At 39.7% G+C, this 112,778-nt stretch overlaps 6 protein-coding genes and 1 long non-coding RNA gene across 11 annotated transcripts; all 7 read left to right on the plus strand.

Annotated features, from left to right (window-relative positions):
* Nucleotides 1-4,325: 4,325 nt before the first annotated feature.
* Nucleotides 4,326-20,451, plus strand: LOC119910702. The gene is made up of 3 exons (XR_005445687.1): nt 4,326-4,455; nt 4,543-5,043; nt 20,357-20,451. It is a non-coding gene; the product is annotated as an uncharacterized LOC119910702 (long non-coding RNA).
* A 13,964-nt stretch (nt 20,452-34,415) lies between these two features.
* Nucleotides 34,416-57,867, plus strand: LOC119910701 (unconventional myosin-X-like). The gene is made up of 40 exons (XM_038729431.1): nt 34,416-34,553; nt 35,649-35,783; nt 36,538-36,662; nt 36,835-36,848; nt 36,977-37,061; nt 37,337-37,443; nt 37,927-38,056; nt 38,140-38,258; nt 38,359-38,505; nt 38,590-38,690; nt 39,226-39,292; nt 39,747-39,839; nt 39,947-40,015; nt 40,115-40,197; nt 40,685-40,787; nt 41,281-41,359; nt 41,483-41,609; nt 41,687-41,804; nt 41,996-42,102; nt 42,223-42,514; nt 42,656-43,504; nt 43,696-43,819; nt 43,899-44,040; nt 45,115-45,219; nt 45,355-45,450; nt 45,543-45,636; nt 45,848-45,903; nt 46,557-46,699; nt 47,178-47,372; nt 47,649-47,806; nt 47,901-48,021; nt 53,114-53,262; nt 53,579-53,727; nt 53,821-54,028; nt 54,153-54,289; nt 54,483-54,606; nt 55,001-55,354; nt 55,995-56,171; nt 56,273-56,464; nt 57,385-57,867. The coding sequence occupies exons 2-40, from the start codon at nt 35,707-35,709 to the stop codon at nt 57,487-57,489; spliced, it is 5,721 nt and encodes a 1,906-aa protein (XP_038585359.1). The 5' UTR covers nt 34,416-34,553; nt 35,649-35,706; the 3' UTR covers nt 57,490-57,867.
* A 7,218-nt stretch (nt 57,868-65,085) lies between these two features.
* On the plus strand, nt 65,086-70,882 carry LOC119910166 (pituitary tumor-transforming gene 1 protein-interacting protein-like). Its single transcript, XM_038728603.1, has 7 exons — nt 65,086-65,327; nt 66,045-66,097; nt 66,345-66,453; nt 67,710-67,812; nt 69,149-69,214; nt 69,614-69,660; nt 70,317-70,882. Exons 1-7 carry the CDS (start codon nt 65,240-65,242, stop codon nt 70,352-70,354), a joined length of 504 nt encoding a protein of 167 aa, XP_038584531.1. The 5' UTR covers nt 65,086-65,239; the 3' UTR covers nt 70,355-70,882.
* Nucleotides 70,883-72,194: 1,312 nt separating this feature from the next.
* LOC119910167 (small ubiquitin-related modifier 3) lies at nt 72,195-76,261 on the plus strand. Its single transcript, XM_038728604.1, has 4 exons — nt 72,195-72,351; nt 73,263-73,391; nt 73,522-73,593; nt 73,740-76,261. The coding sequence occupies exons 1-4, from the start codon at nt 72,331-72,333 to the stop codon at nt 73,800-73,802; spliced, it is 285 nt and encodes a 94-aa protein (XP_038584532.1). The 5' UTR covers nt 72,195-72,330; the 3' UTR covers nt 73,803-76,261.
* A 2,021-nt stretch (nt 76,262-78,282) lies between these two features.
* On the plus strand, nt 78,283-87,621 carry LOC119910902 (thrombospondin-type laminin G domain and EAR repeat-containing protein-like). Of its 4 annotated transcripts, none has more exons than XM_038729746.1 (15): nt 78,285-78,435; nt 79,680-79,736; nt 79,869-79,929; nt 81,226-81,449; nt 81,895-82,268; nt 82,674-82,764; nt 82,880-83,036; nt 83,179-83,310; nt 83,400-83,470; nt 83,920-84,081; nt 84,192-84,399; nt 84,514-84,746; nt 85,936-86,114; nt 86,255-86,356; nt 86,579-87,621. In XM_038729746.1, exons 4-15 carry the CDS (start codon nt 81,291-81,293, stop codon nt 86,730-86,732), a joined length of 2,022 nt encoding a protein of 673 aa, XP_038585674.1. In that variant the 5' UTR covers nt 78,285-78,435; nt 79,680-79,736; nt 79,869-79,929; nt 81,226-81,290; the 3' UTR covers nt 86,733-87,621. The 4 variants fall into 4 exon arrangements, with proteins under 4 accessions (XP_038585673.1, XP_038585674.1, XP_038585675.1 ...); XM_038729747.1 differs by having other exon boundaries at nt 78,312-78,435; nt 79,889-79,929; XM_038729744.1 differs by lacking the exon at nt 78,285-78,435 and adding an exon at nt 78,477-78,725 and having other exon boundaries at nt 79,889-79,929.
* A 964-nt stretch (nt 87,622-88,585) lies between these two features.
* usp40 (ubiquitin specific peptidase 40) lies at nt 88,586-101,112 on the plus strand. 2 transcript variants are annotated; one of them, XM_038728512.1, is made up of 31 exons: nt 88,586-88,778; nt 88,869-88,936; nt 89,012-89,125; nt 90,435-90,599; nt 90,750-90,896; nt 91,334-91,477; nt 91,639-91,767; nt 92,023-92,139; nt 92,268-92,375; nt 92,506-92,688; nt 92,832-92,970; nt 93,212-93,293; nt 93,484-93,655; nt 93,738-93,822; nt 93,913-93,983; nt 94,771-95,180; nt 95,255-95,402; nt 95,526-95,586; nt 96,183-96,236; nt 96,465-96,553; nt 96,706-96,792; nt 96,918-96,954; nt 97,146-97,210; nt 97,388-97,462; nt 97,553-97,795; nt 98,029-98,147; nt 98,317-98,382; nt 98,530-98,740; nt 99,001-99,096; nt 99,183-99,277; nt 99,397-101,112. In XM_038728512.1, the coding sequence occupies exons 1-31, from the start codon at nt 88,586-88,588 to the stop codon at nt 99,503-99,505; spliced, it is 3,882 nt and encodes a 1,293-aa protein (XP_038584440.1). In that variant the 3' UTR covers nt 99,506-101,112. The 2 variants fall into 2 exon arrangements, with proteins under 2 accessions (XP_038584440.1, XP_038584441.1); XM_038728513.1 differs by having other exon boundaries at nt 92,835-92,970.
* An 855-nt stretch (nt 101,113-101,967) lies between these two features.
* fabp7a (fatty acid binding protein 7, brain, a) lies at nt 101,968-103,447 on the plus strand. Its single transcript, XM_038728514.1, has 4 exons — nt 101,968-102,128; nt 102,433-102,605; nt 102,705-102,806; nt 103,174-103,447. The coding sequence occupies exons 1-4, from the start codon at nt 102,056-102,058 to the stop codon at nt 103,222-103,224; spliced, it is 399 nt and encodes a 132-aa protein (XP_038584442.1). The 5' UTR covers nt 101,968-102,055; the 3' UTR covers nt 103,225-103,447.
* Nucleotides 103,448-112,778: the final 9,331 nt, after the last annotated feature.

Here is a 112,778-nt window from a genome sequence, read left to right on the forward strand (position 1 = left end):
TTACTACAAAAACTTGAGAGTGGTATCAATCTTCTCATCTAACTCTGGGCAGGAAAGCAAATAAGCGTATTTCCCAAAATGTCAAACTTCTACATCTTCAGTCCTCCTTGTGATTTTGAGAGCTTACAAGCATAATTTAAGTTTATCGAACATATCTCCTGTTCTCTGACATCCAGTTGAGGTATTCCATCAGTGGGATATCAATGATTGGACTACTGGAGAACCTCTCAAAAAAGTGATATGGGCAACACAAGGTGTTTTGGTTTAATTTTGTGTGTCTTGATGTGTTGATGAGTGTTGGACTAATGTTGAAACATTACTGGTTTGGACAAGAGTGTTTCCCCTCTGCCGGCAGAAGTTTAATGTTGAGTAATTCAAAGTAAATTACATCGCATTGACTGCTCTATGTTGCATCCAGAGTGTTTGTGTTTGTTTATACATGTTTGTGTGTCATTGCAAACCATATAAACCATAATTTAGAGGAATGAAAACGAGGTTTTAATAAAGCTGCTGCAGTTATTGTAATAACATCCACGTCTTGTGCTGCCAGAAGAGTGACAGGCATGCAGAAATATTTTACTATAAGAATGAAGAATATATAGGCATTAAATGTTTGATTATTTAAAATATATAATAAAGGGGCATCTTTTGATGCCGTTTGATGGGGTTTATTTATATACTGTTAATACATTTTCAAAGGTTTTTATACATTTTACTCCAGAAATTGCATTACATTAGACTGTCTCTCCAAGACCGTTAAAAAAAGCCAAAACAGAGCTTGTTAAGGACCAAATTAAGCCTCCAGGCCTTGTTTTAGTTTGTCTCATTTTACCACTTCACCATTACAAAGCAAGGTTGATGATCAATCAGGACATTTCACACTGCACTTCTTTGACTCCGTGTGTACTCTCAGACAGCCATAAACAGATGTGTCTGCAGTCTGGTCACAGAAGAGGGGCAACTGAAAGAGAAAGAGGTTAATAAATGAAAAGACAGATTTATGGAGGCTCCGGTCATAAAACTGATTGGCTGTGACATTGTGAGTGATGCCTACTAGCACATGCAACATATGACATGCACAAATATGCATACACACACCAGTTATTAGATACATGTGTTAAATTATATATGTTTGTAGTTAACTATATGTTATTGTTTTTATATGTACATAGAGATGAAGACTCTGAGCTCTTCGGTAATCTGTCTGTGTTTTTACTCAGAGAACAGGAGGACCTATTGATGATCTGTCCACAACACAGACTTCTGATTTACACACACACACACACACACACACACACAGAAACACACACATTCAGTGTGACAGTAAGAGGAAAGGAGGCATCAAGGAGAAAGAGCGAGACAGTGGTAGATGAGAAAGCAGAGTTCTGCTCTTGACTTGCAGGGAACAAAATCTATCCCACAATTCACCACTGAGGGTCACTCAGTCCTGGTGTTGTCATGGTAATGAGACTTTAACAGCCCAGGCTTTCTAATGTCAATTTCAGTGTGTGTTTCAGTGCATGTGTGTGTTCTTGTACACAAGTGCGTGTTAGATGAGTCGTCTGTTGGGTCGATGGCTTTTTAGTAATTATGGACAGCAGCAACCCCCTATGTCTTTCCACTCTAGGGATTTTTCCTTGCAAATTTGTGTCTGTTGTATTTTGTATATTGACTTCTTTGCAGATCAAAAATATGTTCAGAACATTTGTTTCATACATCCCGAAGGTACCAGCCAGCTGGGAGGGGTTAAGTGCAGAAAATATGAAATGTAATGTAATGTAAAATCAATAAAGTGTACATTTACAGCATTACTTCACACTAAGGCTACAACTAACCATTATTTTCATTTTTGATTTCATTGATAAGGATGACTTCTGATGAATGCTATTTTCTGATGACGTCAGAAAATAGTTAAAATGTCCGTCACAAGTTCCTAGACTTCTAGGAAACCTCTTCATATGTCTTGATTTGTTCAAATAACAGTAAAAACAAACAAAAGATATTCACTTTACTAGGAAATAAAACTGGGGAAAGCAGCAAATCCTCATGCTACATTTGAGAAGCCTTTCACCTTTACTTGACACTACCTGGAACTCTGCATTATGGGAACATAGCAACTATCATGAATGGTATATACAGTAAATGCACTGTCTATTCAAAATGTTTCAGTGCAGGCAGAATATGAATCTCCACTTTTCTCACAAAGTGGCAAATGATGTCAGTGTCTTTCAGAGCGAGGCTTCATTAAATTTTAAAAGAAACACTGCTGAAAAAACAATAGAGATAATTTGAGAGTCCACTGTGATTTGGTAGCATTGCTGCAGGCACCTAATCACTCTGACAATGCTGTAACCTCTCTTAGTCTCTATGTCAACAAACAGCTTCTGGTAACTGAATGCATCATTAAAATAACATATGCAATTGTTTTTAGTGTAGGTAACTGACTTGGATCATTGTTGAAGTGGTGATACTTTCAAGTTTTCACCCTCTGCCAATAAAACACTAATCTTATGAGGATTGGTCTTTATATATTTTAATAAAATAGTTTCATGCCATTTCTAATGTGTATGTTAAGTGCTGTATGACCCTAAATTAGTTCGTTGATTGTGTCACTGACAATGTTGACTTCATTATTTGGAGATCTTGTGGTGGGTTTGGAGATGATGGATAGTATTGATCCGCTCCTTATATAAGCAATAATAACAAAAATGATCACAAAATCCCCACCAAATCATCATCATGACCATCACCATTATTGTTATTGTCTTCATAATTATTATCATACAGTAATCAGCAGCAGTCACCAAATGAAATATATGCTATTCTGGAGTTTGGAGCATTGGCTACTATTTATACACCTCTTATACAAGTCAAGATAATATTCCTCACTGCAAGCGCAAGTGATGAAATAAAGTGGTCTGAGCTGCTGAAGTCTCAGGTTCACCATTCAAGATGTCTCTCAAGGCCAATCCATATTCAAGATTATAAAGATCAGGTCTCATTTCCAGAGTGTTTGTGCATTTGTGTCTGTACCCCTACAGACACACACACACACACACACACACACACACACACACACACACACACACACACACACACACACACACTTCTAACATAAAGGACGGCGCCGGTTTTGGGGCTAGCTTTTGATCTGTCTTCCTGATGAAGATGGAGGGCACAGCTAAATAATACTTCCACACATGCATACAGGAGGCCCCCTCTATACCTCCAGGGCTCCAGAGGGAACAGAGCTTGACAATACTTTACCCCAGAGAGGCCTCAGCCTGCTGGGCTTGATAGCTGCACCTGGCCTCCGCAGCTTGGTCTTCTGAGGAGGAGAATAAAAATACACACGGTCAACATCGCATAAACCATCTGTCTATCCATTTCCACCTCATTCATACAAACTGGTGTCTTTGGGTACGTTATGTGTTATTCTGCTTGATTTTGGGGTCCCCCCCGACTTGCCTGTTCTGGTCCTGTATGCATATATGTTTTGTGAGATATAATTTTTCACCCTACAGGGGCTCTGACTAACCCTGTAACCAAGCCTTCTCCACCTCAACAATGGGTAGCATTTTTAGGAAAGATCATACAGAAATATTAACTCTCCCCCCCTCACTCTCTCTGTCTTTGAGTGAGTTTTGATACACGTTAGATTGAACACTGCTGACAGCTCTTGCCTCTTGGCTAGACATCCTTTCATTCAGATAGGGGGATTTCTTTCTGTGTTGACATATTCATATCCAGTCGGCAGTGATAACCGTAAGTCATTAACAGGGTTCTTACAGTAATGCAAGTCTGCAGTTGTTACAGTTTTTTTCAATTGCTAACCTGCATTGGTCAAAACTGAAGTCACATTGTCAAAACTCTTCACACAGTCAGTGCAACAGAAGTGTATATGGACCAAACTGTGAATCATTTTTCATTGCTTTCACACAAAATGCATTCAATGACCCCTTTCTCCAAAATTCATGAACTCTTTTCTCATTACTACTTCACCACCTGCAAAACACTGTATATCTGCAGCACATTTTTCAAATGCTAACACATTCAAAACAGATTGATGGTAAATGTACTGCATTTCTGCAGTGACCAGATTGAAATAAGTGGAAAATCTTAGAACACAACACAAACACAGCTGATAACAATTTCAGTTGAAAGCCTACCCAGGTGTCCTGTGTTTAGTCTTGTTACCACAGACAAAACGGGACAGCTTTAGTTGGCAGTAGGGGAAGGATTCGTGGAAGACAAAGGAGAGGAAAACCAAGAGCGGTGGTCTCTGATGAGATAAGGGCCACAATTATTGACCATGTTGTAAACCATGGTCTCTCTTTGAAAGAGGCTGGTTTAAGGGTGCAACCAAATCTGCAGCGTTCAAAAGTTGCATCAATAGTACGGATTTTCCGGCAACACAACATGCATCTTTCCATGAAAACTGAACTACATATTACGGTACAAATCAGTATGTTTACATTTTTACATATACATTTTACAGTAAAATGTATTGATTTTTTTTGTCTTTTACTGTTGGATACAAAGGTTGCCTCCCACAGGAGGGATGGTTTGCTGTTACACAAACCACTCATTGTCCCCTACAATAGAGAGAGGCTCATGTCTTTCCTGGATGACCTGCATAATCGCCTTGCGCCAGCGGAGGAGAGAGGAGCAAGAAACTCCCCTATCTTTGTTGTTGTGTGGGATAATGTGGCATTTCACCACTCTGCTGCAGTTACAGACTGGTTTGCTGCACATTCCAGGATGTCAGTACTGTTCCTGCCTCCATACACCCCCTTCCTAAACCCCATAGAGGAGTTTTTCTCTACATGGAGGTGGAAGATGTATGACCACCATCCACATGACCAGATGACCTTACTGGATGCCATGAATGCGGGACGTGGAGACACTTCTCCTGAAGACTGCCAGAGTTGGATTAGACATTCCAGAAGATACTTTCCAAGATTCATCGCCAGGACATAAGATGTGATGTTTATGAGAACTTGTGGCACAAATGCAGCAGAGAGGGAGGACTAGCACCCTCAGGTACTGTACATTATGAGTTTTTGAGGTGTTTCTTATTTGTATTACTGTTTGCAGCCCTGGAATTCCAGAAATTTGTGGGGGGGGGGTTTGTTTGAACTTACAGTAAATTTTTTCAGTTTACAATACTATCTACAGATATAGAACAAATAAAGGATATTGAAGCAAATTGCTGCATTTCTGATGCATTCTTGTTACATATACTTTAGTACCGTCAATTCACTCATGCTTCAATGATAAAAGTTCTTTTATGTAATGCTCCCTGTTTTTAGTGTTTTGCAGGCCAGTGTGTTGAGTGAGACTGAATGCTTTCTAAATGAGAATTGTTGCCAGTGTTTTGGTTGAACGAGTCTATTTTGAGACTTTTGAGAGTTTTGAAAAAGTGGCTTCAGTTGTGACCATTGCATCTTAGCAATAAAAAAAAAACTGTAATAATTTGTTAAAGTTTGGTCCAGATGTTCTGTGCTTTTTGCAGACGATCAGGTAAACAATCCTTTAGAGGAGTCTGCCTGATGAATTAAAGAGCTAAAATGACACTTCATGCGCCAATAAATGGCACAAAAGGCAATAGCAAATTATTATTAATCCATTAGTAACAACTTTTAAGAAGACAGCATATGACACAGAGGACTGGCTGAAGAGCCCTTGAGCAAGGCATTGAAGCCCTCCTGGCAAAAGCAGCTCTGTTTTTCTGGAATTTGTCAAGTGGAGAGAGATCTTGCTTTCCTTATCATTCTTTTACATGAATCATCCTTCCCTCCTTTTTGTCTGGGACCACTGCTGTGTGAAATCCAACATGCTGCATGGTGCTGCTGTAACACCTGCAATTGGGTGAAGTGGGATAGAGGCTCATCTGTTCTAGTAGCTAGTTGCCAACCAAAGCAACTTCTTTCCCCTCCCACTGTTGGTCTAGACAACACTAAACCGGGTCCTTTTTCTGATGGAGTAGAGAAAATCCAGATGTTGGCCCAGTGTTGACCACAGCAACAAAACTGCAAACCTATAACACCCTCTGTGTGTGTGTGTGTGTGTGTGTGTGCGCGCGCGAGAGAGAAATGTGTGTTTTGTATTGGAGCTGGCCGTGTCTGCACCGCCCCGTCGGTGTGTGCAGTGGGCAGCGTCAAGCTCATTCTGCCCCCGGACTGGTCCTCTCCCTGAACCCCATTCATAGCCTCATACACATATAGCCTTCACGCACACACACGTATGCCTACATGTAGGCTACACACGGGAACGAGGCAACCGGGGCACTTAAATTAGCGCTACTCCGACGGATCCCTGGCGTGGACATTTTTAATATTTCATCACAACCTCCTTGGATTTTTCTCCATGTGCCTTTTTGCGCATAGAGCGCGGACGCTGCTGAGGTGTGTTTGAGCATTTGAGCCATTTTGGAGATGAATATAAACGCTCCGTGAATGGGAAACACCGACACACGGGCAACGCTACCTTTCCCCGAACCTGACATACACCGTCGCCCTTCCATTGGAAAGATTTGCGCACCCGAGACCGAAGCCGGTGTCTGCGCTCTGCGGGGCCGGGCGCGCGTCGTCTGGGAGGAGTAGGGACGATGGAGGCGTTTTTCACAGAGGTAAGCTATGGAGAATATGTGTCAATATTGCCGAGCTAAACAATAATGACATATTAAGCATTCAAGGTATGACAGAGCCTACATTTGCACCGTTGCATGACCAATAGTGCAAGATGCTTTTACGGTTTTTGTTTTTTTTATTCACATCGGGCTTGGTTGCGGCAGGTGTTGCTTTGCTTTCGTCGACAGTAAACGTTCCTCACCGTTCCCTACAAAACCCACAAGCAATAGGCCTGTACCTTTAACTGCATGTCTAGGCTATATCGATTCAACATAATCTAAACACTCCGTTTATTTTTTTTATCCCTGCAGAACATCAGGGCCAGGATGCCGGCTTGGTGAATTAATTCAGAGCAGAGCCGCAGACAAATTGGCCAAACGAGAGCTGACACGGGCTTTTGCATCCATAAGGCTGGCTCTCGGATTAAAGCCAATCTGTTAACGGAGGGTAGACCGTGTTGGACTATAGCAACAGCCCTCCCACACCATGCTGCTGTTAAGAGATCCTTTCTGTGCTTTTTAGTGCGCTGTGAATGGGATTGAACAGGGACCCATGGGTGGGTATGGGTCGGTACGCGGCTGCAGGAATTGAGGAGGGGGTGGTAGAGGAGGAGGGGTGGCTATCTGGAAAGTGGAAGAGAGGTGGAGAATGATGAGGGATATTTGTGTGTGTGTGTGTGTGTGTGTGTGTGTGGAATATAGCTGAAACAGGAGGAAGACAAATTAGGTGAATCTGTGGTTATTAATTCTGCCTAATGCTCATTCCGCCACTGCCTGCTGGGTAAAATCTCATCTTTCACCTCCAGCATCCTGGGATTTATTTGACAATCCATTCTAATGCTCCTGAAACCAAGCCTGATGGTTAGCTCATTTAGATAGGCCTACGCATTGATGTCAGAGCTTTACCATTAATTGACCACTCTTATTTCCATTCCTTATTCCCTCCAATTATTAATATTTTCATTGTGGACTTTCACCCCCCACAACCTCTTCTTCACCCCTACGTTTCATTTGTGTTTTGGTCTACCTGCTCCATTCACAGGCATGCACACACACCCTCATGAAACATGGTCTTGTCCGCTGACTTTGATGCCAATATCCGTCCTCTCCAAGCTACTTATCCTCCCCCCTCTTAAGTTAATCTGATATGGGTTTAAATGCCTCTCACATTGGCAGTGATGTCATGCCATTTATTAGTGTGTGAGTGGTTGTGTGGGTATATGTGTGGGTACCAGGGCCATGGTGAGCACTGGTGTCCAACAGAATACAGAGGTGTGATCCATCGGATGCTAATAATAATAATAATGATGTATCAAAGTAACAATAAATGACTGCATGACATGATCATGACAACTGTTCCGATGATCATACAGCAACCATCTCCTCCGCTCCATTTCCCATCAGTCTGTTGGTAATATATTGATCATAGCATCGATTAACAGACCACCACATCACCAACCCTGCAGCCTCACACAGCACAGACTCTAAAAAGCCTACATGAACCCTGAAAATAGAGTGACTTATTGAGTTATGATTTTCTGGCCTGCAGTTCTGCACAAGCTTCATATCTGATACCCAGAAGCATGACTTCATGGAGGTAGGGCGCTGAGTAATCAATCCTCTCAGGAGGTGTCTGCCCAAGATCAAATTAGTTTCATTCCTTTATCTTCATTGCTCCATCCCACAGTGTTCTGCATTCTTCCTCTTTCTATCCTCTCTATCCCTTAAACCAGAAATAGTGAACAGCTGACCTCTCCCTCTGTCAACCCAGGCAGAAAACATTCTGGCTGGCTGACCAGCCAAAAATGAAATGTCAGGTGGCAGTAGACTACAGTGTAATCCCCTCATATTTCAAACTACACTGGTTAGTAATGGTAGTTGTAGTGACATTATGTGCCCTAAATAAAAGAAAAATCAATACTTTTTTCTGGTTGGGGCAGCTAAAAAACAACATGCATGTAGTAGTGATAACAAGAAACCTTAAGGGACATTAAACTATTGCAAAGAAATTGTGATTAAATGTGATTCTGGCATAAATTTTGATTATGCTAATCTAGCTGATGTTATTGCTCATATATATCAAAACATAATACTTAGCACAAACGTGTTTTTAATTTGAAGTATGTTGTACTATTTTTGTAAAATGTTATTTAAAATCTCTCACCATATTAACAAGATAACATTAGCTTTGTCAGTTGGTCCAGTTAGCTACTTAGCAGTCACACCTGGCAGTTACTGGGTTTCAATATTTAGTAACAGCTAATATCTATAAAAACCTGTTTGTGTGACATGTTTTAATTTAGAAATTCATAAATCTCCACTCAAACATTTACGTTGCAACTAAGCTAACAGCTAGTGTCTTGGTGCCAAAACATCAGCTCTTTTGATTTAGAATCAAATAGGCCATTACTCAAACTCAGTATTGCATTGTAATGACTTAAAGTAGGCTACTTTAGAATAGAATAGACAATAGAGCAAGTGTGAAGTCCTTAAAGTGCTCAGAGAAAGTATACATTTATTTCCACTTCCTTTTCTTTTGTCCTCATACCATAAGGTGGACCTCTTTTGAATCTGGAGTGCATTTATCACACAAGAAGCTACTTTTATACTGCAAATCTCTGTCCTCCCAGCAGTACAATGTAATGTATGTCTCATTAATGAGTACCTTGTCCTCTTGACACCTACATGTCTGTATGCGTCTGAGCAAGCTGGATTACATTTGATCTCAGGGGTGACATTTTGTGTGTATGTGATAGGTCTGGACTGGATTACAGGTGCAAAGGCACGATAACCAGGAGACAGACAGGTGTGAATGGGGGGAAAAACATCTCTGACACATTATCTCAAGCTGGCTGTACTTGTTGTTGCTGTATCATATCTGTCTGTTTATAGACTCACTTTCTGACCTGTCTTTGTCCAGTCAACAGTTCTCGCCTCTTGTTCTGTCTTTCTCTTCTTAGTCATTTTTTCCTCAGTGTGTATAACTGAACAGTCTGTAAATAATGTGAAACGTTCAAGGAAACCAACTAAGCTTCCAATTTTTGAACTTGAACTTTGGAAAGTGTCTTCTAATTACACCACATCTTTTGTGCAATGCATTTTGACATAAAAAGCTTAGGCGTAATTTTAGCAGAGCCTGTGTCCATAGATTGCGGTCTAATTATGCAGGATTTTGTATAAAGTGCATACTGCAGGAAGTTGGCTCAGTGGAGGGAAGGGAACAGTCACTGGAGATGTGTGACCTATATTCAGCAGCTCCAAACACATTTGTTCTGCTCAGGAGCTGCATCAGCTTTGCTTCTCTCTCCCTCTCTCTCCTCTCTTCCCTTCCCTCTGATGCTGTCTCTCCCCCTGCGGCCACTCGCTTGGTGCTTCTCCATCTCAGTCAACCAACCACTTTTGGTGCTCCTCTGCCAGTCTCCCTCCTCCTCCGGCACTTTTCCAGCTCTGTCTGTTCTCTCCTCCCCCCTCCTCTTTTTCCCCCGTCTCATTCTCCTGCTTGTTCTGCATGTGTAGGTGTAAGACTTCAGCTTCAGTCAAACTGCATTAAAGCTATTTTACAGTGTGCAAATAAAACGACAACTCCCAGAATTCTACTCTTCTATTAAAAGTGCTGTGATGGAACTGGGCAATATGACTGAAAATTCATATAATGATAAATTGTAACAATTACTTTGATAACAATAAATGTGAGAATAACTAACTAACTACATTGTACGGTATTTAATTTATTGTATTGAAAAGAGTTCTTTTCATTATCTGTTAATCTGTTGATTATATTCTTGATTTGACATTTTTTCTGTAAAATGTTAGAAAACAAAAAAAAACATGCCATTGATTGAGTATTACAATAGTTGCCAATTATCATTTTTTGATTAATAGATTGATTGTTCAGCTCTAGTCCTATTATTATTGATATTGTCAGATTAATTATATGTGATTCAGTTATTTATTGAAAATTTATTGCAATATGAGTAAACTTAGATTAAGAGATTCAAAACATTTCACCATTCTGAAAAAAAAAAGTTTTTGTGATAAGGTACAATATATCATATCCCACAATCGTCTCCACCTGAACACCATCTCCCAGCATCCACCAGTGCCTAGAGGCGAGAGGCTGTTTCCATGGTTCCGTTTCCACACTGTTGCGGTGGAGTCTTGTTGCCAGGGTGTTGGTGGGGGTGTGTGACTGTAGTTTAATCCAAGATAAGAGAGAATGTGATAATTAGCAGACTGCTCAAAACAGGCCTCTCAAAGAGGATTTGCACTGTGCAAACACACACACACACACACACACACACACACACACACACATCAGCTGCCGTTATCCCTGTTAGTAGTTTAGCAGTATACTCTGATCTGGTTTACTTTGGATAAATCATTCGTGTGTTTGTTTTGGAATTGGTTAAAAGGTCTATCTGAATATGATGCCTGATTCTCTGTGTGTTTGCCTCACAAGAATAGGAAGAAGAGAACATTGCAATGAAAGGCTTTGCAACTGAGCCATTTTAGAGTGAGTGGGAATCATAAAGGTTAAAATAAACACATTTAATTCTGTTGAAATATGGCACGTACACAGCTAGGGCTGCAACTAATGCTACAATTACTTTCATTAACGATGTTTTAAAGACAAATTGTGAGAGAACAAGTTTAAATAAAATATGTCTTGTCCAAAACCCCAAAATATTGAGCTATTACAGTAGGTGTATATATTTACCTTGTATCTCTCTGTGTCTGTTTCCAAAAAGATTTTGATCATCTCATGACAAGCTTTGGTTTCATTCCAACAAAAATACAAACAAGACTACAATGATGTTAACTCCGTTTGTGACCTCAGCACTCTTTACATTACTCTGTGTTTTGGTCACATAGGGGTTCCCTATGCAACCTTAGCCAGCACCTGGTTGTATTTTGTAGAAATGTTGGATTTAAACATTGCTTCCACTGCAGGCAAACATTTCATCAATCAGGCAAAAAGTAGACAGTTCCATCACGTGCTCACTTTGTCAAATACTGCCACTTTGTCAGCGCCCCCCGATTCAAAATATCATGCAGTAGGTACCCTTTTCGCATCATTTCTGAATGGTAGAGTCAAGTTTGCAACAATAAATATTTTAATATCTTTGAAGATGCAATCAGCTGCTGGATAGTAGCTAAAGATAGAAAAATGACTTTCTTTCCTAAGGTTTGCATAGGGAATGCTACATGACGAAATCATGGAGTAATGTGGAGAGCTGAGGTTTCAAATGGGACTACAATGAAGTTTGACAGTCTTACAGTGAGATGGTTCAGGAAGTAATCCACTGTAGAAGAAGTTGAGGCACTCATTTCTTGGTGGATTGTTAAGACTTTAAGGCAATGATGCCACAAGACACACTTTGAATGATGGTGCGTTGTGTGTTTTTTGGAAACGCTTGCTATTGCAATTTCTGTTGCCATTATTATCTTCACCTATATGTGCACCCACAGCTGAAGACTGCAATTCAGGGAAAATCCCTGAATTGGTTTTTAAAAGGCAGCGTTGAACATCAGACGTAATCTCTTTCACTGCCAGATGTGACTCATACAGGACAGGTGACACCCTCCCACACGCACCCACACACACAGCCACCCGCACACATAAACACATGTTGTTGTCCTTCCAGCCACCATAATCTGCTGAAAGCCTCGCTGTTCTGATTGTATTATCACCTTTAATGGAATATTACTGACACAGTTTAGGACCCTGACACCGGCTGGGCTCCACTAGTGGAGAAGGATCAGAGAGCTTTATCGCAGTAATGTTAAAATAAATGACAAAAGCAACGAGTCCCTTTAATAAACACAAATTCACCTATGTACTTCACTTTGCCTCCATGGCAGCCAATGCTTGTAGCATGGCTTTTACACCAAAAGTTCAAGTTTGAGATTAGGGACAGAAAGGCCATTTTATCTGATATAAGGATGGGCTGCACTCTCCTGTGGGATTCTGCCTTTGAAGGGAGGTGGAAGTTGTGACGACAACAATATTACTGTAGAGAAGAATGATGAATTCCTGGAGTTATGCAATTACTCTCCAGTCCTACTTGCACTTGAGGAAAAACTTTAAAGGATGGCAGAAAATAGGGATGCTATAGAATATTATGATGTTGTGATAATTTGCTTTTCGATATAGACAATCTTAGTATTAGCTGCTTTGTATGTGCTCCTCTTCACTTTACGCATTATCTTGCACAAACAGTTCGCTCTTTGGTGTAAAACCACCATAATGCTACATTTAAAGAGGTCATATTATGCTTTTTGGCTTTTCCCTCTCCTTTATTGAATTATATACCTTTTTTGTGCATGTAATACGTTTGCAAAGTGAAAAAGCCCAAAGTCCACCCAAAAGGTTCCCATCTCCCACAGAACTTTCTGCTCTGAACTGCCTGAAAACAGCTCGTTTGTAGTCTAGCCTTTTCCCTTTGATCCCTGTAACGACACATCAAAATACACTTTTAATGCTCCCCGAGCGGCTAGTCCGACACTCCCTCAAAAATACCGGTGGAAAAACACACTGAGCTGCAGGAGACATAAAGTTGTTACCATGATGTAGAGACAGAGCTCAGTTAAAACTTTATGGATGAAAGATACATTTGTGACAAATTAATAACTCACCACTGAACCTCTTGCTCCAGTCCATGTTGCTAAGCTGGTAAGGGGAACACATACAGCTGAACCGAAGCTGTGTTTACCGGCTTCTCACTGACCTGCCTACTCTGCTTCAAATTGGCTAGTAGTCCTTAACTAGGAACTGCACATGTGCAACTCCCAACAAAGATCTTGTAGAGGTGAGATCAATCCATAGCTAAAACGAAGCGTTCAACACACAGGATGAAAAGAGGAGCTGCAGCAATGTGCAGTAATATGGTATTTTTTGAAGATGTAACTTGAGAGGTTGTATATTGATCATGAGATATACAGTCAGACCTGGAATTCAACTGGTTATGTTCTGAAACCATAAACCAGCTGTGTTTTGCCATGTTTATCAGAAGAAGAAGACTTAACAGCATTAAACTGATTGAAATTAAACGTCAGTAAACGTTACAGTATAACTCACTTTAAGCTACCACATCAGCTCCATTTGAAGGCACAATATAACATAAATTGCAGAAACTAGCACTCCATCCAGGATTGATAAGAACCACAATGGCCAGAGGAACACTTCCTCCTTGCCCGATTAACTCATATAAGCACTTATAACCACACACCCATCCATTCTCCTAAGACATCCATCATTGTAGAGACTACAGAGTCTGTGCGGGTAGAGAACTGAAGTTGTGACAAACAAACTTGGTGGAGTGTGATGCTTGATTAAAATGTTAAAACAACAAGTGATTGTTTGCCAGATTTGTGTCCCGGACCTGAGACGTCAAGAAGTGCCAAAACACAATGAAAAGAGAGAATCAGTGTGAGACACAGCTGGACTGAGCTGAAGTAAATCATGTTTAATAACTGATGGCTGGTTGTGTTTAGTGAGTCTTGGATGTGTACTGGGTGCTGCGACATTGTGGTAGAAGTAACTGTAATTAATGAGTTTGCTAAAGCAGCTAGACAGAGACAGACAGACAGACAGACACATTCATCTCAAAATGCACCCCTGACCTTTAGTCTCCAGAGATCCTACTGCGTCCTCCCACCTCATTATACTGTTCTTCCATTAGCCGCTGACTGGTCAGCTGTTCTGTCATTATTTATTCATCTGTGCCTCACATCTGTCATTTCTTGTCTCCCTCAGCCTCTTCTACTTTTAAACTTTGGTCCCATTTTCTAGAATTTGTGTTGTCCCTGCTATCATCACCACTGTCCCTCATTCCCCTTGTTTCTCTGTTGTGTCTGTCTCCTCTCCTCTGTCCTCCTGTCAGTCGATGACAGGCAGGTTGTCAAATATGCTTCTACTCTTGTGAGTTACTTCTTGTCTCTTTTTCTGCCTCCTTTTATATTTAATTATTTTCTTTTTTTGTTCTTCTTTTCTCCAATCAGCTAGCTATGTAGCTCTAGGAATGGCAATGTCGACCACCTTGGTCCAGACAGAAATATCTCAACAAACTATAAGTTGGATTGACATGAAATTTTCTGCAGACATTCAAAGTCCCCAGAGAATGTATCCAACTCACTCTAACAATGCCCTAAGGTTCAAATTTGTGGTTTTGAAAAACATTTCTCGGCAGTTATTGAAGACAGATATTTGGTACAGACATTCATGTTCCCCCACCAGGGGGTTAAAATTTTTATTTGTCCAACACCTGCAAAACTAATAACATTCCCTTAAGCAAATGACCAAATCTTAACATGGCCACACACTAAGTTAAAATGGGGAACATAGTAAACATTATACCTGCTTATCAACAGAAGGTTAGCAATGTCATTTGAGCATTTTATCATAAAGGACAGCCTCACAGAGCCGCTGGCGTGTCTGTAGACTCTTAATGTGCCTTACGATGCAAAGATCGTGTCATTTTATTGCATGTTAGACTGCACAAGATATGTCGGATAAAATTTTGGTCATAATCTATGTGAGACTGTATAATATTAAAATGACATAGATTGTGGTGAATTGTAATTGCTGGTTTTCTACAGAAGTATACAAGAGCAGAGACACTTTTTGTGTGTGTGTGTGTGTGTTTCCCCCCTAAACTTTATACCAAAATGGCAAAATGTCACACCAACCAGTGTATTCTGTGTCATTTAATGTTATATTGTGATTGGTTGGTCACATTGTGACAACACTACTGTCTCTGGTCACCAAAGCTCCAAATCAGCCATCAGTGGATGTGTCTCAACATTGCTTAAGACCACTCTTTTGGACTGATGACCAAAGATTTTAACCCCCCCCATCGTATTTATGTATGTTTTTATGTAACAAGGTGTATTGCAGCTCAGTTGAGTGTCATTGGTGAATTGAAAAAATGTGTGGATGCCTGCACACATTAACAATATGTTTGGGTCGGTGGCTGGTGTTTGTCGGGGCGTAAGCAAAGAGGGGTCCTTCATCAGAGACTGTCTCCAAGGCGATGCCTCAGTCAAATGGCAAGCCTGTCGGTGTGATCGCTGGAGCATAAGCAAGCCCTTTATCAGACACAGACACACGCATACACAAAAAGATATTCAGGAGTCTGGGCCAAATGCTCTGGGGATGCACTCTTTTGTATGTTAAGTAATTAAAAGTAATGAGAAATTATAGTCAGATTTTCTTAATAGTTCTCGAATTTGTCTTCTTAAAATCAACCATGCCAACCTTTCTCGGCATAGAGGCCATGATACATAGAGGAAATAGAAATATAGTACTGAACCACATGATTTGATCTTATGGATAATTAAGCCATCAATTACAAATCCTATATTCTTTACATGACTTTTTACTATAATGATAGATTTCCTACCTTCCTGGAAGTTCTCTTAGTGCTTTTACAGCATAAAAATTCATTAAAAAGTCTTTGAGTAGACACTGAATATGCCCTTGCCCTTATTGCTTTGCTAAAGGTCCTGCTTTGGTTGGGTGGTTATGCTGCTTCAAGCAGGGTCTGTCTTTGACTATCAAGGATGTTCTACCAACCAAGATTCGAGAGCCAACAGGCTTTGCATTCAGAATCTATGGTGTCAGAAAATCAAACAAAGTAAACAAACAATAGGCAAACACAATGTGAATTTGGTTATTTATTCCATTTAAAATATTGCTTTCAGGCAATCCAATCTCAGCTGTCAGCATGAGATCTTACTTTGAAAATCATCCATTAAGAATCCGTGGATTCTTTCTTTTTTTAGGTTCTATTATTTCAAATATAGGTTAGGGCTATATCAGGCATGTTTCTGGCCTAATTCTTGCCTCAAATAGATCTAGAAATGAATGCATTTAATGTTTTCAGAATCACTGCCACGTTGCACAAGTGGTGTGTTCATCCAATCAGGTACACAATATAATCACGTCTTAGTGAAGATAAAACAATAATCTTCTCATGAATAATTTACTAGCTTATTTGAAATGGCATACTGTTACAGAAGCACCACAAATTTTTCTTAACTTGCACAATGAAATGAATCAAACAGCATTTCTTTGGCAGGGTGTTTGGTACTCTTTCAACTCCTGTTGGTTAGAGAGCATGGTGTGAGATATGAGGTCAGGGGTCATGTTTGAGTCTAAAGTGACAATTGAAGTTGGCTGAGGTTTAATGGAGCTTGACGAAAAGGTGATGGACGATGCTTGAGGCCTGAGTATAACTGTGTTTTGGTTTGAATTTCATAGAGCAGGATAGTGTGAAACAGAGACGGAGAGATGTGTGGATGCGAGAAGCACCTTTACTGAACCATGGTTTTCACCATGTGCAGTTTTCAGCACACAGAGAGCACTGGAGTTTGTTGTCATGCATTGCCATTCCTGTCTGTCTGGGGGGAGGGGAGGAAGACACAAAGAAGGTGAGGAGGAGGAGTATGAGGGTGTTTATGGGTGTAGGTTGTAATGCTGGCAGGTCTTCTCTTTGCTGCATTTGGCTCAGGCAAAATATATCGATCTGGGACTGGAGACCAATTTATTGAAGAGAAGACAGAAAGAGAGGGAGACAGAAAGCAAAAACATACATTATAATCTGTTTTTTGGAAAGCAAGGAAATTTTATGTACCATAAGTGTGCTTCAGGACTAGTGCTAAAGGTTTAAGTGAGGTCAGAGGTCATTTTATCAATTAAAGATGAATGCAGTGAAGCACTGGTGAACTGTGAGCATAGAGCCTTAGGCTGGAGTGGTCATCAGGTCAAGTCACGGCACCACCATCATTACAATGGCTCTGTGTGCTGGAATCTGACAGCCAGACGAGCTGGAGTTAGGGACGAGACAGGCTGACTGACTGCAAGGAGAGAGAGGATCTAGAAGGGGCTATATATAGAGAGTTGCTGAGGAGAGAACAACAGAGAGAGAGAGAGCAGCTGAGGCTCTTGAATTTTTCAGTTGTCAGCGTGATTCTAGATGTGTGAAAATGAATACATTTTAGATCTTAGACTTTTATGTCCTCATTGAGGCAAGTTCAGATGAAGCTTATAATGAAATAAATCAAAATGGACTCTGTGAGGCTGTATGTTTACCATGTTCACCATATTAGTTTAGCGTGTTTGCATGACAACATTTGCTAATTAGCACTAAACACAACATACAGCTGAAGCTGATGGGAATGTCAGTAGTTTTGCAGGTATTTTGTCATATACCAAAGTACTGGACACAATTTTGATCTGATGAAGCTGATTCAAGCTAAGCTAATCATCCTGAGGGGAGCATGCATATGTGTACTGAATTTCATGGAAATCCATCCAATAGTTGACATTTCACTCTGATCAACAAAGTCTTTAGGGTTCATCCTCTATGAGGATATGAGGGCTGTTCACAAATTCACAGCAATCCTTGCACAATGATGTGTATTGCAAATGTTCGACTAAGAGGTTACAGGGAAACACCAGCAGTGTTAAACTCTGTATCTAAAAGCATTCAGACATTCTTCCCCCTAAGCCTTACCTTGAGCTACCAAACAGTGTGTGTATATATAGTATACTGTATGTGTGTGGGAATGATTTCTGCCTGGTTAACTAACTGGCCTAGGGCTTGCTGGTTTTCTATTGTCACACAGTGTGTATGTGCGCCAGATTGAAATAGAGTGCAAGAAAAAGACTAAAAACAGACTAAAAAAGTGCAAGAAGAAAGGAAAATCAAAGAAATAAAAGTTGGGGGTGAGGGACCATCTGTTGCTAAAAAAATCCATTTCCACCCCTCCTCTGCTGCTCAGTTCATTCAGATGCACACATCTGGTGTCCCACAGAGTCTTTTCAGGGCTTTAAACACCTTCTCACCACTGCTCAAATTTTAAAAGTCAAGAAACACATGGACACACGTTATTGTGAAGCTTGTGCACACAAAATCTGAAAGGAGGTGCAACTGACTGCGCAAGACCTTACTGTAGTATAGAATATAAAATATAGAATAACATGGAGTATGACAGACAATATAAATGGTATAACGTTTTACGGCTGCAATTGTTTTCATTATCATTTAATCAATTAACGGTTTGGACTAAAATGTCAGAAAATGGTGAAAGATGCCCATCACACTTTAAAAATGTGTAGTTTTGTCAGACCAACACACCACAACCCCGAAAATATCATGATTACTACATGATGCACTATACAAGCTGAAACCATTGGCATTTTGCTTTAATTGTTTCTACAATGATAAAATCTGCCATCCCTTCTCGCTACCAACCATTTTCTATTTTTTGTTTTGACATAAAATTTGGACTCAATAGCATCTGACATATAAAGGACAATATCTGAACAAGCATTAATAGCCTTAACATTTAGTCTATCCAAGATTACTGTTTATCTCTGATTTGAAAAATTACACCTCTGAATTATTGTTTGATTTTGTTCATCGTGATGTAATTACATTGTCACATCTTTGAGAGCTTACGCTTTTGTACATTCAAAAACGACTCAGTGTTGGTGCAATACACTAAATTGTACAAGTTTAGGGGAGGGCATGTGGCCCATTTCCTGTCTTTACAGTACTTCAGTAGCACTGTTGACGGCGTCCTATTCTTCTTCCTTCTCTCTTGTCTCCTTTTCTGTCCATTCCTCTCTCCCTCATCTGTGATGCTGTGCCCCCTTTTAAGGGCTTAAGATCAGAGGTCAGCGACTTTGTGAAAGAGGGCTTTGTCTGTGTGGAAAGGTCCAGCAAGGGCACACTTCCTCTGACCCTGAGTCAACCACACACACACACACCACACACGCATTGTTGCTTCACCTTGGTAGAAAGTCCAGATGTTACCATCTTTGGCTCTCATTAAACACATCTGTGACATCTGTCTGTGCACCCATGCACACCCATCATACATACAAACTGTGTTGCATGTTGTAGGTAAAAAGTCAAAGGTCAGGATTTGCTCGAACAGAACTAGTTCGTACGACGTGTTGTGTTTAAAATTTCTTCCAAATGACCACACTGGAAGGCTATGAGGATAACAGTACCAACAGTACACATCTTCAGATGGTCTCTCCTGAAAGTCATTCATAGTGTTACCTTCAGTTATTCTCATGAAAATAGAGAGTCAGAGAGACAGAAATTCAAACACAGCTCACTTTCTCATAAGCACACAGCTTTCTCACAATGGTGTGAAGTGGGTGTGAATGTTGGATTGCCGGTTTCGAAAAAAGTTATAGCAATGGTCAGACACAATCCCTCCAAATGCCATGTCAAAAAAATTGTGTGTTAACCTTGACATTGTGCTTTTCTTTGCGTTGATCTTAAGTGTTATTTCATTTTACATCAATTGGAAAAGTCATTGTGCATTGCCACTTACCAGATGATATATCAGCGGGAAACTATCAGTTTAGATCTAAAAGCACAAGGAGATAATCTGTATTTTAAACTATGTTAAGATATCCTTGGCTGCTGTCCACAGAGACTGCTGTCTGTTGTATTGTACATTAGCAATTCACTGTGACACACATGTAGAGCACCACTATAAATCATCAGTCACCTGGAAAAGAAAAGTAGCTCTGAAGACCTCTACTCTGGTCACTAGGGGTTCATTACTTTATACGTAACCAAATCCCCCCCCCCTCACATACACACACACACACACACACACACACACACACACAACCACACACACACCAATCTTACTGGTTGCACTGCTTAACCTCAGTCTTTGTGTGTGTTTATGATCCAGGGGGCCCGTGTTTGGGTCAGAGAGAAGGAGCAGCTGGTTCCCGCCACAGTCAACTCATGTGGAGATGGAACCCTTGTCGTCACAACCGACTATGGAGAGGTAAGAAATGTGCGCACACAGACACACACACACACACACATACACGTACACACATACATACATACATACTGCTCATTAGGGCTGAGTTATTAATAGTTTTCAAATAAAAATTGCGATTTGAAAGAATGCAATTAGCTAACCGGAAAGACGCTGGTTAAAATTTATTCATTCTGTTGTCATCCTTATGTGACAAACTTGCTAACCATCGGGAGTGTGCAGGGTGTTTTATTTTGAAAATCGACTGGATTCTCTATGCTGTTCTGTGTCTGACTTCCTGCCCGGTTTATCTGCTCTGTGCTGTTTGACGCGGGTTCCGTCAAAAATAGACTTGCAGTGAATATTCAACTTTAGCTAAACTTAAAAAACAAAAAAAAAATCGCATCGAATTGTAATCGCAATATCTGGCAGAAAAATTGCAATTAGATTATTTCCCCAAATCGTTCAGCCCTTCTGCTCATGTTTGTCTGTTCTGGTCACGTTTACCTGAAGTACATGTACATAGTACATAGTATAAGTATTCATTTACGACAAAGTAATTCACAGCTTACACAATCTTGTGTAGGTTATTGACCCTTCGCTAAGCCATGGCCCGAATACACAGCTGGCCAATCACAGCGCAGTATAGGACTCGCTCTAACTGAGGTCCGACACTTTCATGGTCCATTGAGTCGTTTTCTAGCTTTTTTTGGCTGTACTTTTCCAAGAAATGGTCAAACACTGTTCCTGGGGCACTTGTAATAGTTACAGCAGCTAGCCAGGCTGATAGGAGAAGTGCGATTTATTCATGTTTCAAACAACATATCCAGAAAAATGTCGGCTGTGGATTTTTCATTATGTAATGTTAGTTAGCTTACGCTAGCTAACTTCCTACTGTATGTAACGTAATAAAGCCCTACTGTTCTGCTTTTTAATGATTGTAATATTGAATAAAGGCCTACCAAGCTTTCCAGGAACAGTGTTGATCGTTCATATCGTTGTCTTTTGTCTCAATCGTCTGGGAATGCGGTGGTAAACTTGTACTGTGTGATCGGTAGGTTTTAGCTTCTATCTTTAATTTTTTTCACGTCCGTTTAAGTCAGTTTGACAGCCTGAAGACAACCTTCAAATGTATAATGCAACGGCAAAACTGTCTGCTTCTTTCTGAGATCGCTTTTTCCAACAATTTCAACAATATTTCTCCGGGGATTGCAGTAATAGACAGCGCCGACAGTTTGTCGGGGGCGGGGCTTAGCAAAGGGTCAATTGTACTGTAAACCTAACCGTACAGGTAGAACTAGATTGAACTGAGACCCAAGAGACCTGGAAATATGAGATATAAGATATGATTGTTGTATGTGGACTATAATGAATATATAATTTGTAATTCCTTGGTAGATAGAATAATCTATTAATAATCTAAATTATTTATTAGATAAAGACACAGGTTGATTGGTGTAGTAGCTATAGGAGGACAACACCCTGTTTTTACTTTGTTAAATAAAGACTGTTTTCTTGAAAGTATGGACATTATACTGGTCTATGTAATATTTTTGGTGAATATTTATAATACTGCTAAAGTTTGCATGAGCATACAGGGAAGATGATTTACATATTACTTTATTTACACAGTTTTTACCATTGTTATAGAGTTGACAGTAGAGAGATGCCAGCGAATGAGGGGGGAGAGAGAGAGAGAGAGAGAGAGAGAGGGGAACGACATGCAACAAAGGTCCTAAGGCTGTAATGTACTCACCACCTATAACCGCCTTCATGTGTCACGTTTTACCTGTAAGACATTTGACACCTGTAAGGCCTTTGTTTGTCATCTGTGATGTGAAAACATCAGATTTTCACACAGTCAAAGAAATTAAAAGTGTGCTTTCTAGTCATACTTGAGGCATACAATCCTAGTGCACCATAGAGCTCCTCTGCTGCTTGGCTGCTGACAGCGCTGTCAGCTGAAGAGTCAATCACACTGAACAGTAGAAGAGGTTGTACCAGCGTCTGGTTCAAAAGTAGTTCAGCTGACTTTGCTAACATTCAACAGTGAACAGAAAGAATTTGCCCTGCCTTTCTGTTTCCTATATAGTTAGTTTTATAGTTTTAGAGAAAATATTCAGTTTGTAAAAGTTTACAGCCTGCCATGCTGGTGCTTCTGCGTTGCTCTGTGTACACACATGAAGTTGAAAAAAAGTGATCCAACTGACAAAAAGAGAGTCGGCTCAGGGCCTTCTCGACTGATTCAGATCTTCCACGTTTAGCGGGTAGCCTTCAACGTCCCCAGGAAGGATGGGTGAATTTTGTTACAATTTTAACGACACTAATACCGATACCTGTCATTTTTGGAACAAAAAGATGATTACACATACAGGCAAATCACCTGATAAAATCTACCAATTAATAATACATTTATTACAAATACTAGTAAATAACAATAAAAGAAGAAAAGAACATTATAACACAAATATGAATAAAATATATTACAATACCACCTATATACAACTATATATATTATATGTGGCACTTTAATGTCACAAATAGCGCCTCTTGTTATATTTTTATCTACATGTCACCACACCACACGTTTCTGTTTCTGCCATTCTCTCACAGGTTTTAATGCAGAAGTGTGCGACTGTGCAGGTTCTCATGTCACATAGGTTTCCACAGCTATGTGACACAGGCCAGCTAAAACATGTCAGGGCTGATCATTGACGCAAACATTACACAAAAGTAATGAAAACATATCAAAGTGATGCAGCCACCCAGGTTTTGTATTTATATATGTATTTTATTATTTATATATTTTTAATGGAATTGATACCAAATGAGTAGCTTGAAGTATCAATCCCGCAGTATTGATCCGCCTATCCCTAGTCCCCCAGCTGATTTCAAACTGGGGACATTAGTGTCATGTCAATTACACAGGTTTTTCATTAAAACTGGATCTGGAATTTTTTTGTTTGTACAGTATAAATAGAAGGAAACACTGTATGGACTAAAAACACATTACATTAGACAGAGGAGTAAACAGTGTCAACATTTAAGAAATGCTGAGCGAAAGCTGCAAAAAATGCTTGTAATGTGTCAACTGGACAGTGCATTCATTTTCGGATAAAGGTCAGAGTGAAGCTTTGCAGGTTCATCCTCTCCTGTGTGAATCAATAGAAACTCCAGGTCATGTTGCTCCACTTTCCTGCCCCAGTTCTTTCCTTCCTCCTCCTCTTCTTCCTCATACATATGCAAAATTCATCTCTGACACACATTCAGCCTTCCAGAGGAGAAGTAGAATAGATAGAGAGCATTATGGGAGCACAAATGCACATGTTCGTTTCAGGATGTCAGATGTCAGTGTTGCCTGCCCCAGTCCTTTAACACCACACCCCCTGCCAAAATAATGGAATTGAATGTTTAAATCTCATTATGAGTGTGTGTGTGTGTGTGTGTGCGTGCGTGCGTGCGTGTTCTCATCTAATCTGTATCAGAGCGAGGACATGCACACGTCGCTCTTTGGATTCCATGTTTTTTTATGGCTTGATGTGTTTGGCACACACACAAACACATCCATGCGCTCCAGTTGGCAGCGTTTAGATGGCGCTAATAATACACTTGGTTCTTTAGCCTAACTTAAAGAGCCTCCATCCACACTTTATACCCCCAAAGAACAGCCACATCTACTCTCTCTTTTTTCATGTACAATGAATTCATGTTTTGTGGCCTTTAAGACATAAAATTGCCAAATGCGGCTCTAAAAGCAATGTCTTTTGATGTAGCTGTCTTGCTGCTCTTGTTCAGGGACACAGCAGGGGCAGACAGGCATTTCCCAAAATAGAGGATGGGTTATAGAAGCAGGCTTTCTCTTTGCTCTGGATTATGAATGCCCTTAACCTCCCCAACCCCCATCCAGTGCTCCCTTCCTCCCTCTGCCCTCCCTCTCTACTAGCTGTTGGTGTTTAACTGTTAGCTCTGCAGGAGGTCGTGAATATTTGATAGAGAATCAGCAGGATGGGGGACTTTACCCTGTTACAACATGATCTAACCCATGCAAACAGTCCCAGGTCTTCCCATCACTCCCTGTTGCTCTGCCCCTGGTTCTGCTGATCTTGTAAAAAAAATACATTTTTAATTGTCAGTGTCCAAAGAGCCAAGTGAATCCCAGAAACATTTTCATATTCTCTTTGCAGCTGCCATGTCACTCTTGTTCTGTAATCTACACACCCTGACCCAGCTCACTACATTACTAATTCTGGGTTACAAATGCTGTGGCTGCAAAACTACAAACCTTGCAAAACTACCAGGGGTATATGTGCAAGCCTTTACATCATTCACTGTCGTTTTTACTCAGCTTGTGAATCTTTATGAAAGAGTCAATTTAAGCTTATGGTAGATATTTGGAGTGGTAGGCTAATGTTACTTGTTTTACGTCTTCTATTCTGTCATCTCATTTCAGTCATTTGTGACTACACACTGACTGATCTTTTGATTTTGTTTTGTTACCACAGCAATGTTATAGAAGTAACAGTGCAAAGTGCCAATCAAAAAATAAGCTGCAAAATGTCAACCTCAGCCGTTGTCATTTCACAAAGGTTAGATGTGTGTTGCTTATTTGATGGTATAAAAAGCCTGTCAAATCTCAAGTCTCAAGTCTTTAAGGTTGAGTCCAAGTCAAGTCTCTAGTCTTTGATACTTGACTTGCAAATCAAAAGCAAGTCTTTACCTTAGTCTGCTAATTACAATAGCACAATGGCCAAATTCCCAACAATACTTGCATGCATCAAAGCATCTCTATGTGAGTTAAATGCACAGCAGCGTGGTGATTTTCAATTTTTATTGATCTGATGTCAAGCTTTTTGCAGTCAACTTGAGTCCAAGTTGAGTCACATTTTTACAATAATCTCAAGAACCAAGCCCAAGCCACAAGTCTCCAGCTTTTGTGTAGACTTCTGTCTGTGATCCATCCATCCATTGGTTCATCCATTTTCCATAACCTGGGGTGCAGTGGCAGCAAGTAGCACAGACATCCTCATCAAGCCACATCTTCTAGCTTTTCTTTGAGTTCCTTGGTAATGTGACTAAGATATGTACTGAGCCAGACATTTTATTGTTGAAAAATATAGTTGAAAACTTGTATGTGCTTTCCACTGGACAAACTTTGCCAATATGTTGGCTGATGATAGATTTATTTGTCAGGCAACACAGGAAGGTTAAGTAATCCTTCCTCTGGGTGTGCTCTGGGGTCTCCAAAGGGGGGCCTCCAGGAGCTCTTCTCAACAGATGTCTGAACCATTTCAACTTTCTCCTTTCAAAGTGAAGGAACTGCATTTCTACTTTTAAACTGTGCACATCATTCTGTGAGTACAGACATCCTAAAATAATGACAATACAAACTAGAGGTAGGACAGAGCTCTTACTGGCTTATAAAATGTTTTTTGCGATATTGATTGACATTGACAACTTTTCGATCGATTAACTGTTTCAGCCATTTTTAAAACAAATATGCCAAACATTCTTAGGTTCAAGCTTCTCAAATGTGAAGAATTGCTTTAACTTACCTGAATAGTTACCTGAATATCTTTTGAGTTTAGACATTTGGTCGTTATATGAAAGTTTATATTTCCAACCTCGCATTTATAATGAGACATGTGTAGGCAGTTCTGTGCCTGACAGAGGTCTTACTGGACTGGTTGCCATGGATACAGTCTCAGAGGTCACATCAGGCTCCTCCTTACATATACTGTAATTGTGATGTCCCAGTGTATACCTCCATTGGATACACATATATCGCCACAGAGGAATGTATTGCACATGGGAAAATATGTATAAAAAAAGAATATAACACGCACGCACGCATGAACACACCTGTATCCCTAAACAGTACACACACACACAAACATGCACACACGCAGGTTACGTTAGTATTGAGTTATGGACAGTGTGTGTTATGTGACCTGGATTTCAATAGCTAGCGTGAAAGCTGCAGCGAGAGCTCACGCGAGCACAGAACATGCTGCAGGGATGCCTTACTCCTTGTGCACACACACAAATGCACACACAGAAACTACACTGTGAAATGCGCCTGATGAAAAGTGCTGGAATGACTAGTTTGGTCTGATTTGGCACAGAAACAAGCTGATGTTGCTGTGTGATCTCCTTACCCATATTCCTCTTCAGAGTTTCATATTTCTAACCCTCTGAGGAACCTGTAGTTACCCACTCGCTTAGTATCACATAATGAGATTAACTTCACTTCGTCAAACTAGTGCACCAAAACAATGATATGCAAACACGCACACACATCTCCCTATCTGTCTCTTGCTTTCTCTCTGTCTCACCTTCCCTGTCTCTCTGCAGTGTCCCTTATCTGTGGAAAATGAAGCAGAGATCCCTTTTGGGGTGGGATGTGCGTTGCCAAATCCTAAAGGATGATGATATATGGAAGGTGTTAGACACCCCAGTGCTGAGTTGGTGCTGTTGGGCAGAGAAGGAATAAACAGAGTTAAAGGTTGTTGTTAACCTCCTTTTATCAATCCAAGATTGGTGGTAAAAGAAAGAACAATTTAAGGGGAAGGATGCTCTTGTAGAGGTTTGGAATTAATTTTACACTGCACACACGCAGCACTGAGGGAAGTGAGAGGCAACAATATTATGTTGAATGACAATTTAGCTTGATTTGAGCATTTTCCCCTTCTTATTTGAACAAATTTAATGTGAATGATTTCACGTAACTTTATGATGAGGAAATTTGCTTTGATTGAAGGCTCCAATACCGAAATCTGTTTCAGATTTCTGAGGTTTATTTTGAAATATACATACTGATTATACATCACTTTTGCCTTTGATAATTCCTGTAGACACCTGCACATGAGCAAATTAGTAACCTGGCTCCTGTAGCAAAAGAGCTCACTATAACACTTTGGATGAAGATAAAGTGACTTGCCCAGCACCACTGTCTGCAGCTGCTCCATTTGCCTCTTATATACTCTTCTCTGAAGGGTCCGATTACACAAAATACTTCCTCAATTTTTCCCAATCCTAATCTGACCCATGGAGGTCTGACATATCTGATCCAAGGTCAGTGAGGAGAGCTGCAGGTGCTTACAGTACAGCGTGATGCTGTATCTTGCAAAGAGATCTGCAGAATATATAGGTCACTGTGCCCATAGCGCTCTCTCTCTCATCTCTCTCATCTCTCTCGCCCCCTCTCCTCACTCTGGCTGCTGCTAATATGTGAAGTCAGATGAATAGGTCTTGTCTCCCCTGGCTCTGCTCCTGAATCATGGAATCATGGAAAGTAAAGCTTTAGACATCAGAGGGCCCTTACAGGAAGACTACTCCATGCACTGTATGTCTGTGAACGTGTGTTACAATTAGCAAAAACAGGTTAAGAATGAAGCAATTTTCCTGGAAAAGAGAAGCAACAGAAAGTTATGAAAGGAAGAAGCAGAATGTGTGTCTGAGAGAGTAATTAGTGTCAACAAATCCTACCAACAAGTATTGTTAAGTATTCCTCTGTGCTCTATCGTTATTCAACACAACTAAGTCTACGGCCATGCTCTGTGAGATTATTTGGCACAGTGGTTCATAGAGCTTAATGCTAACAACAGGATACTAAGTTTCAAAGTTCACCAGAGATTCATCCTCTTTGCTGGTTTTGGTCTTTTGATGGAATTTTTTGGCAATAAGAAAAATACAGAATAACCCCAGATTACACTGAAGTCACATCAGAGTTGGTTAACCATGTTCTACTTCTACATTACTCTTATTCTATCTCTCTCTCTCTCTCTGTCAGTCTACTGTATGTCACTCCCCCCACCTCACTAATTCTATGTCTTTCTTCTGTTCCTCTCTCTAATTATGAATTATTGAATATGAGGTATCCCATTTTAGACTATCTGCGTTGTCAAACTTATTGTGTGTGTATATGTGTCCTTTGTGTGTGTGTTAAAGTGCACCATGAAGCCATGCACAGAATGTGTGTTACAGTAAATCCCACCAGAGGGCAATGGAAGGAAATATAGAGACATTTGCAAAAACCTTTTTTTTCCTTCCACTTCAGCTGCATTTTATTTCAGTCACTGACATACTTTCTCACTTTGTGGCATCTCAATTTTATGAATCATATGCATCTTCGTTGTCCCAAGTGGTTTTCCCTAAACACCTCTGTTTTATCTGCTGTTCAAGGCCTTTATATTTGAAAGCAGCTTTGGCATGAGAAGAAATTGTAAAACCCAGAATTTGTAGCCCAGGCACTGATGTGCTTTCCCCTCCAGAAAGACCACCTTTGGAGATAGATCTTCCTTTAATTTTTTCCACAGATTTTACATGTAAAATTCAGTTTGCCCATCATGAGGAGCACTACTCAGCCTGTAAAAACCTTTTGTTTAATGTCTTCTGTGTTTCTGTAGGGAATTTTAAAGACTGAGAAAATAACCATAGGCATGTATCATGAAGGAAAGGTCTATGGGAGATGTCAGATACAATGTTTTTCATTCAAGGCACTAAAAGTCAGGGAAACTTGGTCTGTGCTGGATTGATTTTGAGCATTCTTTTTAAAATTGGTCTCTTACAAGTCCCCCAACATTATGAAAGATCAATACTAAATCCCTTTAATCTGTGTATTAGGATACATAGTTTTGTATGTTCACATGTTTTCAAATCTGTCTTATAAAATTTTGTACATTAAAACCATTACTGGTTGCTGTAAGTGTTCCTCTTGGCCATACTGGACATGAAGAGATCCCCTCCTGATGCGATTCTACACACATGATCAATTCAACAAGTACTTTACAATTAGAGTAATGTTAAAAGGAAGGAAATATATAAATTGATTTGTGATTTCCAACAACTGGTTATTCCCTGGCACCAAGCATCATAACAGTATTAGAAGGAAAGGAGACGAGTGGAGGTGAATTTTGAAAACTAAGACCCAGGCCTCCATTTCAGTCATCCCAGTGTCCTTCATCCCTTCAGCATGTGTCCTGATGTGGTGTGTGTGTGTGAATCCTTATCTTCTGCTCCACTATAATTTACCCTGGATTGCAAAGACATGCTTGACTTTGTGATTGAAATGGCTCTCAGCAAGCCTTCAATTACAGGCAGGGGTCCCAGATTGAGCCATTTAGGAATTAAGTGAGTCTGTGTGAGTGAGCACTCAGGGATCCATGTACATTAGATAGACAGAGGGAGAGACAGACCAGAAAGAAAACTGAACTGAAGGGACCCATCTAAGTATGGAGGTTTCAGGAACGAAGAGCAGAAGAGGAAAAATGGAGGGAGAAAGATGAGGTTGTTGGAGGTTGAAATGTAGGAAATATAGTGCGAGGCAGGCAGAAGAGAAACTGGGTAAATTAATAAAGATGTGAGGGAGGAAGAGCTTGAAAGAACAGAGAGCAAAAACAGAGGCTAATAACAGAGGGGGAAGCGATAAAAGAGAAGTGACATACAAAGGGAAAGGGAAATTAGAGAGACAGAGAAGGGATGTTAGAGGATATGTATGAAGCCATGGAGGCAGTGGGAGATTTAATAGGGTGAGAAAGTAAAGAAATAGGGATGAGAGAAAAGCCTTATCTAAAACTAATGGACTTGGATATAATTTGAAGGACTTTTCGTCTTTCTGTTCTTACAGACACAGAAATACACCCCGGTCTAGTTGTAAAACAGTCAATATGACTGTATGTGTACAGCAGTCCGAGCCATGACTAACAGGCATGTAAATACATCTCATCACTCGGACAAGCGCGTCTCTCGTGCACACCACTAAAAAGAACATAGCCATACACACAAACACACAGACACAGAAGTAAAAGTTGCCGGTGACATCAACTCAACATTAAGGTTGAGGGTAGCAGGAAAGATAAATTAATTACACATGCATCATGCAACATGCATGCATTGGCTACATGGGGATAATGGAAACAAGCTGTGAGCACAACATTGACATCAACTTTAAAGCTAGTTTCAACAAAGTTTAGAGCTGAGGGGAACTAGCAAGTGATTGTCTGTTGGTATGTAACTGTTCTTGACGCATGGTTGCTTACGATGAAGACAAAGAGTCAAGTGGAAAGGGTGATACTGAAGATGGTTAGCTTTTAGCCCTGACCCTTACATCAGTTATGCTCTGTCTAATGGAGGACGAGGGATAATTGGGTCATTTCATCACAGCTAAGTGAGTGGGGAAAGGTTAGTGACTTGATTGGTTAGACCTTCATCATCAGTTACCAGCAGAGTATCAAAAGACGTCTATACTTTTACAAAACATGAGAAAGAAGACGACAAATGCATAAAACGCAGCATGTAACACACCGGCTTCTAGTTGTAGGCCATAAACAACATTTTAGTTGCAGAAACGTTGGCAAACGATGATACCGCTGTGAGTTTGTTCATTGTTTGCCTGAACGCAACAGCTGTGTGCAGTGGAAGACAGTGTTAGTGGAGTGAAATAGATTTATTTAAGAACAAGATGTCTGAACGCCTACAGCGTGCCCCTCTGCCACTCTATAAAGACTTCCAACACATCTGTTACAGCAACACACACACTCATGCACACACATACACAGGGTGGAGGCTGGCTGGGAGACTAATCTGACATATTAACAACCTAGTATTGTAAAGGCCGTGGTTTCTATTCTTAGACAAGTTGATTTTGCTGGAGTGAATGAATGACCTTTATGCTGAAATAGAAAGACAATTATCTCCCATCCCGATGTGTGTGGACTGAATGCAAGAAAGAAAGAGAGGGATCATTGTAGCAGCATGTGTGTGCCTGACATGAATACACACCGAGCTGCTTTTACCTGTCAGATCCTGCCACATCAGATCTGTTACTCTCTCTCTTCTTCTCTGCTTCTGTCCTTTTTCCTTTTCTTCTTCCCTTCCCACAGCCTGGGTTCCCCACCCGTCTTGTCCCATGCTCTCCAGTTTCCATGGTAATGGATGACATAAATGAGATGGGGGTCTGGCTCAGATCATATGGTTTTTCGTCATGTTGCATCACAATTAGCCTGCTGATGCTAATAATGGACCTTGCACATCTTTTTTCGTTACAAAGAAAAGAAAAAGAATAAAGATACCTTTATTATCCAATAGTCATCATTACCAGCTTGACAACTATTATATTTACCTCAGAATAAAGAGGTTTGACTGAAAGTATTGTTTTTTCATTTGCCCTTGAGCATACACAAGGCAAATTAACACCAGCATAATACACAATACAATGCAGTCCATCTTTAGTGTAATACAAAACAGCGCATTGCTTAGTTTCATTGTGTGTGTACTAGGAAACACCTTTTTAAAACACTAAAATTTTGGGAAATATGTTTATTTGCTTGTATGAGAACATTGATGCCACTCTCATGTCTGTACGATGAATGTAAAGCTACAGCCAGCAGGCGGATAGCTTAGCTTAGCATAAAGACTGGAAACAGCTAGCCTGGCTCTTTCCTAAGGTATGGTTATACACTATTTTGTGCAGGACTATTTCTTGGCCTAGCAACTTCAAGTGACAACAAGACTCCATTGTAACATTTAGTTTCTTGTACAGATATAATGATATAATAATAATATATAATGATCCATGCCAGCTAGGAAACAAGGAGAAACAGCTACCCTGGTTATGTCCAAAGAAAATCCACCTACCACCAACTCTAAAGCTCACTAATTAACATGGCATATCACTATGAAAAATCTCATTTAGTGAGGGTTTGTTCTGGCTGATGCTAAGCTAAGCTAACTGGCTGTTAGCTGTAGCTTCATATTTAAATGGTCTGATGTGACTGATGTTATCCGTCTTCTCATCTAATTCTCTGTAAGAAAGCGAATAAACTGATTTCCCAAAACAATTGTCATCTTCCTGAACACCAAATTGTCAAATTGCTGTTTCCAAGGTTAAGGTTGAAGACAGGTTACAGTCTGAACAGATTTGTGGTTGATTTGCATTAGCGTTGTTTTAATTTGACAGAGGGATATTGCTTTGCTTTGCTATTTACAGTCAAATTATGACAAAAGTTCTGGGGTTTTCTCAAGATTATTGAAATTCATGATGGGAAATAGATGTTGCAGGCTGTGGTAATATTGGGTACGCACAAAAACAACCAAAGCACAACATTTCACTACAGTAAAACTCATGTAAAAAACGAGGGACGATAAGTGACTGTATATGTCTCATTGTCTTTCAGGTGTTGTACTTGCAGCAGGCAGAGGTCACCAGGGAGCGGGTGTATGCTATGCACCAGTCCAGCATCGATGGCGTGGAGGACATGTCAGCACTAGCTGAGCTGCATGAGGCCGCCATCATGCACAACCTGTACCAGCGCTACCAGAAGGATAACATCTATGTAAGTGCATTCAGATAGACACATGTGCCCGTGTGTTTGTAAGTATGTGTGAGAGTGCATTATGTATGTGGCCAAATGTGTGTGTACATTACGTTTATAGTTTTAATAATAATCTCTGTCAATAATAATTGCAACCAATCTAATTTCACGCTACACACATTACAAACAACGGAGAAAAAACGTGAAAAAACAGAGAAAATGGCCATTGTATTTTGGAGATGCATTTTGAACAGTTGAGGTCAGCACTACCCAAATACAAATACACTGTGTTTCCTATAACTACCAAGCCACCCAGTTTTGCCAGTTGAACACTTTTAATGTGAAGCAGAGGCCGTAGAAAATGTTCACTTTGTATTAGAGTATCACAGTGTAAAGAAAGCAAACATTACAAAGCAAACACATAACAGTGAGGCTGTTATCAATGAGATAAAATAATAAACTGTAACGCTGTATTTCAAACATACATTCTTGAAAGGCAACACACTAAAATGACAAAACAAAGAGTAAAAAATACGCAGATGCATGATTCTAGTTTTGTGTACAGGCATGAATGCACAGTAAATCATTGCAGACATTGCAGTATCAGATTCAATAATTGATTCAATAATTCCAAGCAAAATGAATTCTTGTAGTAATTTGTTGATGTGTAACTGCATATATTGTACAGATGTGTTGAGCTAATGTCCATAAAATTACCCACCCATGACCATGACCATTGAAAAGACAATAATCTCTCAAAAATCTCTGTTTGTGGTTGTAAAATGGATATTGAGATTAATTAATTATGATAAAGGCCAAAAACTAGTACATCTTGATCACAGTTATCCATCCATCCATCCATCCATCCATCGTCAACCGCTTATCCTGCGTGCAGGGTCGCGGGGATCACGGTTATGATGAGTTAAAAGTCTGAAAAACCTGACAGATTACCGGACAATGGACCAATAACAGCTTCGTCGGGTGTGACCAATCTAGATGATGAAATATTGTCCATACATGGATTTCCCTTAAGCTGATCATAAGAATTTACCCTGTGTGGGCCAGCTTTCTGTGTCACTGTATGCTCATGCATTTATGTCTGTATGTGTCCTTCAGCACAGTTTTATAGGGGTGTAGTACACAAAATGCACAGACAGGGTAATATGACACGATAGAAGGCATGCTGACGTGAGCTTTTTAGTGCAGATGAATGGAAAGCAAGGTCACAGTTTCAGCACAAACAGCTCAAAATTTAAATCCAGCCTCCCCCCTTCATCATCTCACTCATTTGACCTCAGCTTTCTAATAAAACTATGTTGATTTGTCACTTGTCACTCCTGCTGTCAGATCCCCACCCTGCTGTGTTCCCTTATCCTCCAGTCCAGATTATATTATTATAACACAAGGCTGCTTTAAATGTACTGTATGTGTTCCTGAGAGTTTGTTGTCTGGATATGTTTTTCAGTGCTTTTAAGTATATGGGTGCATGTTTATTTATCTGTATATTTGAAACAGAGAGAAGTGGAAACAAATGGCAGCAAAAGATAAGTAAAGAAGCAAATAAACAAAAAGAAAAGATACCTAACAACACAACCTGAAATGTCGCTTCTTGACTGTTTCAGACTAATATCGGCAGCATCCTGGCAGCAGTCAACCCCTACAAGCAGATCCCAGGTATGTATGACCCCGATAGGGTGGACCTGTACTCCAAGCACCACCTAGGGGAGCTCCCTCCGCACATCTTTGCTTGTGGCCAATGAGTGTTACCGCTGCATCTGGAAACGCCACGACAGTCAGTGTGTCCTCATCAGGTGAGTTTCAAACATGGAGGAGGCTATGTTAGTAATGAAATTACTGAAATTGGGGGTGGCTGTGGCTCAGGAGGTAGAGCAGGTTGGCCGTTAGAAGTGTCCTTGGGCAAGATACTGAACCCCGAATTGCCCCTGGAGGCTATTCCGCCAGTGTATGAGTGAGTGTGAATGTTAGTTTCCGTTTGAGCACTTAGGCTCAGTGTATGAATGTGTGTGACTGGTGAAAAGACTAGAAAGGCGCTATACAAATACAGAGCATTTACATTTGCATGAAATATATCGGTTTCCCTCTAAAATACACCAGCGAATAAGTAATAATTCCCAAAATGTCCTCGCTCAGGTCTTGGATGTCTCTAAATTTCTGCTTCTCTCAAAAATAGGGAGATGCAATTAACATTTATCCCAAGATTTATTACTGGTCTAATCTAACCAACAGCCAAGGCAAATTATTATAATGTTACAGAAACCTTGTCTCCCTTACATCATGAATACAGAGCACTGCTGAATACAGAGCACTTATATTGCACAAATATATTTATATTAATAGTCCTGTTTGTACTTAGAGCCCTTTCAGAGATAGGGTAGAAAATGACAGCAATTATACCCAATGAAAAAGGCTAAAGGACGTAGGCTAGTGTCACCACGTTTCAGACATATTGATTTCATTGGCTGTTTGTGGAGAGAGACTGAGCAAAGATTGAGTTCAACGAGTCAATCCTAAACAATAGGTTTTGTCAGATGATTAAGGGCTAGAGGATGGAACAGAGGTTGCATCTGCCTTGGTGGTGAAAATGAATGGCATCCCTCCACCAATAAGAAAAACCCACTAGATGAAGATGGTTAACTGGCTCCTGGCCGGCTTGGCAAGCTGCCTTGATCTGGTTGTAGGATCAGGGATCTCATCGTGCATTCAATTATACTCAGGCTTTATCTCACTTGATATCCTGCTTGAGATAAATTAGGGGCTAATGCAATATCTGTGAAGCTATCAAACCCCAATATCAATGAGACATCAAGACCAGTTTGAGACATGGGAATGTCAGAGAAGGTCACAATGTATTTAATTAAATGTGTATGTATGTGTGTGTACTCCAGTGGTGAATCAGGGGCAGGGAAAACTGAGAGCACTAAACTGTTGCTTCAGTTCCTTTCGATGATGAGCCAAAATTCAGCCGGGACTCCACCATCTGAGAAAAGTACACGAGTGGAGCAGGCCATCGTACAAAGCAGGTACAAAGTAGCAAAATGAAGAAGAAACACCTTCCTGCTCCTTTACTATTTATGCCAGAGCTGTTTGGGACAAGTCCAGGTCTGGTTTGAAGATTTCAAGGACTTTCCTGAAATTAGACGCTAGGAAGGCTCAGATCTTTAAGGAAGAAGTAAGTCTAGTCATGGGTCTTCAAAGTCAAGTCCTCTGAACGCTGGCTGCAACTAACTAACCTGCTTATTATTTTCTCGATTAATGGTTTGCTCTGTGAAATAGTATTAAAAAATTTTATTTCCAAGGAGCTTGTTCTGACCATTTAACGGTAAAAACACAAAGATAGTAAGTTTATGGTAATATAAAACAGAGAAAAGCACGTTTTAAGTGCCGGTACCATCAAATGTTTGGAATTTTTGCTTGTTGTCTAATTTTTGCAGCGTTTTTGTTGAGATCATGTCCATTCATTTTTTCATTTTTTTTATAGTTCCAGGATTTTAGCAGCTTCAAAATTGAAGACTTGAAAGATTTTGTTTTCCAAGTCAAGTCAAGCCTTAGAGAGTCATTTAAACCCATATCTCAAGACTCAAGTCTACAGCTCTGATTACTACCAAAGTGCCAATTAGCCAGTAAGCAAGCAACCAGAGTTTGTATTGAGCACTTGTAGCTGTGTGTAACTATCTTAATATGAAGCAGGGCATTGCTGCTTCCTTTTCCACATATGTATATATATATATATATATACACACACACACGGATAACTGCAGTTTTCTCTCTGTGCAGCCCGATCATGGAAGCATTTGGTAATGCTAAGACTGTTTATAACAACAACTCCAGTCGCTTTGGGAAATTCATCCAACTTCACTTCTCTGAAGTCGGCAACATCCAAGGAGGCTGCGTCATTGATTGTATCCTGTATTTATATACAAAATAAGTGTATTTATATCAAATATACCAGAGCTTGTATGTGCTTTTATTATTGTATTATTATTGTATGTGCTTTTGCTGAATAAGAAGGTTTGCAAAAGGAGTATATTTGTGAATTACTCAGGTTTGTTTCCTTGACTCTCTACCTCTCAGATTTACTGGAAAAGGTAACCAAGTCCATGTCTGCAGCCCGATTATATCAAGCTAAAATTAATTACGACTTGCTTGTCAGTTTTACATTGTGAGTCAGAATGAAATATTAATAGTGGCTTTGCTGCATTGATTTTTGCTATAGAACCGAGTGGTACGACAAAACCCTGGAGAACGAAATTACCACATCTTCTATGCTCTACTGGCGGGAGCTAACAAGGAGCATAAAAGTGAGAAAAAAGAATATAAAGAATATTCAAATATCAATAATGTCTTTTTAAAAAACCTTTGTTTTTTTGGTTTGATGTTACTGTTTGAAAGTATTCATAATACAGTTGCAACAGATGGGCGCAGATGGTGATACAAAAAGATCTACAGTAAATACATGTTGTGTAATTTTACTGCAGCTTTTCCAGACATACATCTACATAGTGCAAGTGCAGTAAAGTATCTTAATGTGTGCTTCTCCCAATATCATACTTACATTATACATTTCCTCTATCAGGCCTCTACTTCCTGGAGGACCCTCCTGAATCGTTCCACTACCTCAGCCAATCAGGGTGTCTGAAGGACAAGAGCCTGAATGACAAAGAACTTTTCAACAGTGTTATGGTTAGTGTGAATACATTTACTGTGTTTGTTGTGTGTGTTGCCCTATATGTCTTAACCTCTGCCAGGGAGGTTGCTTTTATCAGCAGGGTATGAACAGATTCACACAAAGCTATGAACGCAAAGGCATACTAAACTAAATTCTAATCTGAAACACAAAACTAATAGATATAAAGACCTAATTTGAACCCTTAAGGGGATATTTACAGGCTGATAAATTATTTTGATCCTGCAAATTTCATAACATAAAATATTGATTGAAGTGAAGTCCCTACGTTTAATAGTTTCTGGTGAAAAAGGGGGGCTTCTTCCATTGAATCTTGAGGTTAAAATGATTTCTGCCTGCAGAGCAGCTCTACCTCAGAGAAATGTTTGTACAGTTGAAATTCACAACACCATTTATCAAACCTCTGGATGCACTGAGCATAGAAGCACCTCTTCTCTTGGTAGCACCTGATCTCTCTCACTGTGCTTTTATCTGCGTAGGAGGCGCTGAAAGTGTTAGAGTTCACTGAGGAGGAGATCAGAGACATGTTTAAGCTACTGTCAGGAGTCTTACAGCTGGGAAACATCGAGTTCATGACTGCAGGAGGAGCCCAGATCACCACCAAGCAAGGTCAGTTCACATGTGAGTGAGGAAAAAGTAAAACTTGGATAGATATGTTGCAGAAGTGTAGCACATCTTTGTCCATCTTTCAGTGGCCAGTAATGCCAGTGAGCTGCTGGGCCTGGATGCCTTCCAGCTGTCTGAAGTCCTGACTCAGCGCTCCATAATCCTCAGAGGAGAGGAAATATGCTCCCCACTCACTATAGAGCAGGTCGCATACACACACATTTATTTCCCCCTTCTTGATCTATCGCTGTCTCTTTCTGACATACACAATCTAACACCAACGGTCTTCTTTCTCATTGTAACAGGCCGTGGATTCCCGGGACTCTGTGGCGATGGCGTTATATTCCCAGTGTTTCTCCTGGATCATCCTGAAGATCAATCAGAAGGTCAAAGGGAAGGAAAACTTTAAATCCATCGGCATCCTTGACATCTTTGGTTTTGAGAACTTTGAGGTCAGAACTTGGAGCTGTTTTGTAGTTTAAGTACCAGCAGACCAGATGCAGATGTGACTATAAGATATGTGCCTTTGCTTGCAGGTGAATCGGTTTGAGCAGTTCAACATCAACTACGCCAACGAGAAACTTCAGGAGTACTTCAACAAGCATATCTTCTCCCTGGAGCAGCTAGAGTACAACAGGTGCACTTCCAGATCCAGTATATTTATACAAACCTGTATAAACAAAGACTTACATATTACTAGTTATTTAGTAAGTAGTAATTTCACAAGTAGAAAATAGAGCTAAAATAGTATTTTAATGGATCAAATAAAAGCATTAAGTCCAAACAATAATGCGTATACAGTATAATACAACACCACATGAACAAAACGATTAACCTAAAAAAGGTTCTTACGTTTTTAGACAAGTATGCAACTATTGTCTGTTCCTATAAGTTTTCAATTAAGGTCAGTTTCCTACTACAATCTCAGGGCGGTTAATACACTTGCAGAGAAAAATCATAAAAACATACATTATTGTATTTCCCTATGCTAATTTAATTAATTTTTACAGATTAATGTAACCATGCTCTCTTTCTAAGAGATATTCAGGTTGTGTGGTTCTAAGGATCTTTTTTTTTATCTTGAGTTTGTTCAGTGTGTGCAGTGATTTGAAGTTATATAAATACTGAACACCAGTTTTCCATTTATAATGGTTTGAGTATGCTCTCCACAGGGAAGGTGTCCAGTGGGATGCCATAGACTGGATGGACAATGCAGAGTGTCTTGACCTTATAGAAAAGGTAGGAAATACTAATAAACCTTATTTATACAGTGCTTTTCAAAGACCAAGTTACAAAATACTTTACATGGTTGAACCAGGATTTTGAAAAGATACATTTTGATTGATTGATTCAACAGGGTAAACGGTGTTCAGAGAAGTAATACTGTCAGTTAGTGCAGCAAATGTTTCGAAATCTTAAAATCTTCTGAGCATCCGGCCAGGAAGTTGAATTGGTGGCTAAAAACAGTCATGTTCACTTTAACAAAACGACTGACTTCAGCACCTGTATGAACATACTTTTCTCAATCAGAGTGAGATAAAATACTTCTCTTGTCTGTTAAGAGCTGTGTTGGATGTGTGCCTCAGATGCTCTTTGGAAACTGATCTAATCATTTTGGACTGATGTCTTAGAAAGTGGTGCTGATTTCATCAAGCTGAATCCATAACATGATGTTTTTTCCCATCGCTCTTAGAAACTGGGCTTGTTGGCATTGGTGAATGAAGAGAGTCGATTCCCCAAAGGAACAGATTTCACTCTGCTTGAGAAGTTGCACAGCAGACACTCTGTGGGTTATTTTCACACACAAACTGCATGCATTATTAAAAAATAGTGCTGTGCTGGTATTAAATGTCACATTATATTTAATCTTTTGTGCTTTTGTGTTTTCCACAGACAAACCCTTACTATGTCAAGCCCAGACTTGCTGACCATCAGTTCGGTATCAAACATTATGCTGGGGAGGTGAGTTATACATAACCGCATCACTTTATGTTAGCTGTACTGTATAAGTTAATGTGGAAAGTCTGGGAAATTTAAAATGAACCTGTCTGTCTTGGTCAGGTCCTATATGATGTTCGAGGGATCCTGGAGAAGAACAGAGACACCTTCAGAGACGACATCCTAAACATGCTCAAGGACAGCAGGCAGGACATTCAGTTACATTAAATGAAGAGTTGTTTGGATCTGTAATAAGTCCTGAGATTGTATTAAGTTATAGGGTCAATTCAGTCATTCAACAAATAAATGCTTTGCATGCTTTGCATGTCCTTCTGTTTACCCAGTTTTTTGAGCTGGTATGAATCTTGATGCAAATTTATTCTACTTATTTTAAAGACTAATATACACTGTTTTTAGGTGAAAACCATAATCCAAAAAACTAAATATACAGAAATGTGCTTCTGACAATGTCTGATAGGCTTGGAGGACAACTGAATCGCCCCAAAACTGTAATATCACATCTCATTAAGAAATGTCAAGTTCTCTCTTGCTAGCAATATATTGATACATTTCCTGAAAATGTCTTTATTTTTCAAGAAAAAAAAATCAGCTACAGTTTCATCGATATTATCAGTATTTCCACTAAAATCACTTATCATGTGTGTGATACATTATATTTCTGCTGCTTTGCAGGCTGGACTTTATCTATGACTTATTTGAGAAGGTCGGCAGCAGGAACAATGAGGAGAAGATGGGAACAGCCAGACGCAAACCTACTGTGAGCTCCCAGTTCAGGGTGAGTGATGCAAGCAGTTTGAAATTATTAGAGACCCAACGTAACATGCAACTCGCAACAAAGGGTTTAAACCACAGGCGGCTGAGAGAATAGTTATGTATACATTTCCGTGCTTAGTCTAAAAAAATATAATTAAAAAGAAATTAATGACAATGTCCATCGTATTTTCCCAGAACTCACATCTTCAAATTTCCTGTTTTGTTTGACACAGTGTAAAAGATAAAGATATTCACTTTATAGTGATATAAAACAGAGAAAAGCAACAAATCCTTACATTTTAAGAAACAAGGAATAGTAAATATTTGCAAAATAAGTAAATGACTAATTGTTTCAACCCTACTGAGACATAAGAGCTGAGGATGAACTATTTCAAGAAACTATTTTTTCAAGGTTCTTTTTGTACATGTAATGATCATTGAAGGAGTAACTATGGTCATTTTGTTCAACAGCATGCAAAAGAAAAAAATTTTTTTTCCTTTCTCTGTCTCCTCAGGACTCCCTCCATGCTCTCATGGCCACTCTGAGTGTATCCAACCCTTTCTTCATTCGCTGCATTAAACCCAACATGAAAAAAAGTCTGTTTTTGTCTCACACCTCTATCGGTTCTCAAATTCACATTGATACTGTCTCAGAGCCTGACTGACAATCACCCTCATTATATATTAATGTTATATAATCTTTCTTATTTTACTTGTAGAATCCAAATGTGTTTGACCCAGAGGTCGTCCTGAACCAGCTGAGGTATTCTGGGATGTTGGAAACTGTGAAGATCCGTCGGGCTGGGTTCCCCGTCCGCAGAACTTTCAAAGATTTCTTCTCTCGGTGAGTATCTCTGTGTCTCTGAATTTTCACCCATCTCTCTCTTTTGTTGTCCCTCACACTTCTTTTCTGCCTACCAGGTATAAGATCATTCTGAAAGACAAGGTACCAGCAGCAGTAGATGATAAGAAGAGAAGCACAGACCTTCTAACCAAATATGACAAAACCAAGAAAGAGTGGCAGTTTGGCAAGACTAAGGTAAGATTTAGTAGTTTTTGGCAACAACCTTTCAGACTCTAGAAAGCTATCGTGACAGACATGATGATGATATGATGATTTGAACCACCAACACTAGTAACAATGATGATAAACATTATCCGTCATTTAATATGTTTTCTATACATGACATTAGATGTCTTCAAGATAACACTCCACCTTTTGTTCTGCAGGTGTTTATGAAAGAGTCTCTGGAGCAGCGTTTAGAGAAAGACAGAGATGAAATCCGACGCCAAGCTGCCATGATAATTCGAGCCCACCTACTTACTTTCTCTGCCAAGTAAGACCCTCCTAATATGACATTTTGGGCATTCATGTACAAGACGGTGCCTCTCTAATAGCTACAAAAGATACTGTGTGCTAGTCCTTCTGTTTTATGTTTTTCCATTTTTGTCTAAAGGAAGCACTTCAAGCGTGTACGTGCCAGCGTCGTCACCCTCCAGAAACACTTCAGAAAGCACATCCAACGCAGACGGTTCTTGAGGCAGCGCAAGGCGGCGCTGGTGCTGCAGAGACACAGGCGAGGTCAGGTTGCGCGTTCTCTAGTTCGAAAACTCAGAGAGGAGAAGAAGAAGAAGGAGGAGGAACAGAAGAAGACAGAGGAGGGAGAGAAGAAGACGGCAGGCGACGGGGAGCAGGAGGAAGTGAACGAAGGAGATGAGAAAAAAGATAAATCCTCTGAGGAAAATTCAGTGCGTCAAGTTTAGATTTTTTTATATTATAACCGTGGATTGTGCAGCTCATTCTCCTCCCTTTGATTTACAGAATTAAGACTGAAAATAAAATTTTTGGTTTGTTTAAATTGTTAAATATTTCCATTCCCTCCACTCTAGGACGAGGCCCGGCAGATGGAGGAGATCCTGCAGCTGGAGCGAGAGATCGAGCGCTTGCAGAAGAAGAGAGAGGACGAGGTGTCCCAGCTGTGTGAGTCCTCCAAACAGGAGCTTCAGCTGCGCCGGGATGCTGAGCTCAAACGGATGAAGAAGGAGGCGTCGCGTAAGGCCACGGAGCTCATTGACCTCCTGAACTTTGGAGGTGTGGATCCTTCTCTGGGAGCATCCGCATCCAAACCTGCTGCAGAGGCGAAAGCTCCCAAAGCCGCAAGTGCTGCCAGAGATCCGTCCAAAGAGGAAGAGGTGGACGAGGGGTTTCACGCTGAAGAGGAGTGCATCCCTCTCCCTGACTTCCCTCCTCCTGCTGAGACAGACACTCCTTTGGATCAGGAGATATTTGCTCACCTTCCTCCTCCCCCGCCTGCTTTTGCAGAGGGGACAGTGCCTCCTGCGCCACCTCCTCCCTCTCCTCTGCCTGCAGACGGCGTGCCTGTAGCTGGAATTCCTCCCCCTCCTCCTCTCCCTCCACCTGAAGATGGCTCGGCTGCCCCTCCTCCACCACCACCACCACCGCCCCCTCCCCCAGGAGAGGGAGGCAAAGCAGAGCCGGAAAGGAAGGTGAGTATGGTGGAGAGCCTCGGCGACGGCGAGGAGCCTATCTACAGCATGCCGGCTGACACAGAGTCAGATTATGACCAGGAGGAGGAGGAAGGGTCCGTCACTGCCGGGGACGACAGCTCCGTATCAGGGAGCAACCGCGGGAGTGCCGCTGTGGCGGACGAGGAGCACCCGAGGAAGTCGACCTGCACCAACGCCAGCATCGAGTCCTACAGAGGCAGCTCTGACTCTGTGAGGACACACACTCACACGCATCCTCACACGCGTGCACGCAGATATGTATGAACAGCTGAACAGTGAAAATCTTTTGAATTTTTACTCAGTATTGTTAAAACATCTGACAACGTACTGTACTTATAACCACTGTTGTGTTAATTTGTTGTTATACAAAAACTAATTCATGTTGTTGTGTGATGTTGCAGTATGCAGACAGTGATGATGAACATGACGGCATGATGGACACTGATGAGGAAGTGACTAATGGCAGAGTAACCCTGTTTAATGGAAATGGACCACCATATTTTCACGGTTACCTCTACATGAAGGGTGGGTAAATATCCTCTGTGTTTTTAAACTTGTTTTCTGAAGATGTCTTTAACTGTCATTTTATTCTCTGCTCCTTCAGCTGGTCTGATGATCCCATGGAGGAGGCGTTGGTGTGTGCTGAAGGATGAAACCTTCATGTGGTTCCGGTCCAAACAAGAGTCTCTTAAGTCTGGCTGGCTCTACAAGAAGGGAGGAGGCCTCTCCACTCTCTCACGGAGGTTGTTGTAGTTGTTACTGAGTGTAGCCTGCATGCTACTTGAATGAAACCAAAGTAACAAGTGTTGGAAGTGCTGTCCGGAACAATTTTGATTTGAAAACCTCATAAAGTAGTTTTGTATTTGTCCATGGGTTAATAAGATCCTACAAAACTCAAAATCCTTTAAAAAGTAAAAAGTACAGGAGTTCAAAATGCACCTTCATCTAACTTAAAGCACTGCTTTTCTTCTCATCTCTTTAAAAACAGATGTTTGGCTGCTTGATGCATGGTGGCTTGCTTGTTAGAAAGACTGTCTTGCAGTTTGAAGACAGTGTGTGAATGACCATCTGTCATTGATGAATAAGCCCCTGTGTCCTGTTGAGGTGTTCATATGTATATCTAACCCGATGCTTTGAACCCTCTGCAGTGTTGGAAGACTTCAGTTTCCTACTCAAGCTGATGTCCTGAGATTTTACTTTTCAAGTCTTAGTTAATAATCTAATTTAAAGAAGTAAAAAGCTGATTGTTTAAAATATATTTAGGGTAAAAGTCTCTGTGTTACATTTCGGAAAAGATTGTTTGATGCTTGTTTTGGTTTGGTACACATTACACATTGCTCCAAATATTAACAACAACAAAAAAAGAAACAAAAAGAAAAACAAAAGACACAAGTTCAATCCAACATGGGACCTGGACATGCTGAAACAAAAAATGGTATGCATGAAATTAAAACATAACACAGAATAAAAGGTCATGTTGTATGTTATGTTATAAGCCATAGTGGTCCTGCAAGTTGTCTTTATGAATATGTGATCTCTATGAATTGACTAGATTAAAACGTAACCAGATTACTATATAATCAAAAATATTCAGAGACCTAAAGTACATTAAAAAAGCTATTGCTACATAGATTTTGTGTATAATTACTTTCACCCTTGTCTACATATATGTAGTATGTCAGAGGTATTCTTTATCAAGAAGCTAACTTTGTATTCCAGACAGAAATGTATTATTTGTAGAGTCACATAAATTTGTTTTCTTTAAATTGTTTAGAGTGGGTTGCCTTGGCCTTTATTTTCATTGTCTAATTCTACCTCAGAAACTGGAAGATGCGCTGGTTTGTGCTGAGGGACAGCAAGCTGATGTACTACGACAATGACAGTGAGGAGAAACTGAAGGGAACCATAGACATCCGAGCCGCCAAGTAAGATTTATAGGAAGTTCCAGTGTCAAATAAAACCAACCATATATCACATGTGATCCCTTATTCACTGTTCTCTGTTGTCTAGACAACAGCTGCAACATCTTTCAGACATGTACACTGTTTGTGTTGTTACAGGGAGATCGTGGATAATCATGAAAAGGAAAACGCTCTGAACATTGTGACGGATGAAAGGACCTATCAGGTGTTTGCTGAGTCACCAGAGGATGCAAGGTGTGTTGGAGACGAGTGATTTTGTAGAAAACAGCAACATGTTTCTATTTGTATCTGAGTAGATTCTAACTTCTGATTGTCTGTCTGTGCAGTGGGTGGTTTAATGTGCTCAGTAAGGTGCGTGTGTGCACTCCTGAGCAGCTGCTGGAGATGTCCCATGAACAGGCTAACCCAAAGAATGCTGTGGTCAGTCTCTCAAAACAAGATGACAACAACTTATTGTTTTAAGTTATTCCTCTGTCACACTCAATGTCATGGCTTTTATGGAACAATGCATGATTTTAGATCACTTTGTGTTGAGTTCGATTACTTTTGGGAAAACATTTTAATAATAAAAAAATAATAATAACATTTTAAATGGTTCTCCCTTCGTCTTCCTTCTTCTTTTGTCCTTCAGGGAACTCTTGATGTGGGGCTGATTGACTCTGTTTGTGCTTCAGACAACCCTGATAGGTAAGTTGGATCAGTCATCCTGAAAGGATATCCTGATTCAATTTTCATGTCGAGGACCATTTTTGATTTTGTTCACGTTTTCAAATTAATACATAATTTATAGATAATAAGATTTTTTGATGTCAGTTCTTCCAATAAAAGACAGCTGATTTCTTCAAGCATGCATGGAAAAAGCATATCCACTGTAGTGTAGTGTTTGAGGACAAAATTAATTAATAATAAAAATAATAGATTTGAACAAATGACACACAACAGACCTGCTTCTGTCTCTTTGTTTTTCTTACCTGGAAAACTTGAAAACTCAATATGCCATCACTATCTATCTTATTTATACAACCCTTAAAGGTGCAGTAAGTGATTCTTTTTGCAAAATCCAACACCATGAAAAAAATCATGATATAGACCAAACAACAGCTCCAGAAAGTAAGCTGAATGTCTGTGGGCAAGTCATTTAACGTTAGCTGTATTAGTGTTGTGTGCTTGGTCCGAGCCTCTTTGTTTGTTTACTGAGCCAGGGCTATGTACAAACACTGGGTTTATTTTCAGTGCACAGCTAGCGAACCGTGAGGAGATATTCACTGAATCTGACAAAAAGACGTACTTTGGATTAGAATCGCTTTCTCCACCTTTAAGTATCCATTTGACCTTTGCAGGCCCAACTCCTTTGTCATCATTACGGCCAACCGTGTGATCCACTGCAACAGTGACACGCCAGAGGAGATGCACCACTGGATCAGTCTGCTGCAGAAACCCAAAGGAGACGCCAGGATAGATGGGCAGGAGTTCCTTGTCAGAGGTGAGTATGAATTTTTTTTGGCAATATGTGTAAACCTTCACGTGTACTTCTCTATCGGAGGATTTCATTACTCTTTAGGAATTGTTTGAATATTATGAGACATAAAATAGGATCAGTTATTGATGTTGATAAATGTAAAGTTGGGAGCTTCAAAGAGTAGTCAGTTTACTTCTTATAGCCTACTTTACCATTTAAAATATCAGTGAAAAAGTGGACAAAGTGTAAAATATGTGTAATAAAATGCTTTTTAGAGAGTGATGTAATTTCCAAAACAATAAATGTTCTTAAATATTTAAAATATCATGTTGTGAGAGATTTTTGGTAAATGTATCCATTTTAAATATGAAACAGGGAAATTCTTACTTATACTTTTTGAATTATTTTTCAAATCATTGAATAATTTTCCAAACCTTGTGTTACTGTAATAAACATTACCTTCTCACTGTCTTTTCTCTCTTCCTGCCTCGTCATCTTTCAGGCTGGCTCCAAAAGGAGATGAAGACAAATGCTAAGAGCACCTCCCTGAAGCTGAAGAAGCGCTGGTTTGTTTTGACCCACAACTCCTTGGATTACTACAAGAGCTCAGAGCGAAACTCCTCCAAGATGGGAACTCTGGTCCTTAACTCCCTCTGCTCCATCATTCAGCCAGATGAACGAGTGCACAGGGAGACGGGTGAGGAAAGAGGAATGAAGGGAAAAGACAGAAAGGGCAAATTTAATTAGGGATTAGATATAGGAGGTTTGAGACTACATGTAAAGAGATGATTCTGGTTTTATATTATTTATAAAAAATATACTGGATTTCATTAAACTAAAGAAAGGAGAATGATTATATCTGTGTTATAAAACTGAAACATCCCCTTAGTGGAAATATTTTTTATTTCATTTTGGGGTAATAGATACTACAGATGTACTACAGATGTGATGACTGTAATGAATGTTTTCACAGGTTACTGGAACATCATCGTTTACGGGAGGAAGCATTCCTACCGCCTTTATACCAAGATGCTGAACGAGGCCATGAGGTGGACCGCTGCGATACAAGGGGTCATAGACAGCAAGACCCCCATAGAAACTCCAACTCTGCAGCTCATTAGAGACATCAAGGTAAAACACACAGAGATATTCCTAGTTAAATGTTGATTTTCAAATTCATAATCATAAACTCGAAATTGAATTTGATCTCTTTGTGCCCTCTCAGGAGAACAGCGTTAACCCAGACATCGTGGAACAAATGTACAGGAGGAACCCCATACTCAGATACACTCAGCATCCTCTGCATTCCCCTCTTCTGCCGCTCCCTTATGGAGAGGTCACCAGCCGTGAGTAAAGCTTAAATTCAATGATCCACACATTAAAAACTGAGTGTCTGAGTGTGCCCCATCACCCTTGTGGTCACTTGTGGTTCACTGCCAGGTAGTAGACAAGAGTATCCAACTTTGGAAACATGCCAACAGAGGTAACCCACACTTGATGCACACTTTTCTTAAGGTGGCTTTGAAGTAATTTTCAGAGCTAAGAATATCCCACAATTCACCACGGTCACCACAACATCAGTCCGGTTGTTGGCAGTGCACCTATAGTCTGGTTTTAGGACTGACGACAATCAGCAGACGTGAAGATGTTTATGACATGTTGGATTCAGCATTATTATTATTAATCTCCAAACACACAGATGTTTTCACATAATATTAAGAATCTGTTCTTCTTAATGGGACTGATGAGAAAAATATTGCATATCTGACACTATCAAGATTAGACTAGACAGTGCAATTTCTGGAGAAATTGCAGAGTGAATGCTGGCTGTTGAAGACTTATGCTAAACTGGATTGCTAACCTTAAACTTTGTATCATTTTGAATGATTCTCAGTTTTCAAAAATAAATTTCTGGGTTACAACCCCAGAATGCAAGCTCTCAAGCTGCAAGCTGTAGATGCTCCTGTCTCTTTAAGACCCCCCACCCCTCCAAAAGCCCACTGTGTTCTGATTGGCCAAGATCCTGAAGCAGGATGATTATGCTGAGACAGAGAGAGAGGTGGACTATAAGACTGTGAGACTGTGAGACGGACTGTGAGACAGAGAGACAGGTGGACTATAAGACTGTGAGACGGACTGTGAGACAGAGAGACAGGTGCACTATAAGACTGTGAGACAGAGAGACGGGTGGACTATAAGACTGTGAGATGGACTGTGAGACAGAGACATGTGGACTAAAAGAATGTGAGACGGACTGTGAGACAGAGACAGGTGGACTATAAGACTGTGAGACTGTGAGACGGACTGTGAGACAGAGACATGTGGACTAAAAGAACGTGAGACGGACTGTGAGACAGAGACAGGTGGACTATAAGACTGTGAGACTGTGAGACGGACTGTGAGACAGAGAGACAGGTGGACTATAAGACTGTGAGACGGACTGTGAGACAGAGAGACAGATGGACTATGAGACTGTGAGACAGACTGTGAGAAAGAGAGACAGGTGGACTATGAGACTGTGAGACGGACTGTGAGACAGAGAGACAGGTGGACTATGAGACTGTGAGACGGACTGTGAGACAGAGAGACAGGTGGACTATAAGACTGTGAGACGGACTGTGAGACAGAGAGACAGGTGGACTATGAGACTGTGAGACAGACTGTGAGACAGAGAGACAGGTGGACTATAAGACTGTGAGACGGACTGTGAGACAGAGAGACAGGTGGACTATGAGACTGTGAGACAGACTGTGAGACAGAGAGACAGGTGGACTATAAGACTGTGAGACAGACTGTGAGACAGAGAGACAGGTGGACTGTGAGACTGTGAGACAGACTGTGAGACAGAGAGACAGGTGGACTATAAGACTGTGAGACAGACTGTGAGACAGAGAGACAGGTGGACTATAAGACTGTGAGACAGACTGTGAGACAGAGAGACAGGTGGACTGTGAGACTGTGAGACAGACTGTGAGACAGAGAGACAGGTGCACTATAAGACTGTGAGACAGACTGTGAGACAGAGAGACAGGTGCACTATAAGACTGTGAGACGGACTGTGAGACAGAGAGACAGGTGCACTATAAGACTGTGAGACGGACTGTGAGACAGAGAGACAGGTGGACTGTGAGACTGTGAGACAGACTGTGAGACAGAGAGACAGGTGGACTATAAGACTGTGAGACAGACTGTGAGACAGAGAGACAGGTGGACTATAAGACTGTGAGACAGACTGTGAGACAGAGAGACAGGTGGACTATAAGACTGTGAGACAGACTGTGAGACAGAGAGACAGGTGGACTGTGAGACTGTGAGACGGACTGTGAGACAGAGAGACAGATGGACTATGAGACTGTGAGACAGACTGTGAGAAAGAGAGACAGGTGGACTATGAGACTGTGAGACGGACTGTGAGACAGAGAGACAGGTGGACTATGAGACTGTGAGACGGACTGTGAGACAGAGAGACAGGTGGACTATAAGACTGTGAGACGGACTGTGAGACAGAGAGACAGATGGACTATGAGACTGTGAGACAGACTGTGAGACAGAGAGACAGGTGGACTATAAGACTGTGAGACGGACTGTGAGACAGAGAGACAGGTGGACTATGAGACTGTGAGACAGACTGTGAGACAGAGAGACAGGTGGACTGTGAGACTGTGAGACGGACTGTGAGACAGAGAGACAGATGGACTATGAGACTGTGAGACAGACTGTGAGACAGAGAGACAGGTGGACTATAAGACTGTGAGACAGACTGTGAGACAGAGAGACAGGTGGACTGTGAGACTGTGAGACAGACTGTGAGACAGAGAGACAGGTGGACTATAAGACTGTGAGACAGACTGTGAGACAGAGAGACAGGTGGACTGTGAGACTGTGAGACAGACTGTGAGACAGAGAGACAGGTGGACTATAAGACAGTGAGACAGACTGTGAGACAGAGAGACAGGTGGACTATAAGACTGTGAGACGAACTGTGAGACAGAGAGACAGGTGGACTATAAGACTGTGAGACGGACTGTGAGACAGAGAGACAGGTGGACTGTGAGACTGTGAGACAGACTGTGAGACAGAGAGACAGGTGGACTATAAGACTGTGAGACGGACTGTGAGACAGAGAGACAGGTGGACTATGAGACTGTGAGACAGACTGTGAGACAGAGAGACAGGTGGACTGTGAGACTGTGAGACGGACTGTGAGACAGAGAGACAGATGGACTATGAGACTGTGAGACAGACTGTGAGACAGAGAGACAGGTGGACTATAAGACTGTGAGACAGACTGTGAGACAGAGAGACAGGTGGACTGTGAGACTGTGAGACAGACTGTGAGACAGAGAGACAGGTGGACTATAAGACTGTGAGACAGACTGTGAGACAGAGAGACAGGTGGACTGTGAGACTGTGAGACAGACTGTGAGACAGAGAGACAGGTGGACTATAAGACAGTGAGACAGACTGTGAGACAGAGAGACAGGTGGACTATAAGACTGTGAGACGAACTGTGAGACAGAGAGACAGGTGGACTATAAGACTGTGAGACGGACTGTGAGACAGAGAGACAGGTGGACTGTGAGACTGTGAGACAGACTGTGAGACAGAGAGACAGGTGGACTATAAGACTGTGAGACAGACTGTGAGACAGAGAGACAGGTGGACTATAAGACTGTGAGACAGACTGTGAGACAGAGAGACAGGTGGACTATAAGACTGTGAGACAGACTGTGAGACAGAGAGACAGGTGGACTGTGAGACTGTGAGATACAACTGTTCAGAAAGAAGAGAACAGTGTGTGTGGGTGTGTCTGTTTGTCTCTCTCTGTGTCTGTTATTAGTTGTAGTAGTAATTAGTGCAGTAGTAGTGGTTGTAGTAGCAGATGCAGTTCTCTGGATGTAGTACACTTAACTTCATTCAAGAAATAGCTTACCGTCTGTCCGGAACACAGGACCAAGTGTGTGTGTGTGTGTGTGTGTGTGTGTGTGAGAGAGAGAGAGAGAGAGAGAGAGAATGTGTGTGCGTGTGTGTCTCCCTTTGATCTTTCTCTGCTTATTATCATCACCTGGGCAACCAGCTATCCTATATAGACAGATAGGAATCTCTTTCTGAGACTTTGCCTCAAACAAACCTCCCCAGAGACTAAACTATAGGTCATATCGACGAAATGACTAGACCGAGAGCGGCAGAAGGCATTGGTGAACAATATGATGTATTTTTGTTTGGATAAACTTGAAAAAATTGACCACTTTGGCGAGTTGAAAAACTGGTACCTTCTGCTCTGGTCAAGAAAATTTGAGGAGAACTTACAATGGCAGCCAATGGATAAATTTTCTGTCACTCTTGTCCTTTGGAAGGACACAGAGACAAATCTATAAGTCCGAGGGATTTAAAAAGCCCATTTGAGGAACCACAACAAAATTTACTATGTTTCTGGTGTAAAATTATGCATGAAGAGTTAAAATTGTGGTCAAGTCAGCGAGTTAAAGAGAAAATTCTAAGAAGATTTTCTGAGCCTGCTACACTGTAGTGATGATTTCACCCACTCTAATTCACACAATACACACCCATTATAAACTCAGAAAAGAGCTCAAAAAAGCATAAAACTTTGACAGTTACCGTGAACAAACCATAAAATATATCAAAAAGCTGAATACATCATTAATATATTAACTTCTTGTGACCAATTTACAGTTAAGTCAAGTCAAGTCTGTTGCTCAAAGTATGCTGAACTGGTGAGCTTTCAAAGTGGAGCAGGTATGAGGAGGATTTCGACGTCTCTCCATTCACTTACAATGGGAGAATTTTCCTGGAAAACCTTGAATATTTTGAAAAGTATTCAAGGTATCAATGACAAAAGTAATAGCACCCCATTCCTCATTGAGCCGGACAACTTGGAGTTTGAACGGAGTTTCTACGTCAAAAGCTGTGGGACTAGTTAGCGGACAGAAAAACGTGACGGAAGAATAATAAAGGTTAGCAATAACATAGGATGCGAATGCTTGCAGCATTCACACCCAATAATATTAAATATCATATCCTTTTATCAAAGATTTCGAGAACTATATTCCATCCTTGAAAATTGTAGTATAACCTTTCAAAAAATAAATAATTTTGTGCTTCTTTATGTACATGTGCTCTCAGCTCCTGAGTGTGCATTTTTTTACTTGTTCAAACAACTAATCTGAACTGGACTGTGTAATGTACTACTGTAGTATTTGTATTTGCGTGAGTGACGGGATGTCCTTATAAATCAAGTGTGTCCCAGTGAGCTTTGATAAACTTCCACACACAATACCGGAAGTGAGGGTCCTTGGACGGACCCTTTTCTTCTTCTTCCTCTTCATCATGCATGGCCGCACCTCTTCTTTTTTCTTCCCTAATGAACATTGTGTCTTTGTTCATTTTTTGCTTTGCTTTTGCTTTGTCTGTGTTCAGTACAAAGGCAGCAGGGATATGCCAGTCTGCAGGATGAGGCGGTACGAGTTTTCAACTCACTGCAGGAGATGGAGACGCTGGCAGACACGGTGCCTATCATTCAGGGCATCCTGCAGACCTGCCAGGACCTGCGCCCTCTCAGGGATGAGGTACTTTATTATTCAAGAAAAGTCTACTTTACTTTCTTCTCAAATCTTAGTGGGAAATTATTTTATGTGTTAAAATACAGATAAAATTTAATAAAGAAATGCAGGAGTAAAGGTGACACAGTAGTAATATAAGTATTACAAGTTTTCCCGGAATGTTGTCTATCCTAGCATTGCCTATGAACTTGTGTCTTAGTGCTTTTTCTACCATAAGATATACGAACATAATGTTTCTGCAGTGGTCTGACATGTTTGTTTGCTGTTAAATGCTGATTTAAACTTTGAATTTCTCAAACCCCTCCATACTTCTGTTTTTCAGGTATATTGTCAGGTGATCAAGCAGACCAATCATGTGCCTCAACCTAACAGCCCAGCCAATCGGGCACACTGGCATCTGCTCACCTGCATGAGCTGCACCTTCCTACCCAGTCGTGCCATTCTCAGATACCTCCGCTTCCACCTCAAGAGGTGTGTGTCTGTCTGCATTATAGATTGTGCTTTTTTTGAGATATAACTCAGGGACATAAATATGTTATAAATCTGTATTGTGATCTGATTCAGGATCCGTGAGCGTTTTCCCGGCACAGATATTGAGCGTTACGCCAGTTTCATCGGGGAATCCCTTAAGAAGACCAAGACTCGTGAGTTTGTTCCCTCTCAGGAGGAGATCGCCGCCCTGCTGGTGAGACAGGAGATGAGCACCACCGTCTACTGCCACGGGGGAGGCTCCTGCAAGATCTCCATCAATTCACACACCACAGCTGGAGAGGTGCACATCAAAACGCACACACAAACATACTGATGCATCCTCCTCTCAGTCAAATATTATCCCTAATGGTTGAATTGCAGTGTGCTGTTACAAACTGGTCAGTGTTGTTATGTTGCTGCTGCAGGTTGTGGAGAAGCTGATCAGAGGTTTGGCCATGGAGGAGAGCAAGAACCTGTTTTCTCTGTTTGAACACAACGCCTTCACAGACCGAGCTTTGGAGAGCAGAGTGATTGTGGCAGACGTTCTGGCCAAGTTTGAAAGGTTCTATGAACAGTATATAAATGTTTTCTTTCTTTCTTTCTTTCTCTAATCTGTAATAATTATATCTGCACAAATTTCGATTGTTTGATGGTCTTCGGTGTCATATGGTCTGAAAACTAAAGATTCCATCTTACTAGTTTAGCTGTTAACAATATGTTGTGGTTGTTTTGAGCTGCTTTACCTATTTTTCCAGACTGGCAGGCAGCGAAGAAGAGGAGGAGGAAGGAGAATGGAAGCTCTACTTCAAACTCTACTGCTTCTTGGATGTGGAAAGCATGCCAAAAGAAGGAGTGGAGTTTGCTTTCATGTTTGAGCAGGTGAGCTTCACTGTACAGTATGAGAAGTAACTTTGTTTAGGCTTTATTTAACTCTTTAAATATTATTACAATAAACACTGCTGCATGATTGTTGTGGGACAGTTGTTCTTCTCTTGCATAAAAGTAAGTACATTGCAATTCAATTTACTTTTTTTCGGACCAGGTGTGGTTGGTTCTATAGTCAATAAATTGGTTATTTGCACCAGGGAAACACACCAGGGAATATCATATTGCATTAATATATTATATACCATAAATAAAATGTTTACTACTTAGTAACTAGTTGAGAATATTACATAATGATTGATGTGATGCTTTATTAAGTAAAAAACTGTGATGTAATTCCATTAAACTGCTTCTTCAATTTTATTCTTCTTCTCTTTCTTTCTCTCAGGCCCATGAATCTCTTATAAGTGGTCACTTCCCTGCCTCAGAGGAGACTTTGCAGCACCTTGCCGCGTTACGTCTCCAGTATCTCCACGGTGATGGGGCAGGTCGCGCCGGGTGGAGCCTGGGAAGCGTTTATCCGATTGGTCGTCTGCGCAATCGCATCCTCCACTCCACCAAGCCCGGCGTGGGGGCGGCAGGCGGAGCTGGAGGAGCTGGAGGAGGAGGACCAGGAGATGGGAAGGGCACTGCAGGAGGTCAGGGAGTTGTTCCACCTGGGGCAGAGAAACGAAAGACCCCGAGCTTCCTGGATGGCACCCTGAGGAGAAGCTTTAAGACTGGTTCACTGAAGAAGCAGAAGGTCAGTGGCGGAAATAAGATTTTAGCCCATTTACTGCAAATCATGTGTACTTTATATTAAACCTGACCACTTTGCAACCACAAAAGGCAGATTTTTAAAAAATTTGGTAGATTTGAACAAAGATTACAAAACTAAAGCTAGCTTCATGAGTCTACTAATCTTTTTTCATGTATATGGAAATGAATGGGAACAAATACTGTAGTTGCTTGTAACTTAAAAAAATAGCACTATATGATTGTGTGATCTCATTACTTTAAAATACCACTTTCATTATCATTTCTATCATCACACCAATGTTTCTCTGTTGATGTCAATGTAAATATAAATTCTGACTTTGTGGAAGCTCAGGAGGCCTTAGTGAATTGGACAGTCTTGTAATCCATAATTTTACCCATGTCCACATGGAAATATTTATTCAGATTGTGTCATAGCTGTCCTGTGAAATCCAGTCCAAGAGCTGTGTTTCTCCTGCTGTAGTTTTGGAGTGTGACAAGTCTCATGTGGTGGATCTTTGCATTCCCATAAGCTCAGTCAAATCATTCTGGTTCACTAAATGACAGATGGACCTCCCAACAAACTGGATTGCTGTCTGATTGACCGATTGTTTGATAGTTTGACGGAGTATTGGCTTGGGTTGTAGGTGGAGGAGGAGCAGATGCTGGAGATGTGGGTGAAGGAGGAGACGTCTGCCACACGGACCAGTGTTCTGGAGAAGTGGACCCGGCTGCAGGGCATGCCTCAGCATCAGGCCATGCTTAAATATATGAGCGTTATCAAAGAGTGGCCTGGGTATGGATCTACTCTGTTTGATGTGGAGGTGAGAAGATAATAGAAGAAATGTTGGGTATCAGAGATTTGTGCAAATACCTGATGAGTAACCTCTTGTTGTCCCTGCTCTCTTCTCTTTTGTCTCTATAGTGTAAAGAGGGCGGTTTCCCTCATGATCTGTGGCTGAGTGTGAGTGCGGACAACGTGTCAGTGTATAAACGAGGTGAACCTAAACCGCTGGAGACTTTCCAGTATGAACACATCACCTTCTTTGGGGCTTCACAGCCCTGCACCTACAAGATCATCGTGGATGAGAGGGAGATGTTCTTTGAGACGCCACTGGTGAGACCTCATTATTAGGGCCCGAGCACGACCGTGCGAGGTCCCTATTGAATTTGTAAAGATTATATTTTATTTTTTAGGGCCCGAGCACGACCGTGCGAGGTCCCTATTGAATTTGCTAAGATTTATTTTTTTTTTTTTTCTGCAAAGTAAGCTCCATTTTGGGGACCTGAGCATACTCGAAAACTCACCAAACTTTGCACACATGTCAGAACTGGTGAAAAATTTCGTATTTTATGGGTTTCGTGCATGGGCGTGGCAAAATGACTCGCTAGCGCCACCTAGAAAATTGGAAAAAATTAGCCCCTCGTTCACGTTCAACCTACATGCACGAAATTTTCTGGGGACATGTATCATATCAAGACGCACAAAAAAGCCTCAAGAACCCATACCCTAAAGTCAACAGGAAGTCGGGCATTTTGAATTTTACGGCCATTTTTGGATGATTTACACACTCCGTACTTTAACAAACTCCTCCTAGGGATTTAGTCGGATCGACGTCAAATTTCTGCTGTGCCTTCTAAAGGCATTGACGATGAAAAGTTGTGCTATTTGCGAGTTTTTGTCAATGGGCGTGTCTGTGGCGTCCATGATTCGCCATGAAACAGGAAGTTGTTGTAACTTCAGTGTACATGCTCACATCTGGACCAAAGTGTACATGTAGGATGAGAGTCCCACCCTGAACACATGTACATGCCGACATTCACCCACAGTCATAGCGCCACCTGCTGGCAACAGGAAGTGACCTTTAACGAAGCAGCCCCCGCCGCACGTTTCACCTACGTGCACGAATTTGAATTTTCTTTAATTTACCTTTTATTTCTTTTTCACTTCATTCTTTTTTTCATCCCTTTTTAGTGCTGCACTAATCAAGATCACGACTCATATATTAACCGACCACTTTTTCTCTCTCTCTTTAGGTTGGCGAGATCACCAAAATCATGAGGGCCTACATCAACATGATGGTGAAGAAACGCTGCAGCATCATGTCAGTAACCAGCGTCACCAGTTCCTGGGCCAGGTGATTCCCACCAACCAGTCAGAGCCCTCGGGTTCATACAGTGGCAACAGATGCCTCAGCCCCCCTTGCATTGGTTGGTTGGTTGGTTTTGATGGAGGCAGTCGCACCAACCAGCTAATCCTCTAGGTTGAATCAAGGGTGTTGGATGATCATCTATGATCAAACGGGGAAAGCAAGATAGAAGTGGACACAGAAGCCAAACGCACACTCTACTGGCCTGGGTTTCACATGGGATAGGGGATAAGGGATCTATTTAGAAATGAGCATGACAAAGAAAAACAACCTGTATTTTGGGACGGTCTTTTCAAATACATAACCCCCCAGTTGTAGTCCTGCATGTAGATGTTCAAGCACACTCCAAACTTCTCTCCGTTTTTTTTTTCGGACAAAACTCAGTAATAACAAGCACAACTCTGCCGCCCAGTCCCTGCCTGTCCCAGGTGGCTCCCTTCCCTCCCCTCAGTGCACTGCCAGACAGAAGAAAGCCACACTTTCTCAGTTAACTCTCTTTCTTTCTCACTCCTCCAATTTTAGTCTCTCTCTTTCTCTTCACTTGGCCCCACTCCTGTTGCATCTTTGTTTGGTATTAAGTTGTAATGCTGAATTCTTGTTCTTGCTTGCTTTCTCTCTGTTGTTCTCTTTCTGTCGTTTATCTGTGACATCCGCTGTTCTTAGATCTGTCTGTGACTGAGAAAAAGGACTCAATGATGATTCTTCTTTAGGGCTACTAAAGGGAAAATGAGCTCCCTGCCCCCACATAGTGTTCACTTGCTCACTCATCAGTGCCACCGTGTGGCCACAAGAAGAAAACACAGCTAAAGGAAAGTGGCTTTAAGTATTTCTGAACATGATCAAATAATTATTCTTGAGAAGAAAGAGTAGAGGTTTTGTTTTGGAGGCTCTCTTGTCATGTTTAGCTTGACATGGAGAGTGTGCATGGTTAACAGTCTCACTTGGCCTTTACTTGAAGAACAGTATCAACCAGAATATAAGACAAAACATTTCCCTGTCTATGTCTACATATAACACACGCTGCATATATCTACTGTATATTCGTATACATGTACACTTAAACTGAACCAACATTTATCGTTTTGTACTGTATATCAAACGTTATAAGAGTTATTGTTGAATTTGCAGTGGCCACTGCACTGTACAGTATATAGATGCTATACTAAATGCAATGTGACACCTCCAGTGTAAATTACATGCAAGTGAATGGTGTTAATAATGACCACTGTATGTCTGAATATGATGCCAATACTGTACATTATTCACTGGCTGTGCCATTAATGTGACTCACAGAGAAATAACAATTAATAGTAAAAACACAGACCATAATGAGACTGGCTGCTATGGTATGTTTTCACAGTGTTTTGATGAATTGGTCATTGTTGTTATCTGTGGGACTCACTCTGCAGCATTAATTGGAGCCATAAAATACTGTATATCCTTGTCTGCTCATGCTATTCTCAGTTTTTCTTTACGAAGATCAGTGACTTGAACAATAATGCATAAGCGCTCCCCTTTGTCTGTGTTTCCAGCCTGTTTATGAACGTGTGAGTTTTATTACTGATACTATATTATTACTGTATGCCCCCTGCTATCTTAACCACACTGAAGTGCTGTGTCTGGAATGCTGTTGTGTGTGTGTGTGTGTGTGTGTGTGTGTGTGTGTGTGTGTATTTATGGTGTAATCCAAAACGTTGGAAAAGAAAAGAGAAATGAAAAAAGAGAATTGGTTTTACTGTGTGTATTTCTTGGAAATAAGACGTATTTACATGACTAACCTTTCCCAAGAATGATGTTGTGATTGTGAGTTAAGGGGAAAAGCATGGGATTTCAAGGGAGGGTTTTGGGGTAATTTATTTCGTATTGAACTGTATGTAATTGCAAGGTATGTTTGGGAGGATAATGTATTAAAAATATAATGGATTTTTTAAGGCTCAGTGTAAGAGGAGATGAGACACTGTGAGGATGTGGGATCAGAAATGGTTTAATTGTGCACTGGGAATGCTGATTATGCTTTGTGTGCGTGTGTGTGTGTGTGTATGTTTTGAACTGAAGGGGAAGTCACTGTAATGTTAACATCACATTACTCTGTGGCACTTCAGTTAGATGGCAGCATCCCTCATGTGTAACACCTAGAGGACAAAAATGTTTCCCCACATCAAATATCCAGGGGGAACACTTAAATATGTCTAACAGCTACACATGGTCCAAATATAATTGAGTTAACTAGTTTCTGTGTCAATAATAATTTCAATATTTGCCCTGCAAGCAGTTATGGTTTGCTGCTTTTCAGGACAGATATTTAAGTGAAGTTGAACTTGTTGAACTTGTAAGGTGAAATTGTCTACTGTCTATCTGGAGTGCCACGTACAGGGCCTGAAGCCAGGATATTAGAAACACTGAGGTCATAAGTCCAAATGAGTCAGTGAAAACAAACTGTATAATTTGGATCTTATGTTGTCAAAAGATTTTATTTCCCAACATGGTCTAAATACTGTGTCAAGACCTCCCACATTACCTGGAATAAAACTTGGCTTGCAAATATTCAAATTTAAATATATATTTAGTCTAAAATTACAGGAATCAGCCTATTAAAGTATCCGTGTATATGTTTTTCCTTTACTACCATTTCGAAAGTTCCCAAATTATTAGAAAAAACACCAAGGACATGCCCTCAGTGTCTTCAATGGTAGCTGGCCTGGCTGCATACACACAGCCCACTGGGATCCTCCTGCCTATAGAGTTAAAATAAGCAGAACTCCCTCACAGGTTCCACTTTGTACTTTTGGTTATTTTAGTTTTGGCTAAAATGAGAGGCGAACCAGAGAAAGCAACCCATAAGCCATAATTAACGAGGAACCTGGAGCTGTCTGTTCTAGTTATTCTATATCTATGGTTCTGTCTGTCACTGATATTACACTGAGTTGGAAGAAGTTGCCCCATAGTTGCTGAAATGTGATTGATGTGGATACTAAACAGAACAATGAAATGAAAATCAGATTTTGACGTATCTGATCGCAAATCTGTTTCCAAGGGCAACTTCATCACAGAGGGTCCTGTTATCAGCCGCAGGCGGCCAGAGTGGGGCCCATTCTTATCTCATGTTATGCTTATTATCATCATTACATAGTAAAACATACTGTGTTTTGTTTAAAAAAAAAAGAGAAAGAGAGAGATATGTGTGTTGTACCTTTTTATTTGTAACTGGCTTTACAAAATTATGCTTTAATAAATTATTGGAATTATTGTCCTCAATTTTATGTTGTCTTTGTGAATTTATTTTGTCACACATTGTCTATTGTAATTACTTAAGTGCAATTTTGATGTAACCTACTCCATTCCCTATATGATAGTTATAGTCTACTTCTACTGTGCAACATTTCAGATGGCAATATAATATTGTACAGCCATAGTAGTTACTTTACAGATTAAAGCAATAGTTTAAGATTTTCAGAAATATGCTTAGCTTATTCACTTTCTGGCAGAGAGAGGATTGATACCACTCTAGTATTTGTTAAATATAGTTAGCTTAGCAAATTGTTTTTTACAATTTGGTTTTTGTACAGATTAAACAAACGAGATATAACGTTCTATTTAGTGACCTTTAGAGGTGCTTTAGTAGGCTAGGTGGATTTTGTCCCCTTTTGACAGAGCAAATATGGACATATGGACACTCCAGGAGGTTACTGCACCTGGCCGAGAAATAGTCTGGCACGTAATACCTCAGCGTGTCATTTTCACACTTGTATGATTAAACTAAGATATGGGCCTTAATTCATGAGCTTTAGAGGTGGTGGACTTGTTACCTTCGGACAGAGCCAGGCTAGCTGTTTCCATCTGTCCAGTCTTTGTGGTAAGCTAAGCTAACAGGCAGCTGGGTGTAACATGTAACTTATGGCCAGGTTTTAAAATTTTCAATTTTCAAGTTTCATAACTAAATTCAAATTGGCTTAACTGAACTCCCCCCCCAAAGAAAAATCGTCAAAAGCCATGAACATGCAATCCTTGGTGCTATGTTCCTCTGGATGGTAATTCCAGGGGAGGAGGAGCAACAACAATGTTTATAATAAAACCGGGGCAAAAGAGGACAGAAAGTCAGGGTCATGTGCAAACCAAAAGATAATATTTATTACAATATTGACAAGAAGGGTGAATAAACACAAAACTACTCTCTCAAAAGAAGAAAGCGACGAAGCAGGTATGGCGATAATCAACACAGGTTAAATAACTAAAGGAGCCATGTTCAACACTGGCTGAGTATACAAGTGAAGTCCTCCCACCACTAATGGGGTAACCCAGACACCTGGTTCTGGACTCACGGAACCCAGCCGTTGTTCATACCACTGGTTCAATGGTCTGCCACTGTCCGTTGGCCTGGCTGAATAGCAACGATCTGCTTACCGGATTTTGGCTCCTGGTCTGCTCAGCAGTGTGGTCTCAACAGGTAGAAGAAGAGAGTGCTGTGAAAAACCCAAGCCTTCTTAACCTCCAGGCACTGTGGTAATCAGGCTCACCTGCTGCCACTCTCTCATGCAACAGAGGCATGGGGGAAAGGCCACTACCTGAGAGAGCAGAGAGCGAGAGAGAAGGAAAACACCCCAAACCAAACATATGACCCTAGGGTCACTTGGTTTATGAGTCCTGTGCTCTACTAATTAAGCTAACCAGTGACACTGAAAAGTCCTCTGAAATGATCCTAAAAAAACGTACCTGCCGACCCCTGTTTTCAGCTATGGTTTGTTATCTCAAGATGATGAGAAAATTATTCCGTTACCACAGGAAAACAACATTCATTATCACGAGATCTTGAGAAAATGATCTCTTTATCGTGGGACAACAACAGTCGTTATATCGAGATCTCAAGATAATTATCCCGTTATCATGAGTAATGAGTAAAAAAAAATTTGAATGGATGGCCGCTTAGGACTTCCGTAGAATGGTTTAAACTAATACCAACAGTTGTTTAGATTGAAGGCGGTTAGCCAGGAATCTATAGCTTATTTGCATTGTAGGCCTATAACATAAATTAATCATTATCATAAATTAATCAACATAATAGCTACAATGTCAAATGAGATCTATCAACAGTTTCAGAAAGCCACAGAGAGGACGCAAGTCAAGGTGAGCTCCTGGCAATACAAGCAATCATTCAACATTTAGCCAACATTACATGTTTGGTATCAAAATTCATATGATACCTCTGGCTGAGTGAGCTCGAAACTACCTTCAAAAGACAGTAGCCTAATTTCAGAGGGTAAGCCATGTAAACCAAGAACTGAGCAGGAGAATAATTCCAGTTTTAAGATCATGGTGATCAGTGATGCACAGTCTGATGAAAATATAACATATGGTTCTATTTTTCACCTTTATATGGTTAAATTACGTTAGCAATAAGCTGCAGTAAAAAGTGTGGCTTATTTAAACAACAGGAAACTATCTCATTAAGAAGATATACATCAGTTTTCCTTGTTTTTTGTGTGTCACTGTTAGACCTACTTCTGGTCGGATTTATTTTTCTTCCATTATATTTTATTTTCAAAATAACAAGTTGTTTTTCTAGGAATGATAGGCCTAAAGCAAACCTCATTTAACCGTACTAAAAGTAGACTAGTTATCACACACTTATTGTAGGCTACAGCAGGGGTGATTTTAGACGAGTTTTAGGGGTGCCTAAGTAAGTAAGTACCCCGAAATTTAATCTAAAAAATAATACAATAATTCATTATTATTTTCCGAAAATGACTTTATTTGTCCTCTGTTAGATTTTGGAAAGTTAGAGAAGGGGCAATCAATTAACCTACAGTTTCATATGGCTTTTCTTATATTAAACGGGTTTAATGTCCTTTTCAGTTTCTAATGTTTTATTATGATCCGTGACCGCACTGGCCATCCTGTCAGCTACAGTGGAACAGTTTGTGTGTCTGTCAGTCTGGGCCTGGGTCTCTTCAGCAAGTGTTCCTCTTCTGCCACTACACACATACAAGCTACGCTTACACATGCGAACTGACCACCCAGTGTTGCGGTGACAATTTTGGATTTATTTACGAATTAAAAACATTTATTGGAAGTTTTATTCTTTTTACATGTTTTACATAAGTTTACAGCATTAAACTTTGAAATGTATATTGTAATAGGCTATATATTAACTTATTGGGAGAAAACTGGTAATTCTATGTAAAATCTGACGTTGAGCACCCCCATATCGCCAAAATGGCAGGATTCTTGTTTCGCTGCGAAGCTTCGACTGTGAGATTGACAGTCGAATCAGGCTCTGCATCGAAGCATCGAATCTTCGACTATTTGGGGTCAGTCCTAATAACAATTAAATAATACTGATAAATTCAACTGAATCAGCAACAAAAAACTTCTTCCTTAAAAGAGAAAGCAAGCATGTAACAAGATTTAACTGAAATGCAAGAATGAACACTTAATTTAGGGAAACACTTTCAACACCCTCCCTCCTCTGAGGGAGTAAACACGAGCCTACAGCTCCACATTTCCCGAGCACACAGCTCCACACTGCTGTCTGACCTTAACTGGTCCACTGACTCCATAAGTGTTATTTACACTGGGAATGCTGGGGACATGTCCTCACCACATTTTGAAATGGCTGATTTTGTCCACATCACTTTTTTAAAGTATTTGTTAAAAACATTGTGAAAAACAGCTTGCACCAAGAAATGTTAACTAACAAATGAAAATGCTTTGAGAAACGTTTTTTTGCACAATAAAAAAAACTTGCAATGCAATATAGTTTTCACTCATATAAAAAGACATTTCCACTGTAAATTGGACCAGAAAATGTCTCCAGAATGCAGGAAATTACCAGTTATATGCTCAAATCTTCTGGGTGAGGACCCCTAGACCCCCCTCACATATATTTCAGCATTCAACAAGTATTGAATCTAGATAGTGCTAAAAATCTTCTTGTCTTGTTCTCGTGCATTGTCATGTCTCATGACCAAAATGTATCATCACGCTCCTAATCTGAGCCCTTATGTCCCCACCACTTTTCAACACAAAGTGACACCCTTGACTGACCTGCTCCGCTCTTCACCCGCTCCGCTCTAGCAGGCCTACTTATTCTCTCCAATACCTTTTGCAAGGTATTGTATGTATGCTACATTCTCATTAGGGGCTAAGCACCCCTAAAGGTCTGATCCTAGAATCGCCCCTGGGCTACAGCATTTTGAGAAGAGGAGTGAAATGATGACATTTCAAACATGCAGACTTAAGCACATATCTTTATTGTTATTAGGCTACTTTTTTAAATGTGGTATAAACAGTTAATTACTAAAACCGTACAAATTCATGTGTAGAACTACATGTTCGCTCAAATATTTGTCAAAAATATTTTTCTTGGCTAAAAAACAGACACAGACGGTGCTTATGTATTGTGGTACATGACCGTCTGATTATATGTCATTGAAAGGAGCCTTTCAGTAACATTTTGAATGAAGGACTTCTGTGGTACTTTTAGCCACTTAGGCCTCAGAAAAGGATCTACTAGTCTACTTCTTGCGCCATGCCTACAAGAAAACATACACGCCTTCCCCACCTTTGTCTCTGGTGCGTAATGAGCTTGCGAAAGGAATTCAGCCTTTGGTTCCTTCTCGGCAACTTCTCTGATCGAGTTTGAGCTGCGACCGGAGCAGCGTCAGTTCCCCTTTCTGCGCTCACTGGTTTCTCGAATCTAATAACAACACAATAATATCTGGAATAATCTGTGTCTAAGTGGTTGGATGATGGATTTACGGATTTTTCTCCCTGCTCTTCTACTTGTCTTCGGATTGGCGACAGTTTGGGCCCAGTCTTCCGCACCTGGCGATGGTAGGAAATGATTTAATGCGTCACTATTTCATTATTAGGTCCCAGGTTAAATGTAAAGGATACAGAATCAAAAAATGATTGAGAGACTTTTCTTCGGACCTTAATTTTCTCTATTAAGGAAAGTACTGTTTAGCTCTTCTGTATCTTACATTTACAAAGATTAATGGGAACAAATCAAGGCGTAAGCAACCAAAAACTTTTTTTGAGCTGTGTTGTTCCTGTGTCACACTTCCAGTATTTGTAGTTTCTGTTTGAAGATTATTTTCTTAAAATAATTCAGAAAATCTTAGGCTACATAAAAGCAAGATAAATATTGATTGCATTGATATCGTTGTGTCTTTCAGGGTAAATAAACTAGCAGAAATAGCTACAAACAAACCAGCCACACAAGAATGAGAATGTTTATTAACACCTCAATTTTACAGACCTGTGGCTACACAAGCCCCACTGTTGTCCTGTGTAGTCTGCTGATAATAACATGACTGGTCCAAAATCTGTGTGTTTACTGTGCTGTGTCTCCATGGAGAATGTCCCAGGAGGATTAGCTGTAGTTACAAAAACCACAGTGAGCACAAACCTTCAGGTCTCAATTAATCTGATTCTATGTTTTCTGCTAATCTCTGCAAGATTAGAGTCACTTACTTTCTCTTGTGAGGCAAAAAGGACATCATGTTGTCCCATATTTGTTTTGGTTAAACTTACTTTTTTGCCCCACAGTGTGTGAGACAAAGAATGGGACAAGCTGTGAAGATTGTCTGAAAAACGTGTCGGTAAGTCCTGGGACTGATTACATGGATTTACATTATGTGTGTGCTTATATGAAAAAGAAAAGCAAATGGCTCCTCCTCCACTTCCACATGTTAGACTGGTTTAGGGTGTAACTGATGTGTCTTTCATTCCTCCTCCCCTATTTTCTACTTTTTATATGTGTGTGTCCTGTGTTTCCCTTGAATACCTCTGGATTCAATATTTGCTCAAATAATAACAAGGTAATTATGTGTTTGGTTATTTTTACAGTGCTTGTGGTGTATCCAAACCAAGTCCTGTATTACATATCCAGTGAGAACCATCCTTCCACCGCATGCATTATGCCCACTGAATGATGCACGCTGGGGGCTCTGCTGGAGTAAGAGAGTGCACGTGCACACACATAAACACACACACACACACACACACACACACACACACAGTAAACATAAGCTTGTTCAGGAGAGGTAAGCTAAATGCTTATGCCATGATAAACTGAATTACATTAAATGAAAATGGGTTTATCCAATGATACCCTGACCAAAATGACTCCACCAAAAGATAATCATTTTCAAATGACATAAAACAGAAAAGCAGCAAATCACTTTTGAGAAGTTTGAATCAATGGGTTTTTGGTGTTTTTACTTGATGAATAAATTACATGAGTCACTTTAAAAACAATACTTGCAGGTTAATCTTCTGTTGATCGACTAATAAATGTATTAACTTGTAAGTACTTCTAAGCTCTTATATACCATGGCTACAGAAAATAAATTTTTTCTGTATGTAGTTTCCTGAATTCGGTTTTACAGTTCTATTGCAGCAGCTCACTATAGCAATAGCACTTCTCCTTTGTGCTACATAACCAGTTTGCCAATAGTAAGTGGATATAGCCAAGTACAACACCTCATCCTCAATTTTCGTAAATCAGGAAAAACTTAGCATGTATTTTAGCAAACATAGTGCTTCACAATACATGTTATTTTATATTACAATTAGAAAACCATGACATAAAACCATTAGATATAATACATTTTCTGGAAAAAATATATCTATCTAATATCTATTTAGAGATTGATAATAGATACAATAACCAGGGATGTTTTGCTTAATACATCCCCTCCGTGCTTTGCTGTAGGTTGAAACAGAAGATGGTTTATTTGCCAAGTAGGTTTTTAACATACAGTACAAGGAATTTGCCATGGTATTTTAGTGAACAACAGAAAAAAAGTACTGCAAAAGTCGAAAAGCATAATTATACAAAATTAAATAATCCAAAATAAAAGAGATAATTGAAAGAACAAAAATATTGACCAAAGAATGTGCAAATGTTGACAGTATAAAGAGTATGTGCAAACTATCCAAGATCATAAACATATTAGACTTAGCAAGCACGTCATGGTCCGACAACAGCAAAATGCTGCTTACACAATAACGGTGATATTTAAACAACAAATGAAGAAAAGGAGAACTACGGAGAGAAGTAGAACATTTTTTTTCTTGGTCTTGAAGGTCAATCATGATCAGAAATAAGAATCAGAAATACTTTATTGATCCCCGAGGGGAAATTCCTTAATGTGTGACTGTGGATTCCTGCTTAACTTTGACATTGTGCCTCTCTGTCTCGGTCTGTAGTGAACTTCCAGATATTGATAATCACTGTGTCAGTGATTAGTGCAATCATCATCATCGCCCTCCTGATCTGCCTTCTCCGCTGCTGCAAGTGTGAGAACATTGGGTAAGTGTGCAGTGAGCTAAAGCTGACCTCTTCCTCAACATTCCTTGCTCATATAGGCTCTGTGAAACAACCATTAGTTGCTGCCAAATTGCTTTCTCTGTGTGCTTTATTGGCATGAATGTTTAAGTTAAACAATGTTGCCTAAGCAGTTTGCAGCAAAATCAAAGTTCACATTTGAATGTAACATAACAAGAATTAATGCAATCATGACAATTCAATTTAGCAGTTATAAGTTACAACCACAAAAAAATAACAAATATAGAAAGAACATAAACTACAAATAAGAATGAATCAGATTTAACATGCCATGCAGTGAACACTATGTGCAACCGTTTGCTGAGTCATTCACTGTCCCTCAGGTTGTGACACAGGGACACATACTTGGGGGCAAGGTTTGCCATATGTCTGTCTCTCTCTCTCTCTCTCTCTCTCTCAGGCAGTGATATTTATGGAATAGGCTACATATAAGCTAATGACCTTTATATGACCTTTAAGTATAGGAAAAATCGGTTATCGGTTATAGTCGGCAATTTTCAAGCTTCTATTTATTAGACTTGAAGAGGCATGAACAAAATAATAATATACACAATCAAAATGGAATAACAAAAACAAAAATTGTTAATATTTTAAAATTATGACTTTTCTTGATTGTGTATTTGAATGTGATTTTCTCCAAAATCACACATTTCATGAGAAGTAGAAATGAATCTACAGTAAATGTTTTAACTTCTTAGATGTGTATCAGGTTTTGTGGTTAATCTGGTTCCGATCCTATCTCTCTCACTGCACCCCTTTCATTTATTTTCTAAAAATACCTGTCTTATCCTCTGAGGTACGCATGCATGTACAGCAGGTTGTTCTAAGTGGTTTGTGATGTTGTTTTCTGACAGGAAGAATCTACAAAAACAAATACAACCACCCGATCAACACATTTAGGTTTTATGTTACTTATATTTATGATTAGGTATCAGTCTAAAAATGCCTGTGCCTATGCATTATGTTAGAAATGGTTAGGTGTGGTTAAGGCCAGAGTAAGAACATACTGTAGGATAACTACCTTTGTCACTCTGTCATGTGACTTCATATTTTTCTGTCTGGAACTTTATTCATTACAAGATGATGTCATGTGATCACGATCAGTGTGCACTATGTGGGGCAATTTAAGTCTAATCATGTGAAGATAAAATTACATGACAAGCTTTACATTTCTGCCTGCTCAGGCGTCGTTACCTTCAGGTCTCTACACTCAAAACACACACAAACACATACTGCGTACTTTTCCTATGACCTATCTAACAATAACTTACTTAACTTTGGTCTTGTGTTTGTGTGTCAGATCCAAGAGGTTTGAGGCCAAGATGCAGAGGACGGCTGATAAGTTGAAAACCAAGCAGGAAGAAAGGTCAGAAAAAATGTTCTTTGAATGTGACATTTTACTGGTTTATCAACACCAGGACTACACAACACAAGAGCAGTTTCTTCCTGCATAGTTTCGTCCCCCATAAACAAAAACCTCACTTCCTCACCCATGCTGTTTTGCCCTGATGTGCATACTCTCAACGTGTAGATTTGTCGCATGGTTTACAATCATACCAGCTGCTCCTGTTGCACTGAGGTCTTAGTCTACATACAGTCGGTTTCCAACAAAAAAAAGCAACACCAATGAAGGACAAATGCACATGTCAAATTCTTACCAGCCCAAACTGGTTTGTGGCGACATAGCTTTTGGGAGCGTTTGCTTATGTGAAAACATGTTATCAAGTCATTGTGTGGCTCAGAAGAGAATGTTTTGTCTTTACAGGAAGGCAGAGATGAAACAGAGACATGAGGAAATCAGGAAGAAATATGGTGAGCTCTCACTTGCTGACACATTTTCATCACTTCTCTCTTTCCTATACATGTGAATATACTACATAGTGTGGGTATGTCTTTCTGTTTCTTTTGAAAAGTGTTTTGCTAAGAGTTAAATGAGAAGAATTATATTACTTTCCTGCTTGTACAGTAAATACAAAGCTACTGCCAGCAACCATTAACCTTAAAGCTCATGATTAAGACATTACATCTTGCTTATTTAATCCGTACAAAAAACTAAATATAAAAACGTAATGTTGTGGTGTTAGGGAGAGTTTTATGGCAGACTATTTAGGCTATTGGCCAGGTGCAGTAACCTCCTGTAGGCTCCACTGGTTGCCTGTCAACCTCATAGTGACTGTTAAACATTTCACACTTATTTTTTTGCAATATAATGCATTAATTAGTGCATTTTTGACATGCTGGTAGGTGGATTTTGTTACTTTCACATAGTCAGGCTAGCTGTTTCCCCTTGTTTCCAGTGATTGTGCTAAGCTAAGCTACCAGCTGCTAATGGTAGCTTAATGACAGACACGAGAGTAGTATCAAACCTCTCATCTAAGTCTCAGCAAAAAGCGCATGTATTCCCCCAAATCTCAAACTATTCTTAGAAATCAATACATGACTTTACTGACTGCTTTATGTCTCCTCAGGTCTAAGTGGGCAAAATCAGTACTCCAAATTTGCATGAGAGGATCTGTGAACTGAGATTCACACCATGACCCTTCTTCTATAGTAGTCTATCCTGTGGCTCATATAGCATCAGTCTACTTATACTATTTATTAGGTTAAGTCTTGAGTTTAATTGGACAGAATGGAAATAATCCAGTTTGTTTATCAAAAAAGTCTTTTCTTTTGCTTTAGAAAATTCGTTGCATCTGAATTTCCAGATTCTGTCTGTTTTGCTTCTCTTGGTTGCTGTTAATTTAGAGATATAGTCAGAAATGATAACCTACTTTTGTACTTGTTGGAGGTCAGTTTTCTTGTTATTACTGCATGCTTCACTGACAGATTGGTTTTTACATATTAAGTTTAGAAAATATTTTCATACTATGAAGTCAATATTAAATCTTCACCCTTGCACACTGAATTTATAAAGTAATCATTAACTTAAGTTAAATGTTTTGATCCTGAAGTTGGACTGAAGTTTGCCAAACCATAGACTGTATATCCTGTAAAGACACATAAGCATAATAAAAGCGACTGGACTTTTAATGAATTCCTTCAGTGGCAGTGGACTTTTATTGTTTGTGTTTTGACTGCATTGTGCTTTTATAAAAACTACAACTTATGCCTTATATTCAGTGTCTGAATGTTGATTGAACTGCAGTGGTTCTCCTGCAGTATAGCCTATAGTACTTCACTTGAAAAGTTTAAATGCTCAAAACACCTCACCAAAGCCCTTTAGAGGCTAAAGTCTGACATCTGCTGTGTGAGGTAAAGAACATTTTCATATCATTAGGATTAGGAAACTCAATGATGCTATTTATCCATAGTATAAATTAATAATAATATAATATATAATAAATCATGTTAATAATGGGTTAAGGAATTTTATATTTGACATTGCTGGATTAATTTGTATTTTTGTAAAGAGGCAATTTTTGGAAATGAATTAAGTCCAGTGACTTGGAAATTTTGGTGAACCAGTAAAGTGATTTAAAAAAATTACTTTATTGTTGACATTAATGTTAAATAAATTACTTTGATATGATTATAGACAGGCTTTTGAAAGGTTAACAGATTTCAAAAGAATATAGTTTTTCAATAAAAAAACCCATTATATAATCATTTTATGTAATGATTATTTCAAATTACTATATGGCACAAGCCACCAGCTTCAGGGTAAAATAGGTATTCCCCAAGGTTATCCAATCAGTCTGCTTTTTTTATTAAACACTCAGAAGTATTAATTCAATGGTATTAAGATATTGACAACAGAACTAAAGTAAATCATAAGAAATCTCTGAAATTAGAAAGGCAATGAGCTGTCTCAAACAATGTTATTTGCTATGAGAATGTCCTAAATACTTTTTTATACCCTTCTATTTCAATTTGAAAACAGAAAAAACAGCATAATCTCTTGCCATGACCTGTTAAGAAGGCACAGTTGTTAACATCTGAGTGGAATATAAGAGGTTGCCAAACTGCATGAGCCATGAAAATAATAGATTTTTGTGTATGTGTGTGTGTGTGTGTGTGTGTATGTGTGTGTGTGTAGTTTCTGTGGGTGCCTATAATATAGTTTAAAAGTCGTACAGAAATTTTAGATTTTACAAAAATATGTTGTACAAGCAACTCTTATTGACATCACATAGCTATTATGATTTATTTTTGTGATTTAATTCAATGTAATTTATAGGAGTGTGTGAATATTCACAAGTCAAAGACATGCACTAACTTGGTGTGCAGAGTATTCAGAGTATATTACCTTCATGGGTTCTTCAGTTCGCGTGATCGAGTATTTTGCATATGTGCGCGCTCCCGTGTCCGCGCTCCCGCCTCCAAAGGTCACGTGGTCCTCTCCGAACCTATCGTTTATTTTTAACAGCGGTCCAAAGCGCGCACTCGTCAGCGGAGGAGAAGAGAGGACAGAAGGCGCCAGAAAGACAAATAAAGCCCAATTAGCCGGTAATTCTGAAAGCCTGCACACAAAATACAGCCAGGATGTCAGAGGAAAAGCCAAAGGTAAGATATTAAGATTTAAAGAGCTGTGGACTTGTAGTGATGGCTCAGTCGATCTCCTGCCAAACCATTTCTCAGATGTGCAATCTAAAATGGCCTGGTTTGCACGTTTCTCTGAATCGGCGCAGTGTTTGTTTGCAAATGAATGAGCACCCGCACAGCAATATTTACAGGTATATGCACTTATACAACGCTCTATAGATGGAAATAGCTGAGGCTATGGGCTACTAACTCGAGTCTCGAATATTGTGAGCAGAAATACCAATTACACCATGATTGTCATTTGCGGATTTTTTTCTTTGTCGAAACGGGACCACGTTATGTCCGCAACGCCGCAAATGCCGCAACAGCAGCAGCGACAAAAGAACACTAATGGAGGTGACGCAGTCTTATAAAAAACAATGTAGCCGCGCTAGTCGTGTTGTTTTTTTAACACATATGTGCTTGTTTGGCCACTGTACAACAAAACAAAACTGCTAGCAGCGTTAGCCGGCAGCTAAACACAGCATCGGTTATAGGAGCTGGCGTGCCAACCAGCTAGCCCGGAGCTAACATGCTAACGTTAGCGTCTGTGACTGAGGCAACATATTGTAGCCTACCTGAATTATAATTACTGATATAGGTTTGGTTTTTGGTTAAAATGTCTTCAAAATGATATAACCATATCCCTTCAGCAGACATCGTGATCGAACTTTGATGTTGTGAAGTTTCTTTTAAAGTTGCAAGCTATATGTAGCTTACAGTCTGGTAACTTACCGTTAGCTTGGCTTGTATTAGTCTTATGATGGCGGTGCTCTTTACTGTGGTGCATCTGTGACCCTAGTGTAATGTTACGACCTGTTATATGTTATGTGATATCTCTTTTACCTGTAACCTGCTGGTCTACCGGATGTTAAACCTTTTTGTTTCTACAGGAGGGAGTAAAGACTGAGAACGATCACATCAACCTCAAGGTTGCCGGGCAAGATGGGTCGGTGGTCCAGTTCAAAATCAAAAGACACACACCTCTCAGCAAACTAATGAAGGCGTACTGTGAACGGCAGGTGAGCTGAAAGCCTGAATCACCGCTTTTAAAACCCTTCCTGCAACACCATACAATTACTTTAATTTGCTGTAAGACGTTGTTCAACCTCACTGTTAGTTGCCCATCTTCGTGTCTGTTTGCCCCTGCAGGGTCTCGCAATAAGGCAGATCAGGTTCAGGTTTGATGGCCAGCCTATCAATGAGACGGATACACCTGCACAGGTGAGATATTATGCTCTATTCCCCATTGTATTATTTTTGTAAAACCTCCACTGAAATCTTTTTACATGATGTTTGCATGATCATGTGTGTGCTCAGTTAATGTTTATAACCACTAACTGGGACTTCTTTCGCTCTGCTCCTCTAAGCTGGAGATGGAAGATGAAGACACCATAGATGTATTCCAGCAGCAGACGGGTGGGCACTGCTAAGCCCCCCCACCTCATTGATGGCCACTCTCAGACCACGCCCCTCAGCCACTGTCACTGTCCCTCCCCTCCCCAGTGCTCCTCTCAGCCTATTATTATTATCGTTATTATTTCTTAAGTTTAAATATGTCTGTCATGGTTTTTCGTCAGGGGTGTGTGTGTGTGTGTGGGGGGGGCTCCTCATCTGTTTATGTACTGTGTCGGCCAGGACTGAACTTTTGTGCGTGTCAACAGTCTCTCTGCTGGCCAATCAGGACAACCTTTCCTTCTGGCACTGCAGGCTTGTGATTGGACCAACAGCACATCACTGCTGTTCCTGGTTTTGTCAGTGCTTCTCATTCACTCTCCAGTGAAAGCTTAGTATTCAGTAGTTTGCCACGTTTGTCATCCATTGGGGGATCGAATGTGAGGCTCTGCAAGTTTTTGTCCGGGGGTCACAGTCAGTAGGCATGAAAATGTTTTGAAGTGGAAGCACTATCTGAACTTAATACACACCCGCCTTCCATTTCACTTCGCTTTCTTGTGTTTTTTGCCTAAATGGTGACTCCTGCTCTTCTGTCAAAATGGTATTTTAATCTGCATTTTAGGTGCTTTTGCTGAAGAGCTCTGCAATGTTTTTGTATGTTTTCCTGTTTTATTTTATTTTTTTCTTTTAAGAAATAACACCCGGGGGGGCTTGTTGATGATTTTTTTTTCTGTACAGAAGTATCAGAGTGGATGTTAAGATAAATGTTGTGCGGCTTGGACCAATACTCCAAAGACCAAACTTCGGTTTCATATTTAATGTACTTGGATCACTCTCAAAGCAAAACAGCAAGGTCAAAACTGTTACATTTTAAGGGAGTTTGTATTTCATTAATGTTATTAGCTTATTTGACTTATACTAATTGAGAGAGGTTCTCTATGGGTATCTGTGGTACATAACTTTTTCTTTCCCTATTTTCTGATGAAGTGGGCCAGTGGCTAGTCCCTATGGTATTCTTACAAACAGCTCTGCTTGTGGGTTTTACATTTGTGGGTGAGTGGGAGGGAGGGGGAAGGAAGGTCGTTCCACAGTATTGTTCGGAGGTCAGGTGTCTTATCTTTGTATAGGCTGGCTGATTGTAGATGAAGAGGAGCAGCTTTCAGTTTGCGCAAGGATATCCAACAAAAGTCAGTATCTCTTTGTTAACACATTTTGAAGACTCTTCACTGTTGAGCTGTTTCTTTTGTGTGTAAAAGGCAGCAGTTGCAGGCAATTTGTTTAAAAAAACAAAACCTGACTGCGGGGTTGCAAGCAGTGAAGATATCCCAATGTGGTGAGGGGTGTCTCCAATATTTTACAGTTTCTGAGAAGGATGCATGCAGTTTGTTGCATATCAGGAGGGAGGCCAACCAATGGAGTGTTCTGTACCCACAGGTACAGGGCCCCGTTCTTCGTACACGGATGACAGAGTTGGGTTGATGAAAATATATCTGCTGTTGAAGCAAAGTCCTTATGCTCAAAACCTGATAAAGCGCAAGCTTATTCAGAGTAAGCTAGATCATAACAGCCCTTTTTATGTTTACCTATTTTTAATAATTTTCGGACAGGGCGGCGACTTCTTTTTTTTTTTTTTTTTTTTTTTTTGGGAGGCACCAATCAGTGGGTATTGTCATAACCGAACAGGGTTTGAGTTGAGTAGTAAAAAGTACAAAATGAATCAATTATGTTTGTTGCGGTATGAAGCACTGTTACTTAAACATTAGCAATAGATATTAAACTCTTGTTTTAAGAGGTATCATAAACGATGCAATATGGGCTACAGTTGTAATTGGCCTCAAGAATGTGTCTCCCATATGCTCCCATAGCCTTAAATGTAGTTCTTAGCCACAGAGGAGGCTGCTGTCATTTTTAAATGGCAATTAAATTGTAGTCTACATGTTTTTCAGCTGTATTTTTGTATCATTCATAAAATAAAAACAGTCAAATACAATACTTTAACATTTATGATTGAATATATGAAGGACATTTTCAAAAGGCTTTACTACTTTGCTGCCACCTGCTGCGTGAAATATTCACTAATTTCCACTCTGGCCCCAGTGAATATAAAATGATGTCTGAAGACTGCCCAATTCTCATCCTTCCCACAGTCATTAACAACAAGCATTCGAGGAAGTTGTGTGGCACAGATGCTAAATCAGTGTGGGGTTACTCTTGGAAGACATGCCTCTGCACAAGCCAATCACAAGTAGCAACTGTTTCAACTTCCCTGTCTTAAAAAAATAAGAGCACAGTTATCAAGACCAACAAACCAGCTTCCCACTTGCATTTAAAGAACTGCGTTAGCTGAACAAAGATCTCTGGCTAACATACAAGTTGAATAATGTTATGTACGAAGAACAGGGCCCCGGTTTTGTCATGTTATTTGTTTCTCTACTGATTTGTACATTATTTGTGGTCTTTTACTACTGTATACAATAAATATAGTTTGGTACTCAGATTTGCTGTTGTGTGCATCATTCATTTATATTTGTATATTCCAAAATGGGTAATGTAGCAACATGTTTATTTTAATGCTTTACAATTACCCCTTGGGGTATGTTTAGGATGTGGAGGGAGAGGAAAAAAAATACATCTATATTTTACATTTTATCATGTGACCTTGTTCTCCAAACCTTTAACCTCACTGCTGCCTGGTATACTGTACATTTTGTCCCTTGTGAGAACATTACCGACATTGAATTATATATAGTTGGTGTGTGGTTCATGTGAATGGACATGGCTTGAAGAAAATTGACAGCTAGGTGGTGCCGGTGAACTGTGACAATCTAACATCTGTCTGCTTTGGTTTATTTTCTGTTATAAAACAACCTACACATAACACGCTTGTCCAAATATTCACCAAAATAAAAACCAAAGATTAAATCTGGCAGGAAACCTGCAGAAACATACACAAGACACAATATGGAACTAAAAAAAAAAAAAAAGCAACAAAACAAAGTTGCTGGATAAAAATGCAAAAAGTTAACAATCCTGCAACACAAATTAACTTTAGACTTCACTTTGAGATACAAAGGATCACAAATTTAAATGTAGCAAGTTAAAAAATACTTTGGTATATTAAACCAAGTGTGATAATTATTTCAAAGAGCGTATCAACTTCCAGGGTATGCTTTATCACCTGATGCCTGATTTAGACCCTTAGATCTCATCTGATACACTGACTGAATGGCCACATTCAGCACAGCTGGAACAGTGATAAGACTAATAGCAGCAGTTGATGAATCAAACCAGGAATAAGGAAAAGCATGTGCTTGAGAGGACAATCTACATTAACTTTTCTGCATCCAAACAGGTCCTTCTGAAACCGCACAGGAGAGTGCATCTATGACATGCCTGGAGGGAACAACGATTCATGAATGGAGAGGGGAGAATTGCAGAGCTTATATCTTGTATCTTTGTGCAGTCTATGATCGTAATATGGGCGAGGAAAACAGAGACAGAGTGCATTTGCCTTGTAAATGTGCTGGGTCTGTGTATGAGAGGATTCAGAGAGATCTGACGCAAGCCGAGATGCCAACGTCTCTTCAAACACAGTCTGATAATTTGCCTATAGTTGCACAATGACCCAGGCTCGAAAAGATTTTAGAAAATGATTCTATCAAGTTATTTGAAGTGTTTTTAAAGTATTGGGTGACCCCAGATAATCAAAACTTCCCCAGAGATTGCTGGGAAAGTCGATTTGAAAAGTTCCAAATTCCTGTGATTTACCCAATTAAAGCAGGTTAAAATCCAAGTAGGCTATTGTTTGCAAATACTATTTGAAGGCCATCTTGGTACTCTGTCATTGCAGTTTTTGCCTAATTTCACTGTCCTGAGACTTCTTCACATTTTCAACAAGTAATATTTGCGGATCTTTTAGAAAGACATCCTGGATTGAGACTTTAATATCACAGCTGGATTCATGCACAAGGCCACCTCGGTTTCTCAGATCATAAACTATGGGATAATAGCTAATATGATAATAGCACAGCTCATATCCATCTAATGGACCAAATATCACATATGTGCTGTTGTTGTTTTTAGGTTGCCTTTTAATTAAAAAGAGTCCTTTCATGTAGGCCTATACTAGTATTGTAGTAGCCTACTCGAGACCGGTCTGTCTTTTTGATGGTCTCGGTTTTGTCTCCAACTCGACCGCATTTGTACTGCGCCGTCTTGTCTTGGTCTTGAACATAGAGAACTCGGGATTTAATTTGAAGACCACAACTTTGGGAATATCAATAAATTGCTTTTGCATTGTCTGATTTATTTGTTAACATCCTTACTTTGACTGGATATAAAACTTTTTACTTCAAATGCAATCAATAATACCCTACTAATTAAAAATGCGTTGTTACCGTTAACGGTACAGTCACCACCTCCTGGCCCCCTTCACATGCACTCCAAGAAGTGAATTAGGGAGACAGGAGAAGGTGTGGCTGTCTGGGAGCAGGATATGTTAGCAAAATCTAACATTTAGCTATCTAAACTAACGTTATAAGGATTAATCTTTCAAACAGCGTCCAGAAGAAAACACACACCAGTCTGTAAATTCTGCAATGCAACCTTAGGGAGACTGCTGGGACCAGTTAGTAACTTTAACTGCCACTTAGAAAGAAAGCATAAAGAAAGGTATGCTTTGTGTATGTGACGTTAGCAGAGCTAGCAAGCTGACGTATAGGCTACTGTATGTTTCAGGGCACTAATTCCAGTTGCTTGCTATGGTTGCTTGGCAGTTGTTTGCCACCTAGCCAGGTGCACTTGCTACCTAACTAATTTAGTTAACATATTGAGCGAAGTAGCTAATGCAGTTAGTTTTTTAGAGACTGAGGACAGGGCACGTAGTGACAACTTGTTCCTACAACTTGATACATTATTGCTTCTGATAAACAATGAAGAGACATGCCACATACAGCAAATGTGTAAGTTAAGTTACATTACCGTTAGCTACTTGTCAGCTGCATTCAGCTCCCAACATTTAAAGCTATACGCTCCGTTGGACTGCTCTCTTACAAGCAAGCACGAGCTAGCCTAGAGATGTGACAGCACCTCCACTTCTATGAAAAATTAGTTTCTCTCTATGGATACTTGTACAGATTTTATCATAATAGTTTTGAATGTTCTACCTCAGATTTGTAAAGTGATCCGCTGTTTGGCATCAACTGTTTGTTCTGACCATAAAGAATAGTTTAAAACCACAATTTTGGCCATATCGCCCAGCTCTAGTGTTAAGTGGATGGTAAACATGGAAAAGGAGCATTGAATAACATGACACTAACACATAACACTAGAATATACCATTACATAAAAATTTTGTTTACTTGTCAGAGTCTTTCTGTGTGTGTGTCTTACATGAGCATGCACACACACATTGATGTAATGCGTTCCCTAGCCCCTTACCCTAACCATAACCATCACTACTATTTGCCTAACCTTAACCCTTACCCTACCCCTAACCATAACCTAATTGTAACCTGAAGCCTAAAACCAAGTCTTAACCCTCAAACAGCCGTTTAAACCTGTAGGGTCCATCATTTCGGTCCCCACCAAGCTTGTCGGCTCCCACAAGTATAGTATGTACAGGTTTTTGGACCCCCCCCCCCCCCCCCCACACACACACACACACATACACACAGTGGTGTAGCTCATCCCTCTGGCAGGTCTGTGTCATCAGAGGCAATTGAGGGAGGATGTGTGAGTGACAGGCTGGTTTGCATGGCTGTGGTGTTTAAATAGAGCTGCAGGTGCAGGATTCTCCACACAGATGAATGGATTTCTCTTCAAGCACAGAGCTCTGGGACTGTCTACTTGTACTATTTACATACATGTGAATCTGAGGTATGATTTTCAACGGATTTGTTGATACTTTTCTTTAGAGTTGGAAGATCTGAAAATGTTCACTTGCATCAATATGAAGAATACACAGTCATCTGGTATGTATCGCCACTTACGATAGAGACAGAGGGAGAAATACCTAGAGAAATACCTTCAACATGGACACATTTGTACCAGCTAGCAACTGAACCAAACAGTCTTTTGCGATGACATCACTGATATTTGTGCAGTTCCTTCTCTTGGGGTTAAGGATCATTGACACCACCACAAACACATGGAGACACTGTACAGGTATTGTACCATTTTATTCTATTTTCCCTCTCCCAACCTCAGATTTACAGCTCATTTCAATGCATCTGTTTCTGGTTCAGTTAATGATTATTCACTGAATGGTTTACAGTTTCTAATAAAAACCTGGGAAACCCCTCCAGCTAAAATTCTTTTAGATAATTCCAACTGTCTATGTCTGCTTACAGTGCAGCGGGAGTGTTTGAGTGTGTAGTATATTAACTTAAATTAACTCCCACAAACAAGTACAGACATTGGATGTGGTTAGGATTCCACAACAATCCAATAGACATCAGAATACCAGGACGAGCAGGGTGAATGTTTACATGATGTCTCATCAATTTCAGTAATATTCTCGCTTAATAACAACCCTTCCAAAAACCTCCTATAGCTCCAACGCCACCCAGGGCTAATTCTCACACACTGGGGTGGGGCAGAAACTCAAGCGTGCTATGACATTAATTGATTTATTAATTTATAGCAGTTGTTCCCAACCTTATTTGTCCCCTTAAAACAAAGCTATGTCTACTTGTTTACTACTTATTAACCCATGAGCAATGGTGATCAGATCCTGATTTTACTGAAGTAAAATTACTGATACCACACTGTAAAAGATATTTTCTCAATGAATCGATTGATTGCTTGAACAAAATTATCCAGAGCCCAAAGAGACAGCTTCACAATGCTTGTTTTGTCCAACCAACAGCTGAAAATTCAAAATTATTAAACAGTATTACAAAAATTAACATGTTAACAATAATTATCAGAAAAAGCAAATTGTCGTAGCTGAAACAATGAAATGTTGAAGAAAAAGTATGGCAATCGACTAATTGTTTCAGCTCTATTTGTACATACTGGTGAGTATTTTGATTGATAACAAGGCATCATAAAAAAGTCTTAATTCGTAAAGTAACTAAAGCTTTAGAAAAATGTACAATTTTTACCTCTGAAATGTAAGAGTAAACGTATAGTAGCATGAAAAGAAAATACTCAAAGTGCAAGTACCTAAAAATTGTATTTAAGTACAATACTTGAGTAACTGCACTTACTTACATTCAGTTGATATCTGTGTGTGAATGTTTCCTTTTCCAGTTAGTTTGAATATTATTTTTAGAAACATGTAGAAAAGTCTGAACAATTACAAAACATAATTTTGGTAGAAGATAATTCTGTTTTTTTGCAACACCTGTAGGGGTCCTGACCCCAACCCAGCTGGTTTATAATGTAGCAATGTCTCCATATAAAGGCTTAAGTAGTAAAACAATCTTCCTGACCTCTTTATTTGCTTATTGTTTGCAGATTTGCTCCCTCTGGATCTTCTGTCTTTTGTCCTCGAGAGGGATCCCTCCAAACTTGTACCAGGGATGCACATGAAGCAGGCTGGAGTGGTGAGGGGAGTACATATCTCAAGTCCTCATACCTCCTTGAGCTTTCCCTCCTCCCAGCTGCTGGTGAACTGCGACCTCTTCCCCAAAGAATTCTCCATTGTTGTGACACTAAAAGTCACTCCCATTGCACCCACGGTGAGCATCCACATTCGTCAGAAACAGCCGGTGCTGTATGCCAGTGGTGGAAGAAGTGCTCAGATTCTTTACTTAAAGTGAAAGTACAGAAATATTATTAAGTAAAAGTGCTAATTATGCATTAAACTGTAATATATTTTGGGGTTGTACTGTATTCATGCACTGTAGTTTATAAAATCTTAATCAGAAAAGTAACTGTAACTGTCATAAATGCAGTGAAGTAAAACGGACAATATTTCCCTCTGAAATGTAGTTGAGAAGAAGTAAAAAGTAACTTTATTCAAATAAAGTACAATTAGGGCTGCAGCTAAAAATTATTTTCATTATCAAATTATCTGCAGCTTTAAGTACCTCAAGTTGTACTTAAGTACAGTACTTGAGTAAATGTACTTTATTATTTTCCATCCCCGCCAACCACAGTGTGTTTTTCCTGTTTGCCTTTCAGAGAAATGAATACATCTTTTCCTTGATGGGGCCAAAAAAAGAAATGGAGAAAAGAGGGATGGGGGAGAAGGAAGTGAGTAATAAAGGGAACATTTTGGAAAGGAATAAAGAGAGGGGTGTCAGTGGAGAAGAGCAACATAGAGAGAGGGAGAAGGAGAGGCGAGTCAAGAGTAATGAGCAACATGGACGGATAATCCTGGGACTGAGGTTCTCGAGAAAACGTCTGCACTTCCTTTTTAGAGGTCACGGAGGGGTCGTAGAGCGCAGGGGGTTTCGGAGCAGCCAACTGGCTGATAACCAGTGGCACACTCTGGTGTTGGCCATTGGCAGTCATCATGTCAGGCTCACAGTGGACTGCAGGCCACCACTGGAAATGTAAGTAAATCTTTTTTCTTGTGTGTCTTGAGTTCTTCTGTTCACTGGGTGGGGTACACTGTCTCCCATCATCCTCCTTTCCTGTTCCCTCTGAATTCCCTTGAGGGAATTAGTAGATCCTTCACCACAATACAATGGCACTGCTCCAAATCTTCACACACCCTGCAGCCATATCATACTGGCCTGACAGTATGTGATAGATGTTTTTTAGTGGAAACTCCCTCTGGTGCATCCAAGGGAGGAATATCAGCCCCTGTACAGTGCCTATACAATACAATTCCTTCCTCAGTCATAAAAACAGAAGAATGGACAAGACTACTTTAATTACATAGACATTTAGTTCATTTATAGAAGAAAAACAACTTACCTCAGCTATTAGAAATAATGTCTTTTTATGGTAAACAGTGTTCCCTCCAGGCCTTTCCCCTCAGACCTCAACATTCAGGGATCGAGATTCCACATTGGCAGTCGGGGGAGATGGAAAGGCTTGTATTCAGTAAGACTCCTATTTCCTCATCACTAACTTTAATAAGAAATAGGCTGCCAACCACTGTTGTATAAAAGAGTCAAATATGTTCTTATTCTTCTTATATTTCTATCGCCATGTACAGGGTCTGTTGCGACAGCTGGTTTTGGTGCCAGGTTCGGATGCCACCCATCACATCTGCCCCTCATCGGACCCCCAGCTAGCAGTTCTGTCAGTACCGCCACTTCTCTCAGACCTGCCTGTCATGGGGAGGGAGGGTGACGCCCATCTGACTTCGTATGGTAACTTGCAGATGCTTTTTACAAGATGTAAAATACAGTATGATGCAAGATATGACATGTATGTTTCTCTGGTTCTCTGATTCCATTCTGATTGTTTCTTTGATTGTCTGCTTATCTTTGTATTTTGATCACAAAATGACAGAAACAGAGGAGCGAGTCTCAGTGGGGTTGGAGCGGACATGCTCAGAGCTGCGGCAAGGCCAGCTGTGGTTCGATCCGCTTAGGAAAGGCCTCTACCTCTGCGACGGTACAGTGTGGATCACTGTGCTGGAGGGTAAGAATCCACTCATGAGAAGTTTTTACCCAGCTTAGGTTGACAAAATAGGTTGGTCTTATAAAATTCGCACCTCTCCATCAACTCAGATCATAAACGACTGGACTATGTGTTGGAACACCAGGTCCTCATCACCAGCTCAGAGACACATGATGTAGAGGTATCCATTTTATAAAAATATATATATTTATGTACTGTAAGGAAACCAAAGGCACAAGAGGGGAAAAATATTTTTCTTTAAGTGAATTGTGGAATACCAAGAAAGCTCTATGGGATCACAAGATGATTACTACAATACAAAAAAAACAAATCCACCTTTTTAAAATAATGGTTATTTTAATTTTTATTTGCCTTGAAAAATACTGTAGCCTATAGTTTTACCTCTTCAGGCCATGAAAAATATCATGAGTAGAAAGATAGGGAACAACTGTTCTAGACAAAACTTGTTATTTTCTTCTTCTGTTTCATTTTATGCTTTTTGTAGGTAGAAAGGTTAAAAAGTTTAATCTAGTCAATCTTAGCTGGTTGTGGTCGAGATGCTTTTCAGTTCCACTTTTTGCTGATTAGATTTCTGCCTAAAATCTAGTACTTTTTTCATCCAATCTTCAGGTGTTACAGGTACCTGGCGTGGGTCTGATGGCTGCTATGGCTCATCGGTCACCAGCCTCTGGCTCTGCTGTGTATCTGTGGAGCCACACGGGTTTCCAGCTCTACCAGAATATCAGCACATATGAAGCTCTGGCTTGGAGACACTTCATCATGGACAAGAAGGTATGACAAAAAAGGGTGGGTTATGGAATATGAATAACGCACATGTGTACATCCACCTAGTAAGAAATCGCTTTGGAGAGCTGACATTCCCTGTGTTTTCTTCGATCCAGATATATCTGGTGGTGTCTAACTCTGGCGGTGGGCCAGACAAGCATTTTAACAAGGAATCAGAGACAGACTTCTCTGTGATTTTTAAGTGGAGCAAAAGAAGAAAACGGTTTGTGCGGTTCCAGACTCTGCAGACCCACTGTGCACGGGACTGGGAGGCCTTTAACATCAATCAACAAACCTATCTCGCTGTGGCCAATCATAGACAAGGTAAAGACTAAATATCAGTCAAATGACTACCTTTTAACGTGCACGTTTCCTGGCGTGACATCAGCAAAATATTAGACTCTGTTCCATTCCCTCTCTTCCTGGCTTGTCTTCCAGGTAATAATAATCACGCCATAGACAGTGTGATATACAAATGGAACAGGTTAACAAAGTCTTTTGAGGTTCACCAGATGCTGCCGACCTCAGGAGCCTACGACTGGGAGTTCTTCACAGTTGGACCGTACCATTTCCTGGTGGTTGCAAATGCCTTTGATGGAGTGTCTACATCTGTAGACTCAGTCATCTACGTTTGGGTCAATGGAAGCTTCCAGGTGTTTCAGACAATTAAGGTATGAGATGAACATAACACGGCAAAAGAAATCCGTAATTGGCCTTAAACATTTGCCTGAAAAGACTAAAAATAATTTCAAATAATTGATTAAAAAAACTGTTTGGTACCCCACAACAATACAGGGTAAATCTGGAAGGTGTGGGTGGGAGTGATACTTAATAGCACTTTAATGTAGCATTTTGCTGCATGATTTCCATAACATTTATCTTCTCACCAGCTAGGCTTTGATTTCCTCTGATGAGATCTGTATCTTTGAGATGAATATGAAAAACCATCTTGTCTGTACACACAGAAGGAAGGGAATACAAACGGGGAGAGATAAAAGGATAATGAAAGAGAGATGGGAAGCAAGGATCATTTAAGACAGGGCCAAAAATAGAGCGTGTGGTTTGCCATGATTTGCTTGAGCGATTGCAGTGCTTTGACATGTAACTGATAGTGAATCATATATTTGAATCTAGCTACATTTGAGGAGAGAGTGTTGACACATTGATAGTCACATGAGAAACCAAAAGGAGATGATTTAGGGGAACTCCACTGCTGGATATATCATTAAGAACACCTTGGGGCAGGTGGAAATTAATCATGAGTGAAAGTACAGCATTTCCATCTCTATGTTCAAGCAAGCAATAGTTGAAGAAGTAGTCAGATGTTAGACACAAGTATTATCAGCTAAAGTAAAAGTGATTATTACACAGAAAATTTGCTTTGAGTGAATTATTATTATATATGAAATTATCAAGTTGTTAACACTGATGCAATAACGTGTAAGTAGCATTTTACTGTTAAAGCTGGCTGATGTGCGCTAGTTTTAACTCCTTTAAATACAGTTACTGTAGATAATCTGGCCAGTAGTTCCCAATTTAGGGGTCGAGTCCCCTCCAAAAGGTCACAAGATAAATCTAATGGGTCATGAGATGATTAAGGAATCCTGCTACTCAGATATGTATTTATTTTTTTTACTTGAATTATCTTTGGTAATGAGTTTGCTAACAACTCATAGAAACCTGAACCTTGACAGGGGGCCCCAACTAGACATGTTGAAACAATGCATTAGATTTTATGAGTTTATCATATGTTGCTTTTTTTATTTATCTTGATCTGAAAAGTACCTAGAAACTTCAACTGTTTAATAAAGGCAGTAAAGTAAAAGTACCTCAAAATTCTATCTGTCTCTGTCAATACAGACATTCTGTGCCACAGACTGGGAAATGTTTCAGATTGGCAATAGAGTCTTCTTAGTTGTTGCCAATGGACACAGTCTCGTTGGTAATGGACCAAGTCGATATGCCATCAACTCCACTATCTACGAACTGGACATGAATGGACAGCTGTTTGTCCGCTTCCAGGATATTGTCACCTACAGGTACAGATGTGCAAACACTAAAGTATGCCATGTGCATGTACACAAAGACTAAAGAGATTATGAGAACACGTCTTGTGTAATAACCTGTTTGCTGCCATTTCAATCTCTCGTCATCACCACATACCTTTCTGTTCCTCCAGTGCAGTGGACTGGGAGTTTTTTAACCTCGGGGAGGAATATTTTCTGGTTGTTGCTAACTCCTTTGACGGAGAATCCTACTCTCTCAACAGCGTTCTCTACAGGTACTGAACTTGTCAACAACACCCCTCTGATAGCCCTCTAACTTAGTGCTGAGACATACACCTACGCTTGTAATGTAGATTTATTTTCCCCCTGTGAACCAGTGAAGTTAACTAGTTTTGACATGTGAGGATTCAGTAGTAGGAACTGGCAAACAGTTAATATTCAAGTCTGGAGAATCAAATACACATTTGATTCGATTCCTTTTCTCTGTTTGTTTTTAGGTGGCAGGGATATGAAGGCTTTGTTCCTGTCCATTGGCTCCCAACGATTGGGTGCAGTGACTGGGAGTTTTTCAACTCTAAAGGAGAATCATATCTGATCTACTCTAGTGCCAAAGCACCTCTTGCAAAAGTGTTCAAGCTGAAAACCTTCTAGGCAAAAAAAAAAAAAAAGAGAGAGTGTGCATGTGGCTTTATGTTGTGTGTGTGTGTGTGTGTGTGCATGCAATCCTTTGTAAGTGTCTGTATAGAAAAGTGTCTGAAGATGTTTGCAATAGCCTTCTGTTTAAAATGTGTGAGTGTATTTAAGTAAAATACTGTGCCTCTTCGCAATTTTCAGTCAGGGCCGAATTGGTGGGTTTAAACAACCTGAACCGGATTTTACAGTCTATTACACAGAAATTGCACATAGTGGGTTTTTTAAAAATTATTCTAATATTTCTGATAAAATAAAATAAAAATTTGCAAGAAATATTAATTTAAATTGAATTATGATAAAAGGATTTAATATTTCTGTACAAAAATCACATCCTAGGTTATTTTTAAACTGTGTTTTAGTTTAATCATGTAAGGAGATAAAATTGACCAAAAATATTTATAAAATAACAAATAAAAAGAAAATTAAAGGGGCAGTTTGGGATTTTTTTAAGTGGGCTGTATGAGGTATTTATCAATAATAAGCGAATTACCTGCAGTAAATGGAGTCAGATATTTTGACAGAGATCATTTGTGTGCATTGTCTAAAAGAAATTAATACAACTCAGGGTAGCATCTGTAAGATTTCTATCTTTCTGTAAAAAACATTTAATATTAATAATATTTAACATTTTGTTTAACTGGAGTGTGCGTTCTGTCATGAACTGATTGTTGCTTTTTGCCTCTGATTGCATGACTTATATATAAAAAAGATAGTAATTTATTGAAATTACAATAAACCAGACTTAGTATGTTTATATGTAAGAAACGAGTTGTTTGTGCATTGGTTATGTTCAATTAGAGCTTGTAGGGTAAATAAAAGGATGGCAAAGATAGCCTGGAGGATCAAATGTGCACAAGTTTTTATTCCAAATAATTTCGTGGCTAATCAAATATCTGATGGGATCTTTGATTGGTATGCAGACCTGCACACATGGCCGTGGGCACATAACTTTACTGCCAGTCTCTATAAACACTAACAGCCGAAAAACATGTTTTCTCTATAAGACTACAAACCCCATAGACTTCAAGACTAGACTTGTTGGAAATGTAGTTTTTATAACTAGAATTGTTGTTGCTGTAAAAAGAAATGCAACATGATAAAGCATGTTTTTTAATGACTGTATCATTAAGTGACACTAAATAACTATGATTACAATAAACCAGACTTCAGATGTTTATGCATTGGCGAAGTAATGACAATATATCCAGTTATAATTATTTTGCGCGTGAACGTTAACGAAGTGATACTACAAGTACCACAATGCACCATTCAATTTTCTGCCAGGGAGAAAAATGGCTGCCTACTGTTCACGGACGGTATTTTTATTTACGTTTCGTCTGTTATCTGATTTAAGACAGACAGAGGAAGAAAGAGCCAGTGTGAGAAACTACATTGTGTAACAATTCAGTTCAACCAGTCACTAGAGTTTCGGTAAGACGGCGCCATTTTCCCAGTCGTAGTGACACTAACCGTTAACGTTAAGGATAGCCAGATTTTCTTTTTTCATTTTCGCTGAGCTGTCAAGCTGCTCGTCAGTGTCGGACTGCGACTGATTTGCCTTTGTTAGCGTACTAATCTAGCCAAACCGCGCAACTGCCAGTCCAACGCCTATACATCCGGTAATTGCCGCTATGTTTAGCCCCGTGAAGTCCTCTTATTTCAGAGTTAGCCCAGCCATTGTCAACAGAGAACTCGGCAAGACCAAGATGAGATAGCAAAGAGGGCACATCGGAGTGCAAACACACGATTTACCACGAGGCATCACAGTCCCACCACAACTGAGAGAAACTTGAGTAAATAACTCGCACAACATGTTTGGGAATCTTTTCGAGGAGGAGGAGGAAGGTTTCGCTTCCACTTCCTCCAGGGGGAGAACTGCAAAGGGGGGAGGCGAGCCACCTCCTCCCCGAGGAAGAAGCAATCTGTGCGGCATCAAGAACCAGGGGGGGACCTGCTACCTCAACTCGCTGCTCCAGACCCTGCTGTTCACCCCAGAGTTCAGAGGTAGGACAACGTTACATTTCCTTAGAAATCTCTTTTTATTTACCTATTCATATTCATTGTCATTGTTGTTGTTGGTGTGTGTCTTTGCAGAGGAGCTGTTCAGGTTGGGGCCAGAGGAATTAGGATACCTGGAAGACAAAGACAAACCAGGGGCCAAAGTAGGTGCAACCACAGATGTAATGTTTGTGTGTCATTGTGATGTGTAATAAGTTTTTTTCCACTTTTCTCCTCAGGTCAGAGTGATTCCACTGGAGCTGCAGAGACTGTTTGCCAGTCTGCTGCTGGTGAATCAACTGAGCGCCTCCACTGCTGACCTCACTGACAGTTTTGGCTGGAACAGCAGTGAGGTGTGTGTCCATTATCTTTGTCAGTGAGAAGGAGAAAGAGAGGCTCAGGTTACACTTTCTCATTTCAGGGATTGATTTACCTTCCAGTAATATCTGGGAATGCATGCGGAAAATCACAAAACTTAGTTTATAGTGGCAACCTGGTTGGAATTCCATTTTTTCTGGAGGCTTCCCAGCTGCAATCATGCAAAAAATACTTGAAGAGACAGAACAGAAAGAAACATTCACATTATTTGCCTCAGGACATGCCTAACCACATTTTTCAGATCAAGACTGTACATACAGTAATGTGATTAAACTTGAAGCAGAGCTGTAAAACTATCAAAATGGAAAGGGTAATTTAAGGTGAGAGTGCTGCTACTAGGCAAATAATAGACAGATGTTGAAAATTTGCTGTGTGTAAATGATGGGTTTAAAGAAAAGAGTGACATGTGTCCCACTCCCTTACTACATAATAATGTGTTCATATCTTTTTGTCAAATTCAGTTAATATTTCCTCACGGTCGGCTAGCTGTTCATTCTGTATGTGCGCTAAAAAACAATCAGGTACACAGCCCTTGCTCTGTCAATGGGAAACAAAGTGGCTTGGACTAGGCACACAACACTATTCGAGCCGTTCCAGGCATGATTTGTGTGTTAGGTAATGTTAAATTACTTGCCCACAGACATTCACACTACTTTGTAGTTCACCAAGACATGCTGTTGTTGTGATGTAAGTGGTGAATATTGCAGTTTGGAGTTGCTGGCTCTGGGACCTTTTCATCCTCTTTGCACGTTAACTTTGCAGCAGCAACTGTAATAACAGCGCTAACCCTCAACTTAGCTAACATTTATCACATGACATTGCTTCCATTGTTGTTGTTCACGCTATACCATGATTTTTGTCATGGTGTTGAATTTCTCCTGAATCGCTTACTGCAACTTTTAATAAAGCTAATATGCATTATAAAATTCTGCTTGTATTTTGAGTTGTCTGTTGATGGACACGTTGCTTGAAAAAAGCTGCTAACAGCTTCCTAATAAAACAAGCAGATGGTGTTAAACTCTGGGAAGTAATATATCTGCTGAGAACCATTTTGCTTTTTCAGTGAAGTTTGATTGACGTTCATCAGTGCAGGTCTTGTATAATTTCCTGTTTGTATAAAATAGTGAGGTACATTGTTTTTTTGTTTTTTTTTTATTATAATCAAAGAAACTGTTATGAAAAGTGTAATATTATGTACTGTATACTGGTAGTACATAATATGGAATTGGCACACATTTGTCTTTTTATCCCTAATAAAATCCTTTTTTCGGTTTACTCTCTCAGGGAACCAATCAGCACGATGTACAGGAACTGAACAGGATTTTGTTCAGTGCATTGGAGCACTCTCTTGTGGGCACCACTGGTAGTACATTTATACACCGGCTGTATCATGGGACCATTGTCAACAGCATTGTCTGCAAGGAGTGCGGTAACGTCAGCCAGAGACAGGTGTGTCCACGTGTCCGGGGTTTCTCTGTGCATACTTTCGGCTCAGTACTGACATTGAAAGAGTTATCCTAGTGGAATAAATTGCCCTTCTGTATGTTGAGACAAAGATTCCTAATTAACCCAGCACTTTATTTTATGTGGCTTCTTTAGGAGGACTTCCTGGACCTGACGTTGTGTGTTTGTGGCGTGTCTAGCCTGGAGGAGGCTTTGTGGAACATGTTTGTGGAGGAGGAGTTGTTTGAGGGCAATAACCTTTACCGCTGTGCACAGTGTGACAGGCTGGTCACTGCTGCTAAGGTCAGTGCCAGCTTTCAGACTGCCATATACCATGTTAGGAAAATTGACTGTTATCAAACCATGTCCATTTGCTTACCTGCACGTGGATACCTTATTTCAACATAATCTCAAAAAATCTAATTTTGTCAGGACATTAAATATTGTTCAACTTAAACTTCCCTTCGGTTTTCTTACCTTTAAGGGTCATTGTAATTGATGATGATAATAACAACAACAACAACAACTATGTAATACCATGATATTTTCTGAGATAGTTATTGTACCGTGCAAATCTCAAACCGTTTTAACCCTAGTGTCAACACAGTACACCACAAGAGCTGTTAAAACTCTCCCTTTTCCTCTGTTCTCCTTTTTGAACAGGCCTTTAAATAAGACAAATCAATAGAAAAGAGGATTAAAATTAGATTACTTACTTTACTTACTTTGTTATCATTCAGTCTGCCAAGCTGAGCAAGCTCCCTCCGTTCATGACCATGTCTTTGCTGAGATTCAGCTTTGACTTTGCCAAATGTGAGCGATACAAGGAGACGGGACGCTACAGTTTCCCCTTCACCATCAACCTACGGCCATTTTGTGAACAGGTACCTGACCTCACCTCTTAAATTTTAAATGACTTTTCTTAATGGTTGTTCTTTTTGTTACATTATCTTGGTTTCCAGGCTTATGCTTAACTTTGTCCAGAACAGTTTTGTTACACCATGATGCCTTGATAAGTGAACTTTTGTGTGTTCCTCCCTTACAGACTGGTGCAGAGGACTCTGATTACTCCTACGAGCTGTTCTCTGTCATTATCCACAAGGGCGGCTGCTATGGTGGCCATTACCATGTTTATATCAGGGATATTGACCAGCTCGGCCACTGGGAGCCCCCGGTAAGAAAAAGAGAAGAGCAAACAAGCATATTTTATAAAAAAAAAAAAAAGAAGTGTTTTTTTAGTTGTACTCACTTTTTAGGATATGAAATGACTAATTCCCTATAAAGCTACCATTAAAAACAGTTAATTGCTAGTACTCACTTTGGCATTTTTCTAATGTGCATTACTATCGGCAATATAAATTTTTCAAAATCTGCAAACTTGTGAATGTGTGCATTTAAGAAAGACTTCATCTCTGTCTTTGGTTGTCAGGATGAGGAATGCAAATCTAAGATTCAGAAGAAGCTCAAGCGGGAGGTCAAAGAAGTGTGTGAGCCAAAACTAAAAGAAGATGACCCTTTGTCTGTCCTCACCGCTATTATTGCCCAAGTATGGCAAATCAATGCTAAGAGCTTCTTTACTCTGACTTTTGTGTAATTTATACCTGTCTTTTTTTGTTGGTGGTGGCAGCCATATTTAGTTAATGAATTAGGTGCTGTTCATTTCCTGTCCACTAGGAGCCATCAAAGAGTGTCCTGTTGGACCAGCTGGGACAGAAACTCATGGATAAGATTGGTTCATCCTGGAGCAAAAAGTTCAGAAAACAATATGGTCCCATAGGAAAGGTATTTCTGGTTTCTTTTGTAGTTATGATTTTTTTATGTTTTCTTTAAATCTGCCGTCCTTTTGGGCTTATACCAATTTGTTTCTTATCCCAAAGATGGTTGTTTCTTTACTTTTTCTCTTCTGGTGTAGTTCTTACAGTCCCACAATGACGTTTTCATGTTGGTGTCCCATGGTACTCGAGTGGCACTGAAGGCAAACCCGCCAAGCCCTGGGACTGAGCCTCCCAGCCCAGCAGAGCAGACCACTAACTCTGATCCTAGGACACTTTCAGACCCTGAAGCAGCTGAACAACAGCAAGAGCCTGAACAAGAGGTAATAGAACAGCAGTCACATTTGAGCGGGAATTCAAGGACAAAAACCCCTACTTAATTCTGCTTTTCATCTGTGTTCTTGATGAACCATCTTATGATTACTGTGGTGCCTTTTTTCTCACGGTGTTTCTTCCCGTCTGTCAGCAGGGTAGCCACTGGTTTGACCTTAACGACTCCACGGTGACCTCCATCAGGGAGTCTGACATAGAGAAGCAGTTCCAGGGCAAAGAAAGTGCATACATGCTGTTCTATAGAAAAACACAGCTGCACAGGCCCAGTGAAGGTAATAGACACCATGTTTTGCATTTGTATTGGAAAAGATGTCATTTCAGAGAAAGAAATGCACAAGAGGTGAAAAGCAGCAGAAAAATATGGGTTATTTGAGTCAATAAAACAACGAATCAGTTAATCACTGGTTTAATTTTGACAATTTACCAGTCTTGTCATCAGGTACACAGGAGGTGAAGTAATTTGATGATTAATATGTATATATTAAAATTTGTTTTGTCGTTCTACATTTTCAGCTCTGAACAATCCTCAATATAAAGTTCCTCTTCACCTCATCCAGATGGCTCAGGAGGAGAACGTCAAACTGCAGCAAATGCGGTACAGAAGACACACATTCACATATTACAATAACATTAACTGTTTTAGTAGGTAGGTTGTAACTAACGTATGTGATGTTTCAGTGGTATCTACAATTGAAATCAATGAGCAGAAAAAGTTGAGAACAAGAAAGTTGTATGAATATTGCTACTTAAATTGTTAATCTCAGTCAGCATTGTTTCTATTCTAGTGAAGAGTTTGAAGCCACAAATAACACTGTGGAGCTGCGTCTCCACCTGGCAACCAGTTACAGGCTAGAAAATGGAGCCCTGCAACCGATCAGCAAAGAGCAGAACGGGAGCACTACTCTGAATTTCGACCGTAGAAAGACTGTGGGAGATCTTCGATTAGCTATTTATCAGGTAACTTCATATTATATGCTGTTTAAAATGCTGAAAATAATGGTTACAAAAAAGGATTTTTTTTATGCATTTGTTTATATAGATGCAGGAACTCTGGGAAGGGGATATGGCTCTGACTGTGGCCAAGAGTCTTCCTGCAGGTCTACACCTCTACAATACTGTTACAGGTGACACACTTAAATGCAAAATACCCTCAAGTGGACAGAAGAAGTTTTACAAGTGTTGTAACTACATTCTGCCTGTGGTACTCTTTGCAGATGACAGTGTCTCCCTGTACAGTGCAGGCATTCTTACAAACTCTGACCTGTTTGTGTGGAATGGCAGAGAGGTGAGGAAAGGCATAGTCCAACACATTCAACAACCTCATGCTAGAACATTTTTCTTATTGTAAATCTCTTGTATCTGTTTTTTTGGGAGGCATCCTTGTACAAGTGTTGCAAATCAGAGTCACGAAACTGTCATGAATGGCTTGTTTCAACCTGATGAATGCCACCTGGTCATGAGTAGTTGTGCCTTCATGGGCGAGGTGTGATCTTTAGCATAATCAATGCCCCCCCCAAATTAATGTATAAGGCATTTATTTATTTATTTCATTTATTACTGAAACAATTATAAAATATGAATACATTTGTCATCAGAGCAGCGCTGTACTATGACAGAAATAATGGTGAATTAATAAATGGTTTGAGATTTTTGGTGCTATAAAACGTCCTGCTAAAACAAAGCGGTGAAAAAAAACCTTTTCCAGTAAATTGATGAAGAATGTTTGATGATAGTGATCAGAATATTTTAATTATAAGTTTGATTAATTTTATTTTGGCCTCATATTCAGACATGTTATATTGTGCATATATTCATTCAGATGAAAACATTATGAGTCATTCTTAAAGACATCTTGATTTGACTTGTATGACAGGACTGAACCACTTGAAAATTTAGTTTGTACAATGTATGAAAATGTACAACAAAATAGGTGAATGCAAAAAGGTGATTTGTACGCTCTTGCATGAGGCCCAGTGTCTGTTAAAAAACACATTGTGATTAACAAGAATAACGTGCTGACTTGAAAAGACCCCAAAAGCAGACTTGTGTGCTGTTTTTTTTTATCTCTTCAGGTGTGTGGTGCGCCTGTCCTAACTGGAGCCGAGTGGGAGCCAGTGCTGCTGACTGTAGTCCGTCCTGTTTTGGCGGAAGATGGGGATCAGGAGGTGGAGGATGGGCTGGAATGTGAGGAGCGAAAGGGAAGTTTTGAAAATGGGGCGCCGGGACTTAAAAGGGAGGCGCGAGGTTTTGCAGGTGGTTCGACTCTTGGGGAAGTGAGGGAGGCACTGGGGGAGCCTAAGGAGAGTCTTCTGTGCCAGGAACATAAGGGAGGAAAGAGAGGAGAGCAGGGGGCAGGAGAGGGAGGAGGGGCAAGCGGATGGAGGTTGTTTCCTCCCGATGACATGCAGCGGACGCTAAAGGAGTTGTCGTTAAGAGATGGAGATGCACTGCTGGTTCTGGAGCCACAGTCGTTCGACAGCAGGTAAAATCCTCTGCAACGTGTGCACGTGTTGTTTTCTTCAGGTGTGCGTGTAACTGTCTTCTCAACTTGTTCAGCATTTTCACTCTGAACGGAGACGTCGTCACTGTGACTACACCGTCTGACTGCCGCTGGCTCCAGGTAGAGTTTCAACCACATGAAGGAGGAGGAGGAGAGAAAGAAGAGGAGAGGAGGAAGATGAAGGTTCCAGCTACAGGAAATATGGTCAGTCATTTTTGTGCTGCTGTGTTTGCTCTTTTTCTCCTTCCACTTTGTTTCCCCAATTAAGCATCACATTGGTCTTTCAAAAAAAATCTTTTAGTTATGTTTAATGTGTGTCTCTTACAGCTGCTGTGTGAGGTGAAACAGAGGGCCATAGAGGAGCTGCAGCTACAGGAGCAATTTCCAGGCAAGCTGCCCAGTGATACACAACAGTCAGGTTATTATATATGTAGATGCTGAGTCACAGTTGGTATTCCTTTCAATAATGCAGCAACCCAATGCATACATCAAGTACATTAAAGTTAATTGAACCGGTTTGTTTTCTGTGTATAAAATATTTAGACAGTTCACAAGTGAATATCATTTGAATGAAAACAAAAATAAGACATGCAGTAGAGAGTTTTTTTCCCCCTCTGTTTTAAGATGAAGTAAAAACAGAGTCATAAATGTAAATAGATTAAACTGGAACACTTCACACTTGAAGATGCACTGCTTTAGGGTTTGGATATTGTCTATTTATGATTCATATATTTTCTCAATATGGAACCAAAGATCAGAATTTTGACGCAGGTAATATTGAAGATGTTGATAAATTATAATATGCCTAAAATATAATTGACCATAGACATTGTCTCAGGACCTTTCAAGTTTCTTCAAGTAATATTTTTTTTTATTGCTACTTTGCAACTTTGTCATTCAATCACAAAAGGTGTATTTGTGTTTTAGATTCTTATTTAAGTATACATTCTTAAATCCGCTGTTGTTTTTATTCTTGCTGACCAGGTGCACACTTCTGTCTGAGACAGGTGGACTGCACAGGGAAACTCCTTCCTCCAGGTACTGTGTCATTTGTTACTTGGGGATCATTTTACAGGTGTAGATAACTTAGAGCTGGAAATCCCCCTCATTTTAACAAAATATTAAGATAGGCGTTCCTTTACACTGCCCCCTCATGGTATTTAAAAAAATAAAATAAAGATACTGCCCCTACTTGTAATTTGTCTTCTCATCATCAGTCTTTTGAAGTTTTAAAACACATTTACCAAGTGCACTTGTACCTGACAGTGTGTGAGGAGCTGAGTGTTCGGGATGCAGGGGTGCGACTCATGACCACACTGACACTCTGTCCGGGAAATGCCCCCAAGGCATCACAGGTGTGTCTTTTTTATTTAAAAATCTTCAATCAGTTCTTTGTACTTGCGGCTGCACTGTTCCTGTCCCACATTTTAGAACAAATCAAGACAAGGAGTTGCAAGTTTAAAATGTTTGATTGATGTTGTTGTGAAATTTTCTTTTTGCGTTGCAGCTTTTCTTGCACTTCTCTGTGGGCACAGCACCCTCTGCTGGCATGGAGATGGACATAATTGTGGAGAATTCTTGTACTGTCAAAGAGGTAAGGAAAGAAACATACATGAAAGTACATTTCATGTACTTATTTTGTTCAACATTCATAATGTGCTTACCTTACATGTATGTGTAGTTCTTTTTAAACTCTTATTTTCTTCTTGTTATTTGCAGTGTCTAAAGTCAATGCTGGATTTTGTTGGACTTAATGGTAAAACTACAGTTTTTTCCTGTTTTCCTATTGAACTGTATGTAACTTGCATGTACCGCAGACTCAACATGTATTCAGTGTTGCTGTTCACCAAGATTATCTCTGCTTTTGTAAGACTGTAAACAGTTCTTTTTTTTACTGTAGTATTTGGTGCAATATCTGGTTTTAATGTAATTTAAATGTGTTGGCAGGCACCTGCTGGCACTTGAGAAGGCTGGATTGGTGTGAAGAGGTTGGAGAGCCACTTATGGATGAGGTAAGTGACTAGTGTGTACAATATGCCTTACCTAAAGCAGGTATCGTTTTTTTGTTTTGCTCCTGTTTCTCAGGTATGCTTTTCATCAAATCATATGTTTGTTATAATTTTTTTTTTATCAACTGTTTGGCATTTAAGGTGTCAGTCCACATGTTCACGACAGTCTTTTCTTCTCAGGATGCTTCTCTGTCAGAGCTGAAGATAAGCAATGGAGACACGTTAGTTGTCACAGAAGGACAGCTTCCTCCTAAGGTACTGAAAGGTTTTGATTTTGGCTTAAGATTAATTATAGTCTATACTTTTACCTCCCTCTTTAGCCTTTGTTGTCTCTTTTTCTGTAAGGGTTTTCTCAAGCTGTCTGTGTGGCTGCATCTGGATCCCAGAAATGACTCAGCAGTTTCCATGGAAACTCATTTTAATCAAACTGAAAACAGCCACACTGAGGAGCAGATGCTGGAGGTTGTGACTGGAGGTGAAACGCTCAGTCATTCTCCTTCTCTGCGTGCCGGCAACATGGCAGAACTGAGAAGTGTTGGACAAGTGGAGATATCGGACGAGGCCACCCTGGAGGATCTGAAGACTCAGGTAGCGTATGAAGGTTTATGGAAAGCACGGCTTGAAAGTTATTCATACTAGTTAGGAAATCCTTAAAGACCCCATATGAATCTTCTTGGCTTCTAATGGTTTTCAGTCTTCATCACTTTGGACCTGGAGAAACTACCCTTTTTTTAGTCCTACCAGTTAGTTGACTTCATTCAAATCAGGCCATGCAAAATGTGTGTGAATTTGACGGGGTTGCTCTACGTTATTGTCTGCAGGTGATGACGCTGCCTGCCCTTCAGGACATGTGTTTGCCAACCACTGCGTTCATGCGTGTGTGGCAGCTTGAGGGTCAGAGGCTAGCACGTATCCTCAGAGGACAACAACTCACACTCAGGTATAAACACCTTCCTGTCTCAGAGCTTATTCCTATACGTGTGTCATTGTGTAAAAATATATATTGTGTGTGTGTGTGTGTGTGTGTGTTTGTGTAATTGATGGCCACCAAATACAATTTATTATTGATAAATACATAAGTTTTAAGTCATTGCTTACCTCCTGGTCAGGAAATTGAAGCTGACCAGTGGTACCGACCTTTGTGTGCAACAGCTGCTAAAAGAGGAAGATCTAGGGTAAGGTTTGGGATGCCATCAGTTTCCTGATTGATCCATAACGTTATGTAGCATCCCTACATGCTATGAGAAATGACCTCTCTTCCAATATATAGATTTCCCTTATTGTATTTCTTAGTTAATTGTGTGTGTCCTTCTGGTCCTAAGACCTAAGGAGGTGTTGCTGAATGTTAAAATGAGAGTACCAGGGGAAAGGTGTTACTACCCCCCAGAGGAGCTGGTTTGGGACGCATCCCGGGACTCTTCTCCTCGCTCTCTACGAACTTGTTTGGCTGCACATTACGGCCTCTCCCCTGATTCTCTGCTCTTGGCCAAACACCAGCCAGACAAACACACCTGGGAAGAAATCTCAAACTGGGTAAGATTAAAAGAAAGTGGTTTCTTGCTTTTCTTTTTTTTATGCAAACCATATGTATGCTCTTGGTCAATAGAAAAGTGGGTAGAGGAAATGGTGAAGCTTCAGAGACTTTGGGAAGAACATTGAACTAAATGTTGACTGCACAAGATGTAGCAAAGAGTGAATAGCAATAGAGGAGTCAGCCTTGATCATTCAAGGAACTGGGATTTTTATGTGTTTCTAATTTAGTGTCACATTATCATTTTCCTTTTTACTTTCAGAGCCAGCAGGTTTCCAAAAAGAAAAAGAAGAAAAAAGCAGAATCACTACTGGGAGCACCATTTCACCTCAAGGATGGCGACACAATCGGCATCAAGGTATTGATGAAACCCAATTTGTTTAAAAAGGAGTCCACTTTGGTTTGATTTGTTTGAAGTAGAAACTCTTCTTGATATTTTCCCAGAATCTTTTGATTGACAACAACAGGGAGTTCCTCACCCTGGAGGATGAGCAGGGCCAGCGGATGCTCAGAGAGCAGGCAGAGCAACGCAGGAAAGGGTGGGACTTTTTTACCTTGACACATGCAGCTGCTTGTTAATTGGTGTAATAATTGTGAACATAGATTTATAGATGTTGTTTGAACAGAAAAACATGTTTTTAACCTTGCTTCTTGTCAGAGGGCAGTCAGCAGGCTCTGATGGTGTTGGACCACAGAAGAAGACTGGACCAACCAAATCCAGGAAACCAGAGGTGGCGTTGTCAATCAATGTTGGGGAATTCAGATAGCACACTGATTGCATGAATGCATGGACAAATCAGAACTACATATAAAACCACATGCTATGATGCCACATTGCAGGACACTCCACTTGACATTAGTCCTGTGCTTTTTCTTTTTTTTTTTTTTTTTTTCTTAAAACTGTATTTCTCCACAAATCTTTCAAATCCATCTAAAATCTAATTCTAAATTAATCACCTGTTTGATTTGTTGACTAGAAGAAAAGGAAATTTATTTTGCCAAGTTATCTATTACAAACAACAAACATGACCTTTATTTTATTCAGTTGCTGCTTTTTTTTTTTTCATTTTCTGAGGGATATTTGAAGACCTATAGATTTTTTTTATTTTATTATTTATTTTTTTCTGCATGGATCAATTTGTAACCTTATACAGCAAGAATCAGCCCAGAGAAAACGGTTTGTACTTACTATTACAGGCTTACAGTTAGATACTGAAACTTGTGCTAACTGGAATTTCTATGTCAAATAGAGTTTTGTATAAACAATCAGGGTGAAAAATGTAAACTTGTAGCCAGTGGCTTTTAACTTTTAACTGACTTTAATAAGTTGTCCATTGCAACAAACAACTATAGTAGAAAATCAACCATTATTAGGTCTCGTCATTGCTCATTAGGCAACTTGTTTTAAGTGATGCTCAATTTTATGATAAATCTGTCACTGTGCGCGGAGAACAAAAACGTTTATGTGGATCCTGAGCTTGTTTTAAGTTGATAAGAGAGAGGTTAGATAGGCCTTAATTTGGAGAAGCCTCTGTGCTGCTCTGTCCTCCCTACCTCACACTCTACCTCTCTCATTCTACCTCTGCTTTCCCTGTTGGCAATTCTTGCTGTAATTCATAATTACCGCAAACTGTTCAAGCCCCTGTCCTCTAAGAGTCAACTACGGTTAAAAAAGTATTTCAGTGACACATAGTTGCAATTTCCACTTAAGGTGTGACATGACAAATCGACACATCAAAAATTGTTTACTTCCAGTCATGTTCTGTAAATGGTTAAATAACTGCATAATTGTCTTTTATAGGACATTATTCAACCTCTTTAGATCTGACTGTCTTTGCTTTTACTTAAATCTGTCATTTCACATTCAAAAGGAATAAGTGGAGCCAAACGGCATTGTGTTACAACCATTTATGCCGCCAGATGAATTTGCCGCTCTAGAAATATAATGTAAGAGAGCACATTCAAATCCTTTATGTCACGAATCTTATTGATTATTGCTTCTTGGGTTTTCCTTGTGGAACATTTAATGTTTCAGTTGCATGCACTATATGTGACCTTCAGGGAAGTAAAAATGTTTATACTGTATGTAATGTGATGTGTTATGGGAGAAATTTGATTTTGTTATAAAAGTTTATTTCATGTAATAATCTGGCCTTGACCAGTGCCAACATTTTGCAGGAAAACTGTTTGATTATATACTCAACAATAGTGAAGTTTCTTTTTGTATCACTTGCTAGTGTTATTGATTACAGCTTTAGGTTAGTTATTGGTAGAGATTGGTCCTACTGTATTATGACAGTGGACATCTGTTTGTAATCCTGTCAGATTGTATATGCAGGAAGTATTTTATCAGCAATAAAAGTGTACAATAGTCCTTGTCAGTCATGTCATATTAATTATGCCAGTGGTGAATCAAAGTGGCTTTAATACCTCTTCTAACAGCTTCTTAGCCATGCTAGCAGGATAGGGTGTGACTTTTTTTTATTTTGACCCTCCCCAGAGCTACAAAAAAATTCCTTGACCCTCCCTAAGTGACTGTGAGAAAATGCATGACCTCCCTCTACCATTCATAAACATATTTTTATTGTATTCACATCAAAGGTAGCAAATGTTGGCGATGGGGGGAAAAAAAAAAAAGACTATGAAAGATGATGAACTCGGAAAACATTACACCTGTTATGTGTATGTTAATATGTTAGCATTCTCATTGTGAGAATATTAGCATGCTAGCATTAAAAACATGGCGTTGAAAAAAATAACATTTACTTTATCTCTGTGTAATAATGAGATATGTGTCTCTAATAGGTGTCTGCAGTAAATAATTGCTCTAATTGCCTAAAGTGCTTATCACAGAGTGAAGTCCTGTGCCACTCAGTCTGGTATGTCATTTCCTTCGCTGGGATGGTCAAGTCATGGCACGCCCTACAGTGCCTCTGATTGGCTAGTACTCGTTGCCTTCGTTGATTGGGTTGGTTTGGTATAGGTGAGAGCAGAGCCCTTTAAAGAGCTCTAGGTGAGAGGAATGAGATTGTTTAGGGTAAGAATAAGGTTAAGCCAATCAGAGGCAGAGTAGCGCGTGGCATGCCATCGTCATCCTAGGAAAAAAATCATTCAATATTATGTTAATAGCACATTTTGCGACGGCCAATCATCACCCACAAAGCGTCTGGAACATCCAATCAGCTTTCACGCTGCAGCTCGAGTTCTCGCCCTCCGTCAGTATTAATTTAGGCAGCGAGACACCGTGTTGAATTTACTGCAGGGAGAACAGAGCTAGACTTAGTGTTATACTGACCTGGAATACTACATCTGCAAAAATGGTTGATGCTTTCTGCGGTACATGGAAACTGATTGACAGCCAGAACTTTGATGAATACATGAAGGCACTAGGTAAGATCATTTATTTCCTTGAGATAAGAGATAATAGTTTGGAGTGTGAGCAATGTTGTCTGCTGTAGGCTGCACTTATTCTACAATTGCGTTTCTGGGATAGTAGTTGCTGTGTGTGCATAATAAGTAATAATAACAACAACAGTGAAAAAAAATTTAAATTTCCCCTTGCGGTATGTCGTCTTCTTATTCTTATTTCTCAAAGATGTTCATTTTAAATACAGAAAAGAAGTAAATAAATGGTTGTAATGTGTGCCCTGCAGCATAATGTATCACCAAATGCACTTTTTGTTGTTTTTGACAGGTGTTGGTTTTGCCACAAGACAAGTGGGCAATGTCACTAAACCGACAGTAGTGATCAGCCAGGATGGGGACAAAGTGGTGGTTAAGACCCTGAGCACCTTTAGGAACACGGAGATCTCCTCCAAACTGGGAGAGGAGTTTGATGAGACCACAGTCGATGACCGACATGTCAAAGTAAGATTTGCTAAGTCAGGTATAATCTTCACTGAAACGTGCAGTCTAGCTGTATGTTTACCTGAGGTGGTTTAAACTGTATTGTGCTTGTGCTTGCAGTCTACCTTCACCATGGAGGGAGACAAACTTGTGCAAGTGCAGAAGTGGGACGACAAGGAGACCAAATTTGTAAGAGAAATCAAGGACGGGAAGTTGGTGGCGGTAAGGTTAAATAACACACATATAACTAAATAGAAAATGTGTAGCCCAACAGTGGCAAGTGAAGATCAATCTTTTTGTGGTTACATTCATCATGTAGCCATTTGCTCTGCAAACACAGCTTCAAAGTGCTTATGTAAAACCCACAAAATTGCCTTGTTGTTGAAACTTGTTGCACAAATAAACTTGCCTCGCCTTGCTTTTGCAATGGTGCAATAACTGATATCATATGACCCAAATGCATTGAAGAAAACTTGCTTTACACTCAGTATGCATGATATCTAGACATTGCATGAAAATCACAGCTAAATGTTGACTGCCATCGTGTAATATAGGTTGTCTTTTGCTTTTTGTCTCCTCCCCCTCACAGACTTTGACTTTTGAGGGAGTACAGGCAGTGCGCACATATGAGAAAGCCTGACTTCACCATTCACTTGAATGAGCAAATCATCCCTGCACTGCAAACAGCATTTTTAACAGTATGCAGTGATTTGCACTTGATTTGTTGTTATACCATGAGATAAATATTTTGGGAAATCTTTTGTAAGATCTTTTGTAAGACATTCACATTATAATGGGTCTTAACTGTTTCATTCTGTGTATGACATGTCAAAAAAGGGAAAAATAAACCGATTGAAACTTTCTTAATGTCTCAGACTTCTCAGTTGGTGTTTAAAAGTCAGCTCCATCAGTACCATCTCAACAGAACTCTCTTTTTCACTTAGGGTGGGTTTTTTTCATGAAACTTTAAATGCAGTCCTACATTTCTTTTTCAAATATGTGAACCTAAATTGTGGGAACAGTGCTCTCCCTGTGATGGGTCAGTTACAGGTGACAGCTGCAGGGTGACGCTGCAGGCCAGAGCCATCCGTGCAGCACCCGGTGTGACCATTGAACTCATGGGAATGAATATCCTCTAGTAACCCCCAGATGGTCAGAGATGACTAGGAGCTGGAGGGGGTGGGGGTGGTGATGTCACTGGCCTTGGGATAATCCGGTTTTAGTTGTGGTGTCATTACGTAGAGACATCATTCGATGGTGTGGACCAACCGTGACTGAATGCTGCCACTGGCGTGGTGGATAACAGGAAGGACACTGGAGGATGTGGACAGTTTGTATCAATTCAATATCCAACGGTTTGATCACCAACTGTTTTCACAGCTTTGATACAAACAAGTGGACACTGTTTAAAATTGTGTTAATTTTAGTTCCCTCATGTATCGTCCATCTTTCCCACATTTTAAGAAGCCAAGCCTCCCTGTCCTGCCCTGTGAGCTGTTCTCTGCCTGCTAAACACTGTGACTACAAGTGGCCATTCTTCTCATCTCAACACGCAGGTTACCAAGTTTTTGGCCGCTTCTGAATAGCATACAATACAAAGAAACCACGGTAACTGGAGTGGAACTCATTTGGCCTTTGCCCGCTGAATTAATTTAAATCAAAATTGGTCTTTATACTCCAGTTATATTGTGGTACGCCAAAAAATTAGCCTCTACTCTTACAAAAGCAGGCAAAGTCATTTGCATAAGTATTTGGGGTGACAACAGTTAAATAACAAGTTCATGAGAGTTTATGTGAAAATATTCACAACAGCACAATCACACTGAAAAGGGAGCTTCTCACATTCCATGTTGAAACAGTGAGAGATAATAGTTTAGTGTAGCTCCTTCTCTCCTCAGGATGCTTCCCAGGAGAGCTGCAGGAGTGTCCTCTTTGTATGGAATCTGTGGCCCTGTTTACACCTAGCATTAATGTGATACAATTACAAGACAGCTCTATTTGAGTATCTTCAACCAAGTCCAGAGGCCTTCCTTGCATAACTATGACCTGGATGACTGAGAACCTTCACATACACCTCTAAGTACAGGTGTGAATGCATCCAATATACACTGAGAATGCTCTGAGATCTGATTACTCAGAACCACATTTGTAAGTGCCTTTAGATAGTTAGCTCAGTTAGCTAGCAGTCCTAGTAATGCTAGCTGACTATACCTGGACTGGGAGCTCAGAGCACCGGGGGGTTACTGTTACAGTTTGCAGCAGACAGTGGTTACTTTATCAACAAGTAAAGCTATCTGTCCATCAAGAAACTCCGTAAATCACAGAGCATTAAGGCAGAGCACCCAGAGGGCATCGGAAATAAAACCAGAAAATATTTTCTCCATAAAATATGATCCAATTTCACCACACTTAGTGAATAAAGTTATGAGTTGAATTTTTGTACAGTAATGCGTGAGGCCTGGCCACCAGAAACACTCTGTTACAGCAATGTCTATCGTATCGTATATCATTTATGATTTGATAAACAGTAAATTCAAATTCATTGTTGTGTTTATTTACATATAGAGCGTGGAAGTGAGATCTGATCACAAGTGGTCCCTCCAAACGCATGTGGAGTAGTGAACTGACATACTTGGAACTGTCCACTGATTGGATTACCTAAGAAGCATGTTAATGCCAGGTGTAAACAGGACCTGTTTTAGAGTAAACTGACCTGTAGCAAGCCCTCTCTCGCCTCATTAAGGTAATACAGCGTGAAGACCTCACCTGATCATACTCATCAGGGCTGTAGCTACCACTGAGGAAATGAAGAAATTTGCAGGGTTAAATGACATAAAGGGGAGTTGGCATGTTTTTTTGTAAGGCTGATTCTGACATTTTATAAGGCTTTTTATCTTAAAATATGGTGTTTATTAGGCAAAGTAATTGAATTATATATTATATAAATTTAAATAAAAGGATTTACCTGGTAGTGTGGATATGGCTTTGAAACAACATTTTCAGAAAATATAACTGAATAGTTAAATTAATAAATAAAATCTAAAATGTTGTGATACAGTTAAATAGTCACAAAAGTGTACAGAGTTTGGTTGGCGGATAGTCCTTCAATTTTTTAGGTGAGTGGGTTTTTGGGGTAATCATGACATCAGTATTTCTAAAATCCTGTATATAGCCCTGACACTCATGAACATTTGCTAATATGCAAAATCCAAAACAGTAAAAATACAGAATACCTTTCTGAAGTTGTTATGACCTCATCATTAGGCAAACTTCATGATAGATGATGATAAAGATAATAAAAATATCCTAAATCGCTCCCACATGCAAAAGTGTTTAAAACTGATGTAATAACATATAAAAGCATAAATACTGTCAAGAATCACTTGATGTCAAGAATGATACAAGTACTTTTCATAGATATTGGGGATTTTTGTTTTGTTCAGTGCTAAAATCTTGTGATTTTGCCATCACCTGGGGAAAAAAATGAATTACTCTTTGCCTTAGAAATGTTATTGTTGGCACCTTTTACAGAAAGACAAGACAAAAGAAACACTTGCATTGCTGTTTTAATGTCAAATTGCTACTATTCACAGGCATAAGTATGATGTAATTGTCAATGATACATAATTTGATTTTAACTGCAGTTAAAGTGCAGATTCAGGATGAATGGTTCTGGGATTAAACAGTCTATTTTTTAGTTTAGTTAACTATTTACAATGATATGATTCTAAATATGAATATTTTGGCAGTTGTACTTATATTGTGTTAGCAACACCATTGAGAAACAAATGTCAGTGATTGGTATCAAATACCCTGATACACAAGTTCAAGTATTTAGTGTTGCCATTTTCAAAGTTGGGAAAAATATCACTAATATCAAACACACACACACACACACACACACACACACACACACACACACACACACACACACACACACACACACACACACACACATGCACATTTCATTCAAGGAAATCAGACAAACATACAGTGTTGTGATCATTGAGATATTCAAAAATGTATATATTGCACATGTTTACCTGGTTAAAGCTGAAACAAATATACTTTTGTCACCACAAATCAAAATGTCTTTTGTTATACTAGCAACATCTTCTTTGCTTAAATCAAATGACAAATATTCAAAGACAGTTCATCAAAGTCATTTTGGGAACAAAACACCTACAATTTCATCTGTGATAGTGGCACTTCACTATAAAACTCCAGCTTTTACAGTATAGTCACTGGAGAGGGTGTTATGGGTCATCAATAGACTAATAAAGAATATGTTTCCATTGTTTTAATAAAAAGAATAAGCAGATTTCCTTTTGAGTAGACATGTGATTAATGCCACAAGCTGTAATAACTGTCTTCTATGCAGCATATGGAGCGAATAATGTAAACAACAGCTGGTACAGAGAAATAATGTACATCTGTTTACATCTGATATCATCTGATCCAAACGTGTGACAGCCTCTGCAACAACTGATGTTAAGATATAATCAGAGAGGTAAATGTTTCATTTCACTGTTACACATACACAAATAAACCTGTACACGAGCTGATTCTTGCAGCTCTCTTATGTCATGTTTCATACCATCATTCTTCAGAGATTTCAAATACATGACTTGGACTTCACTTTTTACCAATTACAGTATTCAAAATCAATCTGAAAGCATGTAACCCATTCTGTGCAACACAATTACAGGATATTCATAAACTGCAATATGGATCCTGTTTGTTTGTTTTAGCAAAGTTAATGAAATGTAATAATATGACACATGTATTAATAATATCATGGTATAAATGTTAAAAACATAAAATAGATGACACTTTCAAAGACTTTTGCAATGTTAAACTGGAACTATTTTCCTAGTGACATTTTCTGCCTTGTTCTGGTTCATAAGAACTAGTTCAAAAGGCTGCTAAAAATCATGTGTTTCTACGTTGTGCACACAGACAAACAGCCACTGACCAAAGTTAGTGACAGTGTGTTTTTGGTCTATCAAGGAATTGCTGCTAGCCACAGCAGTCATCCTTGTTGACTGACAAAAAATCCATCACATGTGCCCTACTTTTCCAGCAGAGTGAGTAGTTAGGAAAAAAAGCTTTTCCCAACATGTCGTCCAATTATAGAACAAATCTGACTCTCGATGGTAGCAAAAGTAAATATGAACTCAAACCTCGTTCTGACAGTGCAAGCAATGAGGTGCTTGATTTGAGCACCATTGTCAAAATGAGGGGGCAGGCGCACATGTCTACATTGTACAGTTTTAATAAGACTTTAAAGGTAGTGTTTCATCTGTACATTTGGGAGCTCTCATATACAGTGCATGGTCATTCCTTTTGACACATAAATAAACTTCTAGACAGAAAAAAACCCATTCCTTTCCTAACATTAATGTTTTAAAATAGAAGAATATGTCTTGAAATGACTAAAATAATGACAATATTTATGGAATTATGCACAAACACAATACATGACTAATTGTTGATTCAATGGCCTTAAAAGCAGGGTAAGTTGAGCATTAAAAACTTTGCCTACAATGTTATGAGGAAAGAAGACAATTACACAGATGACTGTACAAACCACTTTTCAAGTAAATGTGGGATTAGAGGAATTGAACCCCTGTCCGCCTTGAATCAGTAATTGTGGCCATTTTTGTACCCTGTTTACAGCATAGATTAACATGTTCCATCTTTAAAAAAATGCACCATCATATTTATTTGCATGTGTTGCTGTGAGGATCTAAATGAATGATCCACAAAGGTAATATACTATATTGTTCCATTTAAATATTCTCATGATATCCACCTTCCAAAATAATTGAACAAAAGATTTGAAAGGAATGACACTAGCTACATGTATTTGGTTCGAGAGCTCAACCAAATCTGGAAATAAAATAAAATCTGTCGATCACATAAAATCACTCATCATCCTCTGCTGTCCAGGGTTTTCTCCTGAAGACCGACAGTGAACAGCAGGCTGCGTTTCAGCAGCGTTGGGCATTACGTGACCTTTTCCATATCAGTATAATTGACTAAATTGTAACTTCGGACTGGATTCAGACTGAAGCTTCAAATCTGCAGCGGTGAGAAGGCATAGAACGGAAATTGAGCCTCGTCCTCATCCACAAAGAAACACTGGAAGTAGGGCAGCTCTTCTGTGGAGGGAGTCACAGGACGGTACAATTTACTACAGTTCAGTTCAATATGTTACTCGCCTCTCTCTGCTATGTGGTCAGGAGAGCGTCTAATTTGCACACTTGTGTGATATTTTGGTTACGAGAAGGGAATTTGGACTTACCCTCCATAAGAATGCTGTCTGATACAGAAGGCTCTACTATCAAAAACAAAACAAAGTTAACCATAAAACAATATAGTGTTATATTACCTTAAATTACAGCTCCACTATACCTTTTATTTTTTCCTCCTTAGCAACCTTCTTCTCAGCATTTCTTTCTACAACACAAAGAGGAAATTTTGTGAGTAAATAAAGTAACGCTCCAGTTTTATTTTTAGAACACAGAATTTAGTTGCCATACCTTTCTTTACAGGCTCTTGTATCTCTTTAAGAACCCTGTCCTCTGTAAATAGCAACACAAGATTAATAACTGTTATTGGTCAAAGATTCAAACTGGTTTCTGACAGACTACAACTGCTTGTGGTATTTGTTTTATATATTTCACACAGACATTTTGCTAATTTGATAATGTTATTGTGCAGTGCTCATTGGACACCATACCTTTAGCTTTATCTTCTTTGTCTGCCTTCTTCTCAACTGTTTTTTCTAAAAATAAATAAATAAAGCTTGATGTTATCCATGAATATTTCAGATCTACAGTAGTAGGTGTATGTGTCTGGTCACAAAATCAATCAAGATCCCTTTCTTTAGAAGCCCTGCTTTTTCTTTGAGAACTCTGTCCTCTGCAATAAATCACACATTTTCCATACATTTACAGCCCATTGTGGATTTATTGCTACTTTTAAATGCTTCCCAAAGCTGATTGTATGCAGTACCTTTCTTTGCTGCAGTGGATTTGACCTTTTCTTTTAAAACCTCACGCTCTCTTTCACAAATATGAAACAAAGACAATTTGGCAAGAAATGGACAATTACAATATTGCTGCATTGCTAGAAACAAGTAATGTTTCAGAATAGTGATTTATTTTACCCCTCAGGGAAAGTACAAGGGCTTTTCTTTCTTGCTCATATATTCAGAAAGAAAATGCAGATGATAAAACACACAGTTCCTTTGTGGAAGTATTTCTGGCAATAGAGTTATAGCATGCATACTAGACTATAAAACCTCAGTAAAATAGCCTCAAATGCATCACTAAATTAACTGTTGACACACAAAGGTTTTACTAGTATTCTTGCATAATAAACTGATGTAAATTATGTTCATATGTAAAATGATAGTTGTTTGTACCAAACACCGTACCTTTCTTCAGTGCAGCAATTTTGTCTTTTTCTTTAGGACTCTCCAGTTCTGCAAAAGGAAAACTAACGTCACATGTGGGCTATTGGGACACACAGAAACTCAGAAGCAGAAACCACAATTAACTCATTTTTCAAACAATGCATATTGCAGCTTGAGCCACAGCATTACCACGACAAAAGTGAATTTCTAAAAGCTTAAAGCAGCTTGCACAGCACAGGGAAACTACAACTAGAAAGCTGCAATTAGTGTTATAAAATTCATTTATGCTGAGCAGAGTAACACTATTGATTTATGCCTTTCCCATTAGAGACTTGTTTTGGCTTTTCTGCAATACACAAGTGTGCTTTCAATTGTGTGTTTTTGTGTATGCATCTTATGATTGTGGGCAAGAAGCCTTTATATACTTTTATTTGTAGGTGCTGATTTTGCTTTTCTCCTCAAATGTAAAATAGACATACTGTATGTTGCTATTTACCGTAGTAGCTTTTATTTAGCCTAAACAGAGGTTGTATTGGGTGGAATCGTCTATTCTAGAGCAAAGGGCTCTAGAGCATCCAGATGTGTTCCACACATTTCAATACTTATAAGACATTGTTAATGTTTAGTGGGTTGAAAAGCCTTTACTTTGGAATCTCAGCTCTTTATGGCTGACATTTTAGAAAGTAAAAAGGTGGGTTATAAAAGCTTAACAGAATCTTTGTAGTCAGTGATTTGCAGATCTACCAACCACACTTGTCTAAACAAGCACACAGTATTCATGACGTGCACTGTACCGAAAAAGCTGTTTGCAAATGGAGCTGCTACAAAAAAAACCACTCTCCACTGACTGTGCATAACGTTCTCCACAATCATGTATTGTTGATCTCACAAGAGGTTGTTTCCCTTGTGAGCAATCCAGCCAGAAGCTTGTACAGAATACAGTGACCTACATTTCATTATGACATCGCTGTCACCACAATCCCACACTGGTTATATGGATTATTGCTTCTGTTGAAGCACTACTAATGTACCTTTCTTCACATGGACTGATTTGGCCTTTTTCCTCAACAATGCTGGGCCATCAGAGAAGAAATGCCATTAATTTGTAACAATGTTTGCCTTATAATAACAGCACATTTAAGGAAAATGCCCTACTGAACCATAGCATGGATACTTTTGCAAGTCAATTAAAAGGTTTGCATCTGTCACCAACCATGACAATGTAAGATGTAAATATTGTTGTTTCTGCACCTTTAATAATAGCTGGTTTGACTTTTTCCTCTGGTACTTTGGACTCTGAGTAAATAAGCATGTAAGCATTTATTAATATTCAGTAAATAGCTTTGTTGTTATCTAGTGTAGTAACAAGTTATGGTTGCTACAGTATACTACAGTACTAGAATATACACTTAGTTGCCAGTTTAAAAGCAAATGCAGTATAAAAAACAAATTAACAGCACCACAAACTACATCCTCAAAAATGATTATATACAATTGAATCAACACCTCCATAAAATAGTTTCAACAATAACTGAACATTGTAACCTTAGTGAAGGTAGGATTTATTACAGGACTGTTGTATTAGACAGCAGTATTTTTAGCTGGGTGTACCTAATAATCTGGCAACTGAGACCCCAGAAAGACATCTACAGGCAGATGGCAGTGGTAGGCTACCTTTTTTCTTTAGGAGAGATTTGATCTTTTCCTTCTTTGTTTCAGCCTCTGTTTTAGAAGGAGCTAATTCAATTGGAAAAAGATTTAACTTCTGAATTTGCACAATTTCAAAATAAATAGTTTTAATTAAATATTTACCTTTCTTTTCAAGAGATGGCTTGGGTTTCTCCTTTGTAACCTCAGGTGCTGAGTATAACAGGATTAAAACAATTTGAAATTTGTGGATAGTTAGCTTTATGCCAAATAAGGATGGATTATATCTGCATTACCTTTTTTGGCAAGATCTGTCTTGGCCTCAGGTTCTAAAGAGAAAGAAGAAAAAAACAAATGGTGTGATGATTTTTGCTTTTTGATAAGTGACAGATGCACGAACTATCTGCTGACATTATATCACGCTTCTTGAAGATATTTGCTATTAAGCTTGAGAAACTTGTCCGGTCATGCATGGATGTTACATATTTTTAATCTGAGAAGTGGAAAATGTACCTACGCTATATTCTATGGAATATTAGAGACAGAAGGTACAACTACACCTTTCTGCGAGGGTTTTGCTTTTGCCTTTTCTTTCAAAACAGCTTCTACATTCAAAGAAACAAAGGGAAAATGTCACAATATCTCTGTTTGAAAAGCTACAAGCCTAGAAATATTTTCATGCAATGCAGCTTTTAGCTTAAAAAAAGCATGTCATCTGTGTGAAAAACATGGATCCCCGAAAAGTTCTTGGCCTTTAAGTCTTTTTTATGTAATGACAATTTGTGAGCTTGTAGTGAAGCATGTAAAGGTTCAAGTCAAGTTTAAAAGTGAAAATGACTACTGTAACAACAACTTTTGGGTAATCACAGAAAACATTTCCTCAACATGTCTAAAATTACATTAACATCACTGTTTTCAGTCATTATCATGTGGCAGTGAAGCAGGTAGTCTGGGTGAGCATTTCATCTACAGCAACATGCTAGCCACTAAATCACTACAGAAACACACTTCTGCTGCATACCTTTCTTCTTTTCAGTAGATCTAGGTTTTGCTTTGGTAACAGGTGCTAGAAAAATACATGGCCCTATTAATTCTAATGTATACAGTAAGATGATAAACCACAA

Source organism: Micropterus salmoides, unplaced genomic scaffold (assembly GCF_014851395.1).
Source record: "Micropterus salmoides isolate LMB-PRFRI ecotype aquatic unplaced genomic scaffold, ASM1485139v1 Ms_hic_scaffold_19, whole genome shotgun sequence".
Classification (NCBI taxonomy): Eukaryota; Metazoa; Chordata; class Actinopteri; order Centrarchiformes; family Centrarchidae; genus Micropterus; species Micropterus salmoides.

What these genes read in the sequence shown, in the direction of transcription:
- LOC119910701 (XM_038729431.1), top strand. Translation starts at nt 35,707, where the DNA reads ATGATGAGCCAAAATTCAGCCGGGACTCCACCATCTGAGAAAAGTACA. An exon ending in GTTCTGGCCAAGTTTGAAAG is followed by an intron (nt 54,290 to 54,482) that starts GTTCTATGAACA and finishes CTATTTTTCCAG; the next exon opens with ACTGGCAGGCAGCGAAGAAG. An exon ending in TGTTCTTTGAGACGCCACTG is followed by an intron (nt 56,465 to 57,384) that starts GTGAGACCTCAT and finishes CTCTCTCTTTAG; the next exon opens with GTTGGCGAGATCACCAAAAT.
- LOC119910166 (XM_038728603.1), top strand. Translation starts at nt 65,240, where the DNA reads ATGATGGATTTACGGATTTTTCTCCCTGCTCTTCTACTTGTCTTCGGA. An exon ending in GTCTTCCGCACCTGGCGATG is followed by an intron (nt 65,328 to 66,044) that starts GTAGGAAATGAT and finishes TTTGCCCCACAG; the next exon opens with TGTGTGAGACAAAGAATGGG. An exon ending in ACGCTGGGGGCTCTGCTGGA is followed by an intron (nt 66,454 to 67,709) that starts GTAAGAGAGTGC and finishes CTCGGTCTGTAG; the next exon opens with TGAACTTCCAGATATTGATA.
- LOC119910167 (XM_038728604.1), top strand. Translation starts at nt 72,331, where the DNA reads ATGTCAGAGGAAAAGCCAAAG. An exon ending in AGGCGTACTGTGAACGGCAG is followed by an intron (nt 73,392 to 73,521) that starts GTGAGCTGAAAG and finishes TTGCCCCTGCAG; the next exon opens with GGTCTCGCAATAAGGCAGAT. An exon ending in AGACGGATACACCTGCACAG is followed by an intron (nt 73,594 to 73,739) that starts GTGAGATATTAT and finishes TGCTCCTCTAAG; the next exon opens with CTGGAGATGGAAGATGAAGA.
- LOC119910902 (XM_038729744.1), top strand. Translation starts at nt 78,706, where the DNA reads ATGCCACATACAGCAAATGT. An exon ending in ACTTCATCATGGACAAGAAG is followed by an intron (nt 84,082 to 84,191) that starts GTATGACAAAAA and finishes TCTTCGATCCAG; the next exon opens with ATATATCTGGTGGTGTCTAA. An exon ending in CTCAACAGCGTTCTCTACAG is followed by an intron (nt 86,357 to 86,578) that starts GTACTGAACTTG and finishes GTTTGTTTTTAG; the next exon opens with GTGGCAGGGATATGAAGGCT.
- usp40 (XM_038728512.1), top strand. Translation starts at nt 88,586, where the DNA reads ATGTTTGGGAATCTTTTCGAGGAGGAGGAGGAAGGTTTCGCTTCCACT. An exon ending in AAGACAAACCAGGGGCCAAA is followed by an intron (nt 88,937 to 89,011) that starts GTAGGTGCAACC and finishes TTTTCTCCTCAG; the next exon opens with GTCAGAGTGATTCCACTGGA. An exon ending in CCTCTACAATACTGTTACAG is followed by an intron (nt 93,823 to 93,912) that starts GTGACACACTTA and finishes TACTCTTTGCAG; the next exon opens with ATGACAGTGTCTCCCTGTAC.
- fabp7a (XM_038728514.1), top strand. Translation starts at nt 102,056, where the DNA reads ATGGTTGATGCTTTCTGCGGTACATGGAAACTGATTGACAGCCAGAAC. An exon ending in TCGATGACCGACATGTCAAA is followed by an intron (nt 102,606 to 102,704) that starts GTAAGATTTGCT and finishes TTGTGCTTGCAG; the next exon opens with TCTACCTTCACCATGGAGGG. An exon ending in AGGACGGGAAGTTGGTGGCG is followed by an intron (nt 102,807 to 103,173) that starts GTAAGGTTAAAT and finishes TCCCCCTCACAG; the next exon opens with ACTTTGACTTTTGAGGGAGT.